Source organism: Canis lupus, chromosome 34, assembly GCF_003254725.2.
Source record: "Canis lupus dingo isolate Sandy chromosome 34, ASM325472v2, whole genome shotgun sequence".
In the NCBI taxonomy this organism is placed as follows: domain Eukaryota; kingdom Metazoa; phylum Chordata; class Mammalia; order Carnivora; family Canidae; genus Canis; species Canis lupus.
This window is the reverse complement of record NC_064276.1, coordinates 27,622,330-27,766,508: the sequence shown is the minus strand read 5'-3', so window position 1 is coordinate 27,766,508 and position 144,179 is coordinate 27,622,330. Positions and strand designations below refer to the sequence as shown.

At 37.8% G+C, this 144,179-nt stretch overlaps 1 protein-coding gene across 1 annotated transcript; it reads right to left on the bottom strand.

The window, feature by feature from the left end:
* Nucleotides 1-104,346: 104,346 nt before the first annotated feature.
* LOC112645895 (ral guanine nucleotide dissociation stimulator-like) lies at nt 104,347-108,605 on the bottom strand. The gene is made up of 6 exons (XM_025425459.3): nt 108,370-108,605; nt 107,872-107,982; nt 107,076-107,269; nt 106,442-106,501; nt 105,348-105,541; nt 104,347-105,110 (listed from the first exon to the last, which is right to left on the bottom strand). The coding sequence occupies exons 1-6, from the start codon at nt 108,505-108,507 to the stop codon at nt 104,602-104,604; spliced, it is 1,206 nt and encodes a 401-aa protein (XP_025281244.3). The 5' UTR covers nt 108,508-108,605; the 3' UTR covers nt 104,347-104,601.
* Between the last annotated feature and the right edge of the window lie 35,574 nt (nt 108,606-144,179).

Here is a 144,179-nt window from a genome sequence, read left to right as displayed (position 1 = left end):
AAACAAATAATCAAAATCAATTTTAAAGTTTAACAAGAAATAGAGACAGTTGAAATATGAATATGTATTGAAGGAAAGCAGAAACATGCACAAGAAATAAACTAATGAAGACACCATTGTCAAAGATGGTTACCTTCAATGAAATATATAAGGAGAAAAGAACTTTGTGATTATAACTCTTGAAACAAGCATGTGGCAACCAGGGGCACCTGGGTGGTTCAGTGGCTGAATATCTGCCTTTGGTTCAGGGCATCATCCTCAGGTCCTGGGATTGAGTCCCTCAACAGGCTCCCCACAGGGAGCCTGCTTCTCCCTCTGCTGTGTCTCTGCCTCTCTCTCTGTGTCTCTCATGAATAAATAAATAAAATCTTTTTTTTAAAATTTTTTTATTTATTTATGATAGTCACAGAGAGAGAGAGAGAGAGACAGGCAGAAACATAGGCAGAGGGAGAAGCAGGCTCCATGCACCAGGAGCCCGAGTGGGATTCGATCCCGGTCTCCAGGATCGCGCCCCGGGCCAAAGGCAGGCGCTAAACCGCTGTATCACCCAGGGATCCCAATAAATAAAATCTTAAAAAAAAAAAAAATAACGTGGCAACCATAGAAAATCAGCATAAAATGAGGAGATGTGGGACACAAGGAAAAGATGTTCATTAGGTCCCCAGAACCAATGCAGGACAACTAAGGTCTCCCACAGGGACCCTACAGGTAAGGATTATCACCAGTCCCAGAGTGGGGAAACCCTGGGTTCTAAAATTGGTTTCAGAAACAACTGTTTGTCTTTATCAAGTGTTTTATAAAAGTATAGCTAGTGAAGCATATATAGTTCTCATTACAGAGTACGGGTTCAATCAATCTCCACAAAACCTTTCTCTGCATAAAGTGCAAAGTTAAGGAATTCCTCTGTATGTTGTTTTTAAAGATATGTGGTCTGAGCAGATACTACCTGGTTCTTTCCATCAAAACTTACATGCCTGAATGGTAAAATTCATATAAATAGCAGCCTTTACAACATTTAACAGGTAGTCAAACTACCTGTTATGATGGCCCAAGAAGAAGCCAATGCATTATAAACTCTAGAGTTCCAGTGCTATATAAACTCTAGTGCTCTAGGGCTTCACAATCCCTACATTTCCTGACTTATCATTTGAAGGGCTCTACCATGAAATCCCTTGTTTCAACCTCAGTGGAAATGGTTATCCTTCTCTGTAAAAATAACCTAAAGGCTTTTGTATGGAATCTATATATATCAATTTCCTACATCCTTTCTTCACGAGCTTCTGGTTTCAAATTCATTCATCATTTTCATTATTCTTCTCTAAAATCCCTCCATACATTCCCCTCTGTTCTCCATAGTCACAGAGCCCAAAATCAGTCCCATTAGTGCTTGGCTAGTAATAGGTCTAGGGAGATGATATTTTCATGTATCCTGCACATATGAGATAACAATTCATGAAGAAGTGATGTGATGTCAGGATCTCAGAAATGGCCTTCAAGCACTATCTAAATCCTCACTGAAAATATATAAGCTAACACCATAAAGTAACTATTTCAAACAACCAAACTCCAAATTAATACCTGAAGCTCTAGGGTGCCAACCACCACCTTGCTTCCGCCAACACACATACACGCACACACACACTACCACCACCACCCCCTCTTTATTTTTATCTAATTTATGTGGATATAAAAAATATAAATCGAATGAAAGAGCAGAGAGATGACACCAGAAATGACTAGTAATTAGAATATAACATTCAGAGGCAAAGGCTGAGTATATTCAACATAAACCATAGAGGACTTACCAAGGAAAAGAAAAAGAAGCTAGTCTGGTTAAGAGCATAACTCTGGTTCCAGAATTCCAAATTCTGACTTTACCACTTACCAGTAGTTTGACATTCGCTAAGTTACTCAGCCTCTTAGCTTCAGATTCCTCATCTGAAAAAGGAGGCTAATGATGGTATTACATTATAGAGTTTAACAATCAGATGAGCTAAATATCTGTAAATGTCTACTAGATCTGAAGCACAGTCATATTATAATTCATATATACTTTTCCATCATTTTAAAAAAGAAGTATTTGTTACCTTGATTAAAATAAGCATACAAGAAGAGCAACTTAGACCATCTTTGCTGTCAAATTATTGAAAGAAAATCCCAGGTAATTGTCAGTTCTCCAGTTTGTATACAAATTTTTGACCAACATAGTGGCCATTGCCATTGACATCAAGTTTGCAGTTAATATAAAACAATTCAATACACATTATAGGCAGTTGGGAGAAATAACAAGCACATAGGACAGAAAACAAATGGCAGGGACAGCTGGGTGGCTCAGAGGTTGAGTGTCTGCCTTCGGCTCAGGTCAAGATCCTGGGATCCAAGATCCAGTCCCACATCAGACTTCTTGCAGGAAGCCTGCTTCTCCCCCGGCCTGTGTCTCTGCCTGGGTGTGTGTGTGTGTGTGTGTGTGTGTGTGTGTGTGATGAATAAATAAATAAAATCTTAAAAAAGAAAGAAAGAAAGAAAGAAAGAAAGAAAGAAAGAAAGAAAGAAAGAAAGAAAGAAAGAAAGAAAAAAGAAAAGAAAGAGAAAAGAAAAGAAAGAAAAGAAAAAGAAAACAAATGGCAGACTCCCTGGCCCGGTCCTGTCAGCCAATGTTCCAACTGGCATTATTAATTTAACCTGTACCTTCACTGAAGTCATTTCTTTTCTTCTAGGGACTAAAAACTAAGTTAAATGTTCATAAGTATTTGGAATTTCAAGCTTTCCACAGAAGGTTATTTTGTAGAGAAAACACAGGCTCACTCAGCATTTTTACATATGAACACTTACACACAAGACACTTCTCACTTAAGCTCATAAATGATTACCCTCCAAATTAGTAGTATATGCTGGACCAGGTATTTATGGTTTCAACATCAGTGCTCTCAGCTGGAGTTGTCAGTATTTACAGATCTTAATTTTTTTAATTAAAATTTTTCTATTTTAATTAAGTCACAAGAAGAGTGGAAAAAGCCAAACACAAATAAATATACACTTCATGATTCCATATAAATTTCTAGAAAATGCAAACTAATCTTTAGTAATGAAAAGCATGCCAGTGGTTGCCTAGGACAGGCAGGAGGGAGGAGGACTGTAAAAGGCCACAAGAAAATTTCAAGGTGATGGAAATAATCTGTTTGTTTATTGTGGTGATAATGTCATGGTATACAACTGTCAAACCTTACCAAATTGTACAATCTTAAATACAGTTTATTCTACATAAATTTATCTCAATAAAGTTGACTTGAATAATAAATGTCACAGGAAAATGTTTAGAACCACATGCAAAATATAAATGAAATTCATCAAGAGTTTTAAAAAAATGTTTCTAGCTTAAGATCAAGTTTAGTTCTATTCAACTATCTAAAATACAGAAATATGATTTTTACTAGCACAAATTAAATTAAAACTGGCATCTTAAAAAGGGTTGTAGAGCCAGGATGTCATCTATGAAAAGATGAAAGTCTGTGTTTTTATAAACCTGGCACGATGGGGAATAAAACAAGGAAATGAAGACAAGTTGGAGGTGCCTGTCTCTTCACAGAAAATGAAATGGGCTATTGCATGCAGAGTTGTCAGGAATATTACAGTTACTGATGGTTCAACCTGAAAATTTTATGGAATCAGATGTTAAAACCCTTCTCAAAACTCTTAGTGGAACTCACATAAAGGATATTTGCTCGGCATTTTCCTTGTACTTCATAAAATCCTCCAACCCACATCACAATTTTAGAGTCCACATTATAATTAATTATGCCTATGAGAATGTTGGCACACGCAAGAGGGTCATAGAGAAGCCTTTATGTCTCATGTAAAACACCATCACAGGATTACAACATACTATCACACTCATAACAATTTACCACGAGCCTGACAACATAATCAAATTCACTGGATTAAAACTAAATTATTTCCCTAGTTTAAGTAGTAAAGCCTGCTTCACAAACTCAAAGTTCAATTATGGCTATATTTCTTTACCCTCTTCCAGTCCCTCACCCAATTCATCATACACCAAATACCTGCAAGTCTAAGGTCTTTCACTTAAAGTTTCTCCCTCCCCCCAAATTATTGGGAGAGGGGAATTGGCTACAGCAGTCAAGGAGCAGGGCAAGGAGTACGCAACCCAGGTTACCACAGGGTCCCCATGAGTCCACCATGGTCATTGTTTTTTGCTGCCACCCATGGTCACCACAGTGCATGGTGACCAGTTTATTTCATAAGCACACGTTTCATTGGGGATGGTAAACCCTTCTCAGGCCTGGGATCCCTTTAGAGCGGAAACCCTTATGTTCAGGCATTGCTCCCCAAAGCTCGAGCCTGTGCCACAGTGACAGAGTCTAAGAGGACTTTCAGGAGTAGGTATGTTTTCTGCCAAAAGCTGCCTCCTTCATTCAATGCAAAGCCTTTGTCTGGAACCAGACACCAACCTAAAATCTCTCTCAAGCTAATTCTACTCAAGACAGTTGTATTTCAAGAGTCACACAGCCCTTTACATCTGAGCCTTGTCCAGAGGAACTCTCTAGTCCAGCTTTAACAGGTTTTCCTGGCTTCATTCCTGGAAAATGAAAGTTGAAGTACAGATTTCTTCCCTCCTACAGGGCCCAATGACCTTCACATAGCATAACCCATCTCATCTCCAAAACCTTCACATACCAGGAATCTCAAGGGAATCTAAGCCCTAATCACAAGAGAATGAGCATCCACCATAACAGATGCTGCTGGTGTCCTATTGATATCCTCTTAGCAGTCACCATTTTTGGATACACCTGCCTTTCTTCTTTCCACCTGCAAGCACTTTGCCTGAGGGTTTTTTCTGAACACTGGTATATACTCTGCCCTTAGACTGAACAGGCCAGAAGTGCTAGGAGTTACCACACCCTAGGAATAGCCCTCAACAGACACTGAGTGAGGCTTGTTGGATGCATAACTCTTGCCCTTCAACTGGTGTATCCGAAGGAATGTTCTACAGTATTTCCCAGAGTTACCCCCAAAGAATTGGGGTCCGGTTGCCCACAACGATCATTTACTTGGAAACTCACTTTCATTAGCTTTCCTCCCTTAGTCCCTTCTATACTTCCTACCAATGTTTCCTGAGATCACTTCCCAGTAAACTACTTGCATTCAAATCCTTCTTTCAGAATCTGTCTGGAAGAACACAAACTAAGACACCCACTTAATAGTTCAGCATAACCAAGAGGGACAAGGCTGGAGAACAGTCAGAAAAAAAAAAAAAAATGTCAGACATACAATCACAGAAGATGGAGGTCTCTTGGGGAAATAAGAGCCCAAAAACCAAAGCAGGGACGTTCTAGGACAAGAAAGCCAAACAAGTAGTCAAGAAGCTCTGGTTATAAACAAAGGAGTTAAGAGAAGGGCAGCGCAGAGAGAGGAGGCGTTGGGGGAGGAATTCATGCATAAATGCTCTGGGCTGTTAGCACTATCCCCAGCCACCAGGTAAAAAAGGAAGCTTTAGGGAAGAGTGTACAAGTTCCTTGATCCCTGCTTTTGTGCTTTTCAGAGCACCAGTAATAAGACCCCGTCACAGCAGGAGCAAGTGCTGCAACACATGTATCCGAATCACTTCTCCATATCACCAAAGTGTATGCTGTCGTATGGTCCCAAGAGACCTCTGAAAAGAAATCTAGTCTTCCCAGTAAGATTATACATTTAAATAGACTATACTAAGTAAGCATAGTCTAGGGAATCCAACAAAATTAAAAAGGACATAAAAATAGCTTGAATGTTTATGTGGATACCTGTGTATGTAAACACATCCCAAATAGCAGCAATTGTACTGCTTTATCATTTACAGATGATCATGCACATTCTTTAACCCTCAGAGCCACTTTGCAAGGCAGGTAAGGATGTCTTTTCCATTCTTGAAGGAAGTATAATGTCTGTGGGTTTCCATGTGGGTGTCTGGAGTTACTATATACAAATTGAATCACTCAGAATCCCTGGAATCGCAGAAGTCTGGTAGTAAATTCCAGCCTGAATTATAAATGCCAATATTCCTTCTCTGATACTGACTGTCAGCAATGCCAACTTCTGGACTCTGAAATACACCTCTGGCTCAGAATAAAGGTATTATAAAATTAATTATATTTTTGGAATTTTACAATAAACCAAGTCTTTCCTTCCTTTATTCCCTCTACTTTCTCCTAAAGATAGAATTTGTTTTGTCAAGAAAACAGACACGAGTATTCTTTAGAAAAATTGTTCTATTGAGTTTATTTTTCTACCTCAGGATAGCATGATCACTAGACATGTTTGATATGAATGTGTCACCAGCCAGGGACTATTGGATTAAGAAATATAAAAATCTGGTCCAGATAATTTTTTATAGATATGAAAAATTTAAGATGCTTGAAAACTAAGAAAAAGATTGGATCAGTTGCTTACATGATATTTATCTCCAAATAATAGGAAGCAACAACTATTATCACAAATATTACCACGTTCAGCTTCTAACCCCAATTCTGTTAGATTAGATTACACTTTAGTATATGCTGGTTATTCACTATAGGAATAGAACTAAGTGCTTTTCTTCATTTGGTGGGGCAGGAGGGGAGGAGTATGAAAGATGAATGTACATGTATATGGCTTAGAGAAAAAATTTTGAGCTAGACAAACCTTTGAGCAATTTGGTCAAGTTATTTAACCTTCTTGCAATGCAATTATTTAGATAAAGTACTAATACCTAATAATAGCTCCAGGGTTTTTTTCATTAGAGTTAAAGAAAATGATTTTTTGAAGTTTGGCATTGGGCCTGACCCAGTATGTATTTATTGGGATTTAGTGAAGAGTGGCCCTTTTTTTTTTTTTTTTTTTTTTTGAAATAGGCTCCACTGCCAACATGAAGTATGGCACGGGGCTTAAACTTACAACTCTGTGATCAAGACCTGAGCTGAGATCAAGTGTTGGACATTTAACTGACTGAGCCACCCAGGCACCCCAAATAGTGCCTCTTTTTAATAGGAAATAGTTAAGACACATAAACAATCAAAAAGTTAAAAAAAAAGTGGTATTCTATAGGATTCAATGAAAAAGAATTTTATTATTTTCCCTCACTCTACCTTTAAACTCAGTATTTGGGCTCACTTCCTGGTCCTTTTAAAGATGTTGGCCCTACTTCGAAAAATTTCTATTCAGTCGTAGGAAACATTTTAATCTCCTGGGCATATCTAGTGATACAAATACTCTTGTATCAGTACTAAAAAAAATGTTTTAGTACTATGTAATAGTCAAAATTCCAATCCTCATTTACAGTTCAACTCTTCTGCTTCTCAATTTGGGTCAGTTTCAGCTGAAAGTTTGTAGGGGCAAACTACTCTACCTTGAGATTATCCTCCTCACCCTACTCAAACATTTCTAGCCATGGTTCTGAGCCTGACTTTTGCCCCAGTGATAATGAGGTTAAAATGAAATCTTTGGGGTAGGTCCTAATACACTGGGACAGTTGTCCTTATAAAGAGGGGAGGGGCAGCATTTAGATATAGCGACCGATACCCACACAGGGAGAACACCTTGTGAACACGATGGCAAGATGGAATGACACTTCCATTAGCCAAGGAATGCCAAACTACTAGCAAAGCACCCGAAGCCAGGGCACTTGCGCACAACAGATGCTCCCTCACAGCCCTCTAGAGGAATCAACTCTGCCAACACCTTGATCTCAGGCTTCAGCCTCTAAAACTGTGAGACAGCAAGTTGCTGTTGTTTCAAGCCTCCCAGTTTGTGGTATTTGTTACAGCAGCCCTACCAAACTCACTAGTATTTTACCAGTTACATACACACTAGTTTACATATAAATACCTAAGAATATTTACACAAATATGTGTCTAATATATAAATTATGTATATAAAATGAAAAAAAAAAACCTACTTCCAACCTTTTTGAATACTTCTTTTTGTGAATAGCCTAGGAATGTTGTTTTCTTATGTTTACCTCAATTTTTCTCATTCAATACTTTTATTTTTTTTTAATTTATTTTTTATTGGTGTTCAATTTACTAACATACAGAATAACCCCCAGTGCCTGTCACCCATTCACTCCCACCCCCCGCCCTTCTCCCCTTCCACCACCCCTAGTTCGTTTCCCAGAGTTAGCAGTCTTTACGTTCTGTCTCCCTTTCTGATATTTCCCACACATTTCTTCTCCCTTCCCTTATATTCCCTTTCACTATTATTTATATTCCCCAAATGAAAGAGAACATATAATGTTTGTCCTTCTCCGACTGACTTACTTCACTCAGCATAATACCCTCCAGTTTCATCCACGTTGAAGCAAATGGTGGGTATTTGTCATTTCTAATAGCTGAGTAATATTCCATTGTATACATAAACCACATCTTCTTTATCCACTCATCTTTCGTTGGACACCGAGGCTCCTTCCACAGTTTGGCTATCGTGGCCATTGCTGCTATAAACATCGGGGTGCAGGTGTCCCGGCGTTTCATTGCATTTGTATCTTTGGGGTAAATCCCCAACAGTGCAATTGCTGGGTCGTAGGGCAGGTCTATTTTTAACTCTTTGAGGAACCTCCACACAGTTTTCCAGAGTGGCTGCACCAGTTCACATTCCCACCAACAGTGTAAGAGGGTTCCTTTTTCTCCACATCCTCTCCAACATTTGTTGTTTCCTGCCTTGTTAATTTTCCCCATTCTCACTGGTGTGAGGTGGTATCTCATTGTGGTTTTCATTTGTATTTCCCTGATGGCAAGTGATGCGGAGCATTTTCTCATGTGCGTGTTGGCCATGTCTATGTCTTCCTCTGTGAGATTTCTGTTCATGTCTTTTGCCCATTTCATGATCGGATTGTTTGTTTCTTTGGTGTTGAGTTTAAGAAGTTCTTTATAGATCTTGGAAACTAGCCCTTTATCTGATAGGTCATTTGCAAATATCTTCTCCCATTCTGTAGGTTGTCTTTGAGTTTTGTTGACTGTATCCTTTGCTGTGCAAAAGCTTCTTATCTTGATGAAGTCCCAATAGTTCATTTTTGCTTTTGTTTCTTTTGCCTTCGTGGATGTATCTTGCAAGAAGTTACTATGGCCGAGTTCAAAAAGGGTATTGCCTGTGTTCTCCTCTAGGATTTTGATGGCATCTTGTCTCACATTTAGATCTTTCATCCATTTTGAGTTGATCTTTGTGTATGGTGCAAGAGAGTGGTCTAGTTTCATTCTTTTGCATGTGGATGTCCAATTTTCCCAGCACCATTTATTGAAGAGACTGTCTTTCTTCCAATGGATAGTCTTTCCTCCTTTATCGAATATTAGTTGACCATAAAGTTCAGGGTCCACTTCTGGGTTCTCTATTCTGTTCCACTGATCTATGTGTCTGTTTTTGTGCCAGTACCACACTGTCTTGATGACCACAGCTTTGTAGTACAACCTGAAATCTGGCATTGTGATGCCCCCAGATATGGTTTTCTTTTTTAAAATTCCCCTGGCTATTCAGGGTCTTTTCTGATTCCACACAAATCTTAAAATAATTTGTTCTAACTCTCTGAAGAAAGTCCATGGTATTTTGATAGGGATTGCATTAAACGTGTATATTGCCCTGGGTAACATTGACATTTTCACAATATTAATTCTGCCAATCCATGAGCATGGAATATTTTTCCATCTCTTTGTGTCTTCCTCAATTTCTTTCAGAAGTGTTCTATAGTTTTTAGGGTATAGATCCTTTACCTCTTTGGTGAGGTTTATTCCTAGGTATCTTAAGCTTTTGGGTACAATTGTAAATGGGATTGACTCCTTAATTTCTCTTTCTTCAGTCTCATTGTTAGTGTATAGAAATGCCATTGATTTCTAGGCATTGATTTTGTATCCTGCCACGCTACCGAATTGCTGTATGAGTTCTAGCAATCTTGGGGTGGAGACTTTTGGGTTTTCTATGTAGAGTATCATGTCATCGGCGAAGAGGGAGAGTTTGACTTCTTCTTTGCCAATTTGAATGCCTTAAATGTCTTTTTGTTGTCTGATTGCTGAGGCTAGGACTTCCAGTACTATGTTGAACAGCAGTGGTGAGAGTAGACATCCCTGTCTTGTTCCTGATCTTGGGGGAAAGGCTCCCAGTGCTTCCCCATTGAGAATGATATTTGCTGTGGGCTTTTCATAGATGGCTTTTAAGATGTCGAGGAATGTTCCCTCTATCCCTACACTCTGAAGAGTTTTGATCAGGAATGGATGCTGTATTTTGTCAAATGCTTTCTCTGCATCCAATGAGAGGATCATATGGTTCTTGGTTTTTCTCTTGCTGATATGATGAATCACATTGATTGTTTTACGGGTGTTGAACCAGCCTTGTGTCCCGGGGATAAATCCTACTTGGTCATGGTGAATAATTTTCTTAATGTACTGTTGGATCCTTTTGGCCAGTATCTTGTTGAGAATTTTTGCATCCATGTTCATCAGGGATATTGGTCTGTAATTCTCCTTTTGGTGGGGTCTTTGTCTGGTTTTGGAATTAAGGTGATGCTGGCCTCATAGAACGAATTTGGAAGTACTCCATCTCTTTCTATCTTTCCAAACAGCTTTAGGAGAATAGGTATGGTTTCTTCTTTAAATGTTTGATAAAATTCCCCAGGGAAGCCATCTGGCCCTGGACTTTTGTGTCTTGGGAGGTTTTTGATGACTGCTTCAATTTCCTCCCTGGTTATTGGCCTGTTCAGGTTTTCTATTTCTTCCTGTTCCAGTTTTGGTAGTTTGTGGCTTTCCAGGAATGCGTCCATTTCTTCTAGATTGCCTAATTTATTGGCATACAGCTGTTCATAATATGTTTTTAAAATCGTTTGTATTTCCTTGGTGTTGGTAGTGATCTCTCCTTTCTCATTCATGATTTTATTAATTTGAGTCTTCTCTCTCTTCTTTTTAATAAGGCTGGCTAATGGTTTATCTATCTTATTAATTCTTTCAAAGAACCAACTCCTGGTTCTGTTGATCTGTTCCACAGTTCTTCTGGTCTCAATTTCGTTGAGTTCTGCTCGAATCTTTATTAACTCCCTTCTTCTCTTGGGTGTAGGATCTATTTGCTGTTTTTTCTCTAGCTCCTTTATGTGTAAGGTTAGCTTTTGTATTTGAGTTCTTTCCAGTTTTTGAATGGATGCTTGTATTGCGATGTATTTCCCCCTTAGGACTGCTTTTGCTGCATCCCAAAGATTTTGGATGGTTGTATCTTCATTCTCATTAGTTTCCATGAATGTTTTTAATTCTTCCTTAATTTCCTGGTTGACCCTTTCATCTTTTAGCAGGATGGTCCTTAACCTCCACGTGTTTGAGGTCCTTACAAACTTCTTGTTGTGATTTAGTTCTAATTTCAAGGCATTATGGTCTGAGAATATGCAGGGGACGATCCCAATCTTTTGGTATCGGTTCAGACCCGATTTGTGACCCAATATGTGGTCTCTTCTGGAGAAAGTTCCATGTGCACTTGAGAAGAATGTGTATTCAGTTGAGTTTGGATGTAAAGTTCTGTAGATATCTGTGAAATCCATCTGGTCCAGTGTATCATTTAAAGCTCTCGTTTCTTTGGAGATGTTGTGCTTAGAAGACCTATCGAGTATAGAAAGAGCTAGGTTGAAGTCACCAAGTATAAGTGTATTATTATCTAAGTATTTCTTCACTTTGGTTAATAATTGATTTATATATTTGGCAGCTCCCACATTCGGGGCATATATATTGAGGATTGTTAAGTCCTCTTGTTGAACAGATCCTTTTAGTATGATATAGTGTCCCTCTTCCTCTCACTACAGTCTTTGGGGTAAATTTTAGTTTATCTGATATATGGATGGCTACCCCTGCTTTCTTTTGAGGACCATTCGAATGGCAAATGGTTCTCCAACCTTTTATTTTCAGGCTGTAGGTGTCCTTCTGTCTAAAATGAGTCTCTTGTAGACAGCAAATAGATGGGTCCTGCTTTTTTATCCAGTCTGAAACCCTGCGCCTTTTGATGGGGTCATTAAGCCCGTTCACATTCAGAGTTACTATTGAGAGATATGAATTTAGTGTCATCATGATAAATATTCAGTCCTTGTTTTTGTGGAATGTTCCACTGAACTTCTTCTTAAAGAGGAATTTTAAGAGTCCCCCTTAAAATTTCTTGCAGAGCTGGTTTGGAGGTCACATATTCTTTTAGTTGCTGCCTGTCTTGGAAGCTCTTTATCTCTCCTTCCATTTTGAATGAGAGCCTTGCTGGATAAAGTAGTCTTGGTTGCATGTTCTTCTCATTTAGGACCCTGAATATATCCTGCCAGCCCTTTCTGGTCTGCCAGGTCTCTGTGGAGAGGTCTGCTGTTACCCTAATACCCCTCCCCATAAAAGCCAGGGATTTCTTGTCTCTTGCTGCTTTAAGGATCTTCTCTTTACCTTTGGAATTTGCAAGCTTCACTATTAAATGTCGAGGTGTTGAACGGTTTTTATTGATTTTAGGGGGGGGGGATCTCTCTATTTCCTGGATCTGAATGCCTGTTTCCCTTTCCAGATTAGGAAAGTTTTCAGCTATGATTTATTCAAATACATATTCTGGACCTCTGTTCCTTTCGGCGCCCTCAGGAACCCCAATTAAACGTAGGTTTTTCTTCCTCAGGCTGTCATTTATTTCCCTTAATCTATCCTCATGGTCTTTTGTCTCTTTTGTCCTCAGTTTCCCTCTTTGCCATCAACTGGTCTTCTATGTCACTCTCGTTCTTCCACCTCGTTAACCCTCGTTGTTAGGACTTCTAGTTTGGATTGCATCTCATTCAATTGATTTTTAATTTCTGCCTGATTAGATCTAAATTCTGCAGTCATGAAGTCTCTTGAGTCCTTTATGCTTTTTTCTAGAGCCACCAGTAGCTGTATAATAGTGCTTCTAAATTGGCTTTCTGACATTGAATTGTAATCCAGATTTTGTAACTCTGTGGGAGAGAGGATTGTTTCTGATTCTTTCTTTTGAGGTGAGGTTTTGCTTCTAGTCATTTTGCTCAGTGCAGAGTGGCCAAAAGCAAGTTGTACTGGGAAAAGGAGAAAAAGAGGAGAGAAAGAAGGAAAGAAAAGAGAAAGAGAAAAAAAAAAGGAAGAAAAAAAAACGAAAAAAAAAAGAGAAAGAAAAAGAAAGAAAGGAGAAAAAAGGGGGGTGGGGGAAGGAAACAAATCAAAAAGCAAAACAAAAAAAAAGAAAAAAAAAGGAAAAAAAAAAGAAAAAAAAAAGAAAAAAAAAAAAGAACCACGGGGGAGTATCTTCTGATTCTGTGTACTTTAAGTCCCTTGGCTTCCCCTGGAAGTTGTCAGTCAGTCTAGCCGGTGTTCTGGGGGAGGGGCCTGCTGTGCTGATTTTCAGGTGTTAGCACCTGGGGGAGCTGCTCTGCCCCCCTGCCTGGTGCAGGGCTCAGTGGGGGTTGTTTACCCCGTGAGGCCCCAGGAGCAACAGCCCTAATGGCGGGGGCAGCTCTGGAAACCTGGATTCAGCCCCCGCAGTAGCTCCGGAGCTCTCGGTCTGCAGGGCCTGGACAGCTCGGGCAGGAGCGTCCTCGCTGTCCTGGGCCCTCCCGGCCTCTGCCTGTCCCGGGGGAGGCCGGATCCTGGGCTGTGTCCCTGCGCCCTGTGCTCCGGGGCCTGCGCTGGTGGATTCGCGCTCCCGGGCCGCCGCCACACAACCCCCTCCGCGGAGCCGCTGCCCGAGCCCCTCTGAGCTGCTCCTGGAACCGCGCAGTCCCCTCCGCACGGAGCCTCTTCCTCTGCCCGAGCACCCCCCCCGCCCCGAGCTGCTCCCGCCGTGCAGCCCCCTCCGCAGAGCCACCGCCCGAGCCGCGCAGCCGCCACCGCACGGAGCCTCTTCCTCTGCCCGAGCCCCCCCCCCAGCTGCTCCCAGGCCGCGCAGCCCCCTCCGCGGAGCCGCCCCCGAGCCCCCCCCCCCCCCGCCCCGAGCTGCTCCGGGTCCGCGGTGCGCGCTGCAGCCCTTAGGGAGCTCGGCGCACTCTCCCGGGGCGCAGGTGCCTGTTACTGTCCCCGGGAGCCCGAGGGCATCCCCGCCCTCCTGGGTCCTGCTCCACCTCCCTGGAGCCCCTTTCCGCCGGGAAGGTCGGTGCAGCTCCTGCTCCTCCGGGACGGGGCTCTCCTGTCCTGGGGACACTCGCCCCGGCCTCAGCCCGGCTCCTCGCGGGGCCCCTCCCCCTTGGAGGACTTTGTTTCTTTATTTCTTTTTCCCCGTCTTCCTACCTTGATAGAAGCGCGAACTCTTCTCACTGTAGCATTCCAGCTGGTCTCTCTTTAATTCTCAGGCCGAATTCGTAGATTTTTCAGGATAATTTGAAGGTTTTCTAGGTAATTTGGTGGAGACAGGTGATTTGGAGACCCTACTCTTCCGCCGTCTTGCCCCTCCCTCTCAATACTTTTAAATTGTTGTAAAGACAGTCAAATTCTAGAGGCAGTTTGTTATTTCCTAAGTTACTTATCACTTCTTATGTCAAAGCTGTTAATTTTCCTTCCAGATGAAAGCTATACTTTAAAATGGGAGTAGCAGATATTAAAGTTTGATGACATAAAACATTTTCTTCCATCTTGACAATTCAATATCACCAAATGCTTAGAAGACTATGTTTAAGACACAATTTTTTTTTAAGATTTTACCTATTTATTCATGAAAGACAGAGAGAGGCAAAGACACAGGCAGAGGGAGGAACAGGCTCCTCTAAGGGAGCCCGATACGGGACTGGATTCCCAGACAATGGGATCACTCCCTGAGCCCAAGGCAGACACTCAACCACTGAGCCACCCAGGTGCCCCAAGACACAATTCTTAAATCAAAATTTACTCCAGTTAGTCAGAGCTACCTGGTCTATAATTTAAGAATAGAATTAATATTTAAGGAAATAAAATAATGGAATTACTAATTTCAAAGAGCAACTGAGTTGAATTTTTTCCCTTTTATTCAAGCATTTCCTGTTAATGCAGGGAACATCTTTTACCAAAATGTGGCCAAGAGCCAAATTAGGTATAATAGGGTTTTTGGATAGTCCAAAAGTATCTCTCTTCTTATAGAACCCTAATCAGGTAAGATTAGGCATTCTAAAAGGTGACTTTTTGGGAGGCAGTTTTATTTTTCTTCTCTAAGTAACATCAGTCAGTTATCTTTCCTCATTTGGCACACATTATCTTTCCAAGAAAGACAAAGAATTAACTTCTTACTCATTTAGACATCCACTCTAATTGTTTTGAACTTTCTTGGTCATTTTTCTGGTCTTAAAATAAGCCAGTAGCATTTTTCCCCAAAAGTAGAATTAATTCAGACCACAAAAGGGATGTACTACAGTTCAAGGGAATGTGTGAATTAATTAGTGTTAGAAGAAAAATCCTTTTTCTTATTCACATACCTTTTGTTTTGGTTCTTCCAAACAATAACTGCTTCTGTGCAGTATTTGAAAGAAATGGGGTACATTTTTCAGGCATGTTTGGCACAGAGAAAGAGAGACAACATCACACCTCTCAGAAGAATTTCTATATGTTTGATTTAATAACTTTCTCAACACATCAATCAATTTGAACTCCAGTCAATCAAAACTTAAATTAAAAACCAATTCTGATAAATCAATAATGAAACTTAACAGAAGTCTTTCAGGCTGTCCTGACAATACCAGCCCAGCCTCATTGAAACAATCAAGTCCTAGAGTTCTATTCTGGGTTTTGTTTTGGGAATGTTTTGTTTTGTCTTCGTTTGGTGTTTTGTTGTTGATTTTTGCTTTAAGATTAAGGAGTGGGCATAAAGTAATGAAATCAAGCAAGAAAATTTGGGACACTTCAAATTGAAAGGCTTCAACAAATTGTCAATATGACATTGAAAACTAAATGTGGCTTTAGTTTTCTGCAAGGTGCTAACAAAGTTTAAAAGTTGTAAAACTATGTCATTTTCATGCTAAGTCATTTAAGAGTATCCGAAAACCAGTTTTTGAGTATGGCATGTGAATGGGAATTAATCATATAATACCTTGAAGGCTCTAAGTAGGCTCTAAACCAGGGAGAGTTAGTAGTAGCTCCTTCCTCAGGGAGAAACCACACCGCAATGCAGAGGCAATGGACTGCATTTCCAGGGCAGGACCTATGCTATTTGTAAGGTTTAACCCAGGATTATACCACTTCCAGGTGAGTCAGTGGATGAATCAATCATTACTTAGGTCAACCACCCTAATTTCAGCTACTCCTTCATTGAGCCAGGATAGGTCTACAGAAAATAATGTTTCCCTAATAAAGTTAAGAAACATTGACTTTTTATGGCCAGTTATTTATATCCAGTCCTTCAAAAGGCAACAGAGTAGAATGATAATTCCCAACATTTGCTGCTTATTAGAATCACCTTTAAAACTTCCACTGCTCAGAGGCACCTGAGTGGCTCAGTGGGTTAGTGTCTGCCTTCAGCTCAGGTCGTGATCCCAAGGGCCTAGGATTGAGACCTGTATCAGACTCCCTGCTCAGTGGGGGGTATGCTTCTCCCTCTGCCCCTCTCCCTACTCCTGCTCCTTCTTTCTCTCTCAAATAAATAAATAAAATCTTTATAACAAAACAAAACACCTCCCACTGCTCAGATCCCACCCCCTACCTAGTAAATCAGAATGCCAGAGAGTAGGAGCCAGGCATCAGGAATTTTTTAAGACTTTCTGGTGATTCCAATGTGCAGCAAACTTTGGGATCCAATGAAATAGAATTTTAAAGGAAGTTAATGTGAGAAATGCAGACAAGGGATAAGGAAGAAAAGGAACTTGATTACTCTACCTAGAAACCATAGGCTCAAATATCTGGATGTGTTTTCTTTTGAAATGGAGAATGAGCATGCATTAAGAATATGATGCACACATGTATGCCCCCACACACCAGTGAGTGCTAAGTAAATGTCCATTTGTAATTCTATGAGAGTAATCATAAATGCACACTGCTTGAGCACACATTTGATAGTGTGTCAAAATGCTACAAGGAATATAAAAGTATTGACTGATAAATCAATAAGTGACTGACCTAGAATACATGACCTTGCACACTTTATTAGTTCAAAAAGTTGCAGCAGACTTTAAGATCAACTAATAGTTTTCCCCTTCTGCGCTCTCCCTGTGAGGAAATCTCCTTAAAAGGATTTTTTTTTCTTTTTTTTTTTTATGATAGTCACACAGAGAGAAAGAGAGGCAGAGAAACAGGCAGAGGGAGAAGCAGGCTGCATGCACCGGGAGCCCGACGTGGGATCCGACCCCGGGCCTCCAGGATCGCACCCTGGGCCAAAGGCAGGCGCTAAACCACTGCGCCACCCAGGAATCCCTTGAAAGGACTTTAAAAGCTCATTTGAGCACAACTGCAATCAATAGATTGATTTCCAAATATAACCAGGGGTGAGGCTAGTTTTCACAGAATATTGGGGAGGAAAGAGGAAGAGGAATTTCACCCAAAGAACATGTTTGTCCTTCTTAGGAATTATCTTGAGATCTTTCTCTACTCTCTATAAGGAAAGGCAGGAAGCATAGTGCACATCAAAGTAAACCATTCACAATCTTATTTCAAGGTAGAGCAAAAAAATAAATTTGACAAATAATGTCATGGCAAAGAAATAGTTGAAACCAAAATCACATGCAAAAAACTCATACCATTGGTTACCAACCTAGTTTTCCAAATTGGTTTATAAAGTCTTTAGAGTTACTGATCTACCTAACAAAGGCTGGCCTGCAGTGAGATAAAGAAGCTCTGACTATGCCCCCATGTTAGCATACCCCGAAACATTTGCTCTCCTTCTCAGGCTTTGGTCATGCAGAAAACACCAATGTCCCTGTGTCATGTCCAGAGGCACCTCCACTTTGATTGCTTCTTAGAACACCCAAACAACACTTACCCAGGAAAATATTTGACTGCTCCTAGAATCCTTTAGGGTCTCACGGGGTCCCATGAAATTTCCTCAGGACTTTCTGCCTACAGCCAATGAAATACCCTGAAGCAGAGCTCTCTATCCCTCAGGTTTCAGAGAAGAAGCAGGGAACAGGTTCCTGCTACTCTTCAAACTTATTTTTTCCTTGTCAACTAATTCCATTGACAGCTTCCGTCTCTATCTGCTCCCCTAGATGGTCTCACATATCATAGGTGGAAGGACTGCTAAGGGCAAGCTCTGCCCCACTTGTTTACCTGACAACCAGTCCTTTTGGTGACATTGATGCTGGAGAAGTGCATCAGTATCACTAATGACTGGGCCAGTGAGGGCACTCCCAGATTCCCAAGCACATTTAAATTCACATATTTTACATCCCTAAAACCTCTTCCTTTCAGGGTCTTTTTCTTAACTCTATTCAGAATTTCCACCCACTACTTGCCTTGGGGTCACCTGTTTGACCCTCTAGGTAATGCCATAGTGCTACTACCATACAGTACAAGTACTTTCAGTTCCTGCTTTGCCACTTTTATATAATGAACATTGGTGTGGTGTCCTAAGCAAACATGGCCAATCCTTATACAGTCCTTTATTGATGATAATCATAATGCTAGTTATTTTTTTCCCATATTATAGGTTACATAATACACTTCTATGACCCAAAGTTTGGCAAAATATCAATATTTACTTTTTGATGTGTCTTATATTCATCCATTAGTATTAAAATAGACTTAATTGTTTCATATTCTTATACTTCTTCCTTTATTTTTTTCTGGAGAATCTGTTTTTCTTCAGGTGGTAAATCTACTGGTTTCTAAAATTTGGTGATTTTGACCATCTTGACATATTTTATGTAAAATTTACCTTTTTTTTTAAATTTCACAACTTAACAAATACATATTGAGCATCTTGTATTTTCCAGGAAAGGTATCTATCTAGAGATATAAATTTAGAAATCACCAGCATACAAATGATGATTCTTTCCCAGGGGCTAGAAGGTGTCACCTAAGAAAATAGTATTGAAAGAGCAGAATAGATTTTTAAAGTTTGAACACCAAGACATTGTAGTGTTTAGAGATCAGAAAAACAAACAGACTCTATCAAAGGGAATTGAGATAGAAGGATGACCAAGAGATAATAGTATCCTGGAAGTCAAATCTAAGAAAAATTTCCAGGGAAGCTGGAGTAATCGACTATACAAAATATGCTGATAAATTGAGTAAAAGGAGGACTGAGAATTTGCCATTAGATTCAATAATACAGTGCCACTGGTGACCCTGTTAAGTACAATTTATATGATGGTAGAGAAAGTACGATTTTTCTAAGTCTTGAACATACAGAAGCAGTGCAGTAGTGTCTCTCCCTTTCCCAACTTCTCACTCCCAGTCTGTGATATACCTGATATTGGATGAAAAATATAATGGCCAGCTCTAAGAAGTAGCCTATTTTTATTAACTCTGAATGAATCATCCCCTGCTATAGATACTTTAAACATAGGTTCTTATCTAGATGGGTTCATCTCCAAATAAGCAAAGACCATGTCTAATGCTTTGCAATCCTTATTTTCCCAACTTCTGGCAATACATAAGACCCCAATGTGCAAAGGCTAAAGCACGAAAGAAGACAGGTGCTCTACTTTTGTCATCATCCAGACCATAAAGTTGGACACCAAAAAAAGTGCTTAAAATTATTATGACAAACCATCTGCCCTTGGTGACAACAGGAAACTGATTTAAAGAGACTACTTCAGAATGTGAGAAATAATATCTTTCCCTATCAATATGATTGGGAATTATTCCTCTAAATTGGTCACATTTTGTAATGCTCTAGATCCACATTATACAATGATACATAATCTGTTGTCAGAATCAGGAGCCAAGAACTCCAGCCCTGCTTTTACCACTAAATTACTGAGTGACATTGAGCAGGTCATGGAATCGTCCTCTGACTTCATTTCCTTATCTATAAATGGAACTGTAATGATACTGGCCTTACCTTCTTCATAGAATAATTGTGATGATGCACAGATAAAATTAATGTGAAAGATCCTGTAAAAGCATATATTGCTATATAAAAGCAAAGTGGTATAATAAGATTATGATTAGATCCAAAACCATTAAAACTAGAGACAAAAGATTATTAAAAAATTACAATCTATAAATTCCTCCCTGTGTAGCTACAAATCTTTCAAGTTATAGGCAATGCAAAATGAAAAAAAATTCTCCAACATCAAATTTGTATGTCCATATGGGCTAAATATATTTGTTCTATTGTAAGTTTTTGACAAGCTTCAAATAAGAATATATAATGAGTTTAATACTGTAAAATGAGGAAAATTCAAGAAAAAGTCTAGGTAAAAATGAAAACCTAATAGATAAAACATATATTAGGGATGGAAATTTTTGGTTAAATAAAAACATATAGGGATCCCTGGGTGGCGCAGCAGTTTGGCGCCTGCCTTTGGCCCAGGGCGTGATCCCGGAGACCCGGGATCGAATCCCACATCGGGCTCCCGGTGCATGGAGCCTGCTTCTCCCTCTGCCTGTGTCTCTGCCTCCCTCTCTCTCTCTCTGTAACTATCATAAATAAATAAAAAAAATTTAAAAAAAATAAAATAAAAACATATCTGGGTGTTGAAGAAATATTTGTACTCTTGTTTCAACTAATATAACACTGAATATTGGATTTTTAATTTATGGATGAGTTCTGTGTTTATATGCTTTTTTATTTTATTATACAAAGCCTTGAGGTGCTCGCATGAGAAGGTACCCCATAAATTATGCTGTGTAACTTCATACAGCATAGCCATTAATCAGAAGCGTTAAATTTTTCTTTTCTTTTCTTTTGGCATTGAACAAAGAAATGTTGGAAACATAAAGGAAACAGGTCAGGATAAGCTGCCATAACTATTTATTTCACTTTAAAGAGTTGCCTCGGAGCAGGAAGACTGTGTTCGATTTGTCATTTCCGACTTCACTAACCTTCCTAGGTTTGGGCAAGTTTTTTAAAACATTCCCCCCCTCAAAAATATTATTCGTTGCATGAGATTTTCAGCATTCAACCTAGGATAATCTTTAAGAATTTTTTCTAAAGAAAGCTTTTTAGCTACCCTTCTACTCTCATAATGTTTTAGGACATAGAAAATTAAAATCTTACAAAATTGTTGAAATTTCTTATTGAAATTTTAATTCTTATGAAAATAACAGACCCAGAATGTTAATTTCTCATGGACCAGATTTTTAATTGATACACAAGGGTATCTAAGTCTCTTAAGATCATCACACATCATTTATGCTTTACTTATAAATGAAATAGCACCATCCTTCCACTAACAAGGAAAGGAATTAAATTTCTGATACCTAGAGTGTTTCAAACAGACTACTTGACATATTGCCTTTTTGATAACCCCTGGAGAGGGTATTACATGTTGTAAATCCTCATTTCAGAATATATGCAGCAGAAAATATTGTTTGTTAAGATACAGATAAAAGGGAACCCTTGTGGACTGTTGGTGGGGATATAAAATGGTATAACTGCTACGCAAAACAATATTGTGGTTCCTCACAAAATTAAAAATACCGTGTGATTCAGGAGTTCCACTACTAGATATATATCCAAAAGAACTTAAAGCAGATTTTCAAAGAGGTATCTATATATCTATGTTCATTACAGCATTATTTAAAATACCCAAGAAGTGGAAGGAACCCAAATGCCCATCAATGAATGAATGGGTAAGTGAAATGTGGTGTATGCATACAATGGAATATTTTCAGCCATAAGAAGTTAGTAAACCCTATCATATGCTATAACATAAATGAAACTTGAGGGCATGATGCTAAATGAAATAAGCCAGTCACAAAAAAGAATAATACTATATGATTCCATTTACATAGAGTATCTAAAGTAGTCAAATTCATAAAACAGAAAGTAGATTGGTAATTACCAGGGGCTTAGGGAAGAGGGAAAGTGAGACTTATTTTCTAATAAGTATAGAGTATCCATTTTGTAAGATAAAAAATTCCTAGAGATCCATTACACAATAATGTTAATATACTTAATACTACCATACACTTAAAAATGTTAAGACAATAAATTTTATATTCTATGTTCTTTACTACAATAAAAACAGGAATATATTAGCAGCTATCATTTGCTATTTCATCTCCAAATATTATCATATATGAATCTCTTAAATCTATAATAAGAATCCGAAAATAAACAATAAATATAAATAACTGTTAAAATTACCCAAGAAAAGGATAGGCTTGATAAGCAAGGAATAGAAGCTGTGGAAGGAGAACATTATTGAGGTGATGGATAGTAGCAAACATTTTAGAATAGTCAATGCCTTAGGCTTTATAAGAATGGAACTATATTCTAGTGGCAGTGCTAAAGACAGCAACCATGTGATTTTTATATATAATTTTAATTATTTGGTGGTGAAACCAAAAAAATTGATTTTAGTAGGTTGTGATATTATAGTTTAGATAATTTCCTAATGAAACATTGTGCAATTTCTTAGTAGGTTATTTAATTTGCATGTATATATATATAGAGAGAGATATAGAATACATTTTTGGTCATTTGTTCTATTATACATATATATAATGATAAACATGTTAGGAAACAAATTTTAATTACTTTGTGATGTTTCTTTGGTTCCTTTATTGCTTGCTGTATTGTTTAATAAATAAAACATTACCAAGAAAAAGAAAATTCTTCTGCCCTAAGGTGCCAGGCTTGATTATTAACACATCAACAATAACTGCAGAGTATCCATAGAGAATGAGGGAACTGTGACATAAAACTTTTTTGGAGAGATATTTTAAGGAAAAGGACAATGGGGAGAAAGTTAATCTTCTTTTATGAGAGAAAGTGCTGAGGCAGGAACTTTTGTATAAGATATCCTGTATAAGGTATTTTACAGTTAAAAGATAATTAACAGATGACGTAAAGATGTAATAGCATATAAAATATACAGAAGTTGGAAGGCCTAAAAAGTTTTCAGAGAAGAAGATATATGGTAAGAGCCAAAATGAAAGGAAATCTGGCATGTTTTGTAAAATGCTAACTTTTGAAAATATAAGGGAAACACCAGAGTAGAATATCATAGGAAAGAAAGAAAAAGAAGGAGCGAAAAGAGTAAGCCAAAATCATGCAGACAACTCCTTTCAATTACAAAATTGCTATACGATTTACTCCAAATGAAAATAAAGGGTATTTTTTGTAATGAATAAGGCAATCATATGTAAAACAAAAAACGTTAGAGGATGTGTGAAGATGGAAGTGCCCATATGTGGTCCCTAATTGAATTTCCCCACATCCAGTGCGTGGCAACTCTGTGATTGAGAAAGACATGCTGTTCTCCAGGGATGCCTAACTGCTGATGGCCTCTCTTCCTGCCTTTTCCCCCATCAACAACCCCCAGGAAATACACCCATTTAAGATTCCTTTCATCAAGGGATCATGTGGATGTTTTTGGTGGCTCCTCTTCCAGCCTGGATTCCACTCTATAATTGCACAGAAAGGTTCCTAGATATGTGGCTCACTTGTAGATAATAATGCTGCTTTGTTCCTTGATGTTAATCTTATTTCAAACATCTTAGTGAGCTTGCAGAATAAATTCAGATAGATAATACCTTCCGCTCAAACAGCCCAGGGCCAGGAAGTAAATGCAGAAGATCCCTTCTGAATAATTGCCTGACTGTTCTAGCCCTAACCTCTAGGGGTGCACCTATTCCTTCCTTAGGTAGGTTTGCTTGAGAAAGTTCCCTTTCCTCTCCTCCCCCTAGAGAGAAGATAAAAGCCATATTCACCCTAAGGCCAAGAAAAAGAAAAGAACAAAAACAAAACAAAACCTACAGCAATCACATGTTCAACTCTGATTGGATACAATGAAACTCCATGACTCATTTTTCTTGACCAGCATTTCTCAGCTGCAAGGAGCTGACAGTAATTGCATGACTCTCGGTCTCATTTTTTCACTCTTCTCATATTTTCAAAGTGTCAATAGAGAAAATTGAGATAATTTGCTTACAACAGCTATGGGTTGGAAACACTATTCTCAACCATTTGACTGTTACATAATGACTTTCACAATTCTTTGACACAACAAAACATTAATCAGGATCAGAAACATGATTTGTCCTTTCAGTCTATATCCTAATGCAAACATCTTAAGTAAATATGTGTCTGTACCTGAATCTCTGTTGGCTATAGATATTGCTATATTCTGACATTTTACCACATTATACTGTGCTCATAGGCTTCTAGATTTTCTCATACTTGACCGCCAAGTCCTTGGAACTTCTCTCTTCAACTCCTGGCATGGTTGTATATACTTCAGCATAGTGGCTAAAGGAACAGACTTTGAAGATGAAGTGACTTTGTTTGGAATTCCAGTTCTGTCACTTCTTAGCTTTATAATTTGCTTAGTTGTGTCTTTTAAAATTTTTAAGTGAGATCCAGTTTTCTCATGTGTAAAATAGAGGAAATAATATCTACTTCACATATTTCTTTTATATATCAAATAAGTGGGCAGCCCCGGTAGCGCAGCGGTGTAGCTCCACCTGAAGCCCGGGGTGTGATCCTGGAGAGCCGGGATCGAGTCCCACAGTCAGGCTCCCTGCATGGAGCCTGCTTCTCCCTCTGCCTCTGTCTGTGTCTCTGCCTCTCTCTCTCTCTGTGTGTCTCTCATGAATAAATAAATAAAATTCTTTACAAAAAAATAAATATATATATATATATATCAAATAAGTATGTACCAGGAATGCAATAAATAATAGATGTCATTATTTCATGTATCAAAAATGCAGAAACAGCTATTATTCATAGTGTGGCCATTGAGTCAAAGCAAGATTTTGAACTGTCTTTTAAATTATTAAAAAATAATGAAATTAATTTCAAATTAGAATTAAATACTTTAAATACTTCCTTTCTTGCTTTTTCTTTATTTAGCAATCCTGATAAATCAGATTAAATAATTTCCAGCAAGCCAAAGTACTTGAAAAATTGAAGTAAATGTTTATCCAACCACACAAGCATATATTTATTAATTAAATATCTTCCTCTGCTTATTCATGAATAATGGTTGTTATAATTTTTAATTATAAAAGCTCAATTCTTCAAATATTTTTCAAATGTAATATTCCTATATTTATATTCCCAGATATTAACAAGAAAGTCTTGTCAATTTATGGGACAGGGGTGAAAATGGGAAAAAATAGAGAAAGAGAGTGAAATTATAGAATTTTAGAATTAAAGGTACCATAAAGGTCCTATTTTCCTACATTAAATGTAGTATGCTTATATCTAACCAGAGGAAGTTTTTATGTGGTTTTAAAAAACAAAACAAAACCTCATGATGAAAATCAGGTGCTTTGTTTTGAATTCCAGGTAACTAAAAGTTTGCTAATAGATGTTAATAAGATTGTTAGAGGATAAATTGTATCCCCCAAGATTCATATGCTAAAGTCCTAATCCAGTACCTCAGAAGGTGACTCTATCTGGAGATACAAGTTTATATTTAGAGCGCCTTTAAAGCAGTAAAGTTAAAGTGAGGTCACTGGGGCAGACCCTAATCCAACATGACTGGTGTCCTCATATGAAGAGGCAATCCAGATGTCTTTCTTTCACAGAGGAAAGACCATGAGAAGAAACAGGGAAAAGGCAACCATCTATAAGCCAAAGAGAAAGGTCTCAGAAAAAACCAAGCCTATCGACACCTTGATCTCTGACTTCTAGCTTCCAGAAGCTCTTCTCTAGAAGAGAAGCTAGATCTCTCTTCTAGCTCTGAGAAAATAAATTTCTATTGTTTAAACCACCCAGTCTGTAGTACTATGTTATGGCAGCTCCAATAAAATAAGATACAACCTTAAAAAAAATTAAATTAAACCTGTAGACTTTTTATGAGATATTAACTTACATCAAAGGTCAAGATACATATACAAAGAGGTAAAACTCACAAATTTATGGAGTTCAGCTAACTCCAGGCGTGTGTGAACTAGAAAGACTTTAACCCAGATGGAGGAGGTCAAGTAAAAACAAACTATTAAGGGTAAAAACTGGTGTGATAGAAATCTTTATAAGGTACTATCCTATAATGAAAAGTTTAAAATATAGATAGTTCTAGAGAACAGTAAGTCATAGCTACAAAGTCTCGTGTCAACTCTAAACAGTATTTTAGGTATTGTTAATATACACTAACAAAAAGCAACCAAAATTAACTGGTATTAAAATTTTGTCCTGGATACAGGACAAAATGATTCATTCCAACTAGTATGGAATTAAATATATTTTAAATGCATTAACTTTTAACCTCAAATATTTACCTGAACTCCAGTCCTCATTTACAGTTAAATTTTACCAGTTAATTTTTCTCAATTCTCTCCAACAGACATCACACAGATAATGCTTCAAGGAGCATCTATGATAATGTCTGTGTTGCTGTTGACATCCTACTCAGCTCGTCAGAAATCGCCAGCAAAATGAATCATTCTGTATATATGTCATGCTAACTGTTCTGTTTCAGCTCTGCCCTTTTCTTTATAGATGTGCAAAAGCTAAATGAAGAAAGAAATGCTAATTTTGAAAGATTTTAGTTTTACCTTTATTTACAGTATAGATATGAAAAATATTTTTTAAATCTTTTATTTTACCAACACTAGGGCAACTTCACACGGACTTCTGACTATTTGTCACACACATATGTATACTCACACTCATACTAATACATACTCAGAAGTTTGGAATTAGCACACTCATTTTGTTTTCACATAAATAATGTAGCCTTATTTTAAACAAGGACACAAAATTGATTCTGAGACCAAAGAAATAGATGGGAGACATCTTACAAAAGATCCAAGTCTCCTGGTGTTTAGATGATACATAAGTCTTACCTACTGTGCCCACCCTGAATACCAATTGGGTATCCTCCAATTTAACTCATGTTGACACTTACTGTCTGGAGTTAGTGCAGACCTCACAGCTAATTCTTTTCCCATAAATTGTCCTTGGCAGAAAGGAACTGCTTGACCCCAGGTGTAATGCTGTAACATAATAAGGACTGTATATTTGGTCCTTGTCCCTGGTTCTCAGCACAAAGCTACTAAAACCTTTATAATTTCCTGAGGGATAGGAGAACTAGGAGCATCATTTGTTCTAATAATTGGTCTTTGACCCCTATTCCTGACACAGAGCTCCGAAATCCCTTGACATTTTCTGGTGATGACTGTCTTGTTTTCATGAGGTGAATCTTGGGGGGCTCCTGGATAGCTTTAGGACAGAAGCTGGTCACTAGAAAAACTAAGCCATGATTAGAAGCTTGAAACTGTCAGCCTATGTAAGAATTTTGATCTAAAATTGAACCAGAAGATATAAAATGTAAAATCTCATGCATGTACCCTCAGAAAAACAAAACCTAAGGACTGAGACTGATTTCCTATGAATGCCTGACTTACAGAAAGCTGAAAATATTGGGATTTTCTTAAGTGATAGAGAGTTGGTCAGAAATTGTCTCAAAACAACATTGGGAAGATTTACCTTTTTTTAAAGATCTATTATTTATTCATGAGAGACATACACAGAGGGAGGCAGAGACACAGGCAGAGGAAGAAGCAGGCTTCTCACAGGGAGCCTAATGTGGGATTTGATCCCAGATCCAGGAATCACGCCCTGAGCTGAAGGCAGACGCTCAACCGCTGAGCCACCCAGACGTCCCAGAAGATTTACTTATGATTCCCAAAGGCATGACCAAGGAATGTTCCAGTTTGGGCTGGTCTCGCAAAATAAGCTGAATGGAGTTTTGTTTGTATGTCTGGACTGGTTTTGTCTGCTTAGAGAATTTTCAAAGCTGGTCTGTTTTTGTTTTTGTTTTACTGACTCTAACCGAACTGTCCCCTCTTTACATTCCCTGCCCATAAATACAGCTATCCCAAACCTACAATGGATTTGCCTGTAGAGTGCTGCAATTTGCATGTCTCAAATTACAATTCCTCCGCTATTCCAGAATGAACTCATCTTTTTGACAATTTTGAGTTTGACTCAGTTTACTTCTTTATTTAATTGGGCAAATCCCACTGCCCATCCTCTAGGGAGGGAAGAAGATCTAGAGATTGATTTCAATTCACCAGTGGCCAATTATTTAGTCAATCCTGCCTACAAAATGGAACCTCCTTAAGAAATCCTAACCAATGGAGTTTGGACAGCTTCCAGGTTGGTGAACAAATGGAGGTACTGGTAGAGATTGCACCCTCAGAAGTCATGGAAGTTCTGTGACTCTTTCCCATCCTTTGTCCTATACATCTTGTCCACTTGGCTGTTCTTGAGTTTGTATCTTTTATGGGTCACAGTAAAGAAAACACTTTTCTAAGTTCTGTGAGCCATTCTAACAAATTATTCAACAAAAGAAGGTAGTCATGGGAACCCCCAGTGTAGCTGATCCCTCAAAATATGATCGGCCCAGACTCACAATTGGCACCCAAAGTGAGGGGGCAGCTTGTAGGACTGAGCCCTTAACCTGATGCTCTGTACTAACTCTAGACAGTTATTGTAAATATGAGTGACATTGGAAGGTACTCAACTAGATACCCATTGAGAATTTAAAAATTACTTGGTGTGGGAAAATCCTACATGTCTGGTACCTGAATTGGAGAATAGCAGGGAAAGTGTTTTCCCTTACAAGGTCATATCTCTTCCTGAGAGAAGCTAATCCAGTACCCAATTGCTAGTTGACACAGGAGTACAAAGGCCTAGCTCTATTCAACATGTGATAACGGGGCTCCAGAGCTCCCTCACTGAATTGGTTGAGGTCTTTGTAGTGTCCATATAACAGTTCAATTTCTCCCACTGTCCTGCCTTCTTTCCTTGTTCCTTCATACTGTGTTCCACTTAATTTCGTGCACACAAATCCCATTCTGAGTCTCTTTTCTGGAGAATCTAACCTAGGATACTTGTAATCCTAATTTTGTAAAAATAAGCATATAGGTGTTTAACTTAATATAGATTTTTTAAATTTGACTATGTATATGTTAATATGTGTTAACAAAGAATTACATGTGATATGGCCCTTAATATGTTAATGCAGGATTTGACAATGAGGTGGGATTTTAAGTGACCTTGTTTCCTTCCATATACTTCTACTGTGTTTTTTTTCAATTTTGCAATGACCATATTTTATTCTTACACTCAGAAAATATATACTTATTATAAAGAGTTGTACAAGTAATCAATAGAATAAACTAAAATCATATTGTTCTTCTAAAATGAGAGGAAAATGAAAATAGGAAATAATACCTTACCTTTCATAGACACTTGTAAGGTTCTATGTAAAGATTATTAATCACAAAGTGGTGAATGAGTACATTATTTTTTGAAAGATTTACTTATTTGAGAGAGTGAGTTAGGAGTAGGGGGAAAGGGGGAGAGACTCTTAAGCATACTCTGCACTGAGTAGGCAGCCCAGTACAGGCAGCCAGACATGGGCAGCTGAGTGCAGGCAGCCTGACATGGAAAGCTGGACGTGGGGCTCAATTTTAGAACCCTGAGATCATGACCTGAACTAAAACCAAGAGTCAGACTCTTAACCAACTGTGCCACCCAGGTGCCCCAGTGTGTTATTTTAAAGTTTTTTTTTTTTTTTTTAATTTTTTTTTTTTAATTTTTATTTATTTATGATAGTCACAGAGAGAGAGAGAGAGAGGCAGAGACACAGGCAGAGGGAGAAGCAGGCTCCATGCACCGGGAGCCTGATGTGGGATTCGATCCTGGGTCTCCAGGATCGCGCCCTGGGCCAAAGGCAGGCGCCAAACCGCTGCGCCACCCAGGGATCCCTATTTTAAAGTTTTTAAGATAATCTTTAGAAGAAGCAAAAACTAAAATTATTAAAAATTATTATTTCTAGAATGTAAAGCTTAAGGTAAGAAGGGTGAGTAGGCATAGTTCCATTTTATTTTCATTTATGTTTTTCAGTACTGTTTAAATTTATTTAATCATATGTGTTACCACTCTGTTAACATTTTCTTAATTCCTTTGAGGAAAAATAGCACACATTAAAATGGGCCACAAATAAAATTTTACAAATTAAAATGGTGATATTAGAGATAATAGGATTGTGGGTCATTTATAGCTTTACTGTCAACCTATACCTTATTGTTATTTTCCATAATTTATATAAATACATAAAATTTTAAATCAGCCTTTGCCATCTACTAGATATGGAATCTTGGAAAAATTATTTAGCCTCTGTAAACTATATTTTTCTTACTTAGAATATGGCTATAACCATAACTACTCCACATGAGACTATGAATTAAGTGAGATAATCCATAAATAGTGCTTAATAGAGTCTCTGCCACATAGAAGCATTTGATAAATGCTAATTGAAATAAAGGCCTAATTTTTCAACTTCCTCACCAATTTCAGGTATCCATGTAGATTTATCAGTAGGTACCATATGTCCTAGTTAATACCTATCATTCAAGAATAATTATTAATAGTACCACTTTCACTTTTCAAAGTGTCCCAATTAAGTTAATAAGTTATATGGTTACTCATCAATAATAGCACTAACATAAAAGAGAAAGAAATCAGATGTTCTTTTCAAGTTCATAACGCACTTGTCTCCACCTACCACTTAGCTAATATATGGTGGATGGTGAGTAAAGAATGTCCGTTATAGAGTATAGATATTTCACACACAAGACATACAATTATTGAAAAGCATCTTTGAGCAATCAAAAATGGCAACACCACTATTAAAATTTTATAACGATACAAATAAATTATTTCACATTTGAGTTTACTGTCCACAATTCTAGAAAAGTTTAAATGGAGCAATCATCCTTACTTTTCCCATCCAAGAACATTTTAGGTCACCCTAAGTAAAGAAAATATAATCACTAGACTAATGCAATATTGAATCCTGTTATTTCTATCCTCCTCACCCTCCCTAAGCAGCTCACTGTGTCTTTAAAACACATTTCAAGTTACTGGGATACAAAAATATAAAATTAACTTTTTAAAATTATGATGAAGCCACATGTGAACACAGGACTGTATGAATTAACTCACTTCTCATTTCAAATAAGCAGTACCTTTTGAAAGATTTTATTATCAATGTATTATTTTTTAAAATCAGGCACATTATCTACTAGAATTACAATGATTGAACAGAGAAAAATAGAGTTTTACCTGTGCATTTTTACATGACCTATCTGTACTGTCTAATCACCTCAGACAAAGATATTATGTTCCAACAAACTTGTACTTAGCAGAGACTCTGCAATGCTAGTCCTAGTAATTGGGACTCAATCTTCCAGCCATAATGCTCACAACTACCCAGAAAACTCCTGCTGACCTTGGAGGAATATAATGAATATAATGAATGCATAATAGGTCATTCCCAATCTATCCTCTTTTCAGATTCTGTATGTTCTCTTCCTAACACACACTTTCTTCTACCTAAATAAAAACATCAAATGCTAAAATACATACCACAGGCATAAGGAAAATAAAATTATAAGTAGACAATGAGTCTAAATGGTCAATACTACTTCCATGGCTCTGGAGTACAACTTTGTAGTGTGAGCAGCATTAAAGGACCTCTCTTCCATTCCAACATCCCTAGTCATCTTTAATTTCTTTTGATCCCTAAGAGAAATCTCTTACAGGTAAGCCAATCCTTTCACTGCCCCTCAAATATGTATCCTGCCCCTACACCTTTACATTTGATGTTTCCTCCGATAGGAATACATTCATCCACAACTTTTGTATATCAACTCTGTACCTTATCCTCATCCAATCCTATTTGGTGTCTTTCCTAATCCATATCATAATTGGTATCTCTTGCCAAGCATTTCCCCAGCCATATCACAGGCTGAGCTCTTCATTTGTATTTCTGGCACTATCACCTATGATCTATACTGTCTCAGGGCTTCTGTTTACCTATGTGTCAGTCTGCATGCTTACAAAGACACAACTGTGGCAGAGACTGGCCAGCTACTCATTACATTCATTTCCTTTTCTTCCTAAGCTTATAGCTCTACCACGTTTTCCAGGCTTCCTTGCAGTTACATGTGACCATATGATCGAGTTGTAGCCAATCAAATCTAAGTGGAAGTGATGTGTGCCATTTTGGCCCAAGCCATAAAAAACCTCCCAATACAATTATTTATGTTCTCTTTCTACTTCCCCCAGCTTGGGTTAAACAATCATATCAATCTTGAAAGGCAAACATTAAAGATAGTGAACCATGATATGGATTCACCTTGTAGAAAAAGATACTCTATAACTGAAATGCCAGCTTGGGACTGTTATATGAGTGTAATATAAATGTGTGATGTGTTAATCCACTGGTATTTTGTAATTCTTGGGTCAACAGTAGTCAATCCCAAATTAATACAGAAATTAGAATCAGACATGGCATTTGTGGTGAGGCAGTCAATAGCATAGGAATTGATATTGGAAGCTGAAAAGATAGAGATCTATGTTACACAAGAGCAAAATGTTTAGTGGAATGGTCACCTGAAATAACCTAGGGAGTGCAAATAATATGCCTATTGAGGCTGTATCCCTAAGGAAATAGTTGTAAAAAGTTAAGAGTGTGTATTACATTTCCTTTCTGCTTTTTTTTGCAAGGGACTAATGGTTTGCATGTTTCTGTACCCCTTCCAGATTCATAAGTCTAAGGTCTAACCTCCAATGTACTGGCATTAAGAGGTGGGTCTTTGGCAGGCAGTTAAATCAAGATGAGGTCATGAGGGTAAAGGCCTCATGATAAGATTAGTATCCTTGTAAAAGGAGTAAGAAACAAGAGCCCTGTTTCTCTGCTAAGTGAGCACACAGCAAGAAGATAGCCATCTGCAAGTCAGGAAGAAAATTCCCACCAGAACTTTACCATGCCAGCACCCTGATCTTGAATTTCCTAGCCTCCAGAACTATGGGAAATAAATATCTGCTGCTTAATCCATCTAATCTATGTTTTATTTTGTGATGGCAGTCCAAACAAACTAAGACACAAGATATAAAAATAAAGAGTTATGCTAAGAATTAGATGGCTTAAAGGAAAAATAAAGAGGAATAGACCAGAAATGTAGGGCCTTGAAGGATTGGAAAATTAGAAACTCAACTACAAGAATAAATGACTGAAAATTATTTTGAAAGACAAAAGCTCACAATGGTTGTTCAATTAAGCAGTGTCACAACCTCAAGCAAATCAAGTTTAGAATGTCTCCTTCCATGCAAGCCTTTTGTACTTTAGGTGTCCTAAAGATAATCCAATTAAATAGAGAAATGTAGGCAAGAGGTATCAGCGCCCTCTTTCATACACTACCAGGAAAACATATTGTTCAAGTAAAGATAGGTTTATTAAACCTATTACAATAAGGAAGAATATCTTCTTGACAAAGTCAGTAGTATCTCAAATTACAAATTCTGGAAATTAGGAAATGATAGAAAAATTTTAGGGCCCAGATCAAGTGAGTTTAAAGTAGATGTTGCAAGGCAGAAATCGGCTTTAGAATGGCCAGATTATGACCTACTAGCTTTGGGTTTGTGTGCAAAGTAGGACAATGGCCTTGAAGCAGCCTTGATAAGCAAGCTGTCCTTAATGAGCATGTTAGGGCACCTAGGTAGCTCAGTGGTTGAGCATCTGCTTTTGGCTCAGGTTGTAAGCCCAAGTCCCACATCGGGATCCCCTTAAGGAGCCTGCGTCTCCCTCTGCCTATGTTTCTGTGTCTCTCTCTCTCTCTGTCTCTCGTGAATAAATAAATAAAATTTTTTTTAAAAATGAGTATGCTTTATAGTCTAATATTCCAGAAAAAAAAGTATTTTTGGGAGAAAGTAATTAACTGGTGCTTGGTCTCAGTACTATTTAAATAAGGACAGGATATATTCCAATTTCCATCATTAGTTAATTCAGAGAAAAGAAATTATATTCACAGATAGAGAAAGTATGTTTAAGCTTTACTATGGCACTAATAGTTAACAATGGCTAATAATGCCTATTCCACATGAATTCAAGGGCTGTCCATCTTTGATATATCCTCCAGAAAAGCAACTCTCCACATTTTAAGTTATTTGAAGGTTGTTAAAAGGATGTTAAAGAAAAGCTTCCTGTACCTGGTGATGATAAGACTGAATGCGCTACATTAATCCCATGCAGTTTTTGGCCATGTCTGCCTCCAATGGGACAGAGTCTGGGATTAAAGGTAATATTCCTAAATTCATGAATCAGCCTGTTTCTAATCCATTACAAAAAAGACAATGAACATAAAAGAGTCAATCTCATTAACATTAAGGTCAATGGAAATACATTAGACCATAGAAGTTCAAAGGACTCAGATCTTTGAAAATTTTTATTTTAAAATTCCATTTGTGCTTTTCCCTTTCTCAAACACTGAGAGTTTTAGAGACTATGAAGTTTCTCAATAACTAACAAATCCTTGAAAATCTCTTGAATGAAAGCTCCAGCAAAATGGATGCTTCATCACTGGAGAGATAGTGAACAAAAATCAAGCAGTTGTTTCACCACCATCACAGCTTAGCTCTCTGGCTAGAAAAGTTCCAGTCAATCCTGAGAAGAAACAATGACCAAGACATATTTAAATTTTATTTTAGGTGTTGCTAAATAAAATGCGTTTTGAGACCATCAAAGCTTTGGATTGTTGGGCACAGCAAGTAAGGGCCTTGATGAGCAAGCTGTGAAATGTGGCTGATTTAGTTGTTTCATAATATTATCTCTCAAGAGCAAGAATGTCATGGAACAAACAGCTGAATTATTTTTTGCTTGGTCTCAATACTGTGTAACATAGCAATAGGAAAGTAGGCTTGGTCTCAGTAATGTATACTATAGGGACAGGAAATTATGTTGGTTTCCATTTTCAAGAGCAAAGGAGTAAAAGTAACCAAACCAGAGATCTAGGTAAGAACTTTGGGCATGGTTCCTGATATTAGAACCTACTAGAAACAGATAGATCAGAAGCCTAGTATATCTCTAAGATGAATACATTGCCAGTGAAACTCTGGACTAGGGTTTTGAAAATGCTTTGATTTCTTTAAGCCTTAAAACACCCTTTGGGCAAAGTAAAATTTTACTAGCACATAGTAATTATGAAAGTTGCACCTCCCAGGGAGCATATACTCCGCAAGTTCTACTTCTGTTGTGGCTGTGGAGAATAATGGACGATGAAGAATCTTTCACCTGATGAAACAAAGAGCTATAGAAAATGCTAGACAAGAGAGTCCCTGTCAGAGAACAGAATCAAAATCTAATAAATAAACTTCCTCCACAGGCCAGATCAAGGATCTTCTGTATGGATGCCATTAGAAATTGTTAACATAAAACAGAGACAACTGTGTCCTTCTTGATATTCTGTTTTGGTAATGGGAGTTTTTAGCATGTTATTTTGTCTTTGTTTTACTATTGTCCATGGGGCCTATGTGGAACCACAGGTATGAGGTGGGAAGAGTAAATAGTTTGTTCTAGTTTTTCTTTTTAGTTCATAGACCACCAGAAAACATGGACTCACATCCAGAGCTAAAAAAAAAAAAAAAAGAAAAAAGAAGAGGATGCTATCCAACAAGAGATTCTAACTTGGAGCTAGATACTAGATGCTACCTTAGGTTGATTCCTTTGGGAGCTGTAAAGACAGTTTCCTGACCTGTGTTAAAAAAAACACTATTTTGCTTTGCAAAATTAACTTAGCTTCTTGCTCTGGGACATAGTTATTCCTAAAATATAAGATTGTGAAACAGCTATCAATTGATATAGGTATACAGAGATATAGGTGTAGATATAGATGCAGACATAGTGATGTATGACCAGAAGAGCAATGTGGCAGAGTAGCCAGCTGCTCACCAGACCATCCCCTCTTCTTCCCAAGCGCACAGCCAGACCACATTTCCTACCCTCATCTGAGGTTAGATGTGGCATTTCACCAAATACAGGCCAACAGAGCACAAGCAGAAATGAAGTGTGCCTACACCTTTATACACAAGACCTTCCATGTTCTCTTCCCCTATGTGGATTGAGGTAGACAACCACATGATATTGGAAATAATTTGGTGAAAATGACTGAATCACCAAATGCAAGAAGCTTCAGTCCCAGAAGCACAACCTGAAGGAAAGCTACCTGCCGACCAGAAATATAAATTGTAGATCGGTTTGTCAACTAGAAATAAACATTCTGTTGAGCCACTGAAATTTTGGAAAGTGGTTGTTACAAAAGCTAGCACCACTCTGGTTAATAGATTAGTTAACTGTCCTTTGAGACAGATTTAGATTCAAAGGCACCTGGTTCAGTAAGAAGAACAAAAGCAGGGATTTCCTCCCTACCTGGGCTCAGCCCCTTACACTGGGTACTCTGAACAACTATACAGAGTGGCATTTACTGTTTTCTTTACTTGCCATTCTTTTTAAAATGGACTATTTAAGCCCATAGGGCAGAAATTGTATTTTACATCTCTTTTTATAATCTGCCCAGCAAAGCACGTGGTGGGTACTCAGTAATATCCATTGAATCCAATGTAATTTCTTGATCCTTACATTCAAACCAAACTGCTTCTCTGTAATAGTTTGAGGCCTCTCAAAATTTTTTTCAGCAAAGACCCTACTCACTGAAGTTCTTCTACTTTGGAGGAAAGCATGAATTCAATTAATTTTCTAGTAGAGAAGAAAGAAAACCTTACCAGGAAAACAAGGTTTTCAAATGACAGGTCAGTACTAAACTGTCAAAATCTACCAAGCAGTTAAGAAAAATCCTTACCTATAATAAGTTCTGTAAATAGGTGTCACTCTCAGGTCAGGATACTCTGTTCACACTGCCCTGAAAGTGGATGTGCATGAAGAATATCTATGTGATCACAGGAAATTCTACATAGAAAATCAAAAACTTTTTTAATTAAAAATCAATAAACATAGTCACCTATATGTAATCTAAAAGCCTGGATCTTTTATTTCTAACACATTTGCCATTTCTTCATAAGTAGTTTGAAAAAAAAAAAAAAAAACAACTGGCACATTGAAAGTTACCAAGCAGAATCCAAAATTTGTACCAGATAATTGGCTCTGGTTTAGTCCTAATAATAGGAAAATCTAGCAAAAACACTTCTATAATTAGCTAGCCATTTCGTTAGAAGTATGATGCCTCTAGAGTTAGCCAGAACGCTTTTCCTTTTTTTTTTTTTGTAGTTTACTAGCAACCAAAAATCCAAGAAAACAAAACTATTTGAGTCAGAATATTTCATTCTACTTCTGCTTTGTATATCAACCACAGAATCTAAGCAAACCACGCATTGTACCAGTGTTCTAGGGAAAGCAACAGAGAAATATCAAAGACTTCTGTAGCTTTAACTTTAGCACATTAGCCAAGAATAATTAGCAATAGTCTGAAAGGAATTGGTTTTTTTTTTTTTAAGGCAACAATTCACACTTCAGCATTTATGCAAATTTGGGTAATTTAAATGTATGAGATGATTAAGAAAGAATCTTCTCTTTAATTCCCCAAGAGTGCGCATGTTCTTTTCTCCTTATGCAAATTTCTAGGATAGTCTCTTCTTTGATTCTTTTCTTAGATCACCACATTGCTTAAAATAAAACATTGTAGATATACACAATAGAATCAGAATCTTGCCTATGGCTTCATGGGAGACTATGTAAACACTGGCAAGAATGACATTTTAACTATTTTTGAATTGTGACATGCTTATGTGGCAAATTGGTGATGGAGGAAAATATAATGGCAAATATCTATGGAAACTCTTCAGGATAATTTGTCAAGTCTGATAAATGTAGTGCCCACATCCAAACCCTTAAGTGCCTACTGCTTTGTGCCCTTGCATCAATTAACATTTAATTTGACTTTTTAACAACCTCACTTATCACTAGTTTTTTCATGACTGTGAAGCTAACAAATGTTAGCTTTTGAAAGCTGACAGTTTATGATTACTTATAACCAACACAATTTCAGAGTAATACAATAAGAGATTAATGGACCACGGGGATGATGCAGCCACAGGGCTTGCTATTAAAAGAGAGTGAACTACAATCCTAGTGAATGCCTCTTTTGAATAAATATATTTGAAAACCATCTACACCAATGTCAAGAGGGAAAACTTCAACCTAATTATATTAACAGCACTTCTAATTGTACACTTCAGAAGTGATTTAAAGCCCCTGTTTAGAAAAATTCTTTCCTTAAATAACATATCTGGTATAGGAGGTGAAGTGAAAAATACGTCAAGGAAGTTTGATTAAACAGCATGAAGAAAGCAATAATTTTAGACTCAAGTTAATAAAACAGTATCACTATTTTGCTATAGGAAAAAGGAATAGATTTGAAATATATATACAATATGGCCTTGGTATTTAGGAAACATACTGAGGTGGTAACTGCATTAAACAGAAAAACAATTGCAGTCCCAAATTAATTAGCACCTGAGAGAAGTCACTGAGCTCCCTTTTCAAGAATGCTCATATCATTTTACATTTCAAAAGGAGATTCCTTGAATAGAGGACCAATGTGAAGAAGAAGAAGAAGAAGAACAACAACAACAACAACAACAACAACTAGGAGATGATTCATGTAGGTATTTGGGTATCACCCAAATAGATAGATATAGATCATATTTATAAATATATGAATAGCATCACTTTATAGGAAATCAGTAAACTTGGTATCACCACATGTTCAAGCTCTTCCTATCCTTCAAGATTCATCCAATAAATATTAGATTTTCAGTGCCTTTTCACTGTCCCTCTCTCCAAAATCCCCAGAGCTTTTATCCATTCTTTGTACATTTTAATATCCTTTATAATTATTTGTGTAGAAGTTTTCTCCCATTTTTACATTATAAGCTCCTTTTGACAGAGCCAACAATAGTAATTGCTTTATGCATAGCAACTGATCAATTCATTTTTGTTAAATGAAAGAAGTATATATATTTGAAATATATCTGAAATATATATGATTGTATACTCATGGATATGTAATTGAACAACCTAAATGAGGATAATAAAGCTTAAAAAATACATACACTAAGGGAAAAATAGTAAAAACCAATTCAAAAAACATGGTTTGATTTAAATAATCTGAATAGATTTGCTTTAACGGTATATCTCACATATAGGTTATATAAAACATTACACATAGTCTTTGAAAACCATGACAGAAACAAAGGCAGTTGCTTTCAAATTAGACATACGTTCAATGTCTATTATCAGGCACTGTGCTGAGTGCTAGATCTAAAGATATAGAAGACAAACTGCCCACCATCAAGGAGTATTGTTTAATTAGAAAGGTAGACATTGATTTATATAACTGATCAATCTACCTATCTAATTGGCCCTCCCCCAAAAAGCCAAACTTCACCTTGGGAAAACTAGGGAAAATGTCACCTAAAGATAAAAAGTGTGTAATTTCCAAAAGCTCTATTGTGAATATAGAAAAAAGTAAAGGAAGCAATAATCTTGAATAGAAAAGCACCTTGGTATAATGGTTAGAGACTCAAGTGCTGGGATCAAATGATCTGTGTTCAAATCCTACCTCTCTTACTCATCAGTTATTATCTTGAACAAATTCTTCACCTTCTTTTTGCCTCTTATTTCTCATCTGTAAAATAGTATCATTACAATACTAATTAACTTCAGCTAGGAAGCCGAGTACATTACTGTAAAAGTAAATAATTCCCATCATGCCTTTCAAATAGTAAGTCCTTATATTATGACAGATGATATTATTATTATATACTAGTATTTTATTATTATAATTTCTTTGAGAAAAATAATGTCTTCCAAAAGAATATATCTTCCCAAAAGAACACTAGCATTGCCCCCAAATCAAGGAGGTAGTGGTCTAGAAAAGGAGTACAAGAGGGGGTGTTGGAAACTGTGACAAATAAGAGCACATGCTATATCTGAGGAACAGGCATGACTTAGTTCTGGCCAGTCATTTCCACTCAGCAATAGAGGCTTCGATTTGCTAGAGCGTCATACTTTCTAAGAAAAAAAATTGAAATCTATAATTTCACATAAAATTTCCAAGTTTTTGCTACAGTGATTGGTTTGTGGCCTCTGTTCTAAAGGAAAATTGACTATGTTGTGATGGGGTTCAGGACACATTACCCCCAAATGTGGCACCTTGGCATATTGAATATTTCAGCTGAAAGAAGTTGAGAAAACAGCAAGAGCAGGAGTATCTCCCTGAAGCAGGTCAAAAGACCCTCACATGAGATGTGCCCTCTTATACTTGGAGAAAAAAAAAAATCATCTTTAACTCTAAGATGGAGGAATGCCAAGAAGCATCTGAATCAACAGGCCTTACTAAGTTTCCCCTAGTCTACTCCACTTACTTAATACTCTTCATCCTGTTATATTTCTCCATATATTTCTACTCTTCAACAAACCTAGTATAAACACATACAGGTTTAACATTTCCTTGGGCCTGTATTCCTTATGAAAGCTCCCACATCATGTAAAATTCACATTAGGGGGATCCCTGGGTGGCTCAGCAGTTTGGCACCTGCCTTTGGCCCAGGGCGTGATTCTGGAGTCCAGGGATGGAGTCCCACATCCCTGCATGGAGTCCCTGCATAGAGCCTTCTTCTCCCTCTGCCTGTGTCTCTGCCTTTCTCTCTCTCTCTCCCCCTCCACCTCCCTCCCTCATGAATAAATAAATAAATAAAATCTTAAAAAAATAAAAATAAAATAAATCCACATTAAATCGTGTGTATGTTTTTGTCTTGTTAATCCATGATGGTCATTTTAATTTTTGGAACCCACTATGGACTTTAACGATATTAAAAAGAATTCTTTCCTCCTCTACAACTCCAAGAATTTCCACAATCCTCACACTCATCTAAATCTGCTTTCACTCCCAAAAGAATAGAATTTTCACTGGGGCTGTAGAAATATACACGAGCTATTAGGCTCTCAGTAATAAGCAAATCCTCATCTATATAAACAAACAACCAAGAATCATTAAAATTTGAGGGAAAGCAACAGATGGTACTAAGCCCCACAAAGGGAAAAGGTAACTTAGGAAAAAAAATTTATTTTTTCAGAAAAGTAACTGATAAGTATAATGAAAATATTCAGAAATTTGGAAATATTACAAAGAATGAAAAGGAGGAACAGAAGGAAGAGAGAAAGGAGGATGAAGAAAAGAAAGAGAAGAGGCAAAGGAGAAAAAGGTGAAGAAACTGCTATGAGAAACAAGAAATTAGAATTTTTGAAAATTATATATTTTATTTTCAAAGTCAATAGATAAATAGACCAAATAGTAGAAAAATCAAAGCTAGAAATATATCAGCTGATGAAGCCAACAAAGGAATAATCATTGAACATAATACAAAAGAATAAAAAGTTGGAAATTTTAAAGTAATGTAATTATATCTAGGAAGTCTGATAAAACTCATAGAAGCTTGAGAAGAAGGGGAAAAAATAGACCTGGGGAAAAAATGTCCCTGTTGTAAAAATAAAAAAGATTTCAGATGAAAAGAGCCTTTTGAGTAATTAAGTAAAAATTTATCTGGATAGTACATGAAAAGTAGCAGCATGTATCACTCCAAAATACATATTTTTGGCATAGGGATTATTGTGAGCTGATCACACTGAGAAATAGCAGATACAAGAAAAACTCTGAGAGCAGAGTAGAAGTTATCCTTCTGTAAGGGAAATTTACATTTATCACAGAAATTTCCATTTGCTCCCTCTGTCTACTAGGAAGAGAAGGATTTCTCCAAATCACACACACACAGCGTACATACACATACATATACACACACACACACTCACCTATCTTATCAATGGAGAGGCACTAATTTATATCTGCATAACAAACCTCACCTTTGTTTGCCATACTTCTCCTGGTACGCTTCTATAATTGGCTTCTCTCACACCTTCTTTTTATTTTTAGCTGATGACAGTATTTAAGCCAGAGTTCTAAGTCACCTCTAAGAGTTAAACATTTTTCCCTGTGTTATCTCCCATGTACACATAAGGTATGAATGTGAATGGGTTTTTGGTTTTCTCTTGTTAATCTTTTATTACAGCATCTCAGCCAAGAATTTAGAAGGATAAAAGAAAAATTATTATTTCTCCCCTACAGAGATCCTTGTAAAATTTCTATATTCCAATGATAAGAGAAAATTCTAATATAATCCATGAAGATAAAAGAGGTTTTTCTAAAAAATGACATATTTTTAAGAATACTAAACATATAATAGAAATATATCATCAGAATTCAACTGTGAGAAAAATTTAAAGACATTTTTAGAAAGTTCATTGTATATTAACATTTCTGAAATAACCCTCAGGAATTTACTCAATATTGTATTTCATCAAAATAACTAGATAAAAAATAAAACATCAATCAAGAATATAGAGATATTAAAAATATTAATGCAATCTACCAAAAATATTCACAAATAGTTATATATCTTTATGGAACAAAAAATGTTAATATCAAAACATACCACAAAATTATAAAAGTGTAATGAGAAGTTTATGAACTAATTGTCATAGCAACAAACTTCTATACATGTCTCTAAAAATGGTCAGATGAAATACATAAGAATTACAAGAGGATTCAAATAAGGTAGCTAATAAACATAAGTTAAAATTTAAAAACTTCACCAATTAAACAGAATGAATATTTCTATGTAGGAATAGAACTTTCAAATATTGTTCACAAAACATTTAAAATTTTATAAGTCACAGAAAACTATAATTTCTTACCAAGTATAATAAAACTGGAAACTAAAAATTAAAAGATGAACTACAATATCTACGCATTTTGTAAATTTTAGGTTACTCTTCTTATTTTTGATCATCTAACATTTACTTTATTAAATCATAGGAAATGCTTAGGATTTGAAAAAAAATCTATTGGCAAGGAGTCTCAACACCTTGGGAATATTAAAAATAAAAAAAACTTATACCCCATGGGGTGCCAGGGTGCCTCCGTTGCTTGGCCAACTCTTGGAATCAGCTCAGGTCATGATCTCAGAGTATTGAGATGCAGCTCAGTGCTGGCTGTACACTGGGCATGGAACCTGCTTAAGATTTTCTCCTCTCCTTCTGCCTGCCTCCTCCCCATCTCACCCAACCCCATGTCCATGTGCATTCTCTCTCAAAAAAAAAAAAAAATGTTTAAAGCTTAGGTTCCACTCTCTGAGGAGCAATATTTCAAAGTTTCTTGGAGGAGGTTCCTCCAAGTTGGCAGAGGAGTAGATTTTAGTTTCATTTGGTCCCAGGAATTCAGCTAGATAGATATCAAATCATTCTGTACACCTGCAAACTCAACTGGAGATCTAAGAAAAGAATAGCTGAAATTCTACAAATAGAAAAGTGACCAGTTTCTGTAAGAATGACTAGACAGAAAAATTCACCTCAAAAAAGGAGAACAAGAAGCAATACTGACAGCCAAGGACCTAAACATTATGTACATAAGTAAGATGTCAGAACTAGGGTTCAGAATAGTGATTATAAAGATACTAGCTGGCTTTAAAAAAAAGCATAGAAGACACTAGAGAATCCCTTTCTGGAGAAAAAAAAAAAACATCTAATCAAATAGAAATCAAAAAGGCTATCAATGAGATGCAATAAAAAATAGAGGCTCTAACTGTGAGGATAAATAAGGCAGAAGAGAGAAAAGAAGAAAATCCCAAAAGCAGCTCAGGGATAAGAGGTCCATAACCTACAAAGATAGAAATGTTAGACTGACAGGAGACTTTTACACAAAGACCTGGCAGGCCAGAAAGGATGGCATGATACATTCAGGGTGCTAAATGAGAAAAATAAGCAGTCAAGAATACTTTATCCAGCAAAAATGTCATTCAAAATAGAAGGAGAAAGAAAAGTTTTCCAGGACAAAGAGCAACCAAAATAATTTGTGATCACTAAACCATCCCTGCAAGAAATATTAAAGGGGATCCTTTAAGTGAAGAAAGAGTCCAATGTAACAGAGACCAGAAAGGAACAGAGACAACATACAGAAACAGTGACTTTACAGGTAATACAATGGCACTAAATTCATATCTTTCAGTAATTACTCTGAATGTAAATGGGCTAAATGCCCAAATCAAAAGACAGCAGGTATCAGATTGGATTTAAAAAAAGCAAGACCCATCCAAATGCTGTCTGTAAGAGACTCATTTTAGACCCAAAGACATCTACCTTCACATTGAAAATGAGGGTGTAGAAAACCATTTATGCTAATGGGCATCAAAAAATAAAAATAAAAAAGCTAGGGTAGCAATCCTTATCAGACAAATTAGAATTTAGACCAAAGACTGTAATAATACATGAAGAGGGACATTATATCATACTTAGAGGTCTATCCAACAAGATCTAACAGTTATAAATATTTATGCTCCTAACTTGGGAGCAGTCAATTATAGAAACAAATAACAAAATTAAAGAAACACATTGATAATAATACAATAATAGTAGAGGACTTTAACACTCCACTTATAGCAATGGACAGATCATCTAAGCCGAAGATCAACAAGAAAGCAAAGGGTTTGAACAACACACTGGACCAGATGGACTTCACAGATATATTCAGAACATTCCATTCTAAAGCAACAGAATACATATTTTTCTCAAGTGCACATTGAATATTCTGCAAAATAGATCACATACTGGGTCACAAATCAGGTCTCAACAGGCACCGAAAGATTGGGATCATTCCCTGCCTATTTTCAAACTACAATGCTTCAAAACTTGAACACAATCACAAGAGGAAATTTGGAAAGAACTTATATACATGGAGGCTAAAGAACATCTTACTAAATAATGAATGGATCAACTAAAAAATTAAAGGATTTTAAAAATTCATGGAAACAAATGAAAATGAAAATACAACTGTTCAAAATCTTTGGGATGCAGCAAAGGTGATCCTAAGAGGGAAGCACATAGCAATACAAACCTTTCTCAAAGAACAAGAAAGGTCTCAAACACACAACCTAACCTTACACCTAAAGCAGCTGGAGAAAGAATAGCAAATCAAGCCTAACCCTAGCAGAAGAGTGTTAATAATGATTAGTGCAGAAATCAATAAAATAGAAAAGATAAATGAAACTAGAAGCTGATTATTTGAAAGAATTAATAAGATTTTTTTATAAACCCATGGCCAGATTTATCAACAAGAGGAAGGATCCAAATAAATAAAATCATGAACAAAGGAGGAGAGTTCATAACCAAGACTAAGAAAATACAATTATAAAAACATATTATGAGCAACTATATGACAACAAATTAGGCAATCTGGAAGAAATGGATGCATTCCTTGAGGTGTCTAAACTACCAAAACTGAAACAGGAAGAAATAGAAAACCTGAACAGACCTATAACCAGCAAGGAAATTGAAGTAATAATCAAAAATCTCCCAACAAACAAGAGTCCAAGGCCAGATGGCTTCCCAGGGGAATTCTACCAAACGTTTAAAGAAAATTAATCCCTATTCTTCTGAAGCTATTTTCAAAAATGGAAATAGAAGGAAAACTTCCAAACTCTATGAGGCCCAGCATCACCTTGATCCCAAAACCAGACAAAAACCCCACTGAAAAGGAAAATTACAGACCAATATTCTTGATGAACATGGATACAAAAATTCTCACCAAGAAACTAGCCAATAGGATCCAAGACTATTTAAAAGAATTATCCACCACAACCAAGTGGGATTTATTCCCGGACTGCAAGCACAGTTCAGCATCCACAAATCAACCAATGTGATAGACCACATTAATAAAAGAAAGGACAAGAGCCATATGATCCTCTCAATAGATGCAAAAAAGCGTTTGACAAAGTACAGCATCCTTTCTTGATTAAAACTCTTCACAGTGTAGGGATAGAGGAGACATACCTCAATATCATAAAAGCCATATACGGAAAGCTCAAGTGAATATCATTGTCAATGGCGAAAAACTGAGAGCTTTTCCCCTAAGGTCAGGAACATGGCAGAGATATCCACTCTCACCACTACTGTTCAACATAGTACTAGAAGTCCTAGCCTCAGAAATCAGACACACAAAAAAAAGGCATCAGAATCAGCAAAGAAGAAATCAAACTCTCACTCTTTACAGATGATATGATACTTTATGTGGAAAACCCAAAAAACTCTACCCCAAAATTGCTAGAACTCATACAGGAATTTAGCAAAGTGGCAGGATATAAAAAATCAATGCCCAGAAATCAGTGGCATTTCTATACACTAACAATGAAACAGAAGAAAGAGAAATTAAGGAGTCGATCCCATTTACAATTGCACCAAACACCAGAAGATATCTAGGAATAAACCTAACCAAAGAGGCAAAAGGTCTATACTCACAAAGCTATAGAATACTCATGAAAGAAATTGAGGAAGACACAAAGAAATGGAAAAATATTTCATATCATGGATTAGAAGGAAAATATTGTTAAAATGTCTATGATACCTAGAGCAATCTATACATTCAATGCAATCTCTAACAACAACAAAAAAAAAAATCAGCTTTTCACAGAGCTGGAACAAAGAATCCTAAAATTTGTATGGAAACAGAAAAGACCCTGAATAGCCAAAGGAATATTGAAAAACAAAACCAAAGCTGGTGGCATCACAATCCCAGACTTCAGGCTCTATTACAAAGCTGTAGTCATCAAGATGGCATTGTACCAGCACAAAAACAGACACACAGATCAATGGAACAGAATAGAAAACCCAGAAATAGACTCTCAACTCTATGGTCAACTAACCTTTCACAAAGCAGGAAAGAATATTCAATGGAAAAAAACACAGTCTCTTCAACAAATGGTGCTGGGAAAATTAGACAGCCACATGCAAAAGAATAAAACCAGATCATTTCCTTATACCATGCACAAAAATAGACTCAAAATGCAAGACCAAAATGTAAGACAAGAAACTGTAAAATCCTAGAGGAGAACACAGGCAGCAACCCTTGTGATCTCAGCCACAGAAACTTCTTACTAGACACATCTCCAAAGGCAAGGGAAACAAGCCAAAAATGAACTATTGGTATTTCAAGATAAAAAGCTTTTGTACAGAAAACAATGGACAAAACCAAAAGACAGCCAACAGAATGGGAGAAAATATTTGCAAATGATAAATCAGATAAAGGGCTAGTATCCGAGATCCACAAATAATCTATCAAACTCAACACCCAAAGATTGGATTATTTAATCCAATCAAGAAATAGGCAGAAGACACGAATAGGCATTTCTCTAAAGACCTACAAATGGCCAAAAGACATATGAAAAAAATGTTCCATATCACTTGGCATCAGGGAACTACAAATCAAAACTTCAAAGAGATATCATCTCACACTAGTCAGAATGGCTGAGATTGACAAGTCAGGAAATGACAGATGTTGGTGAAGATGTGAAGGGGAACCCTCATAAACTTCTGGTGGGAATGCAAGCTGGTTACAGCCACTCTGGAGAAGAGTATGGAGGTTCCTCAAAAAAGTTGAAAATAGAGCTACCCCATGACCCAGCAATTGCCGAAGGGGCACCTGCACCCCAATGCTTATAGCAGCAATGTCCACAACAGTGAAACTATGGAAAGAACCAGATGTCCAAAAAAAAAAAAAAAAAAAAAAAATGGAACCAGATGTCCACTGACAGATGAATGGATAAAGAAGAGGTGGTACATATATACACAATGGAATACTACTCAGCCATCAAAAAAATGAAATCTTGACATTTGCAACAAGGTGAATGGAACTTGGGGAATATTGTGGTAAGTGAAATAAGTCAATCAGAGAAAGATAATTATCATATGATCTCACTCATGTGGAATTTCAGAAACAGAACAAGATCATAGGGGAAGAGAGGAAAAAATAAAACAAGATGAAATCAGAGAGGGAGACAAACTACAGGAGACTCTTAATCATAGGAAACAAATAGGGTCACTGGAGGGAAGATGGATGTGGGATGGGGTAAGTGGGTGATGGACATTAAGGAGGGACTGTGATGTAATGAGCACTGGGTATTATATAAGACTGATGAATCACTGGCCTTTACCCTTGAAGCTAATAATACTTATATGTTAAATAATTGAACTTAAATTTAAAAATTAAATTTTTTTAAAAAAGAGAAAGGGTTTGGGAGGCATCTGGGTGGCTCCGTAAGTTGAGCATCTGCCTTTGACTCAAGTCAGTATCCCAGGGTCCTGGGACTGAGTCTCAGTCCCATCATCCATCTGATCCCTGCTCACTGGGGAGCTTGCTTCTCCTTTTCCCTGTGCCCGTCCTCCTTGCTCATATGTGCTCTCTCTCTCTTTTTTTTTCTCTCTCTCTCTCAAAATAGATAAATAAAATCTTAAAAAAATAAAAAGTTTTCTGGGTGATTCTAAAATGCAGAGGGTTTGGAGAAGCAGTAGTCTATGTAATAGCCACTAGATGTTTTGCCATGTGCGGATAAAGCTTTGGGGAAAGGCTGAGAAGTCACAGATTTGGGAACTGGGAAGAGCAAGTCAGATACTAAGGGCTGAATTCATCTAGCAGATCATTTTATTTGGCCGAACAGATTGGGTTTCTTTTCCCCCTAAGTATAACTTTAGATATCCTAGTCACTTCCAGTGTGCCACAGACCCCATCATTTCCTATTTCTCAAACCAATCCAATTCACATATTTAGTTGTCTGCCTGCCTCTTGCTATTCAGGGTAGTTAAAATCATGAGAGTATGTAAGATGATTCAGAGCAAAGAAGAAGGCCAGAGAGCCCTGCCACTACTTTGAATAGATAGGCTCTGGAAATGACCCAGAGAAAGAAAATCAGAAGGGAAGGTAAGAGAGGTAAGAGGAGAAATCAAGAAAAGGACACAATTCAGTATATAAATTTAGTATGGATCAATGCCTGTATATGCAATGAAAAAAAAATAATTTAGTCCTTAATTTACCATTCTCAGCAACACCATCAGGGGCCAGAAATGTTGAAAGGGAATTTTTTTTTTTTTTTAGTTTTTATAAAATCATATCTTTTTTTAAAGATTTTATTTATTTATTCATGAGGGACACACACACAGAGAGAGAGAGAGAGAGAGAGAGAGAGGCAGAGACAGGTAGAGGAAGAAGCAGGCTCCATGCAGGGAGCCCAATGCAGGACTGGATCCTGGGTCTCGAGCATCACACCCTGGGCTGAAGGCGGCGCTAAACCGCTGAGCCACCTGGGCTGCCCTATAAAATCATATTTTATGTATATATGTATTTGCAAAGTCATGAATTGAGTCCATGGTGAACCTTTGGCTAAACGCTCTACAACTAACAAGAAAGATCTCTAAGTTTCTACTTAAAAATAAAGTTATTTGGCGAGGTGTAACTTTTACCAACTTCATCCTGCCCTCAACTGCAACGACCACCTGCTGGATCGGATGATAAGGAAACACTCTCTTTTTCACATCTAATTAGTGCTGTCTTGCATAAAGACTGTTAAAGAGAGTGCCAATTAGTGTCACCAACCAGCAACTAAATTTTCACACAGTTTTAGACACCATAGAAAATCAGGCATGTCCTGGAACACTATTCTTGTTTGATCCAACTCTTTCTTCAATTTATAATAATTAAAAAAATAATCACACATCCCTAAACACTTGTAAACTTTTACACAATCATTCTAAGGAGAAAATACAAGATGCAAGAAGACTATGAACTCAAATACACAGCAGAATAGATACATACTTTCTCTTTAATACCATAAGGTCAAGGACTGGTCATCTTTGTGTCTGTACTGCTTATATAACTTAAGACGTCTATTGTGTTAAAGGCTAGCAAGAACTATCTTTCTGGTTTTAACTCGTTCTTGTTCCAATTTTATGTTTCTTCTACCAAAACATTCCAATCCTACCAGCAACCATTCTACCATTATCTTCTTCACCATAAAAGAGGTAGTCCCTCTTTTAAAGACTAAAATTGACAGACACTTGTTTTTCCATCTTCACTTGCTCAACCATGAGTATATAATGCCATCCTCTCCTGTCACTCTTGCTGGGAAGTTTATGGGGATATTTCTTGTTAATATTTCCTCCTTCATAAGAGATTGTCAAGAAGAAGTGTCTAATCCCTTTTCACATTTTAATGCTGTGTGAAGATGCAAACTTGGAGCTACAGCAGCCATTTTGTGATCATGAGTAGAAATCTAACTGAAGTAGAGAAAAGCTGACCAACATCCCTGACGCCTTTGAGCAGTTGACACCAATATTGTAATCACCTGTCTTACTCCGTACTTGTTAAGTGAGCAAAATAAAATCCTAAATTTAAACCATTTTTAGTTGGATGTTATTTTGTTGTAGGTGAAAGAATTTTACCTGAAATACTCATCTGATAGGGTTGTTATGAGAATTCAATGAAAAAAATTATGTAAAGTGCTTAGCACAGTGTCTGCTACAAAATAAGTACCAGAAAACTTTTGCCAATGTGATTAGTTTTAGTAAGTATATATTATAAAGTCTGCTCAGACCTTTTCCTTCTTCTGGTACATCAGTCTCTTTATTTTGAGGAGCTACCCTCCCACCCCTTTCAAACTTCCATCACATACTCGGATGAGAACTGCCTTCTTCTAACAAGATCCAGATTTACAGGTTACACTCTTGGTCCTGGAGTGGAAATTAGTACCAAGCTGAGCTAAGCATCATGCTTTATCACATTGGTTATATTCATTGCTTCAGTAAGTGATATATGTATATCTATAATCTCTAGGCATTCATGATTTTAGGTTCATGGGGAAATCCTGCCTGAGAAGATGAAGCCAACACAGAAAAATAGAGGTAGAGAAAATGAAAATAGCCTGATTGTACTGAGCCCCTGGTTTTAGTGTCTCAGTTCCCATTGCTGCCCTGGTTACTGCCTTTCTGTAGAATTCATATATACCCTTCACTCTGTGAACTAGCCTCATATTATCTTAGCATATTAGTCAGAACTGAGCTCCAGTCACTTGATCCATTAAAGTTCTGATTAACACATTGTTCTTTGCCTTACCAAAATGCATTTATCCTTTCTTAAATGTCAACTCTATTCATTCAACAAACAGCAATATAGTATCTACAATATTTCAGGCACTATCACAGCATATGACAAAGATATACTCTTTGCTGTCAAGTTGCTTAACCCTCACTGACATACATGGATGAGTCAAGAACATTACCAAAGAGGATATTAAGTACTTGAAAGATCTATGGAAATGGAGTGAGGGAAGCAGGTAAGAAGGCCATTTACTCTAGCTGAGGATGAAGATCCAGGAGCTAAGGAACAGTTACCCAAATGGGATAACAACTGAGAGTCTGAAAGGATGAGTAGAATTTGACCAGAGATATTTCAATCCGGGAAGTAACTGGACCAGCTATGTGCTGAATCTCCAGGACTCAGTGATCAATTAAGCAGCCAGACTGAAATAAACTCTGCTTTTAGAGTTTGGGTTGACTCGACTTCCTCACTAAGTTAGGAACTATAAAGAGAAGAGAAGTAGCTTGTGGGAGAAAAGAAGATAAATTATGGACACAATGAGTTTCAAGTACCTTTGAGAAATTCAAATGGAGATAGTAGGAACTTTGATATATGTGCTGAAACTAAATTTTTTAAAAGTATCTTGACCTACATATAAATTAAGGAGTTATCAGCATATATATGACAATTGGAGTCATGAAGGTGAATGACATTGTGGGAAGAAAATGTGGAGGAGAGAGGAGGTATGAAAATGGAACCCTAGGGAGCACAGCATGCCTTGAAAACCAACAGAGGAGAATGTCAAGAAGAGAGTAGTCAATAATTCACACCAAGAGAGGGAGAGAGTAAAGTAAGACTAGTACTAAAATATGTCCTTTGATTTCAGCAACAACCTTGACAACAGTGGGTTCGGTTTGTGGAATATGTTCATACGGATTGAATAATAAATATGGGATGTGCTAGTGTTGGTGGGCTATAAATTATTGTTGCTCTTTTGAGAGGCCTGGTTATCAAAGGCAGGAGAAAGATCGGGTCATACCTAAAGTCTTTATTTTTGGCCTTTATTTAATTATAGGATGGACACTGGAGCATGCTTATATGCTTAGAGGAAGATCCATTAAATAAAATAAAAGATGAGTCAAATAAAACAGGGAAAGAATAATGAGGATGAAGATGATGTCAATAGGAATCAGATCAAGCCAGATTTGGCCGTTTTTCCACCTTAAACCTTCCATGGTCTACAAGGCCCTACATTACTTTGTCTCCAAATAGCTCTCCAGTCATACATGTCCTATATTGCCCATTGTTCACTGCACTATAGACACACTAGTCTCAGTTGTTCTCAAACTTGCCAATGTACTCCAGCCTCTAAGCTTGTACTTTCTCTTTACAGCTCGTAGAAAGTCCTTCTCACAAAATAAGCATGGCTCGTTGCTTAATTTCCTTCAAGTCTTAATTTCCTTTGTCTCTGACCTCATTAGTGAGGCCTTCCATGAAAACTCTAGTATGTAAAGTGGCAATAACTCTCTTGTCCTCACATTCTGTAGCCCTCTTCACTTGCTTTAGATTTTTCCATAGTTCTTAACACATTCCGACATATTACACATCCTTTTTATTTGCTTATTTTCTTCTTTCCCTAATATGTAAACTCCATACTGAAAGTCCAATTTATTTTCAATACTATATTACTTTCAGTGTCTAAACAATAATTGGCACTTGATAGGTGCTCAAATAGTGGTTAAACTAGTGAATAAATTAATGAAAAGGATATTTCAGAGAGTATAGCTAAATTAGAAGAAAGCAAAGCCACAAGAGGGTGCCAGATGGGGAGGAGAAGAGGGAATAGTGAGGCTAAAAAGCAGACTCGCAAAAGTAAGAGCTCTAACAAAGCAGATATTAGGGGTTATGGTCAAAGCTTAGAGTACATGGGATTAGGATCTCAGAATGCATGCAGTCTCGGGGATGCCAACATCCAGAGTGGGCCCTGAGGAGTGATGAAAGGGAAGCTCTTTGGAGTTCAGAGAACCAGAGCTTCTTTTGCTAAGGTATTGGATGTGTCATGGTCATAATAGCAGAAGTTTCCTGGGGTAGTGGCAGGAAGTGGTATACAGAAGCAGACAATGAAAGAGTACTACTCTTTAGTGAACTAGGGATCTCCAAGGAACAAGTTTTGATGGCAAGAGGTGAGGTGGAGGATGGGAGCAGAGAGTGTTAGAATGAAACCACACAGGACAGATTTGAAGCAGGGTGACAGTGGTTTGGCCTGCATTCTCTAGAAAAACACAACCTGAGATATAAACAGATAGAGGGCTGATAAGACTAAAAGCTTTTTTGTTTTGTTTTATGATGGTGAGCTGTCTCAAACCTTTTAAGTTTCAAATAAAAGAAAAATGATGACATCCCTATAGAATAGAATCCCGAGGAACCTCACTATAATAAAGAGTCTGACTCTACCTTTGATATTTAACTGACAGGTCTTGACTTCCCTCCTGCCCTTAAGATCCTCATCTGGGCAAACTCATAAGAAAGCTCTTTCCTTTGGTGTCAGGAGGAAGCTCAATCCAAGCAAGCCTTTGACCATGTAAGGCAACCCTCAGTCTAGCCCCTGTCTGCTTAACCACAGTGAAAATCCAATGCCCGTCTTCTTCTTTCTCTCACAACCCATTTTCAGATCAGCTTGGGAAGCCTACCCTGCTGTGCCCCCAAAAGCCTTGTTATGTAACTAATAACCTTTTTTTAAATATATATATATATTTAAATATATATATTTATATATATATATAATATATATATATATATATCCTCTGTGTGTGTGGCATTCTCATCCTGATCCTGGATCCAAATTCTAGGTAAGGGTCCATTCAGTTTCTGCAATGTACCCACAGAACCCAACTCCTAAGGAGACTTTCAGCAAAGCCCTCATCTATCTCATCAGCAGAATTAGTCACTCCTTACCTTATGCTCTCATCTATGTTTATTTATATCTTTAGTGCTCACTAAAGTCTAATATTTATTATAATTGTGCACATATCTATTACTCTCATTAAGATTCTTGAGGATAAAAAAACTGTATCTTATTTATCTCTGTATTCCCTGGAACCTTATGTAAGAATGCTTAATAAATATTTGATTTATTGAAATTTTCAGAAGGTACAAGGGCAGAGTGGCATACCCTTGGGGGATTGGAAGTTTCAGTTTTGATCTGTAGCTTTAAAAATACCCCCCGAATGTATACTGTCTCTCCTGGGCTCTGAGAGTTCATGATATAGTTCAAATCATGATATAAAAACAGCAAAGCACAATATAAAGACCACTTTAAAAAGATCAATTCCTTCTAAGCTGTTTCCATGCTCCTTATGGAATTACTAAACAGAAGGCTTAGTGGAAGATCCCTGAAAGTTCATTTATTTTCTGTAAGAGCTATGAGAATGCTCATAAAACCAGTTTTGAATAGGAACCCACCCATATGGTTTATGCTGTTTTTCAGGCAGTTAGCCTAATTAAGCCTCCTAGGCAGGTTAGAGTCCCCCTGCGGAAACTAAATTGAGTTTAAATACAGAATTATCTCAAAATCTATGAGCTTTTGATTGATGCCCCAGTTAATTTTGACAGTTGAAGTGGCTTCCTGCTTATCTTCACTTTAGGAAGATGAATAATTATGGAAATGACCTCATTAACTCTTTGATGCCAGTCAATGGAATTTATAGAAGTTATTATTTCTAAACTCGAGACTGAGGAGAGAAAAATAATCAGTCTATTAGGCACATTTGCTTCAAATTTTTATCTTGTTCCACTTGATTGTCATACCCATAGGCACTGCCAAAAAGGTTACATTGTGTGTCCAACAACATAAGAGGAGATTAAGAGAAAAAAAAATCTCCAGTCAGATGAGCATGATGCTTACTACTACCAGGACTCCTATGTCTTAAATATTTTACCTCAGTTTAGCAAAATATTTCATCCTGTGTGCCTTCATGTCATCTCAGTTTGGATAGGCAAGCACTGAATCACCCTAACATAATCCTAACTACGAAGAGTACATGATGAGAAGTCAAAAAGAAAACAATAAATGCAATTTGGCATGCAACAAAATATTTCTTGGAGCTAATTATCTAGTCCTAAAAGGGGGACATTAGATTAGGAATTTAAACTACATGGTGCAACTTAGGTTATACCACTAACATTTTCTAGGCTCATCAAGGCTACATTGCTAATAGTGCTCCATACATTTTCATTCATCCTTAACCCTTTACAAATAAAAAGTTCACTCACTTTATGAGAAAGGAAGGTGTATTGAAAGTGAAAATGACTTAAATAAGAATTTTCACACATCCCATGTTATCCTCAATTTCCTCATCTAGAACATAATGTCAACAATAATACTATTCCAGAGAGGTCCAGAAATGATCTCAGGTGATTTTAGTGCATGTGAAAGTACTTTTTAAATGGGAAATTACTAAATCAATGTGTGATGTGTAGCACAAACACTAGGCAGATTTGTCCATTAAATGCTTGGATCCCTGAAAGTACAACCTAGAAAAGAAAAAAGAAAAGAATTCTAAAATGGGATTTAAAAGATTTAGATCTTTAAGACTTCATTCTAAGAGCAATCACTTAACTTCTCTGAGCCTCATCTCTAAAGAGAAACCAGGTGGTTATGATCACTGTGGTAAACGACAAAAATGGTCCAATTTTTTTCTACTCCTTATATTCATGCCTTTTGTCTTGGTGGTGCTTTCCCATTTAAACTCTGGAGTTTTGTGCTGTAGGGCTTGATATGGCCAATTGAATGACCCAGATAATGATGTGCTTGTCCTGAGCCCAGTTCTCTAGAGGCCTTACATACCTCCATTTGTTCGCATGCACTCGTGTCATCACTCTGAGAATATACCCAGATTGGCCTGCTGAAGGATGAGAAACGTGTCACAGAATCCAGTTGTCCAACTTGCCCCAGCCCAGTCCATCCTAGCTCGGCCTACAGCTAACCAACACCCAGTCATGTGAACAACCCCAGCTAAAATCAACAGAGCTGTCTATTGGACTTAGATTCACAAGCAAGAAATGGTTATTATTTGCCACTGAAATTTTGTGGCTAGTTAATATTGTGGTGATAGATAACTGATACAGTCACCAACTTCACAGACAAAATCATAGCACTACTGCATATCTCAAATAAAATCATATAAGTAAAAACTGTTTTAATATTATAAAACCCTTTTCAAGTAAGTGCATGATTGATAGAGTTACGAGGATGATATATCACCTTACAAATCTAGGTAAAAGTCTGTTTATACTTCCCTAGTATATATAGGGTAGATGTTTTCTCAATATTTCGTAGCGTGGTTTCATACAATTTATTCACTTATTTGTTCATGTATGAAAAGTCCAGGAATATTTCAATTTCAGAATTCCAGTAAAAGTATAATAAAATTACTTATAAAATTATTTTATGGGACTGTTACAGTTTTTGGATTGGAAATAAAATACAATAATCCTAGAGAATGAGTATGTCCATTTTATACAGCCTTAGCCAGAATACATGTAAATCATTCCAGACACTTGTCTGTCATTCTCTTCTAAAATCTTCTAGGAATGGAGTATGCCTCTACTTGTTACTGTTATCAGGTTTTGACAATCCTATCTTTCAGAAATATCACCTAACTTACAACTTACATTTCTTCTGAATTCATCTAAGATACCTAACTTTTAATTGCAGTCAAAGTAGAAATTAAAAAGATTAATTGTATTCTCACTATAATTCTTTTGCATACACTTCAGGACAATTAAGCCTTTTTGTCTTTAGGCTTACCAGTAACTGATTTTATTTTAATTATGAGAACATGTAGTCTAACATAGATACTTACTAAGCTTTTTAATATTTCTACCATATAATCTCACATTTCCAGTTCTAGGGTTTTTTATCTATAAAATGGAGATACAATACTACCAACCTCAGAAAGATTTCCCCCAGGGACACAGACACCCCAATATGTCCCTAAGCATACTGAGTCTTTCATGTCCAGTCAGCTTTCTAAGCACAGTACCTGGTCTGACAATTAGAGTACGTGAAATTCTCTAAACTCAAGTGAGAAAAAAAAATGCGCATACCCACTAGGAATTTGCTGGAAATTCTGGAGCAGTGCTAGTGGCCAAACAGCAAAATTCAAGCCCCCTTCCACAATCATGATTCATGGATCACCATCAGTTTACATGAGCATAGGAATGAACTATGTTCCATTTCCGGGCCCTCTCCCCTCACCCACTCCCACCAGCTCTGAATCTCCCCTCTGTACTTTCGAGGCTGGTTATTGCTTGTTACAACCCCCAAGGACCATCTTTCTAGGAAGTTATCCACTACACTCAATCAGAGACATTGCCTAATGAAGGCAAGGAGGGTTAAATAGAATATTCATCTGCTTTCAGTGCTGAGCGGAGTTCTCTGCCGAGCAGAATCCTAACAGCAGAATGTAAAACAATTGTGTTGAACTGGAATTGTATTTAAGATTTTATTCAACTGGCTAAATGTCTTGCCTTATGTAAAACAAAGTACCTCTAAGAAATACCGGCGAGGATTGTGTTTTCACAAAAATATTTAACTTGCTTTGGGCAACAGTACAAGAATTCATAGAAGTAGCAGAATTATGCTTTAATGAACCATACAGAACATCAAAATTGCTTCATCGCATTAGAATTTCACTTAAGCAGAGAATTACAACTGCTAATGTACAGAAAAGGATGCTCTTCTGGAGTTTGGATTGTTGGTTTCTCTTTCTTATTTTTGCTAAAATACACAAGGAAACTCTTTCCCACCCCATCTCTTCTCCCTGCCTGAGTACTCCAGGAGGTATTTTTAATCAAATTCTGTTATGTGCCCTGTATTATCAGAAAAAGAGCAATGCCAGTTTCTATAACATTTGTCAAGGTTCAAGATTCATATCTACATCAACATTCCTTAATCTCTTTTAAGTTCCAAACCTATATTTTCAAATGTCTGCCTTTGCCACTGACTAAAAATGTGTTTGATGATGAGGATATTTACCTTCCTGGGCCTTAGTTTCCTCATGCGTAAAGTAAAGCATTACATGATGGAGTAACCTTTATGATCCCACACAACTTTAATGGTTTGTGATTCTAGCACCACCTCAATCTGGTCATACCTCAAATGGCCAAAAACTAAAGGTAGATGGTTTATAAACCTGATCATTCTCAGGTGTTTACAACTTTGATAGCAGTCAGGGATCACTCAGGGTTAAACTCTCAGAGTAATGGTTGCTTTCTTATCCTGTTGTCAATTCTAAGCTACGATGTCCCTCAAATGCCACTTCTCTCCTTTCCTTCTTTGGAGAAGCCACATCTTCATTACCTTTCCTGAATTGGTGAAATGGTCTCCTGACTGATCTATCTGCTAGCAGTTTCTTCTACTTCTAAACCACCTGTCACCTCAATATCAAAGTCACCTCCTTCAATCACAGAATTGATGAAGCCGCTCTTACTACAAATGGTTCTTCTTGTCCTTCAGGAATAAGTTCACATTTCTTATCATGGCAAGAAAGTTGTTCCAAAATATAAAACTACATTGACATTTTTTTTCTATTTACTCTCCACCTTATATAGGTTACCATTCCTCAAACAGGGGGATGATGAAACATCTACTTTTGCATGTGCTTTTGAAGATCAAATGAGATAATGCATGTAACACAGGTTTAGAACAATATCTAGTACAAAAAGAGTGTTCGGTTAGTATTAAGTATTGTTAAAATTACTCTCATTATGCCCTAAACTTTCCACACCTGCCTTCTTTCCCTGCCTCATTGCTCCCCTGGAAGAACTCTTCCCATCAAATGCAACTCTACCTCTCCTTTTATAACTAATTCAAACACCTTCTCCTCTGTGAAGTCTTCCTCACGATTTATCAAAATTAATCTCGCTTGCACTATGTTTCCAGAGCATTCCCCTTAAAAATTTCTCGGATTAATTTTCAGCATGTCTCAAACTGCAGACTATTCATCCATGTATTCATTCATTAAATGAATATATTTTGAGTGCCTACTGTTAGCCAGCATTGTGCAGGGTTTAGATATAAAGAAGTAAACAGCAAAAAATGTGCTTTCTGCTTTCATCAAGCCCACATTCTAATGGGGCGAGAGAGATAATAAAAAAATAATTGTGTCATACAACAGATTTTATGAAGTGTCCAGGGCAGAAGCAGGAGAACTGACTCCATCAACTCGATCATTTCCTCTATCCTGGAAGTTCCTCATGTCCTGAAATCATCTCATTCTCCTTTTCTGCTCCTCATCACAACACCATTTGCTGTCGTGTATAATGAATGTGTGTCGGTTGAATTCGACTTTGTAATGAAAACAACATTTTAAGCAAAATGCTTAAACTTTCTGTTTCAATTGCCTCCTCTGAAAAGGAAATTAGCAATACTTATTTACATGTTATTAGGGAGAGAAAATGAGAGGTCTATAAAATACTGGTATTTTATACTGGCAATAAAGAGGCTCTATCAGATGTCATTGTTACTGTTTTTCACAAACATTTTTCAAAGTCTTGTAATAGTTAACTCATAAGAATATTCATTTTAAGGACTATTTTGAGAATTTTTAATAGAATTCAGTAAAATATCATTATCCTGGGCCACCTGTGGAGATGTGGAAATGGACTTATTATATCAAACTAGACATTTTTATGGTGTTCATTAAAACCAGGTTACACTCAGAAAATATTTAAACATTTCTAGCATATTTTAAGACCAAAAGGAATTAAGATAATTACTTTCTGAATGAGTTATTTAAAAATAATAATAACCACGTTCAGGAATAGCTATAGATATTCACGTAAATAGTCATAGAAAAGCCATCAACCCATCTCAAGGGTTATTTATGATGAAAGAGACCTTAAAAATATTTTGCTCTAACCCTTTATTTTAGAAATGATATTCATAAAGGACAAGTGACTTGCCAAATATACCACAAAGAATTGGCAGAGCAAGCACCAAGCTTCAACTTCCAGCAGTCCCCATCAAAGAAAAGAAAAGGAAAAAAAAAAAAAAAGCTCTGCTTTTTTCTCCCTTCTGACTAGAAAGGTGCTTGTTGCCTCGCAAAGTAAAATTATTTCAGTCCACCACACTCCACAAAATTCTGCTGAAGTATGTGCACGGATACTTCCATAGTTTTCCTATGACATTGAAGAGTGACTTTCTTATTATTACACAAGTGATCTGTTTAAAGGTTTCCTTGAACTTTATTCTTACATGGGAGCATGGTGAACAGTCTTCCTGGCCAGCCCTTTATGCAGTATTCTAGCACATGTTAATAAACTCTAAACACTCTTTATTATTGCAGCGTTGCTAGAGACTGCCTCCCCAAAACAGCAGAAAATCAGCACTAAAGAACATAAGCCTTTTTTCCACATAAAGTCTTGAGAAGGAGCAGAGAAGCAAATGGAGTTTAATATAAACACTGAATCACAGATGAAAGAATCCAATCAAATGCTGACAAAAGAAAAACATTGGAACGGGGTAGGTAAGCAACAACCTGCATAAAACACCATAAACACCCTGACGACCAGGCATTCACACCTACTCTGGGGAAATTCAACACCCCATTAGAGGGGCAGGATGCAGACATCCTGAAGAAAACTCTGTAACCAGCGAAGACAAGTTGATGAGACATTTTCAGAATCATCATTGTACACATGACACCCAAGATGTTTACACTCCTTTCTCTTCTGAGTTGTTTGGGGGATTTATAATGAGGAAATATGAGAAATCAAAAAAAGTAATAAGCTCACTCCCATATAGCTGTGAGAAGAATAAAATAAGGCCCCTTCATAAAATTTCTCCTTTATGATATTTCCCTTTTGAGAATGCCAAAGCACTTCTTCAAAAATAGTATTTTGGGAAAGGTTAACCTGCATATGTGTTGCTTTGACTGAAATAAAAGTTGTTTTAATGCTAACAATGTTAGTAATAATTATAAGTTAAAATAAATAACACCAATAATGATAATATTTGCAATCAGACAGTCTCAGCATCTTCTCTGCACCACCCAGTCCTTGCTACCATCATTCACCTCATTTTTTGAAAAAGAATCCGAAATGCTCTCCCTGGTTCCAAACTTGCCCTGCTACTGATTGAGCTTTTAAATGAAAAATCAGATTATTTCTTATCTCTTTACATTCTATATGGCTCCTTGTTTTCAGAAGAAAACCCAGCATTTTCTCCTTAGGTAGGCAGGCCCTAATTGATCTGTTCTCTGCTTGTCTTTCTAATCCCCTTCCTTCCTCTTTTGCTTCCCACTCTCCTGCTCCTTTGGGCACTTTACTGCACACATGCCAAGCTTCCTCCCATCTCAGAGCCTTACCCTTACTGTTCCCTCTGCCTAGAACACTTTTCATTGCAGGGCTTTGCACCCCTCTCTCTATTCCAGTCTCTATGAAATGTCAGCTCCTTGTGAAGGCCACCCCTCTTCATCCTTTCCAAATCCACCACCCAATTACTCTCCTTGCCTCACCCTGCCCTTAACATCTCATCTGGGCTTTCCATCTTCATTGCACTCATCACTGATGTAAGACTATGTATGCATGAGTTCACTAATTTATCATGCGTCTTTCCTCATCCGAAGGTAAGCAGCAAGGGACCTGTCTTATTCAAAACCATGTCACCAAAGTCCAGAATAGACACTCTATAAATAATTACAAAAATAAACTGATGAACAATAAAAATTTGCTAAGTACTATGTGCTGACTACTGTATTTATATGATCTCTAATCCTAAATGCAAAACACTCTGCCAGATAAAGAGTATTTCCATTTTTTTATCTAAGGAGAAAAGAGTTCAAAGAGTTTGAGTAACCTTCCCAAAGTCCTACAAATAACAAATGCAGAGCCAGGATTTCAACCCAGATCTCCTTGATTCAAAAGTCTATTTTATTAAAAAAAAAAAAAAAAAGAAAGAAAAAAGTCTATTTCCTTCCCATTACACCACACACAATGTTTTGAAGATATTAACAAAGTTAATACTAATAATAGCAAATATTTATAAGGTACTTACCAAGTGCCAGACACTGTTTTAAGTACTTTATATGTATCCACTCATTTAAAGCTCATGATAACCCAATGATATTGATCCTTTGATACTGATATCTCATCTCAGATAAAGAAAGGACCTCCTAGAGATTAAGTTGTTTGCCCAGAATAACAAAGGCAGTGAGTGGAAGAATGGGGATTCCAGTCTAGGCCACAGAGTTTTAGAATCTGTACTTCTAACTTCTGTGCTACAAGTGAGAGATGATGTTTCCTTTGTGTTATTTCTAAAGCAAAACAGTTGAGGCCCAAAATGGTGTAACGTCTCCATAAAGGTTGCTCTGTGACAACCTTGCAACAGCACCTCTGCCTGCCAGCATCCAGGACCCAGAGCACACACAAGAGCAGGGGACTGCTTGGAAAAGGCATGGTCTACTGTGCTGGGAGCCACTAATAACTAAACAAATAGTATTTTGTAGAGCATTTCAATTTATAGTTTACAAAGCACCTTAGCATAAACTTCCTTAACTAATTTTAGAAAGGTATTCATTTTAAATAAAATTGTCCTGCCAACTAACCTATTACATACCAAAGTGCCTGAATTACCCTTTGTGCCGAAAGACTGGTAGCTGGATTCCAAACCCATTTTCCAAGTGAGGAAATTGAGAATCAGGGAAATGAGTGGACAAACATCAAATATGCCTTCAGGAATCAAAACTAGATTATTGGTTCCAAACCAATCCATAACCAAAGCAGAAAAGTTTGCAGGAAAGAGCAAACACAATTGCGCTTGAGGCTGTTATCTTTAGAAGGCCTTGCTTTTCAAGATTGGCCTTTGACTGGCACCCAGGCACTTAGCTTTTAAAACATTCACTACGTGGTGAGGTCTGGTGGCTCTGCCAGCTTTCCTGGACTCTTTATACAAACATGGGTTTAGGTTTTCGTTATTTACGATGAGCACCCTCTTCAGAATCTTACAGTCTGGAACTCTGGTGGGCATGGGTGCCTCTGTGATCAGCTTCCAACTGAAACCCTGAACCCTGAACTACAAACAAGCCTCCCTGGGCACACATTACATGGGTGTTGATGTATTTTTACTGCTGGAAAGAGACTGTGTAGTGTGTGACCCCTCACAGGAGGGAAAGGGCATAGGAAGCCAGCGCAGGAATTTCTCCAGACTCTTCCTGATGTGTTTTTCAGATGTATTTTAACTACCATAGCTGTATATCCCTACTGTGTTGCTGTAATGAATCTTAACTACAAGTATGATGCTGAAATCTGGGAATCCTAGCAAATCACTGAATGTGTTGGTGGTCTCGAAGGTCTACAAAACAGAAAGGAGAAAGGGGAGCCCCTGACAAAAGTAATGGCGACAAAGGAGAATGGAGGCATCTCTGGGAATAGACCCTGAAAGCCCAGAGATTCACTGGGGTTGCACAGACCTTGTAACTGCCCCCCAGCGAGGAAGCCTGCACCCATTGCTATGAAATTCACTGATGCAAAGAGCAGGGCTGTGCCTCTAATAAAGAATTGCTAATGCAGCATTCTCCTCTTGTCCATGATTTTGGTTTCCAGCAGTTTCAGTTACCTATGTTCAGCTATGGTGCAGAAACAGATGACCCTGTTTTGTTTGTTTGTTTGTTTGTTTTAATTTTTTGAATTTGAGTATAGTTGACACAAATGTTACATTAGTTTCAAGTGTACAACAGTGATTGCACAACTCTATGTTACACTGTGCTCACCACAAGTGCAGCTACTCTTTCCCCTATTAGGAGTCTCTAGGCAGGGAGGAAAAAAAGGATACATATTTGTTCACAGCCAACATCACTACCCATTTTTAGTACATAAAGATTTTTGATCGGCCCTGTTTGCAGGGACCCAGATCTTTCCCTCCTCCCTCCCCAAGAGTGTCTGCATCAGGGACGTGACCTGGTAAGAAGACTAAGGAGGGAAGTGGAAAAGCCGAATTTCTGAACAAACTTCTCATCTGGGTTATTGAAATGGCCGTAGAGAAGCCACACAGGAGGATGTTCAACCTTTGGTCTCATCTGTGAAAATGCATGAAATTTCCTTTCTGTGCTACACTACATACAAATCACCAAATCACAGATTAACCCTTTATGATCCTTGTTGTAATGAATGGTTTCTTTGAGGCTTTCTCTCTCTGGGAAGTGAGAGGGGAAAACCAAATGTCATCCTGCCCTTCACTTGTATTTTGGTCCCAAAATATAAATACATTTTTCTATGATACTTTTTTTTTTTAGATTTTATTTATCTATTCATGAGAGATACACAGAGAGAGAGGCAGAGACACAGGCAGAGGGAGAAACAGGCTACATGCAGGGAGTCTGATGTGGGACTCGATCCTGGGTCTCCAGGATCACACCCTGGGCTGAAGGCAACGCTAAACCACTGAGCTACCTGGGCTACCCACTATGTTACTTTTTTGTGGTAAGTACCAAGAAGAATATTCTAACTAGATACATTATACGAAAAGGAAGGAAAATTCCATATCTAAGTAAAAAAAAAAAAAAAAACCTAAAAAACTGCTATTACATCATTAACTATATTCTCAATGGTGTATCTTTTATCCCCATGACTTATTCATTCCATAACTAGAAGCTAAATTTCCCTCCCCTCTAACCTATTTTGCACGTTCTCCCAACCCCTTCCCTCTGACAATTATCAGTCTGTTCTCTATTTATAGTTCTGATTCTGCTTTTCACCTACACTCATTTTTTTCTTTTAGATACCACATAAGAGTGAAATCATATGGCACTTGTCTTGCTCTGACTGACTTCACTTGGCATTATAGCCTCTAGGTCCATCCATATTGTCACAAATAACAAGATCTCATCCTTTGTATGGCTATGTAATATTCCATTATATACACCCCATCTTCCTTATCCATGCATCTGTCATAGATACTTGGGTTATATCCATATCTTGGCTATTTTTGATAATCCTGCAATAAACATAGTGGTGCATATAGCTTTTCAAATTAGTACTTTTGTTTTCTTTGGGTAAAAGCCCAGTGATATTTACTAGAATTACTGGATCATAGGCTTTTTCTATTTTTTATTTTTTTAAGATTTTATTTATTTATTTGAGAGAGACAGAGTGAGTGAGCACTAGCAGGGGAAGGGGCAGAGGGAGAGAGAGAGAAGCAGCTTACTGCTGAGCGGGAAGCCCAGCTCAGGGCTCAGTCCCAAGAGTACTAAGTTCCTTTTTTTCCACATCCTTGCCAACACTTGTTATTTGTTCTGATTTTCCCCCATCTGATGGGTGTGAGGTGATTTCTCATTGTGGTTTTAATTTGCATTTCCCTGCTGATTAATGATATTGAGCATCTTTTCATGTGTCTGTTGGCCAGAAAATGATCCTTCTCAGGTACCTTCAGAACATCAATAGTAGCTGAACACTGCATCACAGCGCCTATGACATTCACCTTACTTCATCTCATCATATTGGCATTTTGTCATCTCACATTACCATAAGAAGAAGGATGAGTACAAGATAATATTTAGGGGAGCACATCACATAACCTTTATTACAGTATATTAATTGTTCTACATTTTATTATTAGTTATCATTAATTTCTTACTATGGCTAACTAATAAAATTAAATTTTATCATAGCTACACATGTATAGGAAAAAACATAATATATAGTAGATTTCAGTGCTATCCATAGTTTCAGATGTCTAGTGAGGGTCTTGGAACATATCCCCCATGGATTAGGGAAGACTACTGACTTTATTAATCATCAGTTAAAAGGAGGAGAGGAGGCTCCCTGAACAATTGAATACAAACCCCAACACTTTCCAGGAGAGTTGAAATATAGGAGAGAAATTGGGTTTTTTTGGCTGAAAAAAAAAAAAACTGCATACTGATTACCAGCCCAAAGAGGGAAATTTATTCAAATCTACCTCCCTAAAACAAATGTCATCTTTCCCAGGGGAATAAAATGGTGTGGAACTATATATAGGGTACACCATTTAAAATTCCATTTTCAGGAAAATTCCTCTACATACTCCTTCACATTAGATGTATATGAAACCTGGATAAAAGCTGAACCTCATTTCAAAAGTGATGGCTAACTAATCCCTTGGGTCTCATCCTGATATTATGTTGTGTAATTGATCCATGCACTGTGCAATTTATGTTGTATAGTCTCTTAATAGATGTCTCTTTGATGGCAAATTCATTTTGGTATTTTAATAATCAAGCTCATTTCTAGTACAAGACATACCAGCTTTTTATAAAATACCTCCCCTATGTTAAGCTTTTTCATAAAGTAATTGAACCCCCCCCCCATATACTTACACACATATACACACAGGTACAAATCCCTTCTATAAGGAAAAACTTGAAATTAGAAAGCCCTTAAATAGAGCTGGCACCGCCCATCTCAAATGGCTAAGTGAGAGCCAGTTAGAGTTAGAATGGTGACTCCTGTAATATAAAAAGGCTTAAAAGTCCAATGTTCCTACCACAATACTTACAAGGTTCTTATTTCACAAAGGGCAGGGCTAAAGTCATACCAACAGGGGAAATATCCTTTTAATATATTAGAGTAGACTGGTTTTTCTTGGGGGAAAAAATAGATGAAAAAATGTGCTCTCTTCTTAGACAGCCGTGAGGAAAAGTGAATGCAATTAAGATCACACTATCACTCCTACCCACAGTACTAAACCTACCAACACCCTAGCCCACTTTTGAAATCATCAAACCCTGTGCTATATAGATTGCATGTGTCCCCTCAAAATTCAGATATTAAATTCCTAACCTCCAACGTGATGGTACTGGGAGGTAGGACCATTGGGAGGTGATTGGTCATGAGGATGAAGCCCTCATGAGTAGGATTGGTGCCCTTACAAGAAGAGACATGAGAGCTTTCTTCTACTTTGCTGTCTGCCATATAGAGCCAACAAGATGGTGGCCATCTATAAGTTCAGAAGCATGCCTTGCCAGATACCAGATCTGCCAGTGCCTGATCTTGGACTTTTTAGGCTCCAGAAATGTGATAAATAAATGACTGTTGTTTAAGTCACTCAGTCAATAGTATTTTGTTATAGCAGCCCAAGCTGACTAAGGCACCCTAATTATAAAAGGAGTATCCGTCTCTTCAGTTCACAACCTACTAGAATGTTCAGAAAGAGACAGAAGCTCCTTTAGTGAGAAGTGAAACTTCCTGAGATGGCAGGCTACGAGATTCCATGACTGAAAACAGGGCTCTAGAGAAAGAAGGGAGAATTGAGAAGAGAGGGAAGTCAGAACGGAAAGCATATGCACGGGGCTCACACTTCTGTAAAAGATCTGCCTTCAGAATGTCTCCTTCTCATTATGCATCTTTATCAGTGCAGTATAATTGGTTCTGAGGAAAACTAGTGAGTGTGGACATCAATTGGAAAGAAACGCTGAGAACTTCCCAAGCATCTTATGAAGATTTTGTAGGTAAGAACTGGAAGGATTTTTCCCTGCTGGGATTACTAAGGGCATTACTATAACAGCATAGGTCTCCAGTATCAGAAAGGATCCCTCCTGGAACACAGACACAGTAAGACAAGTCTGTCCAGATTAGAAGTTTCCAGGAGTCAGAAATCATGTGTACTCATTTTAGGGTGCCATTTCTTCCCCCTAGCAAGTGAGCCATAGATGCTTAACAATTTGTTATTGAAGAATAAAAAAGTTGATTACTATATATAAAAATCCTTCCATCTTTAGCTCTGTATCCATCTTGACTATCCTCAGCAACATTTTCTCTAAGCCTTTGGCTACACCCAGTTTCTTTCTTCTTAGAACGCCCATTGCACTCCATTATTTTGCTGGCAGTTATCTTAGGTTTGAAATAAAGACAACTGTTTATTTTATACCCATCCTTTTCTCTACCCTACTCCATCCCTGATCCCATATACTATAAACGCTTTGACAATCATATACAGCTTTCTGTCCATAGACCCTTCTGTTATGGTACAAAGCAGAATGTGTTACCTATTGGGAGTTCGGATCTCAATTTGATTTTGTACAAATGCAAAATGGTCTGTAGGTTATTTTTTTCTGCTTCCACTCCACATTTGCAGATTTATCTTTAAATAACATAGCAATCAATATACATTCCTGATCTTATTTTGCAAAACAAGTAATTTTTGTTATGCACATTACATAGTTATATATCACACATTTTTCTGTTCCTTCCCACTAACAACTAAAATCTCTTCATTTATGAACATTTTGACTGTTTTTAGAAAGATCTATTTCTTCCAGACTGTGCTGGATGGATATGCTCATTTCATCTACTCACCTGATGTTACACCTCAGATTGAACTGGATATACTCTGCAGGGATCCCAAGGATAAAGTTTGACTCACTAGATGAGTAGTTAATCCACAACGGCCAGAACACTTCTGACTTCTCATTTGTAAAATGAGATTTAAAAACCTTTATCATTATTTATTAAGCACATGCTATACCCAGGGAATCTAATAAAAGAGACTGCACTCAAAGAGCTTAAAAATAAGACCTCCACTTGCAGTAGGGGAACTTGGTGGGGACTTGCATCTGAGGTCGTTTCATTTCGAGTGCTTTACATATTAAAAGGTTCCGATAGCATATGGGTTCAGATATACAATTTGTAAGAAGGCTAGAAAATGATTCCTAGGGGAGAGATTTCATCCTAGGGGCAGAGAAGTGCCAGGATTAGATACCCCACAGCTAGAGCAGCCTAATGACAGAGAGAGAAAAGCAGAAAATATTAGAGGTTAATTCAGAGTGATAAAAGTTTTACAGGGAGAATAAGGCCTTTTCCTTTGCAGAAATATGAACAAGGTGTACACATTATCAGAAATAATCTAAATACTAATGTTATCTATAGGTGGATCCATTTAGTTTATAAACCACACTGAGTAGAATAACCATCAACTATTTATTCAGGTCACAAAATTCTACCTAAAACAAATCATGACCAGACTCCTAAACAGATATTTTTAAATATCTTAATCTGTCTACTTTTCACTCCAGAAAATGAGGCAGATCCTGTCTACCCTTAGCTGCCTTATATTAGATCAAGTCAGAGAGTGTCAGCTTTATTTACAAAACTGATTCATCAAAATATCTCTCTTAGAATTGAGAATTCATTTTTATCTCTGGCCTTATTCCCTCTGTTTCCACTTATGTGAATGGAGTATGTCTTGTTTTATCTTGCTGTGGAATTAATTAATTAAACCCAAGGTAATTGTTTTCATGCAATCGACACCAGTAGTTCAAGCACTAAATAATTCTAATAAGCAGCATCTATGGTGAAGTCAGTTTTTTAATGAACAACTCTTTTTTCAGTTTCCTTTTCAATCTATACTTAAAGAAGATCAATTATTTTTATTGTTTCCACCTATTTGTTTCATAGTAGTAGGACTTAAACCTCAAGGGAATTTTGGAGATCATATAATCCAATTCATTCATTTTACAGGTAAGAAAAAGTAAGACATTTAATAGCAGGGCCAGGTCTCGTGATCCCAGACCTGGTTCTTCATCCCTTTATTGCATTTCTTCCCTGCTCTGTAGTGTTCCTACGGGGGAAATCTTAAGCTTTATTTCCAACTCCCATTTGGAGTGTAGCTTCCAAAGACAACTATGAATAGAAGCCTCTAATAAATCATGTCTGGATGATTTGGAATGTGCCAATGGAGCATCACAAAGAACATTTACTTCTAAGTCCATATTCAGTAGTTAGTGTTTCCTAGGAAAAAAAAAAAATCCCTTACTGAGCAATTAATCCTGATTATCAACATCTAACTCTCAAGCATTGAAATCACACTTATCCAAGAGATTTAACTTAGGTAAATGATTTCCTGTTATTTCCTAAATGCATCTACATGTCTATAGGAAAAAAATAATAAAGTTTTAGTTAAAACTCCAGGAAAGCAAGTGGTATTTGAAAAACAGCTTCTGATGAAATGTTATTCTCTATTTTCTCAAATATAATTTGCAGCTGTATATAAACAAACTTTCTAATTGCTGTAAAAAGTCTAATTTTCTTCATCTCTTTAAATATAATTCAGAGTATGAAGCAAACAGCTAAACGGAGATATATTTTTTTATTTATTGATTTGAGAGAGAGAGAGAACACAAGTAGGAGAAGGGGCAAAGGGAGAGGGAGAAGCAGACTCCTCACTGAGCAGAAAGCCTGACAGGGGGCTCAATCCCAGGACTCTGAGATCATGACCTGAGCCAAAGGCAGACGTTTAACCAACTGAGCTACCAAGGTACCCCAAAGGAGATGTATTTAAAAGATGTAAAATTCTATTCTGTTCTTCTAATACTTTTCTCAAAATGAAGCATCTTGTGAAGTATCTGGGTGATGCAGTCAGTTAAGCATCTGACTCCTCATTTCAACTGAGATGGTGATCTCAGGGTTATGATCTCAGGGTTGTGAGATTGAGCCCTGCAGAATCTGCTTAAGATTCTCTTCTCCCTGTGCCCTCCCCCCAACCTGCCCCACTTGTGCTCACTCTCTCCCTCTCAAATAAATAAATCTTTTTAAAAAGAATAAAGCATCTTGTGCCAACTCAAGAATTAGCACAAACTTTAAAATGGCATTGCTTCATTGTTGAGTTGTGTTCTAGAAAGAAATAAAATCATCTGATAAGTATAATAAAGGCAATTTAGAATTAGCATCAAAAACTGTAAAAAAAAAATGCTCTACATGATAGAAATATTTTCCTGCTTTTTTTTTGTTGAGTTAAAATGAAAATAATTTCCATTCTTAACTGTCATATAAATAGTAGACACATTTATTTATGAGATATTATTTCAGAATAATTAGCTTTGTGCTATATTTTACTGGTATACATTAAATATAATGAAGGGTAGCAGAATATGACAACCCAAAATGTGCCACTTGGTCATTTTGAGCTGAAGGTAATTAAAAAGAAGCAAATGCAAAGAAAATGCTCTCTGTCCTTCCTCCATTTGCCTACAAGCAGGACATAAAATTTGTAAAGATGTCCCTTCCTGCCTTTCTACCAGGAGGACAGAAGTTAATCGCTGGAGACAACTCTAGATCCTTATCAGCCCAGAGACAGCACTGCGGAAACTACATAACAATCCTTATGAACTAGCCCTTATATTTCATTTGTTCTCTCACATGTTTATCTTCACACAATTTGCCACTGTAGAAACGCAAGGTTCTTTTCCTTTGTCTTATCACTTGTCTCAAAATGTATTATTCTTTAAGATGCTCCATAAGCCAAAGTTTTAGCCAGCCCTTTTACTCATCACTGAGTACTCCCACATATATGTATGATACACATGTTAATACACTTCTGTTTGTTTTTCTCTTATTAATCTGTCTCTGTCACTCTAATTTACTGGGCCTCGGCTGGAGAACCTAATATGGATAAAGGAAAAAGAAAAAGTTTTCCTCCCCTACAATAAATTCATAAATATTTATAATACAATGCTAGAAATGTAGTTTAAGCCTCTTGAGGTCAAAGTCCATGTTTGTCATTCTTCATATTTCCAGGATCTAGCCCAGTACCCAACACACAGTAAGTACTTAATAAAAAATCTCAGTGAATTTGTAAGTGTCTGATAGAATTCTCAATGATTAACCACAAAATACATGAGTAAATTTTTAAGCAGAAATGAGATCTATTGAATGACATTAGGTAACTTCCACAACCCCCAAGAGAAATTGAAGGTCGGGCTTTAAGGCTTTACAGCCAGAAACAACCCTCAAATCACAGTTGGGACTATTCCAGGGAAGAACCCTCGGCCACTTTCATTAGATGTAAACACTGTAGTTTGCACTGCTGATATTGGGTAGCACTGGCCCATGAACGTGTAGCAAAAGTATTTCTTTTGTGCTATTTCTTTTTTTTTAATATTTTATTTATTTACTCATGAGAGACAGAGAGACATGGGCAGAGGGAGAAGCAGACTCCCTGCAGGAAGCCTGCAGTGGGACTCAATCCCAGGATCACGCCCTGAGCCAAAGGTAGATGCTCAACCGCTGAGCCACCCAGGCGTCCCACTTTCGTGCTATTTCTTACCAATGCAATCAACACACAGAGCTCACATTCTTCTTTCTAAACTTTTCCCCTAATGCAAGAATCCCTAAGTACATGATCTGCTTCCTAGCTGAGAATATTGCCAAATACTTCCTTCTCAAATATGACAGATCACCATGCTTTCAGCTTCTTGTTTCCTGATCACTAATCCACTGATCATTAAACCAATACTACATAATTTAGGGCTTTGTGGTAGCAGCATCCCATTCTGGCTACAAATTTCAATACCAGTCAGGATGGATGATGTCAGGCTGCAACAACAAAAAGAGCCAAAAATAACAATTGCCTAACAACAGGATTCAATTTTCATCTTTATTGCATATCCAACTTCAATATGGAGACTCTGCCTATTATAATCACTTAGGGATCCAGACTGATAGGAACCTTTTTGTACCATATTTTTTTTTAATGTTAGGAGCCACATAAAGATGAATATGGCAGATTAAATGGGCAATGAAAGCTTTCATGTGCATTTCCTTGATCAAAGGAAGTCACATGATGATACCTACAAGTCACATGATAAAACCCAATTCAAAAAGAAGTAGGTAAGTGCAGTTCTACTATTGCCTTGATAGAAAATCAGACATAGTTAGTGTATAGCACTTATGACTAAACATCTTGATGATGTAGGATTAATAATGTAAGATATTTCTGAAATGTTAAAAAAAAATGTTCTAAAGATTCTGTATGGATACCAAAAAAAAAAAGACATTGTTTCTCTCAAATATACACCATCAATAGTTCTTAGAAAATAATGTTTCCATTTCTTAACGTAGTTTAAATTGAAAATAGGAAACTATATAGGATTTAATAAATCACATTTGATTTAGTCATTTCAGGCTGTGGCCGATACAATTGACTGTCTCCCAGTAATTCCCACTTTCTTGTGTCCACATCTTTTTTTTTTTTTGTGTGTGTGTGTGTGTGTCCACATCTTTGTATAATTCCCTTCCTTAGGGCTTAAATGGGACCTATAACTTGTTTCCAACTAATAGAATATGGCAAAGGGGACGGAATGGTATTCCCCTGATTATGCTGTTACATAAGAGTCCACCTAAGCAGACTGGAGTAAGACATTCTTCTGCAGGCATGCTTTGAACTACCTGTAGAGGACCACCTGCAAGGAAATTGTGGACACGTTTGGGGATCAGCCTTCAGCTAATAGCCAGTAAAAAGCTGAGACTCTCAGTCATATAATCACAAGGAAATGGATTCTGTCAACAAATTTAATAAGCTTGGAAGTAGGCTCTTCCCCAGTCAAGCCTCCAAATGAAAATGCAGCCCAGCCAATATCTTTATTATAACCTTGTGAGATACTGAACTAAGCTGTACTTGGAATTCTCTCCCATGGAAACCATGAAATAATAAATGTATGTGTTGTTTAAAGCTGATAATTTTGTGATCATTTGTTACACAGCAATAGAAACTAATACACCTGTTTATTACAATTTAACTTTACTACCCACATTTACCTTTTGCATTTTTTCTTCACTTTTTTCTGAAAATTTTATTGATTAAACCCATAGAAAAGTTGCAAAAATACTGCAAGAAAATCTTATATAACCTATATCTAGATTCATCAATTGTTTATATTTGGTTCATTTGCTTTATCATTCTCTTTTTCTCATATGTATGTGTGAATGTATGTGCTTATAAAATTTGTCTTAGAGTCATTGGAGGTTAAGTTGGGGAAATACTTCCTCTTGAAAACTTTCAGTGTGTTTTTCTTTTAAAAATATTTTATTGCATAACAATATAACTATGAAAAACAGGAAATATACATTTAATGTTCTAATCCACAGTTGGTATACAAATATCATAAATTAAATCAATGAAGTGTTTTGTAGCCAGGTTTTTTTCTTCTCTCAGACCAATATTCACTTTGGCTTGTGTCATAACACTATAATTTTCCTTTTATTAGAATTATTTCTTAGCCTATCTCTGGCACTCTTGACCTGAGATTTTTAAAGCAATAAATATCAATATTTTTTCAAGGTTTCCTCATTATTGAATTCAACATATGCATTTTGGGCAGGATTACCAAGAAGTGATGTTGTGTCCTCATTGCATTATACTTTTTTAAAGATTTTATTTATTCATGACAGACACACACAGAGAGAGAGAGAGAGAGAGGCAGAGACACAGGCAGAGGGAGAAGCAGGCTCCACACAGGGACCCCGACGTGGGACTCCATCCAGGGTCTCCAGGATCAGGCCCTGGACTGAAGGTGGCGCTAAACCACTGGGCCACCGGGGCTGCCCCCTCATTTGCATTATATTAGGAGCCACTTGATGTTTTTATGTCTCAATACAAGTGACATTAACTCTGATAACTTAATAAAGGTGGTATGCCACAGTCTCTTCCTAGCAAAATTATCATTGCACTGCTTTTAATGGGTCTGCAATTTGTAAGAGAATCTTTTTTTTTATTTTTTTAAGATTTTATTTATTTATTCATGAGAGACACAGAGAGAGAGGCAGAGACATAGGCAGAGGGAAAGACATAGGTTTTGTAGGGAGCCTGATTCGGGCCTCAATCCCAGTACTCCAGGATCATGACCTGAGTCAAAGGTGGATGCTCAACCACTGGGCTACCCAGGCGCTCCTGTAGGAGAATCTTTAAATAATGTAAATTTTCTGTTCTTCATAAAACTTCACCTACTAATTTCAACACCTATTGATGATCTCCTAACTCCAAAATCCTTCTATATTTGTCTGTTGACATTCTATTTTAAGGAAGAGCTTTTTCCGCTCCTTATTTATGTACATTATAGATTCTATTCAATTAAAAAAAATCCATTAGAATCATTTTGAGAAGTCTCATTTGTCCCAGGGGGGAGCCTCTTCAGGTTGCCTCTTGTGTCCTTTTAACAAGTCCTCATTATTGTCTAAGCACTTCCTTACTTTCCAGCATAACAAGATAGCTCAAACTTATCTTGTTCTCTCCACATTGGCTCTGGATAGCAACCATTTTTCTAAAGGGCAGAATAGTTAGAGAATAGTAGGTTAGAGAATAGTATTTAGTAACCAAGATCTGGGCTGCTCATTGCTACTAGAGTAGCATTGTTTCTAAGCCTCTTCAATGTGGAAAAGTAGTAAATATATGTATATGTACACAAACGCACCCTTACACACACACATAATGAGTTCATTGTAATACCTCCAAATCAAACTCAAAGCCATACGGTGAATTCTAGTCTTCTGTCTTTCTATATTTGTAACTCCCATCTCCAGCATTCAGAAACCCACTTTCATTATCCTTAATATGTTTACTCATTGTGTCAAGCCTACAATACATTAAAAATAATGCCAGAGCCTTTAACTTGTACCACTGTGCCAAGCAAACCTACTATTAGAATTCAATAACAGGTTATTTTTTGGTTTTGGTTTTGTTTTTTTGAGAAAGTGTAAATTTTACATTCAGTAAAGTGTGCAAATTTTAAGTATACAGAACAGCAAATTTTGGCTAATAGAAATACCCATTAATCCACACTCCTATCAAGACAGAAAATATTTTCACAATTCCAGAAAGTTCACTGATACCCCTTCTCAGTCAATCCCTCTACTTTTTTTTTTTTAAATCATGGATTAGTTTTGCCTATTCTAGAATTTCAAATAAGTTTAATTACACAGTAAATAGGTATGCCTTTGTTCACAGCTTCTTCCACTCAACAAAATGTCTGAAATTTATTCATATTTTCATGTATATCAATAGTTTGCTTTTTCCTATTGCAGAATAATATACCATTGTATGAATATGCCACATGTTGTTTTCCTGTTGATGAACATGGAGCTTGTTTCTGGTATTAGAGTATAATGAACTGTATGCTATGAACATCTTTGCACAAGACATTTAACCAATATGTTTTTGTTTCTCTTGAGAAAATATCTAAGAGTATAATTGTTAGTCATGGGACTCCTATATTTTTAACCTTATAAGAAACTGCCCAATCTTTTTTCAAAAGGTCCCTTTAGGAGTATGCAATTTACACTCCCATCTTCTAGCAGTTCTATCTGTTTATCTACTTGCCAACAGTTTTTCTCGGCCTTTTTAACTGTAGCCATTCTGATAGTATTACAGTGTCACTTCACTTTCATTTTTATTTGTGCTGTTTTAATGTCTGATGATACGGAACTCTTTTTCTTGTGTTCATTGACCATTTGTATCTTCCTTTGTGAAGTATCTAGTTAAGTCTTTTGCCCATTTTTGGCATTGGATTTTTTTTTTTTACTGAACTGTAGGAAATCTGTATATATTCTGGACCTAAGTTCTTTACCAAATATATGTTTTGCAAATATTATCTCCAAATTTGTGATCTATTAATTTCCCTAGCAAAAAATAATAATAATAATTTCCCTAGCAGACATTTGATAAGTATTTTTTTTTATTTTGATGAAGTCCAACTTATCAATCTTTTCTCTTTTGTTATGACTTTCTGCATTTTTATTTTATTTTCCTGGAAAATATTTAAATTTTTTTTCCCGTTCTCTTAAATTATTTTCTAAATAAGAAATAACATTGGGGCGCCTGGGGAGCCCATCAGTTTCACGCCTGCCTTCAGCCCAGTGCATGATCCTGGAGTCCCAGAATCAAGTCTCATGTCAGGCTCCCTGCATAGAGCCTACTTCTCCATCTGCCTATGTCTCTGCCTCTTTTTCTCTCTGTGTCTCTCATGAATAAATAAATATTTTAAAAACAAATAATATTAATTATTTTAATAACACATTTACAATTTAAAATTATTGTACTCTATTTAGCATTCTTTCTTTACACTTTGTCTAATCCAGTAATTCTTTTTAATTTTTTTAAGAGAGGGAGACAGGGGAGAGAGGAGTAGAGAGAGAGACTCTTAAGCAGGCTCCATGACCAACATAGAGCCCAACAGAGAGCTTGATCTCATAACCTTGATATCATGACCTGAGCTGAAATCAAGAGTTAGATGCTTAACCTAGTGAGCCCCACAGGTATCTCTAACCCAGTAGATTTCAGTTAAAGGTGATTCTGACCTTTAGAGAATATTTGACAATGTCCAAAGACATTTCATTTGTCACAACTGGAGGAAAGGAGTGCTATTAGCATTTAGTGGGTAGAGGCCAGGAATGCTGCTAAACAACCTGCAATGCACAGGACAGTCTCATACAACAAAAAATTGCATCTCAAGATATTGATAGTGCAAAAGTTGAGAAACATGTGTCTAACCTGAATGGGATAGGGGAAGGAGAAGAGAGAGAGAATACTAAACATACCTTAGTTTTATTAACTTATAACTGAGATGATTAAATGTTTGAGCCAATGAAAAGTTAATAATAACATGACTCAGATGCAAGTATTTAGATTGATCTGCAGTCAATAGCATTTCTTCATCAAATAAATCTAAGCCAATGCTTTCCATGGCTAAAAAAACAAAAATGAGTGCAGATATGCCTCTTATAGAAGGAGTCACATTAGTAAAGGGTTACTGCTCAAGCTAAATTAAAACAAATCAGCGACATTTTTCTCTCCATTATGTGCACAAATCTCCCATAAAAATCAATGAAAGCCACATCTGTGTAACGGAGATTAGAATGCAGCTAATTCCAGCTCTAACTTGCTATCCCTTCCAGGGCTCATAAACCCCACAATAGTTGCTCAGGAACAGGAGGATCATGTGATGTATACAGCAGCTCAAGCCAAATCCTAGATGAATCGTCCAGATCATTCTGTTCTCTGGTTTATTAGGCAGCTGAGAAATCTTTGGGTTCTGGAAGTGATCACAACTGGAGCAGAACTCCAGGGAATAATTTCAAATCAAAGAAGAGCCACTGCACTTATAAACCTTATATTCCAGAGAATAACCTCAAATCAAAGGAAGAGCCACTGTACTTATTGTCTCTTTCAGTTATCAATGGGGCCTATATTTCCCATAGACACTTTAAAATATAGAAACTATAAATAAAAACATTATCTATGAAGTCATTATCCAAAACCTATTACTTATTACCTCTTTAGCAAATCACCCTTTAGGTGAAATTCATCTATGTAATTCTTCTTTACCTACTCAAGATTTAACTTTATATACAATTGTGTGTACCCTGGGTCATTACAAAGCATTTTCCCATGTGATTAAGAAAATTTGAAGTATTATTTTGATGTGTACCCAAAGAGTCACCAAGTTTTATAATTTTTTCTTACCAATTGTTTATTTCTTGTTGCACATCTAGGTTGCTTCTAATTTTTTATTATTCCAGATAATGACAACTATGCAATGACAAAAATGCAATGACAACTATCTTTGTGCAGATATACTTCTCCATATTTTGTATTATTTTCATAGTACGTAATTTCCAAAGTATAATTACAGGACATGATTTATATGCTTTTAATATTCTTTTTACATACTGTCAATTTTTTTTCTGGAAAATATTGTATTAATTTACTTTCTTCAGAGCAGCATATTCTCCATTACCTCACTATCAATCTAGCAGATTTTTAACTCTACTAATTATATCAGGTACTTTGATACTGTCTTTTTCATTTTCTCCCTCTCTCTGAGAGACAACAAAAGAAGGGATCACAGCAGGTACAACTGTGAGGATTAATTTACCCTTGAGTTGATAATAATAGATGTTTTGCTGTCAAATGTCATAAGAGGAAACAAAGAATTCTAACAGTTTAGAAAATACTAACTGAAATTATAACAATCTTCCCTCCCTTGGTAAGAGAAGTTTAGGCTTCACATGATTAAAAAAGGTCTCTAAGTACATCTATATATACAGAGTCAAATATAATTCCTTTTAAAAAATCAATCTTTATGTCAATAGAGGTAAATGCAAAAAAAAATCACCATTACTATTATTATTTCCTGCAGTTCTGCTATTGGGAAATGATCCAACTTTAATTACAGTTAGTGTGCAGAATTCAGCAGTTTCAATGAAAGTCAGAATGGATGTTGAAAACTAAGAAATGATCAAGGTAGAGGAATAATCACTCTTTGATGGCCTGGGGCTGAGTATTCTCACCTGGGAAGAAGCATCAATTCCAGGAAGAAAAATCATTTTGACTACTCTTCTTTTTTCCTCATCTCTTACATTTGACAGGATTATACTGGTCTTGGGAAGTAGAAAATGGATAGAAGACTAGGAAAAGAAAAGTAAGACTGAAAGAAGAAAGATGGACTTCAAAAAGCCAAAAAAAAAAAAAAAAAAAAGTATCAACATACACTGAGACAAAGAACAAACTTTCCAGGTAGAACAAAAAGCTGACGATCAGGTTTGTCTTGACTAGTGTCCTATAATCTTAAATTCATCTTGTGATTTTCAGACCCATATTGTGGGCAAGTATCATATCTGAAACTTTTTTAGCTCACAGTGAATACCTCAGTCCTTTACTCCTGGTAGATATTCACAATTTTTTTTTCTCTTGAGGTAAAAATTAGTAAATCACAAAACATTTATTGAATGCTTACTACATCTGTAGCACTATTCTAAGCAGAGACTGGAAAGTCTCTGCCCTCATAGATCTCAGAGTTCACCATGAACTTAAAATTTTATTGACAAAAGCAAGAAGCTCTTTTGCCAATTTCATTTTTTTAATAGTGTATTAATTTCTTTAATTTTGGTATTGTATTAAAATATTATTTATCTTGGTCACTGAAGGGTTTTGGTGCACAATGCAAGTGTTTTATTCACCTTACCCTAGTCCCAACACTACTGAGTTATAACTTTGAAAAGTTGACAAGGCAATTACTAATTGTCTCATTGTAGTTGGAAATTCCTGGGGATGATGTGTCAAAGATATCAGTTTCTCTGGATTACAAAGCTACAACAGCAGCAGCAGTAGCAGCTACTCATCATTGAACAACTCCTCAGAAAAAGAAAATGTACTCAACAACAAGCGTTTATTGAATACCTACTCCATGCCAGGCAATATTCTGGAACTAACAATAATACAGTGATTTTACTGACAGGATCCCTGCCAATGCAGTGTTTATAGTCTAGGTTAGAGTCAAAGACAAGACAATAAACAATGACAAGAAACCATAAGGTAACGTCAGACACTAATAAGTGCTCTAAAGAGAATAAAGCAGCATAATGAGATAGCTTGTAAGTTGGGGGAGGAGCGGCATTATAGTTGGGACATTGACTCTAAGGAGGTAACAACTGAGATGAAACCTGCATAAGGGGAAAGAGAAAACATTAAACATTCTGAAAGGAAGTCATTCAAGATAGAGGAAATAGCAAGCAGAAAAATGCTGAGGTATGAAAAACTATGGTTTTCTCAGAAACTAAAAAGACCTGTGGGGCAGACCGGGTGGCTCAGTGGTTTAGCACAGCTTTCAGCCCAGGGCCTGATCCTGGAGACCAGGGATCGAGTCCCACGTCAGGCTCCCTTCATGGAGCCTACTTCTTTTCTGCCTGTTTCCCTGCCTCTCTCTCTCTCTCTCTCTCTCTCTCTGTCTCTCATGAGTAAATAAATAAAATCTTTAAAAAAAAAAAAAAAAAAGACCTATGTATCTGGAGTTTGGAAAAAGAGGGAACAAAGAACAGTTCAAGTAAAGTTGAAGAGGTTGGAGATCAAATCATGGGAGATCCTGTAGGCCCTGTGAAGTTTTCTTTTTTTTAATTCCAAGGAAGTCACTGGAGTGTTCCAACTTGACTTCATTAGAAAAAGACTGTTGTAAAATGGTTCAAATAAAAAAAGAGTAGAAGCTAGTTGGAGATCTTGAGAAAGCCCAGCAGGGAGAGGATTGCAACTTAGAGTAGTACATTTTAGCAATGAAGATGGAGATAAGTGGACAAATTCTGGTTAGACACTGGAGGAAGAACCAACCAGCCTTTCTCCTGGGTTGGATCTCAGCTCCACAACTTACTGGGCAAGTTCACACAACCTTTTTATATCTCAGTTTTCTCATCTATAAGATGAAGATACTAACCGTGCCTATTTCACAAAATTGACTCCTTAGAAGAGGTCTCAGTACATACTAAAGTGCTCAATAAATGTTAGTTATCACGATTTTCATCATTCAAACGTGGTGGAAGAGAGGAATTAAAAATGGCTTTTGGGTTTTGTCTGAGCAACTGGGTAGACAGTGTTGCTTTTGAGATGGGATAGACTGGAAAGACGTAAGTCTAGGCAAGAAGAAATTCAGAGTTCTCCTTTGGACTTGTTCATTTGAAATGCCTATGAATAATCCAAATGGAGATAACAAGACTGGAATTCAAAAAAAGATAAATGCTACAAATGTGAATTTAGGAGTTATCAGCATACAGATGTATTCAAGCCCAGAGAATTAGAACAGATCACCTAAGGAACTAGTGTAGAAAAAAAAGAGCCATGAGCTGAGTCCTTGAGAACGTGAAATGTGGAGTTAAAGAAGAAAAATGAGCCAACAAAATAAACTTAGAGGAATGGGTAGGGAGACACAAGCAAGCAAAAGTGGTATTGCGGAAACCAGAGAAGGATCCTAGAGTTTTATCCCACATGCATTACTTTATAACGAACGATTATACTTTTCTAATGAAATAAAAGTTAAAAGTACAGAACCAATTTCAACTTCTCTGTACAATGCTCCATGCCAATTTTAAAACCTTGCAGTGAAAAAGTTGAGAAAATACTTTGTAATTTGGTTTGGGATGTGTACTCTTTCCTAGCTTAGAAAGAAATCCTCAGGACAATTTCCCAAGAACTCTGTAATTCACTGGAGTAGAAGATAATAGATGCAATAAATAGAAATTATCATATAAATGCCAACTCCTATTACTATATATGAAATATATTCCCCATGTGACCACAAAGATATGAAAAAACTAAGCATAACTTTATCGTTCAGTTTAGAAAGATCAATACAAGAGATTGATACTATTTTTATTGAAATCTAGTTTCCAACTGATTGTTAGATAATGGAAAACGTTTTCGGGGAATGCATATTACAGAAAAATGAAATAAGATAAACTCATACCTGGCAAGTGATATACAAAGGAAAACTGACACAAAATCCCACTGAGAGCATGGACAGCCACCTTTACCTCTAGCCTAGCAGGACCTTCTACATGCTATAGGCATAAGAATTCTTGCTAAGTTAGTGATAAATACTGTTGGGGAAGAAGAATTCCCTCTGCCTTTCAAGTTCCTTCTAGATGAACTAACAATCAAATTGACATAAGACATAGTAACAGGAGAAAATCAAATTTATTAGCATATATATGGGGAATCCACAGGGACATGGAAATTCCAAAGATAGGCAGCAGGAGGCTTATTTGAGCCTAGGAGAGGGCTAGGGGTCTAAAGATACAAAGGGGTAAAAAGTCGTTAGCTGGAAGGTGAGGGGAGATATTTGGAAAACAAAGGTTGATACCCATGTTAGATAAAGGGAAATCTTTGTTAATAGCTCTCTTCCTGGTACAACCAGGCAGTTGAGGAAATAAAGAGATTTTCCTGAATCTGCTGGATTTTGTTTATTTTTAACTTAAAATAATGTTCATGCCAAAGTGGCCCATACTGGGGTGTCCTGCCCCTTCAACTTCACAGATTAAGCAAGGCAAAATCTGGAGTTTCCCAAAAAATTTTATTATTGTACTTCTTAATTTTCAGAGTTTTAAGAAAGCACTCTTTATAATCACACCTTTGATTTGTACAGAATCATTTTCTCAGAGTCAAATTTTTCCACGTTTATTTATACCTTGCTTTGTTAAAACACACAGAAAGTGAAGTTATTTAATATTTCATAAAACACAAAAGAATAAATAAATTGAGAATATAGGAGTGAAAGGAATTTAAGGGAAGAAAAATAGCAATTCAACTAGTAAAACTGGAATGCAGAAATCTCAACCATTTTATCACATATAGGCATAAATAGGGGCACAAATTTGGGTTTACATTTCCAAACCATAACAACAAAGAGAAAACAAAAATCATCACATTCAGTTTTGATTAAAAAATACAAAAAATAAAAAAGAGTCACAGCTTTGTCTGAGATGAAAGCTTCAAGAAAATTTCTACTGATGTGGGAAACAAAAGCAGAAGGAAAAAATGTTAAATCCCCTTACTACCTACAGCCCATGGACAAATCCCTGAAACAGGCAGAAGGACATTCCTCTACGGACTCAACTGCCTTGATGTTATTACTTTGTTAAGGGCAAAAGGCAATCTTAGCCCAATCCCCAATATCCTGTAAGTCTATTTTAACATACAAAATTCCTTCAGAAATGTCCTTTATCTCTAAACTCTCCAAGATATGTGTTGGCAATCATCCCCCAAGCATATGACCCACCGATATATATCTGGAGGGTCTCATGACTAAGATTTTATTAGATGATAATAAATGACCTTTTCCCAACAATAGTTGCGTCCTCAAAGTCCTGGAAAACTTGCTTCCAAATTCCTTAGAGACTTACACTATCCCTAACCCCCTCCCAACTTGGAAGTATATAATCGGCCACTCCTCACAACCCCAGGGCAGCTCTTTTCTGCCCATGGATCCTGTCCCATGGTTTAATAAAATCACCTTTTTACCTCAAAGATGTCTCAAGAATTCTTTCTTGTCGATTGGCTTTGAACCCTAACATCTTTTCCTACATCACTACTAGAAGTCCTTAAATTTCACATGTATTATTTCCTTATTCTCACAAAAATCTTTCTAAAAGGAGGCTTTAATCACTTTAATTGACTACATATTTTTTTAGTCTGTACCTAGATATTTTTAGTATCTTCATATCTTGGAGTAATCTTTGACTATTTCCTCTACCTTATCCTCCCACATCCTATCAATCTCAAATTTTGTTGATTTTTTCTTCCTAAAAATTCTGCAAATTCTTTTAATTTCTCCCTCTCTCCTTACTAATTTCAAATTAATATTCTCACACTTAGACTCCATGGAAACCTTGTAACTGATACTGCACTGCCTACAGGCATTCCTACTATCCACTTTATTTTTTTATTTTTATTTTTTATTTATTCATGAGAGACACAAAAAGAGGCAGAGGTAGAAGCAGGCTCCCTGCAGGGAGCCTGATGCAGGACTCATCTCAGGACTCCGGGATCATGCCCTGAACCAAAGGCAGATAGATGTTCAACAACTGAGCCACCCAGGTGCCCCACTACTATCCATTTTAAGATTTTATTTATTTATTCATGAGAGACAGAGAGAAAGAGAGAGAGAGGCAGAGACACAGGCAGAGGGAGAAGCAGGCTCCCGATGTGGGACTCAATCCCAGGTCTCCAGGATCAGGCCCTGGGCCAAAGGTGGCGTTAAACCACTGAGCCACCCGGGCTGTCCCTACTATCCATTTTAAAATGCAGTTCCATTCTTTAAAACCTCTTCAATTTTGCTCATTATCTTAAGATGAAATCCAGACCACTTAACATAGTATATAAATTTTTCATGACTGGGCCTTACCCATTTTTTAGACTATATTTCTCATTCTTCCCAACTGCCATTTTCTCTCTCAACAATATTATGAATTGTAAGGTCCTACAATGCACCATGCTCTCCCCATTTCACTATTCACCTTTGAACTGGTCCCTCTAATTGAAATAAAGATCCCACTTTCACCTGACTAACTTCTCCTCAATAATTAGGACAAAGGATATTTCCCTGGAAAGTCTACTTTGACTGAGCTCCCCTCAGACAGATGTTTCAGTATAGCATATTGTACAATGCACTGGGCTTTCTCCTGTCATAGACTTTGTAATTTTTTATTTAATCACTGGTAGCATCTAAATGTTTGTGTCTCCCCATAAATTCACATGTTAAAAACCTAATGCCCAAGATGATCTTTGGGAGGCAATTAGGTCATAAGGACAGTGTCCCTATAAATGGGATTAGTGTCTTTATAAATGAGGCTCCAGAGAGCTCCCTTCCTCCATGTGCCATGTGATAATACAATTGTGAACTGAAAGAGGGGCCTTACCTGAGCAGGCTGGTGCCCTGATCTCAGATTCTCCAGAACTGTGAGAAATAAGTTTCTGCTGTTTATAGACTACACATCTGGTATTTTGTTACAGCAGCCCAAATGGACAAGGACTATTTATTTACTGATTACTAAATTGTGTATCTCATTGACTACCCTGTACTCAAGTTTTATTTTTTCAAAGTTTGGTCCTTAGATCACATCTAGGATGCTTGCTTTAAAATGCATATTCCTGGGGGATCCCTTGGTGGCTCAGCGGTTTGGCAACTGCCTTTGGCCCAGGGCGTGGTCCTGGAGTCCCCGGATGGAGTCCCACATCAGGGTTCCTGCATGGAGCCTGCCTCTTCCTCTGCCTGTGTCTCTGCCTTTTTCTCTCTCTGGGTCTCTCATGAATAAATAAATAAATCTTTAAAAAAAATAAAATAAAATGCATATTCCTGGTTACTAATGGGGCAATCCACCCCAAAATGGGCCACTTTAGCATGAACATTATTTTGAGTTAAAAATAATCAAAACCAAGTAGATCCATGAAAATCTCTGTACCCTCTCCTCTGCTTAAACTATTAACAAATAGAACTATTAACAAAGATTCTCTTTTACCTAAGATACTTATCTACATTATAGTGCAACCTTTGTTTTCCAAACATTTCCCCTCACTTTTCTGCTAATGACTTTTTACCCCTTTGTATCTTTAGACCCCCTAGCCCTCTCCTTGGCTCTAATAAGCCTCAAGCTGCCTATCTTTGGAATTTCCATGTCTGTGTGGATTCCCCATATGTATGCTAGTAAACTTGATTTTCTATTACTTTGTTTTATGTTAATGTGATTCTTAGTTCAGCTAGAAGGATCTGAAAGGCAGAGGGAATTTCTCTTTCCCAGCATTAACCTTAGTCGTGAATCAGAATGTCTGAGAATGAAATATGAAAATATGCTATTTTTTTAAAGATTTTATTTATTTATTCATGAGAGACAGAGAGAGAGAAAGACAGAGACAGAGACACAGGCAGAGGGAGAAGCAGGCTCCATGCAGGGAGCCCGATGTGGGACTCGATCCTGGGACTCCAGGATCATGCCCTGAGCTGAAGGCAGATGCCGAGCTACCCAGGGATCCCAAAAATATGCTATTTTAACAAATACCCTAGACTAGCTCTATCTGATAGAAATATAATGTGAGCCAAAAATATAAGCACCCAATATAATCTTAAATTTTCTAGTAGCCACATTTAAAACAGTAAAAAGAAATAGGTGAGGATCTGACAGGGGAAGATAATGGAATAGGAGGATCCTAAGCTCACTTTGTCCCGTGAATATAACCAGATCACAGCTACATCACTGCAGCTAACCCAAAAAATGAACCAAAGAGTAGCAGAACAGACTCTACTATGTAGAGGAGGAGGTGACATAAAAAATGGTAGGAAGGAAGAGTCCTGGTTGAGAACTGAACTAGCCTATGAGACTAACCACAAATGGGAGGGACCATAAGCATGGACACTTGTGACCCCACACAAGTGATACTCCTGACACAAGACACCTGCACTGGAAATATGTGTCCCCATAACATTTGGTTTGGAAAACCAAAGGGGCTTAACGTTATGAGTTTTTACAGTCAGTGGGGCATCACACCTGGAACTTTAAAAATCAGCAGCCTTAGCTCCCAGACAGCTGGAAGGTATAAGAAACTGAATCCTCACCTTAAAGAGACAGCATAACAAACAACCCCTTCCCACCAAGAAAAAGCTCACAAGGGGAAGCACAAGGAGAGAACCCTGTAGATTGGGTCCTGCAACTCCAACAGACAGACCAGAGGCAGACATTTCATCTGATTGCAGGCCATACCTACCAATGAAAGCCACTCAGGGGACAACACAAAAAGAGTCACCACAGTCCTAGAAAATGGGATAAAGGCATCTGTCCCAAATACAAGCTCAAGGTGGCCTCAGACTGGCCCCTTAACAATACAGAGAATAAACCTGCCCATAACAGGCAAAGAGGGCCATTGCAGCTGACTGGACCGAAGGCAAATGCAAGTCAACCACATCAGTAGGGCATGTGTAATCCACATAGGAGACCCTCTCAAGTGCCTGGTTCTGGTAAATAAGGGACACTGCACTACAGGACACCATAGTACCTCTTCTTCATAGGCCACCATTTTTAAGAGCAGGAGTGGTAGCTGACTTTCCTAACACACAGAAACAGACACAAAGAGACAGACAAAATGAGGAGACAAAGGAATATTTCCCAAATGAAATAATAAAATGACAGCAAAACAGCTAAATGGAACAGAAATAAGCAATATGCCTGATAGAGAATTCAAAGTAATGGTCATAAAGCTATTCACTGGACTTGAGAAAGGAGTGGAGGATCTCAAGGAGACCTTCAACAAAGAAAGAGAAAACTTTTTAAAGAACCAATTAAGAATGAAGAATTGAGTAACTGAAATTAAAAACACACTTGAGGGAATCAATACATTAGAGAAGTCAGAAGAACATATCCACAAGTTGGAAGACAGAGTAATGGAAAGCAATCAAGTTGAACAGAAAAAAGCGGGGAGGTGGGGGCAGAGAAAAAGAAAAGAATAAAAAATGAGAACAAGTTAAGAGAACTGTGACAGCATCAAGCATAGTAAAATTTGCCTTATAGGGATTTCAGGAGGAGAACAGAGAGAAAAGAGGGTAGAAAGTTTATCTGAAGAAACAGTAGCTGAAAATTTCCCCAACCTGGGGAAGGAAAGAGTTATCCAGATCCAGGATGCACAGAAAGCCACAAACAAAAACAACCCAATGAAGTCCACACCAAGATACACAAAAATTAAAATAGCAAAAACTAGTAATAAGAAGAGAACTTTAAAAGCAGGAAGAGAATATAGAAGAGTTACATACAAGGGAAACATCATAAGGCTATCAGCTGATTTTTTTAGTAGAAACTTTATGGTCAGAAGGGAATGACATGATATATTCAAAGTGTTGTGAGGAAAAAAAACCTGCAACCAAGAATATTCTATACAGCAAGGCTATTATTCAGAATAGAAGAGCTAGAGAGTTTTCCAGTCAAACAAAAGTTAAAAGATTTCATCACAACTAAACCAGCCTTACAAGAAATGCTAAAGGGAATTGAGTGGAAAGAAAAGGCTACAATTAGGAGTTAGGTAATTATTAAAAGAAAAAAATTCACAGATACATATAAACACAATGAAAGTTATATATGTATTACTTATAAACACCCATACAAAGCTTAAAGCACAAAAGCAGTAAAAAATCAACTATATCTATAAAAATCAATCAGGGGATTCCCAAAATAAAAAGTTGGAAAGAGTATATCATATTCATGAAAATAAGGAATAAAAAGCTAGTGCTTTTAGAATGAGTTCAAACTTAAGCAGCAATCAACTTAATATAGATGTCTGTATGCATAAGATGTTATTTATAAATCTAATGATAACTACAAATCAAAAACCTGTAACAAATATGTAAAACATAAGGGGAAGGAATCCAAGCATATCACTAAAGAAAGTCATCAAACCACAAGGGAATAGAGCAAATTAAGAAAGGGACAGAAGAAGAAATGCAAAACTATAAAACAAGTAAAAACATGGCAAGAAATACATACTTATCAATAATCATTCTGAATATAAAAGGGCTAACTGCTACAATCATAAGACATAAGATGAATTAATGGATAAAAAGCAAGACCTATCTGTATGCTGCCTACAAGAGACTCATTTCAGTTCTAAAGACACATGCAGGTTGAAAGTGAGAGGATGGAAAAACATTTACCATGTGAATAGAAGTGAAAAGAAAGCTGTGATAGCAAAACTTGTATCAAACAAAATAGACTTTAAAGCAAAGAATGTAAAAAGAAACCAAAAGGACACTATATAATCAAAAAAGGACAATTATAAAAATTGTAAATATTTGTGCACCCAACATGGGAACACCCAAATACAAAAAGCAACTGTTAGCAGACATAAAGAAAGAAATTGATAATAATACAATAATAGTAGGGGATTTGAACTTACTTACATCATGGAGAAATCATCCAGACAGAAAATCAACAAGGAAACAACGGCTTTGAATGACATATTCAAAATATTTCTTTCAGAAATAACAAAATATACATTCTTCAAGTGTTCATGGAGCATTCTCCAGAGTAATTCACATATTAGGTCACAAAACAAGTCTCAAAAATTTCAAAAAAGATTGAAATTATATCATGCATCTTTTCCAACCACAATGGTATAAAATTAGAAATCACAAGAAAAAAAATCTGAAAACAACCACAAATACCTGGGGGTTAAATAGCATACTACTAAATGATGAATGAGTCACCAAAGAAATCAAAGACAAAATTAAAAAAATATATGGGCACAAATGAAAATGAAAACACAATGGCCCAAAACTTTGGGATGCAACAAAAGTTGTTTTAAGAGGGAAGTTTATAGCAATGCAGGCCTACCCCAAGAAGCAAGAAAAATCTCAAATAAGCAACTTAACCTTATTCTTAAAGAAGCTAAACAAAGGAAAGCAAACAAAGCCCAAAGTCAGTAGAGAGAAGAAAATAATAAAGCATAGAGCAGAAATACATGAAATAAAGACTAAAGAAGACAATAGAACATAACAATAAAACCAGGTGTTGGTTCATTGAAAAGATCAACAAAATTGATAAACCTTAGCCAGACTCATCAAAGACAGAAAGAAAAGACTGAAAAACAAGGTCAGAAAAGAAAGAGGAGAAATAAGAACCATCCTATAGAAATATAACGGATTATAAGAGAATATTATGAAAAATTATATGGCAACAACTTGCACAACCTAGAAGAAATGGATAAATTCCTAGAAACATAAAACCTTCCACAACTGAATCAGGAAGAGATAGAAAATTTGAATAGAACAATTACTAGCAAAGAAATTGAATAAGTAATAAAAAAAAAAAAACTCCCAACAAATAAAAGTCCAGGACCAGATGGCTTAACAGGTGAATTCTACCAAACATCTGAAAGAGTTAATACCTATTTTTCTCAAACTGTTTTGAAAAAGAAGAAGAAGAGCTTCCAAAACCATTCTACAAGGTCAGCATTACCTTGATATGAAAACCAGATAGAAATTGAAGATGACACAAAGAAATGGAAAAACATTCCATGCCCATGGATTGGAATAACAAATATTGCTAAAATGTCTCTATTACCCATAGGAATCTACATATTTAATGCAATCCCTATCAAAATACCACTAGCATTTTTCACAGAGCTAGGGCAAACAATCTTAAAAATTTGTATGGAACCACAAAAGGCCCTGAAGAGCGAAAGCAAACTTGGAAAAGAAAAGCAAAAACAGAGACATCACAATGACAGACTTCAAGTTATATTACAAAGTGGTAATCATCAAAACAGATAAATCAGTGGAACAGAATAGAAAAGCCCAGAAATGAACCTACAACTATATGATCAATTAATCTTTGACAAAACAGGTAAGGATACCCAATTTTTAAAAAAAGTATTTCTTCAACAAATGGCATTGGGAAAACTAGACAGCAACATGGAAAAGAGTGAAACTGTACTACTTGTTTACACCATACACAAAACTAAATTCAATATGGATGAAAGACCTAAATGTGACAGGAAACCATCAAAATCCTAGAGGAGACCACAGGCAACAATCTCTTTGACGTTGGCCATGGCAACTTCCTAAGAAATGTGTCTCTAGAGGCAGGGAAACAAAAGCAAAAATAAACTATTGGGACTTCATTAAAATAAAAAAGCTTCTACCCATTAAAAAAAAATAAAAAAGAAACAATCAACAAGCTAAAAGGCAACCTATAGAATCGGAGGAGATATTTGCAAAAATCAGATATATCTGATTAAGATTTGTGTGGAATCAGAAAAGACCCGGAATAGCCAGGGGAATTTTAAAAAAGAAAACCATATCTGGGGGCATCACAATGCCAGATTTCAGGTTGTACTACAAAGCTGTGGTCATCAAGACAGTGTGGTACTGGCACAAAAACAGACACATAGATCAATGGAACAGAATAGAGAACCCAGAAGTGGACCCTCAACTTTATGGTCAACTAATATTCGATAAAGGAGGAAAGACTATCCACTGGAAGAAAGACAGTCTCTTCAATAAATGGTGCTGGGGAAATTGGACATCCACATGCAGAAGAATGAAACTAGACCACTCTCTTTCACCATACACAAAGATAAACTCAAAATGGATGAAAGATCTAAATGTGAGACAAGATTCTATCAAAATCCTAGAGAAGAACACAGGCAACACCCTTTTTGAACTCGGCCACAGTAACTTCTTGCAAGATACATCCACGAAGGCAAAAGAAACAAAAGCAAAAATGATAAAGGACTAGTATCCAAAATCTATTAAAAAAAAAAAAAACATCAAACTCAACACCCAAAAAACAAATAATCCAATTTAAAAATTGGCAGAAGACTTGAATAGACATTTTTCTAGTATGACAGATAGATGGCTAAAAGACACATGAAAAGATATTTAACATCACTCATCATCAAGGAAACAAAAATCAAAACCACAATGAGATCTCACCTCACACCAATAAGAATGGCTAACATTAGCAACACAGGAAACAACAGGTATTGGTGAGGATGTGGAGAAAGGGAAACCCTCTTACACTGTAGGTGGGAATGCAAACTGATGCAGTCAGTCTGGAAAACAGTATGGAGGTTCCTCAAAAAGGTAAAAATAGAATTACCCTAGGATCAAGCAATTGCACTACTAGGTATTTACCCAAAGAATATAAAAACACTAATTTGAAAGGATACGTGCCTCCTGATGTTTACAGCAGCATTAGCAACAATAGCTAAATTATGGAAAGAGCCCAAATGTCTATCAACTCATGAATGAAGAAGAGGTGGTATGTGTACATATATAAGTACACACGCACACATACACAACAGAATATTAGTCAACCATAAAAAAAGAATGGAATCTCGTCATTTGCAATGACATAGATGAAGCTGGAATGTATTATGCTAAGCGAAATAAGTCAGTCAGAGAAAGACAAATATATGATTTTACTCGTGGTGGAAGTTAAGAAATAAAACAAATGAACATGAGAGGAAAAAGATCAGGCAAACCAAGAAACAGATTCTTAACCCTAGAGAATAAACTAATGTTTACTGAGGGGAGGTAGGTGGGAGTAGGGCAAGCCCAGGATAAATAGGTGATGGGTATCAAGGAGGACATTTGTGATGAGCACCTGGTGTTATATGTAAGTGATGAATCACTAAATTCTACACCTGAAACTAATATGGAATTAAATAAAAACTTGGGAAAAAACGGTGGGAGGAAAATAACAATTTCATACTATGCCTTCAGACACTCATTTCTTTTAATTTTCAGCTTCTTTCTGGTATGCATTGTCCTTCCAAGCCTGTGCTAAATTAATTATAGGCACTTCATTGCTTAAAAAAAAAATTAAAGACACTACAAAAAGCCACAAGCCAATATCCCTAATGAACAGAGATGCAAAAATCCTCAACCAACTATTAGCAAACCAAATCCAACAATATGTTAAAAAAATCATTCACCACAATCAAGTGAGATTTATTCCTGGAATGCAAGAGTGGCTCAATATTCGTAAATCAACCAATGTCATACATCACATTAATAAGACAAAGGATTAAAACCACATAGTCATCTCAATAGCTGCAGAAAAAGCATTTGACAAAGTACAACGTCCATTCATGATAAAAATTCTCAGCAAAGTAGGTTTAGAAAGAACATACTTCAACATTATAAAGTTCATATATAAAAACCCACAGTTAGCATCATGCTCAATGGTGAAAAACTGAGAGCTTTACTGCTAAGGTCATGAACAAGACAAGGATGTCCACTCTCACCATTTTTATTCAAGATAGTGCTGGAAGTCCTAGCCACAATCCTCAGAAAAGTAAATGAAATAAAAGCCATCCAAATCAATAAGAAGTAAAACTGCCATTATTTGCAGATGGCATGATACCACCTATCAATATATGGAAATCTGTTGCATTTCTATGCACTAGTAATGAAGTACTAGAAACAGAAATTAAGAAAACAATCCCATTTATTAATGCACCAGAAATAATACAATATGTAGAAATAAACTTAACCAAGGAGGTGAAAGACCTGTTCACTGAAAACAATAAAACACTGATAAAATAAATTGAAGATGATATAAATAGAAAAATATTTCACATTCATGGATTGAAATAATTAATATTAAAATATCCATATTAAAAAATAAAATAAAAAATATCCATATTACCCAAAGCAATAAAGCAATCTTATATTCAATATAACCCCTGTCAAAATATCAATAGCACTTTTCACAGAGCTAGAATGGCTATTCCTAAAATTTACATGGAACCACAAAAGACCCCAAATAGACAAAGCAATCTCAAAAAAGAACAAAACTGGAGATACCACAATGCCAGACCTCAAAACTATAATCATCAAAATAGTATGGCACAAAAACATACTCATACATAGATCAATAGAGCAGAGGGTCAGAAATAAACCCATACTAATATAACCAATTAACGTATGATTAGATTAATTGTAGAGGCAAGAATATGCAAAGGGAAAAAGACAATCTCTTCAACAAATGACGTTGGGAAAACTGGACAGCTACACGTAGAACAATGAAGCTGGACCACTTTCTTACATCACACAAAAACAAACTCAAAGTGTTGACTAAAGACCTAAATATGAGACTTGAAACCATGCAAGTCCTAGAAGAAAACATAAGCAGTAATTTCTTTGACATCAGTCATAGATGTCTCTAGGTATCTCTCTTTTGGCAAAGGAAATAAAAGCAAAATTAAACTATTAGGATTACACCAAAATAAAAACTTTTGCACAGAGGAAAACAGCAACAAAACAAAAAGGCAACCTACTGAATAGGTGAAGATATTTGCAAATGATATATTTGATGAGGGGTTAATATCCAAAATGTCGAAAACACTTAAACAACTCAACATCAAAAGAAAACCAAATAATCCCATTAAAAAGTGGTTAGAGGACATGAATAGACATGTTTCCAAAGAAGATACAGAGATGGCCAACAGAAACATGAAAAGATGCTTAACATCACTAATCATCAGAGAAATGCAAATCTAAACCACAGTGACATATCACCTCACACCTGTCCAAATGGGTAAAATGAAAAACACAAGAAATAACAAGAGTTGGCAAGTATGTGGAGAAAAAGGAACACCATGTGCAGTCCTGGTGGAAATGCAAGCTAGTGTAGCCACTGTGGGAAAGAGTATGGACAGTCCCCAAAAATTAAAAAATAAAATAACCGTATTATCCAGTACTGAGTGGTAACCAAAAGAAAACAAAAACACTAATTCATAAAGATATATGCACCCCTATGTTTAGTGCAACATTTTTTACAATAGCCAAGATATGGAACCAATCCTAGGGTCCATCCACAGATAAATGGATAAAGAAGAGGTGGTATGTGTGTACACACACACACACACACACACACACACAGCAGAATATTACTCAGCCATAAGAAAGAATGAGATCTTGTCATTCGCAACAACATGGATGGATCTAGATGGCATAATGCTAAGTGAAATAAGTCACTCAGAGAAAGACAAATACGGTATGATTTCATTTGCAAGTGGAAACAGACTCTTAACTATATAGAACGAACTAATGGTTACCAGAGGGGAAGTGGGTGGCAGGATGGGTGAAATAGGTGAAGGGGATTAAGAATGCACCGATCATGATGAGTACGGAGTAATGTATAGACATTGTTCAATCACTATATTGTATACCTGGAACTAATACAACACCGCATGTTAATTATACTGTACTAAAAGATGATAAATCAATTTTAAACTGTAAAAATATCATCATCCATGTATAGACATAAATATTTTTATTAAAATAAAGAATTCAAAAAATAAATAAATAAATAAATAAATAAATAAATAATAAAATAAAATAAAATAAAGAATTCAAAAAACCCCAAAAAAACAAAATAAAATAAAATAATTCCTTAAAGTATAGCTAAAAAGAAAAAAATAGGTGAAATTAACTTTACTATTTTTAACCCAATAAAACCAAACCTTATTATTTTAACAGATAATCAATATAAATATTATTAATAAGTATTTTATTTTTTATACTAATATTTCAAAATCCAGTGCATGATCTATGCATAGAGTATATCTCAGTCCAGACTGGCCATATTTCAAGTGCTTATTTGTGCAGAGGCTGCTTTTAGGCAATAGTTTTGAGCAATGGAAACCTGAGTAAGGTAAAATGAGGCTGAATGCAAACAGGCTCATTAGGTGACCCACTTAAAAACAGCCATAGGCCCTAGCTGACCAATGAGCTAACTTAAAACCAGGCACAGTCACCAAAACAGGAAAATTCCATATATTCCCATACCTCTTCACTCCTACACCCCAACTGCTTTCTGGAAGGCTGTTCCCTTGTATCCTCAATGAACTTAACTTCTTTGCTCTGCCTTGGGTGAATTCTTTCAAGTAGGGCACAGGTGGGACTAGGTAGGGAGAAATAGCCACGGGGTTATGGGATCAGGCTCACAAAAATTCCAAAAATGTGGAAGTGAAAGGAAACCAGAGATAAAGAAACAAACCAGGCCATCCTGTCCTAAGTGTCAGAGGTGGGGTCTTATTATAACAGCTACTTGTTTCCAACAAAAAATTATCGATCCCTAAAAAGGAAGTAAGCCATTAAAGGTGTTATCAGCAGTGATATCAATAGAGATACTGAAAGGATTTAAGTTCCCCAGGTGGCTTTTTTTTATTTTTAATTTTTATTTATGATAGTCACACACACAGAGAGAGAGAGAGAGAGAGAGAGACAGGCAGAGGGAGAAGCAGGCTCCATGCACCGGGAGCCCGATGTGGGATTCGATTCCGGGTCTCCAGGATCGCGCCCTGGGCCAAAGGCAGGCACCAAACCGCTGCGCCACCCAGGGATCCCCCCAGTTGGCTTTCAATAAAAGACCAACCCTACAAGTCCCCAGTGCCTGTCAGGACCCCTCTCACTCCCCAGAGCATTTTCTGTATTCTTGCTTAATAACTTCTATCACTTTATGCTCTCTTTTGTCCATTGAGATTCATTCTTCGACTCCATGAGACAAGGACCTAGCTGTCCCACTTCATTTTCACTGCCCAAACCTCTGGCCTCTGCACAATCAGGTTGCCCCACTATTAGCCCCATGTGCAAGTAGCCTACCATTTAGGAGGAGATAACCCGAATGGCTCTGTTACGGGAGACTGACAACTGAACTCTGATAAGAGACAATGACTGCCTTTCATATCATTTTAACTCCAATATAAATGCCAGGCACATAGTAGACAATCAATAAATACTTGTTTTGTTGTTAAGTATTATACTTTTCGGTTCAAAAAAAAAAGACATAAAAAGATCTTGAAAAATCAGGACAAAAAAAAAAACGTCTTTGAGAGGCTAGTTTGCAATATGGCAAGTTACATCACAGAAAATAAAAATGTGTCCATTTACACAGCCACTTCCATCCTGACCACCACATTGCCCTATTATAATTACCCCGAGCTCAAAGTATCATGGCCACTTAAAGATGCTTTGAGCTGAGAAAAATTGGGAAAAGATGATGGGAAAAGGGCAAGAAGAACCTACAAATAATTGTATCACTAAAGGTTAAAACAAAAACACATTCATCCACATGTATATTTCTGCAGCCTCCAACTTCTAGTCCACAAATCCAGCCTCACTTTTTGTACTGTGGTTCAGCTGCAAGGTTGATGATTATTTCCCCATAAAGAAAAGAAGTGAGGAATTACGATCTAAACACTGAGCCATTAATTATCAGAGTCTGTTAAATTTCATTCTAACCTGGTAAATTTCTGTTTTCTCACTTTCTTGGAAGAAAAAAAAAGCACCAAGCTTATATGATTTATAATAAAGAATCTCATTTTTCCAAATGTCAGCAGATAGTTTTCAAGTCTACCCTGAAAGAGTAACATAGCAACCTTGAGAAAGGGAAGAACTGAAGAATAGAAGCCCAGCTTGACCCTAACTCTGCTTATTTTTAACGTGCAAAACAGCAGTAACAAGTAACACGTAACAAGTAACAATAGATTTTTCTGCATCCTGTTGACTTCAATGTACAGAGGGAAAACTTGTCATTTTCCATATGGTAATCCAATTCATGTGTTGTTAATGCTACTTGGGGATGTGAAACACTTAAAATTAACATCTTCAAAAGTTCCATCAACATTTCCACACTCAAAGGGAGAGACATTTATGTAAAAATGACCTCTGCTGCTTCAAGGATCATGAGAAAAGTGAAAGAACCGAGAAATGTTCTCTCAAAGCAAATTCAGAAAACACTGAAAGTCCAGCTCTGCCTTTAGCTTCTGCTCTCTCACTTCCCTCCTTCTACACTCTGCATTTTGGGGGTGGGAGTGGGGGTGGAAGCGCATGTCTCCTTTCTATCTGAGCAAGAAGTACACAAAAAGCTCCTAACTAGATGAGAAATTTGTTGAGGAATCGAGGATTTCTTCATTATGGTACCTGTCTGCTTTCCCAGAGGTTTCAGCTATCTGCCTGTGTTTCCTAAATTTGGGCCCAGACTTCTGAACTCCCTTCAATGTCCTCCTTGTCCTCCTCTGCCTGATTCCAAGGCATCATTTGGACCCAGAGGCTGGACCCAGCAGTATCTTACACATCTGTTTTGGGCTCCTCTCTCACAACTCTCCTGGTACCAAGAAACTAGACCTCAGAAAAGCACCCACAAGGTGTGATTTCCCAGAAACCCCAGCAACACTACAGATGGAATCATCAGGAGAGCTGTGGAAACAATGCACTCTGAAAAGAGAAAGCTCCTGTGCTAAAAGGACAAAGCATAACCCAGGGCCTGTGTGATAGACAGCTCCAGCCAAAGTTCCAACCTTGCCTCCGCCCCATGCTCCCAGCAAACATGACCTATGGAGGTACACAGAGTGGGGAGATGTGTGGCAATGGGGAGCCAGAATCCTACTTTACTTCATTTCATGAGGATCAGAAACCATGCAGCAAGGATTTTACAGTAACTTAGGTTGTATCTAGGACTGTATATGAATTTTAACTTTCAACTTCATTACTTCTCCTACTGAAAAATATCAACCATTTTTCTCCAATTCCTGTCACTTCAGTATTATTTCAAGCCTTATGAAAATGAAATAATATCTCTCCAAAATGAGACTTATAAAAAAAAGGCTATATATTCTTAGAGTGGACAATTGATTATAAAGCTTTACTCTCCAAAATGTGGCTGCAAATTGAGACCAATGTGGGAGATAAGGACTGAGAAGTATCCGTTGTATGCGGTAATTATGAAATTACTGGTAACTGAGGGTGCCTTTTGGGAAGAAAGACAGACTGCCACATATTGAAGAGTGAATGGAAAATGTAGGAGCAGACCCAGCAGGTGTTCAGTCTTTCGAGAGCCCTGGTGAGTTAAAGAAGAGGCACTGTGTATTTAGAAGAACATCTGGAAGAGTTATAAGAACAGACACCTTAGCGTTATTAGGAACTCGCTGGAAAGATCCAGTTAAGGAATAAATCTACTAAATAATAAAAGTTTAACAGAGTACATTTTAAAGACCTAGTTGATTTTATTAATCGATTCACGTATCAGGTAACATTTCATCTAGCAAGTGGAGGGGAGCTCCAGAGGGCTATGAAAGTGAAGGATCTTTATTTTTTTTTTTTTTGAGTTGGGGTTTATTTTTATTTCCAAGAAGTTAGGGTGCATCCTTAAGATGACTAAAGAGGATGCTTTTACTTTTTTTTTTTTAATAATAAATTTATTTTTTGTTGGTGTTCAATTTGCCAACATACAGAATAACACCCAGTGCTCATCCCGTCAAGTGCCCCCCTCAGTGCCCGTCACCCATTCACCCCCACCCCCCACCCTTCTCCCCTTCCACCACCCCTAGTTCGTTTCCCAGAGTTAGGAGTCTTTATGTTCTGTCTCCCTTTCTGATATTTCCTACCCATTTCTTCTCCCTTCCCTTCTATTCCCTTTCACTATTATTTATATTCCCCAAATGAATGAGAACATATGTTTGTCCTTCTCTGATTGACTTATTTCACTCAGCATAATACCCTCCAGTTCCATCCACGTTGAAGCAAATGGTGGGTATTTGTCATTTCTAATGGCTGAGTAATAATCCTTGTATACATAAACCACATCTTCTTTATCCATTCATCTTTCGTTGGACACCGAGGCTCTTTCCGCAGTTTGGCTATTGTGGACATGGCTGCTATAAACATCGGGGTGCAGGTGTCCCGGCATTTCATTGCATCTGCATCTTTGGGGTAAATCCCCAACAGTGCAATTGCTGGGTCGTAGGGCAGGTCTATTTTTAACTCTTTGAGGAACCTCCACACAGTTTTCCAGAGTGGCTGCACCAGTTCACATTCCCACCAACAGTGTAAGAGGGTTCCCTTTTCTCCGCATCCTCTCCAACATTTGTTGTTTCCTGCCTCGTTAATTTTCCCCATTCTCACTGGTGTGAGGTGGTATCTCATTGTGGTTTTGATTTGTATTTCCCTGATGGCAAGTGATGCAGAACATTTTCTCATATGCATGTTGGCCATGTCTATGTCTTCCTCTGTGAGATTTCTGTTCATGTCTTTTGCCCATTTCATGATTGGATTGTTTATTTCTTTGGTGTTGAGTTTAAGAAGTTCTTTATAGATCTTGGAAACTAGCCCTTTATCTGATAGGTCATTTGCAAATATCTTCTCCCATTCTGTAGGTTGTCTTTGAGTTTTGTTGACTGTATCCTTTGCTGTGCAAAAGCTTCTTATCTTGATGAAGTCCCAATAGTTCATTTTTGCTTTTGTTTCCCTTGCCTTCGTGGGTGTATCTTGCAAGAAGTTACTGTGGCCGAGTTCAAAAAGGGTGTTGCCTGTGTTCTCCTCCAGGATTTTGATGGAATGTTGTCTCACATTTAGATCTTTCATCCATTTTGAGTTGATCTTTGTGTATGGTGCAAGAGAGTGGTCTAGGTTCATTCTTCTGCATGTGGATGTCCAATTTTCCCAGCACCATTTATTGAAGAGACTGTCTTTCTTCCAGTGGATAGTCTTTCCTCCTTTATCGAATATTATTTGACCATAGAGTTTGGGGTCCACTTCTGGGTTCTCTATTCTGTTCCACTGATCTATGTGTCTGTTTTTGTGCCAGTACCACACTGTCTTGATGACCACAGCTTTGTAGTACAACCTGAAATCTGGCATTGTGATGCCCCCAGATATGGTTTTCTTTTTTAAAATTCCCCTGGCTATTCGGGGTCTTTTCTGATTCCACAGAAATCTTAAAATAATTTGTTCTAACTCTCTGAAGAAAGTCCATGGTATTTTGATAGGGATTGCATTGAACGTGTATATTGCCCTGGGTAACATTGACATTTTCACAATATTAATTCTGCCAATCCATGAGCATGGAATATTTTTCCATCTCTTTGTGTCTTCCTCCATTTCTTTCAGAAGTGTTCTATAGTTTTTAGGGTATAGATCCCTTACCTCTTTGGTTAGGTTGATTCCTAGGTATCTTATGCTTTTGGGTGCAATTGTAAATGGGATTGATTTCTTAATTTCTCTTTCCTCAGTCTCATTGTTAGTGTATAGAAATGCCATTGATTTCTGGCCATTGATTTTGTATCCTGCCACACTGCCAAATTGCTGTATGAGTTCTAGCAATCTTGGGGTGGAGGCTTTTGGGTTTTCTATGTAGAGTATCATATCATCGGCGAAGAGGGAGAGTTTGACTTCTTCTTTGCCAATTTGAATGCCTTTAATGTCTTTTTGTTGTCTGATTGCTGAGGCTAGGACTTCCAGTACTATGTTGAATAGAAGTGGTGAGAGTGGACATCCCTGTCTTGTTCCTGATCTTAGGGGAAAGGCTCCCAGTGCTTCCCCATTGAGAATGATATTTGCTGTGGGCTTTTCGTAGATGGCTTTTAAGATGCTGAGGAATGTTCCCTCTATCCCTAACTCTGAAGAGTTTTGATCAGAAATGGATGCTGTATTTTGTCAAATGCTTTCTCTGCATCTAATGAGAGGATCATATGGTTCTTGGTTTTTCTCTTGCTGACCTGATGAATCACATTGATTGTTTTACGAGTGTTGAACCAGCCTTGTGTCCCGGGGATAAATCCTACTTGGTCATGGTGAATAATTTTCTTAATGTATTGTTGGATCCTATTAGCCAGTATCTTGCTGAGAATTTTTGCATCCATGTTCATCAGGGATATTGGCCTGTAATTCTGCTTTTTGGTGGGGTCTTTGGTTTTGGAATTAAGGTGATGCTGGCCTCATAGAATGAATTTGGAAGTACTCCATCTCTTTCTATCTTTCCAAACAGCTTTAGGAGAATAGGTATGGTTTCTTCTCTAAACGTTTGCTAGAATTCCCCTGAGAAGCCATCTGGCCCTGGACTCTTGTGTCTTGGGAGGTTTTTGATGACTGCTTCAATTTCCTCCCTGGTTATTGGCCTGTTCAGGCTTTCCATTTCTTCCTGTTCCAGTTTTGGTAGTTTGTGGCTTTCCAGGAATGCGTCCATTTCTTCTAGATTGCCTAATTTATTGGCGTATAGCTGCTCATAATATGTTTTTAAAATCATTTGTATTTCCTTGGTGTTGGTAGTGATCTCTCCTTTCTCATTCATGATTTTATTAATTTGAGTCTTCTCTCTCTTCTTTTTAATAAGACAGGCTAATGGTTTATCTATCTTATTAATTCTTTCAAAGAACCAACTCCTGGTTCTGTTGATCTGTTCCACAGTTTTTCTGGTTTCGATTTCGTTGAGTTCTGCTCGAATCTTTATTAACTCTCTTCTTCTCCTGGGTGTAGGATCTATTTGCTGTTTTTTCTCTAGCTCCTTTATGTGTAAGGTTAGCTTTTGTATTTGAGTTCTTTCCAGTTTTTGAATGGATGTATGTATTGCGATGTATTTTCCCCTTAGGACTGCTTTTGTTGCATCCCAAAGATTTTGAACGGTTATATCTTCATTCTCATTAGTTTCCACGAATCTTTTTAATTCTTCCTTAATTTCCTGGTTGACCCTTTCCTCTTTTAACTCGATGGTCCTTAACCTCCACGTGTTTGAGGTCCTTCCAAACTTCTTGTTGTGATTTAGTTCTAATTTCAAGGCATTATGGTCTGAGAATATGCAGGGGACGATCCCAATCTTTTGGTATCAGTTCAGACACGATTTGTGACCCAGTATGTGGTCTATTCTGGAGAAAGTTCCATGTGCACTTGAGAAGAATGTGTATTCAGTTGAGTTTGGATGTAAAGTTCTGTAGATATCTGTGAAATCCATCTGGTCCAGTGTATCATTTAAAGCTCTCGTTTCTTTGGAGATGTTGTGCTTAGAAGACCTATCGAGTATAGAAAGAGCTAGATTGAAGTCACCAAGTGTAAGTGTATTATTATCTAAGTATGTATTAACTTTGGTTATTAATTGGTTTAAATATTTGGCAGCTCCCACATTCGGGGCATATATATTGAGGATTGTTAAGTCCTCTTGTTGGATAGATCCTTTAAGTATCATATACTGTCCCTTTTCATCTCTCACTACAGTCTTTGGGACACACTTTAATTTCTCTGATATAAGGATGGCTACCCCTGCTTTCTTTTGAGGACCATTTGAATGGTCCATGGTTCTCCAACCTTTTATTTTCAGGCTGTAGGTGTCCTTATGTCTAAAATGAGTCTCTTGGAGACAGTAAATAGATGGATCTTGCTTTTTTATCCAGTCTGAAACCCTGCACCTTCTGATGGGGTCATTAAGCCCATTCACGTTCAGAGTTACTATTGAAAGATAGGAATTTAGTGTCATCATGATACCTATTCAGTCCCTGTTTTTGTGGATTATTCCCTTGCACTTCCTCTTTCTTTTACAGGGTCCCCCTTAATATTTCTGGCAGAGCTGGCTTGGTGGTCACATATTCTTTCAGTTTCTGCCTATCTTGGAAGCTCTTTATCTCTCCTTCTATTCTGAATGAGAGCCTTGCTGGATAAAGTATTCTTGGTTGCAGGTTCTTCTCATTTAGGACCCTGACTACATCCTGCTGGCACTTTCTCGCCTGCCAGGTCTCTGTGGAGAGGTCTGCTGTTGTCCTAATGCTTCTCCCCATAAAAGTGAGGGATTTCTTGTCTCTTGCTGCTTTAAGGATCTTCTCTTTATCTTTGGAATTTGCAAGCTTCACTATTAAATGTTGAGGTGTTGATGATTTTTATGGATTTTAGGAGGAATCTCTCTATCTCCTGGATCTGAATGCCTGTTTCTCTTCCCAAGTTAGGGAAGTTCTCAGCTATGATTTGTTCAAATACACTTTCTGGTCCTCTGTCCCTTTCGGCGCCCTCGGGAACCCCAATTAAACGTGGATTTTTCCTTCTGAGGCTGTCATTTATTTCCCTTAACCTATCTTCATGGTCATTTAATTGTCTTTCTCTTTTTTCCTCAGTTTCCATCCTTGCCATCCACTTGTCTTCTATGTCACTCACTCATTCTTCTACCTCGTTAAACCTCGTCGTTAGGACCTCTAGTTTGGATTGCATCTCATTTAATTGATTTTTAATTTCGGCCTGATTAGATCTAAATCTGCAGTCATGAAGTCTCTTGAATCCTTTATGCTTTTTTCTAGAGCCACCAGTAGCTTTATAATTGTGCTTCTGAATTGGCTTTCTGACATTGTATTCGAAATTTTGTAACTCTGTGGGAGAGAGGACTGTTTCTCTCTCTGTGAGATCTGTGGGAGATTCTTTGTTTTGAGGTGAGTTTTTCCTTCTAGTCAGTTTGCTCAGTGCAGAGTGGCCAACAACATGTTGTACTGGAAAAAGGAGGAAAACAGAAAAAACAAAGTAAAAAAGAATAAAAAAGGGGGTGGGGAAACAACAGAAACAAACAGGAAAGAAAGAACAAAGGGAGTATCCTCTGATTCTATATACTGTAAATCCCTCGACTTCCCCTGGAACTTTCCAGTGGTGCTTGGTCAATAACTTGCTTTTCCCCTGACCTTCCAACTGGCCTTCTGGGGGAGGGGCCTGCTGTGCTGATTCTCAGGTGTGTGCACCTGGGGGAGCTGCCCAGCCCTCTGCCAGGTCTACAGTTCAGTGGGATTCTTTATCCTGGGAGGCCCCTGCTCAGGCCCAGGTACAGGGTGACACCAGGAGGGACAACCACAGTGGCGGCGGCCAGCTGTCCAGACCTGGAGTCAGCTCCCACAGTAACTACTGCAGCTCCTAGAGCACACGGGACTGGGTGCTCCAGGGTAGGGGCACGATCTGCACAGCTCTGGGCCTGGCTGCAGGAGTGACCCGGCTGTCCTGTGTCCTCCCAGCCTCTGCCTGTCCTGGGGGAGCCCCGGATCCTCGGCTGTGTCCCCTGGTCACCTGGGCTCCGGGCCTGCAACACTGTGAATGGACCTAAAGTACCATGTTGTGTAATTTAAAAGCATCAGAGTCAATTTTGTGTAAAGTTAACTTATCCTTTATTACAATAAAACTCTATAAGCCATTATACAGGTTAAAGGTTAAAGAAAAACTCAAAATATAGAAACAGTGAAATAACAGGTGAGGGCAAGCCCCTGTTGGGCTGCAGCCATCACGAGCCCTGCGGTGGGAGCTGGGGCGAGCTCCCGAGGTGGTCAGGGGGCTGCTAACGGGTCAAAGCAGGTTGTTCCGGAGGCAGGTTGCAGGTCTGGCCCTCTGGGGACCCCGATTGCAGGCACCAGGGCCTACTCCTCCGGGGTGGCCATGGGAGCAGGGGGCTCCTCCTCATCGGGGCAGGGAACCATAGGTTCGAACAGCACGTGCACCACCTTCACCTCAGGAACCAGCATCTCTGCCTTGACCAAGTCCTCATCTCCAGCAGCCACTATCCCTTCAGACCCTGAACCTTCCCCAGGCTCCACAGTGGGAGCTGGGGCGGGCTCTTCGGGTGGCTCAACGGGTTGCTCCATCCCCGAGGCCAGTTGCTCCATCGAGTTAGGAGGTGGCTGGGGCACATCCACGACCTCGAGAGCAGGGGGTGGCGCCTGCTCCTCCTCCAGGGCTCCCAGGGGTGCAGGGGACTCCTGCAGGGCAGCAGTGACCACTATCTGCAGGGGCTTTGCCTCCCCAGCAGGCGGCTCATCGCAGGCCAAGCCCTCAGCCCCAGCAGCCAGGCCCCACGGGGCAGCAGGCCCCACGGTCGGAGCTGGGGTGCACTGCAGAGTGGGTTCAGGGTGTTTTCCTCGGGCCAAAGCTGTAGATCCAAGAAGACAAAGTATCACCACCAGGACGGACTGTCCACGTCCCTCCCAAATCAAGGCCACTCTTCCCACCACTCCCCGTGTGTGAGGGCAAGAGCCCTGGGAGGTGTCCCCAGGCTGCAGCCCGTGGGGTGGGGTGTGAGCCCACCCCTGCTCCCGGCCCAGCTGCACGGAGGCTGCATCCGCGGGCCCCCCCTGTCCCCAGCTCGGCCACCCCCAGTCCTCCTCACCCCCAGCCTCTCGCTCCGCTGCATGGAGGCGTCTGAATTGCCTCAGGTGACGCAGGGCCCGGAGATGCGCATCTGTGCCTGGCATGTGCTGTCTTAGTATTTGGAGGAGTTTTATAAGGGAGGGAAATTCTGGGAACTGATGAAAGTCGTCCCCATAATAATTCAACCATATTTCCATCATGAAGGAGATGGCCCTGGGGAGGGACAGGCGGGCACAGGCGTCAGAAGACAGGGCTCCGTCACATGCAGGTGTCCCGGGGAAGCCCTGCAGGACCCGGGGCCCTGGCTTCCCGCGCGGGGTGTCGGAGGCCAGTCCTGCTCCTCGTCCGCCTGCCACCTGGCGGTCCTGCCTGCCACAGGCCTGCTCCCTGAGGAGGGGCTGGGATGCAGCCTCTGTGCGGGGAGCCCAGGCCCAGCGGGGTGACCATCACCATCTCTCCTGGAGAAGCGGGGCTCCCTCCTCAGCCTGGTCCCTGCCCACCTGCCCCTTGAGTCCACCGGCAGGCATCAGGGGACGGGGGGCGTCTGGCCTGTCATTGCCCTCACTGCACACACTGTCGCTCTGGGAAGCTCCAAGGCAGGAGGGCTCGGGCTCTGTGTCCTGCCAGGCCTTGCCAGGAGCCGCCCAGGACCGCCACCTTCCCTCCTGTGGCTCTGGGCTGCCTCCCTCCCGAGGGGCCCCCGGGGGTGTCCTTCCACTGACTCTAATCTCCCATCTCCCACGGGGCGGGGGCCGCCTGGTCCGGGAGCCCTCACCGGCCCTCCTGAGCACCTGCTGTGCCCCCGGGTCCAGGTGCCACCAGATTGGGGAGTGCGATGCTCCCCACCCCCTCTGCTCTGGGTCCCAGGTGTGGGGCAGAGAGAGGGTTGGGGGGGATGGAGAAGGTCTCCCTGAGGGGTCCCAGTGCCTCCCACCAAGCCCGCACCCCATCCACCGCTCTCCTTCGCTCTTTTCCAGAAGGGGCATTAGACCTTTTCCCTGTCACAGGAATTGCAGATGTGTGGGGTGAGGGGGCAGCCCCCCACCGCCCCACAGCCCCTTCGCTGCCCTCCAGGAGAGGGAAGGCCCTCCTGCAGGAGCCGGAGTCACTCACAGTTTCCAGCACTGCAGGACCACATCGTTGTTACCCCACGCATCTGCGATGCACCCATACCTAGAGGAGGGCGGGGACATCCCATGAATCGTCCTGTGGATGCAACCTCATCATGGGGGCTGTCACCCTCTGACCCCGACTAGGCCGGAGCCCCGGGGGCCGTCAGCTCTGTGCGTGAGGCCACGGGCAGCTCCGGAAGAAGCGCCCACACCTGCTGGGGCCTCCTGAAGGCTTGAGCATGAAAGGGTCCGGCCAGGCCCATGGCCCATATCCTAGTGGGCTTGGGGGGTCCCGGGGTTCCCCGGTCTGGCTGCCCCAGGACACAGACCCCCGATAGACTCTCAAACCTCCCTTTCAATGGGGAAACAGGCCGCTCAGGACCCTGGTGATGGGGGGGAGGGGAGGAGGCACAGGCCTGGTCACGGGGAGGAGGACGGCTGCTGAGCACAGGCACAGCCCCTCTGGCCGACCCGCCACAGGCCAGGCCCCGGGGCTGCCCTCCAGGACCCCCGCTAGGCCCTGGGGGACCCTGCTCCAGGCGGGGGAGCAGCCCGAGGCCGGGAAGCTCACACCATCCCCAGCCTCCCCAGCAGCAGGTGGCCCAGCCCTGGGCTGCGGAGGGGCAGGTGCTCACTCGGTGAACAGCAGGTCCAGCACCTCGTCCGTGGTGGCGAATGTACGATAATCCTCTAGAAAGCTGAGGACGTAGATGACGTCCCTGCGCTGCAAGGCGAGCAGCAGTTGTCGGACTTTGTACTCCAGCAGCTCCGTCCGGGTGAGCTTGGTCAGGACGATCTGATGCCCCCTCCAGGCCGCGGCCCCTGCACCCTGAGGTGGGACAGAGGGGACGTGCAGCCTGCAGGGAGCCGCCCGGAGGCCTGGGATCCCGCCCCGGCAGGCCCTGCGCTGGGGCCCCGTGGGCTTGAGGAGCTGGGGCTCCCTCTCCCGCTCAAGCTCCCTGCCTGTCTCTTACACAAACAGGACCAACTATGCAACAGAGAAACAATCTCAGAGGATAAATGTTCAAAATATTTGGATCAGTACAAGGACCTCCAGAGACACAGAGAGAGAGACCGAGAGAGGCAGCCGCACAGACAGAGGGAGAAGCAGCCCGTGCAGGGAGCCCAGGCGGGGCTCGATCCCGGGCCTTGGAGATCAGGCCTGGGGGAAGGCAGGCGCTAACCCCCGGGGAACCAGGCCTCCCCTGAGGGCTCTATTCTGATGTTCCCACACATCTGTGCGCAGGGACTCTGCATCTGGCCCAGGCAGGGGCAGGGCCATGGGGGCAGGTGTGGGAGGAGGGGATCCAGACTCATGTGGGAGCAGGAGTGTCGGGGGGCCCAGGGGGTAGCAGGCTGGCTTCTGGGACCCGGGGCCCTTCCTGCCGCATCGGGGCCCGGGTGTCAGGGGGGCCCAGCCCCTGCACTCACCCTGAGCCCGCGCTGGCCTCTGGTAGCTGCGCAGGGCACCTCCCTGCTCCTGGAGGCGGTGGGGCAGACGACCCCTTCCTCCCGCTCGCGCCCCACGTCCCGGGTGGAGCTCTGTGGAGACAGTGCCCGGCAGCCAGGCAGGAGGCCTCAGCGCCCAGGTCTGGCCCCTCGGCTGGGCCGCACCCCCAGCTGCCTCCACCCAGACACCCCACAGTGCAGGCGGCACCCACCACCCCTGGAGAGAGGAAAGGGATGCGGCTGCAGGGCCTCGGGGTGACTCTGGGGCGGGTAGAGGACCTCAGGAACCCTGTTTCCCCCCTGTCCACCTCGACATCAGGGTGACCCTGAAGGGATCCCCGGGGAACCTGCCACCCTGCAGCGTCCCCCAGCCTGGATGGGACCTGCCCACACATCCCTGGTTCCCTGAACCTGAGGAGGAAGGAATGGGGCTCGCAGGATGGTGGCACAGGGGGCCTGGCCTGGCCTGCGCTGTGTTACCTGACGGCGCCTCCGGATCACCGCCCTGAGGCCTTGGTACCTATGCTGGAGCCACTGCCTACAGCATAGGAACAAGCCGCACCCCTGGGGTTCCTGGGAGCCAGAGCCCCCAGAGGTGGGCCGGCAGCAAGAGAACATCCTCCAGTAGCAGATGTCTCCAGCCAAGTGAGCCTGAGCTGGGGCTGCACTGGATGCGGGTGCCTGGTTACGGGGGTTCCGAGTTCTGTTGGGCTCTGTGACACGGCAGTGACCTCACTTCCTGGGACCCCCTCCCTGACCCACTCCTGGAGGAAGCTGCAGGGGCAGCGCTCGTGCTGCCGACGCCCCCCCTCCCTGCAGGCGAAGGCCTGTGCACACAGGGACACAACCACACCCCTGTCCACAGGCCCCAGGGAAGGACTGTGTGCACCCAGGGCCCAAGCCTGAACACACGCCTGGGTTCAGACACGACTGTCCAGTCTTCTCCGGTTTGACCCTGGAGAAGCTGTTGTGCCCGTCGGGGATGGTCTGCATCTTGCCTGTGGGACAGGGGTATCCTAGCGGGTGCTTCCCCCAGACGTCCCCAGGCCACTGTGGCCTCATATCTATGACCTTGGAGGCGGGTGTCACCTGCAGGACATACCTCCACCCACACGTTCTTCCTTGGTGTGTACATGCGTCCAGGCCCACGAGGTCCTGTGTGCACAGGACTAACACACTAATGTTACCTATATGGCAGGGCTGTTTAGCTGTAAAATACTGCAAAAAACTACTTATTACAATGTCTGCTATTTATTGGTGTCACCAGTGATGTCAATGATAAGAGTCTTTTAAAAAGATACTTTTAAGATTATACTTTATTATACAGCTCTAAAGCCACACATGTTTTAAAATCCTAAATCCACATTGGGCCAGAACAGCTGGCTGATAAATAGATTACATTCCAAATATGTGTCAGTAGACACCATTAGCCAAATTGAAAAAAAAAATAATAGAAAAAGAGAGGCACTTTCTAGGGACAGTGTCCTTTACATCTCAAGACTATGTCTTGTTTTTTACATGTGGTATCTTATAGTAGTTGGAATTTTTGGTATTTTAAATAAAGGGATTATTTTCCTCAAACACACACACACACACACACACACACACACACACATGGGCACCGGTACCCTCATTCTGGAGGCCCAGAAGATGACAGTCCCCCCGGGGCAGGGATGGGCAATAGCTCCCCACGATCCTAGGCTCCTGAATCCAAGGCAAACCCTACAGAAGGTGTCGGGGTCTTGGCCTAGAAGGGGTGAGGCCGTCCTCATCCTGAACCCCTGCCTGTCGTGCGTTCCGGGCCCTTCCCTCGTTTCCCCTGGGTGAGCTGTGGACGGCGGTGCCCCCAGTGGGTCGCCCTGACCTGGGCCCTAGGAAACCTGCCGTCAGTCGCAGAACTGAACGTAGACAGGAGGCCCTGACTCTCCAGCCTGACCCCGACTGAACTGAAATCATGTGGTGTGTCCACGCACACTGACCGAGAAACAGAGACACGGACACACACGCAGACACATGTGCAGAACCAGGAAGTTGGCAGAGGAGAAGCAACATCATTGAAGATCATTAAATAAAAAAAGAAAGAAAGCTGAATCTCGAATGGAGAAAATGGAGCAATTAAAATAGAATCATGAAAAAATAATTCATCAAACCAAAAAGCAGAAAGAGGGATAAAGAGGCAGGAGCACATCGGTGACACAAAGCGGCAAGCCTCGAATGTGAGGATGATCGTGCCTCACGGACTCCACGGAACACAAGTCGAGCAACAAGCAGCACCTTCCAGCAAAGGCCTAAGTGGATTATTTTGTGTTGTTTTGATTTAAAGATTTTTATTTCTTTATTCATGAGAGTGACAGAGAGTGAGAGAGGCAGAGACATAGGCCGAGGGAGAAGCAGGCTCCATGCAGGGAGGCCGACGTGGGACTCGATCCCAGGGCCCCAGGATCAGGCCCTGGGCCGAAGGTGGATACTCAACCCCTGAGTCACTTGGGGGGTCTAGACTAAGCTAATTAAAATTTACAAGTGATTGTGAATACTCTGTAATGTGGTGAAATTTCTGTTTACTAAGAAAGAGAGGGCACCCTGGGTGGCTCAGCGGTTTAGTGCATCTTCACCTTACACCAAATACAAAAACTAACTCAAAATGGATTAAATCTAAATGCAGGACATAAACTAAAACCTCTTAGAAGAAAACATGCAGATAATCTTTTGACCTTGATTTTCGCATAGAATACTTCAATATGGCACAAAAAGTACTGGACTTCAGTGTTAAATGCTCTTGTTCTTCAAAGGACATAATAATGAAAATAAAAAAGCAATCCATATAATGGGATAAAATGTTTGTAAATCATATACCTAATGAGAAACTTATTTCCAGAATATATGAAAAGCACTGATAAGTCAATAATAAGTACAAAAAGCTCAATTTAAAAAAAATGGGCAAAGGATATATAAATAGACATTTCTCCAAGGAAGATCAGAAATTGCTGATAATTACTTGACAAGATACCCGACACATTTTCAATTTTCATTGTATCCATTACCAAAGCATCTAACCATACCGTGAAATAGACTCCTATATGTACCACACCGTACAGAACAGTGCCGCTTCCTAGATACTTAATGCAGTTGTTCCTCAGGACAATCCTATAAAATAGGTATCATGGTCCCCATTTTATAGATGAGGAAATTGAGGAAAAGGTACCTCATCAGAGTTTTACAAAGAGCAGGACGTAGAACTAGGATTTCATCTCAAACTTTTATTAAGTCCACAAGTCCAAAGATGACTTTTAGAGCTGTAAACTTAGTATTATATTAATGTTTTGGTCTATTCAGAGTTTTTCAACTACAAGGAATCTGAATTTATAAATTGTAAGTTTTCTAGAAATATTTGCTTTTTCTAAATGATCAGAATAATTAACAAAGTTTTATTCTTATATTTTCATAATCTCCTACATATGTAGGTTTATAGACCTACAACCTTTCTCATTATAATAAGGCTTCATTCAAATTTCTGTTCTCCTTCCTTTTTGGTGGATTAAGATTGATGAGATTTGGTGGATTAAGATTTCATTTAGAAATTAATCATTTTATTTTATTAATATTTTATATTTAGAAACATTTTAAATAAATATACTTAACAATGGATTTACTCTACTTTTTATTTTTATCCATTATTTTATTTCTGTTATTATTATTATAAGATGTTTTAAATAATTATGTTTTCTGAATTTCTGGGAAAAGTTTACATTATTTTTATTATTTCTATTCTATTCTATTTTATTTATTTATTTTTAGAGAGAGAGGGAGGGAGAGAGAGAGAGAGAGAGCAACCACAGGAGTTGAGAGGGAGGGGCAGAGGGAGAGAGAAAGAGAGAATTATAAGCAGGAACCACACCCAGTGTGATATGGGACTCCATCTCATGACCCTGAGACATGATCTGAGCCAAAATCAAGAGTAGAATGCTTAACCAACTGAGCCATCCAGGTGCCCCTAATATCTCTATTTTAAAAAGCTTTAGCAAAATTTTTCTAAGTGAATGAATGTGTACTATTCTCTTTTTTTGCCATTATTTTTCATTTATAGGGCAAGGTCAGTTCCCATCTGATGGATGTCAATAACCATAGCTGATGATGATACTTGGTAATACGCTTTGTTTGACTGCACAGTAGTAGAATCCTCTTTGCAGACTTGCGGCTGGCAAGACAATTGTTTCAACCTCCAGTTACCATTAGGCTCGTATCAATCATATTTCTTCTACAGGAAGGGTGGCATCTTTCACTTCATATTCTAGATTCTATATTGTCTCTGTGCAGGGGATGCAACATTATCCCTCTTTGGATGGAATACTAGTAGAAATCACCAGTCTCCTTTCATAAAGGATTGCACTGCACTGTACTGCATATCCCACAATATTCAATCAATTCATTATTAGTTCTATTTTCTCACTATTTTTTTCTGAAACTTAAAGATATTTAAATTGGCATATAAATCCAAAAAAGAACTCCACAGAATATTTTGTGAAAAAGACCTGGATACAGTGCTAGAGATGGTGTCGTCACAGTGCTTCTTCAGAGATACTTGGCACAGTGCAGCAAGAGTTAAATGAAAAATGAGAAACCATTTGAACGGTGACCACATTTAGAAATCTATCCTAAAGAAACCATTAAAGATATTCAGAATGTATATTTAGTATTATTTAGATCAGTAAGATAACAGCTGGAATTACATATTTAAAACAAAGGCATTTAAAAATAATTATGTGTTATATGTGTGATAAAGCATTAAATTCTACCCTTGAAAACAACATTACACTATGCCTTAACTAACAAGAATTAAAATAAAAATTTAAATGAACAAAAATAAAAATACAGGATAAAATAACACTGTTAGAGATTATAAGGAGTTCCCAAAAATCTTTTATTAGTGAAATTCATTAACATGAAAATACTCCAAAGTTAATGTTAAATGAAATAAGGGGTTAAAAACTGAAACAGAATATGTATATTGCAGAGAGATGAAAGATAGCGTTTTGAGGTGACTGTTATTATTCTCCTTATTTTTTCAAGATTTTCCAGGTTTTTTATGATATGTATAAATCACTTCTATCACCTAAAACTTATAATTAAATTATTGTAACAATAAGTTGGAATTAATTTTATTGGTTAATTTTTCTTCATTCTCTGAATTTATTCTGGATACATATTGATGAGCAATCAAAGTTCAGTGTACTCTTGTACATTGTTAACTGTAGACTTTATTTGTTCTCTCATCTTATATGGAAGGCAACAATACAAACTTACTATAATATAATACCACTACCAGTTTCTTTGTATATTATGGTTTGTGTAAATTAAATGAAATTAATTAAATATTAATTATATTAATTATTAAATATTAAATATTATTAAATATGAAAAAGAAGAAAAATCAGAGAAAATCTTTAGAAACAATGACAAAACAATAATAAAATGACAATAAATATTTATCAATAATTATCAAAAGACACAAGATGACAGGCACACCTGGGTAGTTTAGATCATTAAGGGTCTGACTTCATCTCAGATCAGGATCTTGGGGTCCTGGGATTGAGCTCCATGTTGAGCTCCCTGCTCAGCATGGAATCTGCTTTGGATTCTCCCTCCCTCTGCCCTTCCCACTCATGGTCTCTCTCTCTCTAAAAAAAAATAAATAGATATATATTTTCAAAAAGACATAGGGTGACAAAATGGATAAAAAACCAAACCCATCTAAATCCTGCCTATGAGACTTATTTTAGATCTAAAGACACATGCGTATTGAAGTGAGTGGTTAGAGAATCATCCATCATACAAATGGTTGTCATAAGAAAATCAGAGTAGCAATATTTACATCAGGCAAACTAGACTTTATTTTATTAAGATTTATTTATTTATTTACTTATTTGAGAGCGAGCGAGAGAGAGAGTTGCAGGGAGAGTCAGCGGGAGGAGGAGGAAGAGAATCTCAAGCAGACTTCTTGCTGAGCACGGAGCCAGATACGGCTCCACCCCATGACTCATGAGATCATGGCCTGAGCTGAAACCAAGAGCCAGATGCTTAAATGGTTGAGTCATGCAGGCACCCCAGATAAACTAGACTTTATTTATTTATTTATTTTTAATTTTTTTATTTATTTCTGATAGTCACACAGAGAGAGAGAAAGAGAGAGAGAGAGAGGCAGAGACATAGGCAGAGGAAGAAGCAGGTACCATGCACCGGGAGCCTGACGTGGGATTTGATCCCGGGTCTCCAGGATCGCGCCCTGGGCCAAAGTCAGGGGCTAAACTGCTGCACCACCCAGGGATCCCTAAACTAGACTTTAAAACAAAGATAGTTACAAGTGACAAAGAAGGACACTATATAATAATAAAGGGGACGACACAAGAAGATATAACAACTATAAATATTTATGCACCCAACATAGGAGCATCCAAATACTTAAAACAGTTAATAACAAACATAAGGAAGTAATCAATAATAATAATACAATAATAGTAGGGGATTTTTATAAACCATTTACAGCAATGGAACAGATGGATTTAACAGATATATTTAGAGCATTCCATCCTAAAACAGCAGAACACACATTTTATCAAGTACACATGGAACAGTCCCCAGAACAGGTCAGATATTAGCCTGTAAAATAAGCCTTAGCAAATTCAAGAAGATTAAAGTCATATCATGCATCTTTTCTGACCCCAGAAGTACAAAACTAGAAGTCAACTACATGAAAAAAAAGATCTAGAAAGAGCACAAATATAATGAGACTAAATAATGTGTTATTAGACAATGAATGGGCCAACCAGGAAATTAAAGAAAAAATAAAATAGTACACAGAAACAAATGAACATGAACACACAATGCCTCAAAACTTCTGGGTTACAGCAAAAGTGGTTCTAAGAGGAAAGTTTACAGCAATACAGGCCTACCTCAGGAAGCAGGGAAAATCTCAAACACCAATATTATACCTAAAAGAACTAGAAAAACAGCAATAAACAAGATCTAAAACCAGAAGAATAGATATAATAAAGATTAGACCAGAAATAAATACTATAGAAACTAAAAAAAAAAAAAAAAAACAGATCAATGATAAACAAAATTGCAAATGAGAGAAGAGAAATAACAGCCAACACCACAGAGATATAAACTAATATAAGAAAATATTATGAAAAACTACATTTCAACAAATTGGATAACTCAAAAGAAATGAGTAAATTCCTAAAAGCACATAAATTACCACAACTGAAACAGGAATAGAAAATTTGAACAGACTGATAACCAGAAAAGAAATGGAATCAGTAATCAAAAAAACCCTAATAAACCAAAGTCCAGGACTAGAAGGATTCACAAGTGAATTCGATGAAACATTCAAAGAAGAGTTAATGCCTAGTCTTCTCAAAGTATTCCACAAAATACAAAAGGAAGGAAAACTTCCAAATTCAATTCATGAAGCCAGCATTACCCTGACACCAAAATCATATAAAAATACCACAAAAAAAGAGAACTCCAAGATCATACCTTTGATGAACACACACGCAAAAATCCTCAACAAAATGGTAGCAAGGCAAATCTACCAATACATTAAAAAAAAAAAATCATTGACCACAATCAAGAGGGATTTATTCCTGGGTTGCAAGGGTGGTTCAATAATTCACAAATCAATCAACATGATACATCACATCAATAAGAGAAATGGATGAGAACCAGATAATCATTTCAATAGATGCAGAGAAAGCATTTGACAAAGTTCAAAATTCATTCATGATAAAAACCCTCAATAAGTGGATTTTAAGGAATAAAACAAATGAACAAAGGAAAAAAGAGAAAGAGAAAAATCAAGAAACAGATTCTGAACTATAAAGAACAACCTGAGGGGAGGTTGAGGATGAGTTAAGTAGGTAATGGGGATTTTTTTAAGTGGTAATGGGGATTAAGGAGTGCATTTGTGGGGCACCTGAGTGGCTCAGTCAGTTAAGCCTTAGAATCTTGGTTTCCACTCTGGTTATGATCTCAGGGTCCTGAGATCGAGCCCCACTGGGCTGTCGGATCCAGCAGGGAGTCTGCTTGAGGATTCTTTCCCTCTGCCCTCCTCCTTCTTGTGCTTTCTCTTTCTTGTAAATAAGCCCAATACATCTTTAAAAAGAAACAAGAAAAACAAGCGCACTTGTGATGAGAACCTGGTGGTGTATGGACCTGTTGAATCACTATATTGTACACCTGACACTAATAAAACACTGTATGTTTAAAAATATTTTTCTTCAGTTTCTTTTTAAAAATATTTATTTATTTGAGATTCAGAGAGAGAGAGCATTGGAGTGGGGAGGGGAGTGGGAGAGGGAGAGAGAGAATCCTCAAGTAGACTCCCCACTGAGCATGGAGCCTGCTGCCCAGGGCTTTACCCAGGACCCTACTAAGATCATGATCTGAGCCAAAGTCAAGAGTTGGCCAAGTTACCAACTGGGATGGCCAAGTTACCACCCAGGGATCCCATCCAGCATCTATCAATAAGTAGGGTATATATAATGCAAATAAAAGCATGTTCCATGATATTTCTGAGAATCTGAACTAATTTTTATTCATTTTTAATAGCATGCCTTAAATTATAATTAGGCTGGATTATGTTCTCCTGTAAGAAAGGTAACAGAAATCTACTGTCATTTAGATAACAGTAACAGTGAGATTGTTCTCTCTTGATTTGAAATATTTCTACTTCTCAATCCTTCAATTCCCTAATCAAAAGCTAAAATATTTTATGAGCTAACTCTGTATTTCTTTTTACACATAGGGGTTTTGCAAGCTATAACCACCATCATTCCCTTCAATGACTAGCTGAGCATTTAAGCTAATTCTTATTTCTCAAATAAGAAATTTCATTTTTCTTATTTAAGTTCTTTCAGGAAATAGATGTGATCTAATTCTGTCTTGGCAGATATTCATTGAATATTTTTTGTTGGTGGTGCAATTTACTATCTTAGCATTTTGAGAAGCCCCAGAAATAATGTGGAATAACAAGAGAAGTTTGTAAATACTCTGAGCTGATAATTTTACTGTACTGGATATAAAAGCAGATGGTTTTCTAATACAGCTATAGATATACGAAATCTATTTAACCTACATCAACCAACATAACAGTTCAATAAGAAGGAAAACCAGTTAAAATAGAATACCTTAATCCAAGGTCGGCTACATTATTTTCAAAGATAGATTACCCAATGATTTTGACCCAGTTTGGTTTTAGATTCACATAAATCAATGTTAATCTAAGACAAAATATTCATTTCATATGGTTGATTTAACTGGAGGTAGAAAATCACTATTTAAAAAAATTGTAGAGTTCTCTACAATGTTCATTTGTCTCAGCCACTTTTAAAATGCTTTCTTATTGGCAACTATCCAGATTAATAAATATATATCCTTGGATTTTGTGGCATACACATTGTTCAGTTGAAGTTTACTTCTAATACATGATGGCATTATGATTAAAATATGCATACTTTAGAGTTGACTTTAGGGTTTGCTTTAAGTAGATAGGAAAGTTAAACTATGATGCCGTATTTCCTGGATATTATTCATGACCAGGTAAATCTGACAAGCGTCCATACCCTACAGACAACTTTTTCTGATAGCTTCTTATAGTTTATTTTAAAGGGCCCAAGGTACACTATCACATAATTTATAGCCCTGAAGAATATACACTAAGGGATCTGATATAGAAAAATATATTATGAACTTTAATTACATTTTCTGGTAAAGTTATAAATGAATAATGATATAAAAACAAGCATATTTGTGAAGAGAGTATACATTCTAATACCATAGCTGTAATTTCCTGTCTATGGAGAGAAATGATAATCCACACAGGACAAAGAAAATAATGCAAGAGGAGGGTTTTTGTTTTTGTTTTTTTATTAAGCTACCATGTGCTAGACATAATCTCATTTACATGTCTTACAAACCTTGCCAAGCAAGTTGAAACAAAGCAGAAAAAAAAAAAATCAGTCATTTTAAATAAGTTTTGCAATATCACACAGCTCATCTTTGAACCATCCTACATTTCCTCATAGTATTTAAAATGATTCCATTCAATCAATTATTAAGTTAGAGATTGTTACCTAATGTCTTTGTGCTCTGGTGGAAAATAAACTCCATGGCCACTTTATATTCTCCAGAATGTGGGCTTGTATTTGCTTTTAATAAATATTCGTTGTATAAATGAATGGCTCCTTCACAGGGGTGGATAGATGGATCAAAAGCAAATAAGAAAATATGATGGAGAATTTTAGCATCATTTAGTAGGATGGGGCTTTCTCTAATACTTTTTACAAATCCAGGCATCTTAAAAACTTCCTGTATATTCTAATTTGGTCCACGTTAGCTTATGTTCATCCTATATTAGATTCCTGTGGCTGCTCTACTAAGTTATCACAAACCTGATGGGTTAAGACAATAGCAATTTATTCTCCATTAGCTCTGGAGGGCTACATATTCTCTTTCAGTTTTCCTCCAGTCTGAATTCCATGTGTCTGTGCAAGGTTCTGCTCCTGGTCGCCTCTAGCATCCAGCAGCTGATGCCATTCCTTGGCATTCTTGGCTTAGGGCTGTATCCCTTCAATCTGTGTCGATTTTTAAGTGGCCTTCGCTTCTGTGTCTGGGTGTCACAGCTCCTTTGCTACTCTCTCATAAGGATGTTTGTGATGGATTTTGGGATCACCTGGAAAACCCAGAATGATCTTCACATGCCATGATCCTTAACCACACAGCAAAGACTTTTTTGAACCTGAAATCTTTGGGTTACCATTATTCAGCCTACTACTCCTTCCTGACATAACTCATCATTAAGTATTTCAAGGATTTTCCATTTGCAGATCCTGGTTCAAGGGCTTAAGCTTACAAAACGTATGAATTGAAGTTGCTAAGTATAAGTCTGTCCTTGGACCATGCAGAAAATTAAACTCTGTGGACAAATTCATTTCCATTTAAAAGAGTTAAAAATGAGAGTTTGGAAGAGCATGGGGTGTTTTCATTTGTATCAAATGCAGTATGAAATTTCATAGTATCCCTTATCCCATTCATTGTAAAATCGTTAAAAATTTGTGGACTATTAGTAATTACTGTTCATGACTTCCCTTAAACTCATACTTTACTCAAATGTCTCATCTTTATTTATCACTTGTGAAATGATTTTAACTTTTTTAAGATTTTATTTATTTATTCATGAAACACACACACAGAGAGAGAGAGAGAGGCAGAGACATAGAGGGAGAAGCAGGCTCCATACAGCAAGCATGATGTGGGACTTAATCCTGGGACTCCAGGATCACACCTTGAGCTGAAGGCAGACGCTCCACCGCTGAGCCACCCAGGCATCCTTAGGTTTATTCCTAGGTATCTTATGCTTTGGGGTGCAATTGTAAATGGGATTGACTCCTTAATTTCCTTAATTTCTCTTTCTTCAGAAGGATCTTTAAATCGGGACAAGGAAGTCATAAACAAACAAGGGTTATTTTAATGAATTCGGCTCCCTTTGGAGACAAAAGGGTAATGGTAGGTGGGTTAATCTTCCTGTAGGGAAATGAAGAGGGCCTATGTGACAGATTACCCTGTTTTTGCTGCCCAGAAAATTCTTAACTGACAGGTCAAAGGTTATATTCCTGGGTTTGTGAAACTGCAATTAGGTTAGGCATTAAGTCTTGGATTGCCCAGTTGGGGCCTTAACCTAAGTGATGTCATTTTGGGCCTGTGTTCTTCTTTTTTAACAGATCTAAACTATAATAAGTTTTTAAAACATCTGTGAAACACATACCATTGATTATGTATCTGTGTACAAATGAAATTTTCAACTCTGAAAGATAAAATTTATGAAATCCATATATTCCAACCAAAATATAAGATTCCCCTTCTTCCCTCACTCCTTCCTCCACAAATATCTATCCAATAGGAAATTATAAACCTCATTTGAAATCAAGTTATAAATTTTTTAAATGAATGACAACAAAAGTACTACCTATCAAAACCTATGAGATGTAGTTCAAATAACACCCAGAAAATTGGTGGATTAAAATGAATTTAATAAGAAGGAAGATTTTTTTTCTAACATTTTATTTATTAATTAATGAGAGATACAGAGAGAGAGAGGCAGAGACACAGGCAGAGGGAGAAGCAGGCTCCATGCAGGGAGGCCGACATGGGACTCGATCCCGGGTCTCCAGGATCACGCCCTGGGCAGAAGGCAGGCGCCAAACCGCTGAGCCACTCAGGTGTCCCAAAATAAGAAGATTTAAAAAATACACAAAGAATTCAATTAGAGAAGCCTGATAAAAAGAAAAATCAAATAGGGCTCCTGGGTGGCTCAATCGGCTAAGTGTCTGCCTTCAGCTCAGGTCATGATTCCGGGGTCCTGGGATGGTGTCCCACATAGGCTTCCTGCCTAGTAGGGAGTCTGCTTCTCCCTCTACTCCTCCCCCCTGCTTGTGCTCTCTCTCTCACACGCACTCTCTCTCATGCTCTTTCAAATAAATAAAATCTTTAAAAAAAGAAAAATCAAATAAGCATAAAGTAGAAAAAATTAAGGAACACATCATATTAAATGATGAAATTAAAAGAGGTTTCATTAAATTCAGAAACACCATTATTTAACATTATCCTGAAGATTATAGTCACTGCAAAACAAGACAGGAAAAATATGAGGCATAAACGTTGAAAAGCAAGATAAAACTATTATTTGAGGCTGATATCATTGACTTACTACAATTACAACAGAAAGAAGTTAAAATATTAGCCTTCAATAGGAAAACATTTCTTTAGCTGATACAATGGGGAAGAAGGTAAGAATGTGGCTACAGGAAGCTGAGACAGCGCACCCAGTTGGCCATCATTAGATGGCATTAGAGCTCTGTGAACTAGAGGAGCGTCTCCTAGAAGAAAGCTGGGGGTGGAGTAAAAGATTCAAGAACTTGTGAAAATCTGGAAGAACCACAGGGGATAATACTTGCTGACCAAATTTCAGGAATTCAGACAAATTTGTATAAATTCAATGATAAAGTCAACAAACTTACAGGGTTGCTTGTATTCCTGGGATATTTGGAGTGAGCCTAGAAACTGGTGGAGTGCAAAAAATTTGTCTTTGGGGGCAGCCCAGGTGGCTCAGTGGTTTAGCGCCGCCTTCAGCCCAGGGCGTGATCCTGAAGACCCAGGATCCTGAAGACCCAGGATCCAGTCCTATGTCAGCCTCCCTACATGGGGCCTGCTTCTCCCTCTGCCTGTGTCTCTGCCTCTCTCTCTCTCTCTCTCTCTGTCTCTGTCTCTGTGTCTCTCATGAATAAATAAATAAAATCTTTAAAAAATGTCTTTGGGACAAGGGGAATTTTGAAATGAGAGGGGAAAGAAAGTAGAACTGATAAAGAATTTTAACAAGTGCCAAATCATTGACTTGCTTTGTCAGTATCCATCTATGAGAGTTTGCCAAATTATCACAAGAAAGCAAAATGCCCCCATAGTTATATCTTTTTTCCTTGCTCTTTTATTTTCGCCTAATCTGCAAGAGAGATGAGCTATTGAAAATTTACTTAGAATAATACTATTTTGTAACTGCTGAGCTTGTACAATGTGACTCATATACTGGGAACAAAAAGGGTAAATCTACAGTCTTTTAATTCTATATACATGACTCTAAGTAAATGAAGATTTGTTTTATAATCAACAAAGCATTCTTCCTTTTAAATGTGTACATAGAAATGTGTAAATAAAAGCTTTGTTTCTGATGCTATTTTTTGTGAGGATAGGAGATTTTTTTAAATTATCTATTATTCCAGATACAGTTTGACCTTTATGCACCAGCATATGTGTGCACACATGTACCCATACACACAGGCACACACACCCTCTCATGTCTACATGTGAAGGGTACTGAGGAGGCTGCTCACTACATAATTAAATACACTCACCTTCGCCATCTCTTCAGATCACTAAAATCATTGCAGCATGTCTAGGATATTTCTCTCTCCTTGCAGTACGCTGCAATTCAACATTGGTGAAAATTGTGACAATAGTAGTCATCACTTTCTATTATATTTGAAGGTAGTGGGCATCTGGGTGAATTCATTAGAACAATAACTTCTGAATTTTGATGGAGGATTTATGTGCCAAAATTCTCATTTCTTTTAACTGGATTTGTGCATATAACTCTTCCTGAACTCTTTGATTCTTGACATCAGGAACTGTTTTGCATCAAGGCTAATACCAGCGTATGTGTTGGTGTGAATTTCCCAGATCCATAGTCACAATGAGGACTCAAGAAGCAGCAGCCTCATTGTAATGCATCTGTAATTCAGTCATCTCAGGTGAAACTGTATGCTGTAAATTCAAAAGTGTAATCTGTGCTGGGAATGCTCAAGCTGTACTGTAAATTCAATCTCATGCTCTCTAATGGGAATTTATCCTGGAGATGAGTCCAGTATCTGCTGTCTGGCTGTGTAATTGAATGGGGCAGGGTCTAACTATAAAAAAATCTGCATTTAGATAGCCACACACATATAAGAAGTCAAGATGATAGCGTACTTTTAGAGGGAAGATAATTTTGCATGTGCAGAGAAATGTTTAAATATTAATATTGCTTGTGGTTCCATGTTATGAAAACCAATTCCTCATTTTGTTTTTAAGGCAATAGGAGAACTAACGTCAACACTTGCCTTTGTTTAGAAATTTCAGAGTTCTAATCATCTTGCTTTTAAGAACTATAAAGGCAGCAGCTGTTAAAACTACATTTATAACATATAGCTTATGAGATAGAAGTTTAAGTGATATACTGCATCACGCTGATTGCTTGGAAATCTCAGTTCTCTTATTCACTGATTTTAGCTATTATGATACAGCCTTGAAAGGAGCCTCCACCTTTTGTTGTGGTTATTAATTTTACCTCCTGGGAACAAAGCTGCAAGTCAGCTATTCTTCTTCCTAAGACTGAAGAGAGTGGTCTATATGCTACAGATCTAAGTTTCTCTGAAAATGCACAGAGTGACCAAAACAAACTAGCATCATTACATGGATTATATAACCCAATGTCAGCCAGGGTCATCCTTGAGCTCTAGAAAAGATTAGCTCAGCCACCCATATCATATCCTTCAGTGTTTTGCTACACAAAGCGCACACTAAAGACACAGCATCAACATCATCTGGGAGAAAAAGCAGAAACACAGGCCCCACACCAGCTCTATGGAATCCATATCTGCATTTTAACAAGCTCTCCTAAGATTTATCCACGCATTAAAGTTTGAGAAGCACTGCTGTGAAGTCCTCCCTGAGATTCCAGAAAATTCCCAGAGGGCTTAATGCTCATGGTCACTTTGCTCTGATTTCTTCTTTATACTTAAGATTCTCCCTGCATCTTGCAACTGTTCTTTTATTTCTTTTTAATTAAGAAAAAAGTAGAAATCAACTTCTTTGATTTATACCACACACACACACACACACACACACACTCACACACACACAGTGCAAGGTCTATAATTGTTCTGAAAAACAAAATACACTGGGAAATTTAAAAGATTATTTTATTCAGCCTATTGCAATAGAACATACATCAAAAAAGAATGTCTCAAAGAAAAGGAAGGGGATCTAGAGTTTTATGGAGGTAAACAAAAGAATCATTCTCAAATCTTATGAGCATCATGAGGAGAGCTTCAGGTGGATCTTAATTTGGAATATGCAAAGTCAAGGCGAACCTTTGCACTACACATTTCAGGAACAAAAAAAGGTTGAGGGATATCATTTTGTTTCTTCCAAGATTTTATTTAACTTCAAGTTAGCTAACGTATACTATAGTATTGGTTTCAGGAGTAGCATTTAGTGATTCATCACTTACATGTAACTCCTAGTACTCATCACAGGTGCCGTCCTTAATCCCCATTACTCATCCCTTCCCCTCCAACAACCCTCAGTTTGGTCTCTATTGTGAAGTCTCGTAATCGTTTGCCTCCCTCTCTGTTTTCATCTTATTTTATTTTTCCTTCCCTTCCCCTTTGTTCATCTGTTTTGTTTCTTAAATTCCACATTATAAGTAAAATCATATGGTATTGTCTTTCTCTGACTTATTTTAATATAATACACTCTAATTCCACCCGTGTCATTGTAAATAGCAATATTTCAATTTTTTGGTGGCTGAGTAATATTCTATTGTATATATATACTACTTCTTTATCCATTCATCAGTCAATGGACATTTGAGCTCTTTCCATAATTTGGCTATTGTTGATAGTGCTGCTGTAAACATTGGGGTGCATGTGCACCTTCTAATCACTATGTTCGTATCATTTGGATAAACAGCTAGTAGTGCAATTACTGAATTATAGGGTAGTTCTATTTTTAACTTTTTGAGGAATCTCCATAATGTTTTCTGAGTGGCTGCACCAGTTTGTTTCCCACCAACAGTATAAGAGGACTCCCCTTTAAGGATGAAGAATTTCTTAACCCTCACTGATTCTCAGGAACACAGGAGTTCATTTTCATCAATCTCCCCTTTCATCAAGATGAACATCATTAATTGCTGAGCAACCCAGAGGAGATCATAAACCTCCTGAGTAGGACAGAGCAGGGTCTAAGGAATAGTCTCTGGATGACTCTTGTTGGCATCTTTTCTGCAAAACAAGCTGAGCTATTTGTTGAGAAGTAATGGCAAAGGTCAATTGTTTTAGGGTTCCTGGGACCAAACATCTTAAAATTCTTAAAATGAAAAAAAGAGACATATTAATATAAAAGACTGCATTTAGAGAAAAGACCCAACAGTTGAACCCAGAGCTGAGGGTGACCAGTTTATTGGATATATAGGGGCCAAGGGCAGGCTGCCCCAAGATGGGCCACTTTGACAAGAACATTATCTTGAGTTAAAAGCAACCAAACTCAAGACATTCCCCCTCACCTAAGAAACTTATCTACATTATAGGGCAACCTTTGTTTTCCGGACATCTTCTCTCACCTTCCTGCTACTCGTCTTTCTCCCCTTTGTATTCTCCATCCCTACCCCACCCCTCTCAGCTCACATAAGCCTAATGTTGCCTGACGATCTTTGGAATTATGTGTCTGTGCAGATTCTCCATATATATGCTATTAAATTTCATTTTCTGCTGTTAATCTGTCTCATGTCAATTTGATTCTTAGTCCAGCTAGAAGGCCCATAAAGATTGGAAGGAAATTCTTCCTCCCCAGCAGATCCTAAGAGCTCATGGAGTAAAATCTTTCAATTATGCAGCACCACTCATTGAGTTTCATGAAACCCTTAAGGTAGGATGGCAATGTTCTTGGTATTATACACATTCTTGGTGATCACTTATATAAGGATGTGCATGACCAGTATTTTGTCAGACTTAAAAGTTGTCCAGGCAGTGTCTTGTCGAGGGAGAATTCTAAGTTGTGCATGATCTACTGAGATACTGATAATTATATCAAGTTATCAGGCATCAGCTCCAGAGCTTTTTCAGATCCTTTGGAAAAGGGCCAGCTAGTTGACAGGCAACCTAGAGTCCCAGTAGGGATCAGGGCAGTTATCTTTTAGTTTGTGATGATGCCAAACCAGGTAGAAGGGAGACAAATTTTTAAATTTTGGTGAATTTTAGCCATATTTAAAGAAAACTGGAAGAATAAAAAAATTGGTAATAACTGAAAACATGAGCAAGGTAACAGAATCCAATCAATCTACAATTAAGTAGGTACAACTGGTTTTTTTCTTTTTTTTCTTTTTTTTAACAACTGGTTTTTCTATTGATGGAGATGGAATCAACTAAAGCTCTATAGGCAAGGCAGAGTTTGCATGCCCATCATTTAGTCACAGTGTAAATAAGGTGCAAAATAGCTCAGAGGAAATGAACAGCAGTGTGTGCTGTAGAGGATGCATAGTTTTCTACTGAAATACAATAGATAACATAGATAACTTCAAAGAAAGGTTATACTTAATCACAAAATAAAATGGTCTCATTAGATTGAGTCTTGTTATTTACATAGATGCAGCAAGAATGGTAATTTAGCATATAGTCCTTCCTAAATTTGCTTTGCTGGGTATTTTCATACTGGATCTCAGTTTGGATTTATAAAAGCCTCTTGAGTCTAGGAAGTCAAGCCAAAGACTCTCCATGAGATTTTACACATAGTACTCATAAATTTTAGAGAATTCTCCTCTTTCTGAGGTTCCCAAAATATTCTAAGTTTTCTGGGTGGTGTTTGGGGTTCCCCGAGACCATTCTGTTTCAATGATTCACTAAAAGGATTCTTAGAACTCAGAATAGTCATTAAACTCACAGTTGTGGTTTATTATGAGAAAAGGATATAAACTAAAAACAGCAAAGAAAAGAAGTACATAGAGCAGAAACCCAGAGACACCAGTTGCAACCTTCCCATTATCTTCTCCCAAGGGAGTCCTGCAAAACAGCACTTAATTTTCCCAGAAATGATGGGTGGCAACATTACAGAATATTATGTTGAATATTATAAAACTTAACAAAACTAAGTTTCAGGGTTTTTTTTTTTTTTTTTTTTTTTTTTACTGGAGTCAGTCACATAGTCAGGCCCTCCAGAGGTCAAGTTGATACCACACAGCTCAAGGTACCCATCAGAAGTCTCATTATTAGCAGAGACTATGTGATGTGATCATAGGCCCTCGGAAGGAAAAAGGCACTTATCAGCCAGGATATTCCAAGAGTTTAGATGTTACTGACTAGAAACCAAAGCAAGGAACAAACCTTTCCTTATAATGTGCAGGGTATAGACCCAAATGATGAATTTATCCTTTACCACTCACTAGACCAACCAGGACATGACTTGCTACTCACCAATAAGGATGCAACTCACAAACAGGTACCAGATCAGTTTTTCTTGGAGGAATTTGTAAGATTGGCTTCATAGAGTCAAGCTCTGTTCTTTATAAGTATCTGGTCATATCTGATTAAACCAACATTATCTTTTTTTTTTTTTGTATATATATTTTTTACTGGAGTTCAATTTGCCAACATATAGCATATCACCCAGTGCTCATCCCACCAAGTGCCCTCCTCAGTGCCCATCACCCAGTCACCCCAATCCCCGCCCACCTCCCCTTCCACTACCCCTTGGTTCGTTTCCCAGAGTTAGGAGCCTCTAATACCCTCACTGATATTTCCCACTCATTTTCTCTTCTTTCCCCTTTTTTTCCTTTCACTATTTTTTATATCCCATATAATGTTTGTCCTTCTCCAATTGACTTACTTCACTCAGCATAATACCCTCCATTTCCATACATGTTGAAGCAAATGGTGGGTATTTGCCGTTTCTAATGACTGAGTAATATTCCATTGTACACATATACCACATCTTCTACAACATTATCAAATATGACATTGCAAGTAAGACCTTGTTTGCATAACCAATAATTTTCATTGTGCCCTGATAAAAACAGATTTTTATTGAGCCTATGCAACTAATTGTATTGGCCTAAAAACAAGAATACTTGTCAGGCAGGGAGAAAAAGATATAACAGACAAATGTTTTATTTCAGTTTACAAGAACATAGTCTACTAAGTAGTTACAACTTATAGATAACTTGAAGAAAAGGAAAAGGGTTTCTTTATATATCCAGAAAATAGGACATTAGCATACCAACAATCATCCTTAATCAGTTCATTTATACCTATGTAGCTAATTCCTAGCCTGCTTGATCTTCAGTTAGCAGTCTCATAAACCCATCAGCTTCTCAGCTAGAATTCTGGAAATCTTGACTGAGCTACTGGCCTCAAAGCTACTTAAATGATGCCACCAGAAGCCTGTGTCCAAAAATATGAAATACAGTGTTTTCCACCACCTCTAAAATTGTCATTTATTGAAAACAAACACTCTGGCTTGTAGCTGATTGCAAGTGCTTTTAGGAAAGTATTAAAGTAAAGCAAAAAACTGTATGCTGATGACAAAAGATTTTAAAAAGCTGTGGTTAATATATTACTGATAATTTTCAAAAAAAGGAAGATCAGATAAAAGTTCATTATAAGAATAATGCAACTGACAAGGAAATTTGGTTGTTTCTATGGCATGTAAAACTAGACAAAAGTCAATTTAAAAAGTTTTAGACTACATGTCTATAAACATAACATCCCATTTTCAAAGAAGAATGGTTATTACAGCTAATTTATAAAAATAGGTGAGCATAATCTTTACAAAGAAAAAAATTGTCAAATATAACATATATCAATACTGAGACATAACTTACTATGAACATATCAAGCATGTAGTTAGAATATATAGTGAAATATCAAAATTCCAAATAAAGTGATTGGCTAAGTCTGAAGTACGTTCTAAACATCTATATATTAAAAAAACTTCTTAGGTAAGTGATGTAAATCTCCCATTGAAAACTATTGGCATAGGAGATTCTAGATTCCAATTTAAAAGTTTAGACGAAGTTAATTGTTTAAAAAATAGCTGAAATTATAATATGAAAATATGATCACTCTATACTGCTGTTTGATATCAGGGAAAGGAGCACCAGGACTGATACATAGAAACATCTCATGGCCTTACAAATCTCTAGGATTTCCCATACAGCAATTTCAGAAATAGTTGTTTTAATGACACCATAAAAATATAACCTAAGGAAGGTTAAACGTGACTTCTGATTTGACAATGTTTCCCATGCAACTCATCAATAGTGACATATCCCCCAAATTAACCATTTCCAACATCACTCTTTTTACAAGGTGAAAGAAAAATTCCTTTGTAGTTTCTCCAGGGACCCCTCTGGGAAATCTCTAAGAAAACAGTTTTAGGTACAAAAAATTTCACTCAATTTGGAAAAGGAAAACATCAAAAGTAGTCAAGACATCTGAACCCTTAAGACATGAATTCAGTCATGGCTTTTGTAGATAATCATACTTTGCAATTCACATCAGATTAGCAACAAAACAGGGGCACCTGGGTAGCTCAGCTGGTTGAGCTCTGACTCTTGATTTTGGCTCAGGTCTTAATTCAAGGTCATGAATTCAAGCCCCATGTTGGGCTCCATGCTGGGTGTGGAACTTACTCAAAAAAATAGTAGCAACAAAATGTTTAAAAATAAACATAAAAGGTAATATGATTGTAGAGAATTTTAACATGAGAAATCTTTGTTTTCTTAAAATAAGGACATAACAAAGTCAACATAAACCATAGAATATTATTCCAGCAAGACATAGAATCTCTGTTATTTAGATAAATTATGCAGAAGGTAAAGAATAACCCAGGATCATGACCACAGATTCAAGAGCAGACCACTAATCCAAAAAATTTGTGTCATTTTGACAAAAAGAAAACCAAATTCTAGTTTTATATCAGTATAATATTTGATACTAAAATTTATTTTGAAAATCTTATAAATAAATTTATTAAACCTTAGCCAGCTTCTATTCTAACAACATTCCCTTTTGATAAACTTTTACATATGGTTTTGTCCTACATTTCCATTTCTCATTCTGAAGCAACTAGTTAAGTTACTTTAAGACAAAATTATTCTTTTTTCCTTCACAAAAACACATCCTGCCTATCTTAGATACAAAGTTGTTCCTCTTTACCACTATTGCTTTTTTAAAAAATATTTATTTATATGAGAGAGAGAGAGAGAGCGTGCGCATGAGGGTGTGCAGGCAGAAGGAGAGGGAGAAGCAGACTCCCCATTGAGCAGGGAGACTGATGCAGGGCTTGATTCCAGGACCTTGAGATCATGACCTGGGTCAAAGGCAGATGCTTAACAGACTAAGCCATCCATATGCCCTGGGAGAGAGAATCTTAAGCAGACTCCACCGAGCACAGAGTTGACCTGGGGCTCAATCTCATGACCCTGAGATCACAGCCTGAGAGAAAATTAAGAGTCCAATGTTTAACCGACTGCAACACCCAGGTGCCTGCACTATTGCTTCTAGTAGAATTTTGTCCATGTATATTGATTATAACTTTCAACCATAGTAGTTTCTATTTCAGAGAAAAGGAGGAAGACAATAATGTGAATCATCTGTCACACACCAGCATGTCTCAGCAGAACAGCCAGCATCACGAATACACATCTCACAACCTTCGATAGCCCTTATAATACAACTTCTCAAAATAGCAATAGGGAACACATTTAATAGACTCAAATACAGGTATATAGCCTCTCTGTCACATATAAAACAAGAGACAATATTAAAATTATGCCTATTGATTAATGTTTCAGTACTCTAACTGAAACATTACTTAGAAATGATGTAAGTATCCAATGAATGTTCATTAATTAACTCAACTTGGGATCCCTGGGTGGCTCAGCAGTTTAGCGCCTGCCTTAGGTCCAGGGCACGATCCTTAGGCCCGGGATTGAGTCCCGTGTCAGGCTCCTGGCATGGAGCCTGCTTCTCCCTCTGCCTGTGTCTCTGCCTCTCTCTCTCTCTCTCTCTCTCTCTCTGTCTATCATGAATAAATAAATAAAATCTTTAAAAAAATAAATAATTAACTCAACTTGCTTTAAATCCAAAGAAGAAAACATCCAAGTAGATAAAAATGTACATTTATATTATACTTGATGCTGATAACTCAAAGACGACATATCTGTTTTTGATTAAATTAAAATTATTAAAGTAGTCATGTTAGCCAAAGATTTACCAATATTACATGAATTTGGATTCTTAAAACATTTCTGAGTTAATTCTAATAAAAAACATCTCTTTTTTTACATTGAAAATACTTGAGGTTCAATTTTCTGGATTTCTGGGAATTTTAGGAATGTTTAAGTATATTTTATTTCTAGGCCAATAGATATAAAGCTCTTTTAAAAATTTATAAATTTATGGGTACCTGGGTGGCTCAGTCTGTTAAGCATCTGCCTTCGGCTAAGGTCATGATCCCAGAGTCCTGGGATCCAGCCCCAGGTGGGGCTCTCTGCTCAGTGGGGAACTAGCTTTTCCCTCTCACCACCCCCCTGCTCACTCTCTCCTTCTCTCTCTCATTCTCTCTCTCTCTCTCTCCCCACCCCACTCTCTCTCTCAAGTAAATAAAATATTTTTTTAAAAAACTGTGTAAATTTATAATCCACTTTAGCAACACCTGGATTTTTTTTTTCTATCTAGAGATAGAAAAACATATATTTTTTTTAAGAGAGGGATAGAGAGATAGGGGGAAAGGCAGAAGAAGAGAGAGAATCTTAAGCAGACTCCATACCCAGTGTGGAGCCCAATGTGGGGTTCAATCTCACAACCCTGAGAGCATGACCAGAGTTGAATTCAAGAGTCAGGTGCTTAACCGACTGAGCTACCCAGGTAGGAAAGAGATAGGAAAATATTATACACTCACACAATGAAACATAAAAGGCCTTTCTAAATCACAGACTTAAAAAACAAACAAATACATAGAGAAAGAAAGCTTGCACATTTAATTCTAAAATTTCAGCCATGGCTCAAGCATAAACACAGAAACAAAAAACTCACAGAAGAGCTGTTATCTTCTCAGTGGGTACAAATTCTCAATTGATTAGACTTCAAAATAGATTAGAAGACAAACAGAAAAGACTAACAAACCAGATTCTCGGTTGCCCTTTACTTAATAGAAATAAGATTTCTTCAAGCCATTATTGTGTTTACAGAGGTCACCAAACGTTCAAATCATAAACTAAAAGAAGCCAGCACCAGAAATGCAGAAGATACTCAAAGAGAATCAAAATCAAATCTCTATCATTTTCCCAGGGGACAAAAGTCCAGAACATCGAACCAAGAACTGGACTCACTGTTAAGTCCCCCGATGGTCAGTCTGGAACAGAAGATAAAGGGTTGAACAAATAAAAATCTGCCCAGAGGACCAATTGAATCCAAGTCATGGCACAAAAATGATGAAACACAAAAATGCACAGGACAGTTAGTTAGTACCATAACTTTTGTATATTTACAATTCTCTAAAGATGTTGAACATTCCCTAGGTTATATTTGTATGAAATATGATTTTATTCAGGTTACTACAATAGGGTGAGCATTCATTAATGAGAAGCATCTCAAAGAAAAGGAAATGAGTCTGGGGTCTTATAAAGGAGAGTAAACAAAAAAAAAAAAACAACAACAAAAAAAAACAAAACAAAAAAAAAGGAAAAAAGGAGAGTAAACAAAGAATCATCCATGAATCTTGTGGGAATCATGAAGAAGACAGCAGAGGAGCTCATCTTGAAACATGCAAGGGCAAGTTTTTCTTTTGAGATAGCTATTTCCTGGAATACAAAAGAGTGGGAGGATTTCTTAACTTATGCTGCTTTCTGGGCGCAGGGCTCAAGTCAAGTGCAACACTGTGATTGTGGAAGAGTCAATACAAAAGGTTTAAGAAGACAGGAGGCATTCGAGGGGTGCAATCATCTTGGGACAATTGCATTTCCCTTATAGTTCAGATTCTCTGATCATCTCCATTCCCTTGCCAATCAAAACAAACAAAACTGATTGGACTTCCCTGCTCTTAAATGCTTGGTCATTCTGCCGTGCTGTTCAGTCATGTACCTCTCTCCTGGTTCCACCTGATTCCATTCTGTTTTCCACCAGTGTCTTCTCAGGAGAAAAAATAACTTTCCACTTCCTTATGCAGAAAAATTTAGTTGCTTTTTCCAGTACAAACAGCCAACTCAGCTCTGGGCCTCCCTCTGCTGAGCAAAGATTTAGACAAAGCTCCAAAATTATTATTTGACAGATCCTCAATAAACTCTTATACAACATGACACCCTCCACCACCACCCCCATGTTGGGGAGAATAGGAAGATTTCATTCTTCTACCTACAATTCAATAATCACAAAAAAGGAAAAGTATATAAAATATAGGAGTCCCATAGGTAAACAGAGTTTCCAAAAGGAATGGTTTATCATAGGTACCCTTCTACTCCTTTTCATGTTTGTATGTATCCCACTCTTCTGTATCTCTCTAATATTCCTCAATACAGGTAGGTAAACTGCATTTCCATACCCTACTCCATACTTTGATCATCTCATATTCCACCCTATGTGAAAATGTACTGAAGCATATTCTCTTCATCCCCAGATCTTAGAAAACCATCAGCAGGAGAGCATTCTCATAAACTAATTCTGCCAAGGATAGCTCAAAGACAATCTTGGCAAAAGCCAGAAATGTAACAGAATTGCAAAAGTTCTTCTCAGTTAACATTGCCCATGAGAACCATTGAACTTCCCTTGCCCAGGCCTCCATCCATGAACTGTTGTTCCCTGATTGTCACTTATGCAAGGTTCTACCTTTTGGGATATTCTCTCTCTCTCTCTCTCTCTCTCTCTCTGTCTCCCTGTCTCTCTCTCTTTCTCCCTCTGTGTGTCTGTCTGTCTTTCTCTATCTCTGCAATCTGTAGGAAGCACTTGTTCTCCTTTTGGTTTCCACCAACTGTATAGTAAACAGAGACACAGGGATGTAGAACATCCCACTACTGGGGAAGACCTGTAGGTGGTCTGCAAAAGGTCTAGGGCTGGTTGAAATATTTAGACAAGGGGTAGGAATGGGAAGCTCAATTTGGCCTTGGGTCCAAGCAGTGCTCTATAATTCAGCTTCTCCATAGGGATGATCCTCTCCTAGAGTTTAAGAATTCAGAGTGGAAAAGGATATGATTATTTCACATCCTTAAACCCCAGCAATCACTTCTAAATCCATTTTTGGTACCAGTCCTTACATATTTGTTTTTGGCCAGGTTACTGTGTGCATCCTCCAAAATTTGGCCACCATCGCTTGAAGAAATGTTCATTTTTCCCCATTGGTTTACCACTTTTGTAAATGTTTTTTCCTTTCCTTCTGGTTTCTAACCATGTATACTTAATTTATGAAATCTTCAATTGAATGCCCACTCATAGACCCTCCCTATGGTAACAGTCATTACTATGATCAATTTATACCAAAGTATTAATAACTGATTAGACATAAGATGTTTGTACTTAGAGTTTCATTATAACAGAGGGGTCTTCAAGGTTTTTTTAAAAAATGACTCATTGCAGAAGAAAGCATATCTCTCTAAATGTTCACCTAATATTATATATACATGTGTTGTTTATTGTAACTAACATTAATAACTTATTGAGGAATAATAGGCCAGGCAGTGTGTTAAATATTCTTTGTATATTAATTTAGTATGTCCTGTGTGGAAAGGTATAATTATTTTTTAAAAACCAGGAGACAAAAAAATTAAATAATTTCCCACATCCACATAGTAACCGGCATGACCATGCCTCTGATCAAAGTCTTTTCAGCTCCAAAGTCTTTTATTTCTCTCTTCAACTAAGAGTTGCTAACCTAGATGGCATTATTTCCGTACATATCTTTTCCTCAAGAGTGTGAATTTTTTTTCCAGGATCTAAACCTGCACTCTTCTTTTAGAAATAATTAGAAATATTTAGATATGGAAGGAAGAGAAAAAGTCAAGTAAAGGAGAAGAAAGAGGGAAGCTCCACCAGTGAAGGCTTGGGAAGTGAGTGAGTGAGCCCTGTGGACAAGAGATGGAAGATTGTGTCAGTCTGACTTAATGATGAACAAAAATAAAGAGCATGTGTTCATTAAAGAATTTAGAAAATTCCCAACCAGCTATGCCAAATAAATCAAAGTGATTTTTTCTATCTCCAATATCTCAATATTTGGTCTCTGGGATCATGAAAAGACCCAAAAAGTTGAAATTAAAATTGAGTCCTAAATTTCAAAACAAGGAGCATCTGTGTGGCTCAGTGGTTGAGCGTCTGCCTTTGGCTCAGGGTGTGATCCTGGGGTCCTGGGAGGGAGCCAGCTTCTCCCTCTGCCTATGTCTCTTCCTCTCCTTCTGTGTCTCTCATGAATAAATACATAAAATCTTTTAAAATAAATAAATTCCAAAATAAAACTATTAGATGAAGACATGTAGTGCACATGACAATGCCTTCTAGCAGACATATTTTCTGCAACAAAGAAACCCACATATAAAGATCTCATTAAAATCGTGAAGGAAGGAAACTCTATAAATTTCTAGAATAGACAATTGAACAGTTCTGGGTCTTATTTAGTATGTATAAATTACCTATATTGCTCATCTCATTCATTGTCAGATTTATTTCAATTCTAATGGTTAATTATTTATTTTCTTTTTTGGGGCTTTTTTATAGTTGACATACAATATTAATTTCAGGTGTCCAGCAATTACAAGAGTTTTCATTTGTTCACTTGTGATCTTGGTCTCTCTAGCCTCCCTTCCCCTCTGGGAATGTAAATTAATTCATCTTAAATTTTTCTTTATAAGGTTTTGTTTAGAACCTCAGCCTGGTGGTTCGGGAGGGGTTTAATCTATCTGAAGGCTAATTTCCAGTTAAAAAGATGGAACTAAGAACAATTTATTTTTCTTTCTATAGAGTAGAAACTATATAAAAAACACATCCAACATGTGTTTGCAAAAAGCAAGTTTTAATGTCACTTCCCCTAAACCCTTAAGTGCTTAATCCCTTAAACCCTTTCCACAGGGAAGCAAAAAGTAAGGTCTCAATCACTGAAAGGTCTAGGCAGAGACTGGAGCACATGAATGACAAAGGGAAGCATAAACATCATGTAGCAGCCTCCAGAGAGGAATGGCAAATCCTTCAGTGGGTCCTGCATCAAAAGGAGGAATGGGAGGCTGATTGATACTGGGCTGTCCAAAGAAAAGTAGATCAGGGGTCCATGGGCCATGCATCTTTAATCTATACATCCCACTGCCAAAACCAACCATGGTCTTTTCATTCAAATAGAGCAAATTTTATCTGCATACCTATCACATAGAACCTACAAACATCAACTCTCTTTAAGAGATTATAAAGTCAACAGAAGAAATTCTCATTACAAGGTAGCATTTGCCCAGAGGACAAACATTACAAAAGAAGGTTTTCCCATGGACTCTACAATATAAGGGACATTACAGATGAGAGCCTGGAGAACAGGGTGGCAGCCTGGTGTCCTTCCATAGACTGGCGATTCTTTAAACAAAAATCTTAATTCTAAGGTGCTTAGATGAATCACAAGCACTTTCATAATCTTACATAAAAAATGTTTGGGCTACTTACTAAAAACCTATTTATTTTTTTTTTTTACAAGACTAGAATCTTGTAAATTTTTAATTCAGAATTTTTACAAAACTAGAATCTTATAAATTAACGGTTTGCTAGAAGATTTTTAACGTTTAACTTAAAAATATTAGGTTAAGTATATTGTTGCATAAAATGAAATAGCACTAAAGTTAATAAGTGCTTGATGAATGTAGCTACCATTCTATTCAATTTCTCTATTTTGTTTCTCTCCAGCAATTTGTTTTCATCTACTTAAAACATCTACTTAAAACTTACTTTCTACCAGAAAGTAATAGTTCAACTAGGATGGAGTATGTTGCCTGTGGAATTCTTTTCACCACCTAAGGGACTTCTTATCATTGTCTCAGCTCAAACCCTAAACCCAATCCTTACCTCTCTGGTTAGAAAACTGTCACAATGCTAAACAACATGCTCTATCTATTCTTGCTCTGGAAAATGATTCTATCCAGTTCCATGGTTTTCATATAACCTATAGGCCAAATATCCCTAAATACAGATCTCTAGCCCGGCCTTGCCATTGAGTTCCAGATTGTTACCTTCCACTGGTTGTTTTATAGTTTCCCTTAAATGTCTAATATACTTCTCAAATGTAATATGATCGAAAGGAAACTTGGCATAGTTCCCCCCCCCCCAATATACATTACATATCCAATCTTTCCCTAGTCTTTTTCATTTTGGTAGGTGATTCCATCCAATTCCTAATGCCAAAAACCTAGTAAGATTCCTAGATTTCAGTCTCATCCTGGCCCTCTCTTCTCACAGTTTGTGGTCTGCCCATCACTTCTTACAGTTCTTACTCCAAAAATAACCCAGATCTACTTGTTCTTTCCCTCTCCATCATTGCCAACCTGATCCAAGCCACCTTCTACTCTTCCCAGGACTGCTACAATGTTCTCATAACTGACTTTCCAATGTCCATGTTTGAGCACCCACTCCTTCACACCCTTCATACTCACACACATGAGCACACACACACATGCAATCTATGTTACCACAACCACTGAGACATCTTTTCAAAATACAAGTAAGATCGTGTCACTGCCCTTAGTATACTCCAGTGACTTATATTACCCTGACAGAAACGAACTCTTGACTTACAAAATTGGACATTGAGCTGATGAGGTTTAGATGAGATTTTGGACTTGAGTTGATGCTATAATGAGTTTAGACTTTGGGAATGAAATAACTATACTTTGCAAGTGGGACAAACATGAATCTTTGGGGGCCAAAGGGCAGACTTGCCTCTCTCTTTACATAGAATATGGTCATCCAAAAATTATCCAGAACCTAGAAATATGTTACCGTACATGGCAAAAAAGGACTTTACTGATGGAACTAAGTTAAGAATCTTGAGATGGCAAGATTATTTTGGACTATCTGGGGGAGTAAAACATAATCGTGTGTTCATAAGAGAAAAGCGGGAGACAGGAGAGTTAGAATTGAAGAAGATGCTGTGACAATGGAAGCAGATATGAGAGAGAGAGGGAGAGACTGGTTTGGAGCTACTACACTACTGCTGGCTTGAAGATTCACTAGCCAAGGAATGCAGGTGACCTCTGGAAGCTAGAAAAGGCAAGAGAATGGAATGTAGACCTGCCAACACCTTGATTTTTTTTTCCCAATGAGAATGATTTTGGACTTCTGAACTTCAGACTGTAAGATAACACATTTGCTTTTAAGACACTGACCTTATGGCAGTTTCCTACCAGCAGTAGGAAACTAGTACAGGTCCTCATAAAGAAGTTATTTGCTGTGTATGTGTGCGTGTGTGTGTGTGTGTACAAACAAAATTTATTCTTATGATATATTCTTACAAATTTGAGTTTTAAATGGTTTTCTTATTTAATGTATATCTGTTCTTGTTAAGTATTTTGTTGGAATATCTAATGGCCAAAGAGAATAATCACGCCCCTCAACAGTTCCAAAACCAAAACTAGAATTAGCCAGACCATCATTCAAAAAAATTTTTTAATTATCTCTTTTTAGCTAAAGAACTTATATAAATATTTAGTTTTACTCTATAATTCACATTTAAGTTTTAAAACAACATTTTAAATTATATACCATCAGAAAAGTAACTTTCTTATTAACATATACAGAGTCATGTGTATCAATTTTAGAAAATGAGTCAAATTAATAAAAGTGGCATCACCTATCAGATTTAGCCTCCATTTTTTCCTCCTACTTGATATCAGCATATTTTAAAAGCTCATATTTACAGAGGTGCCTGGGTGGCTCAGTTAGTTATATGAATGCTTAACTTTGTGGGCAACTTTATAATGAGAGAAGTAACATGAAAGGGTTGTTTTCCCATATTGTGGAAGGAAATTCTCAAAACTTACTTTTTCTTTTCTGATGAAAGGAGGCATTAAGACAAAATGTAAGGGATAGAAGATGAAAAAGACCTTCGGCTGAGGTCATGATCCTGGGGTCCTGAGATATAGTCCCACATCGGGCTCCCTGCTCTTCAGGGGCCTGTGTCTCCCTCTCCCTCTGTGTGCTCTCTCTCTCTCAGCCCCCATCAACTAAATAAATAAAATCTTTAAAAGCTCATAATTACAAATATGAGACTAAAAAATTTTTTTTCACTGCTAAATGTCAAGTCAATCACAAAGCAGAAAAATCCAGAGGTCCAGAGACTATATGCGATGGAGTATCTGTAAATGTTTAACAACTACCCTCAAAGAAAAGAGGAAATAGTCCTAGTATCACTTTTGCCAATTTCTATGGTATATATATTCCCACCATGGCTGATTTCAAGCTACCAGTGTGATGTCAACAACCTGACAAAAATTTCTAAAAACTATAATTGATTCTTGAGAGCAGAAGCTAGCTCCAACACGCCACCAGTTGTATGGCACACAATTTTTCAGGTACCAGTAGTAAAAATTTTGATAACTATGTCTACCAAGGAGTCAGGTCGTTCAGGCTCGCTGAATGTTCTTTTGCCTCAGAAAAAAACATTCATGCAATGATATTTTTATCAAAGATGAATAATTATATTCTTTAGTTCATTAATGCTTTGTTTTTAACATGCACAAAATGCACCACCTATCTTTTTTGACTGCCCCTCTGGTGCTGGACATCTAAGTTTATATTCATTAACTCCATTAATTCTCATTACAGCTCTAGGATCTCAAATAACTCATGGTTCTCATAATTAACTGTCTGCATCTAGCTCTCAAATCTCTTTTATTATTGCAGCAAAACAACCTCCACTCACGATTGTTGATTGTCTGTATTCTATCACATTAAATTAAATGAGTAGCAGATTCGCTTGGTTTCGTCCTCTATCCTTTACATTTTGTCTCCATGCCTCCTTTCACCAGAAAACAAAAAAAAGTTTTGAGAATTTCCTCCCATAATATGGGAAAACAACCCTTTCCTGTTACTTCTCTCATAAAGTTGCCCGCAAGTTAAGCATTCAAATAACTATTTTCCAAAACTGTTAGAATTTTTGTCCTTCCTACCCCTGCCCCAAATCCTGGTTCACAATGCAAAGATCAGGAGGCAGGCTGTTTGAGGTAGGGTGTATTGAAGGTTCCTAAAGCATCCTTTCCTTTTATAGATGTGGCCCATCTGTGCAAATGTCTGGACAGTTTTATTAAAATTTCCTTACTGGAAATGTATTTATCCATGAAGCACTTTACAAAATAACCTCTCTTCATAGACATTGTTATAAATATAGCAAACACAGCCAAATTCTGAAAATAAGTATAACTATTATTATCCATGCTTTTATCTAACCAAGTGAACCCCAGTCTCTCAATCAGTGTTGAAAGCATGCCTTTTGCACACATTAAAATAGGCAATGCTCCATAATGGAATATTTTTTGTTAGCTTGGCTGCCTGGTTTTGATCCAAGTAGGTTCAGCCATTTCTATCACACAGTGATTTCTATCACAGGAGTGTCACTTTTCAAGGTGAAGCTGAAACTGACTATAAGAATTTTTTAAAGACCGTTATGTTACTATTCGGGTTTTTTTAATAATATTCTTTCTAGTCAAGATATTTCTCCTTTCTCTCCTCTTAGAATATTTTCCTTCCAAATTTTTCTGATTTGTAAATACTACTGCAAGAACAAGAAGCATATATGTTTGCCACTAAAGAGGGCTTTTTTTAATCTTTTTTATAAATAAGAGATACCAGGTCTTAGGCTCATCTGTGTTTCTATTATGATAACCCCATGTTTAAATTGTTAAATACCCTGTACATTTTTATATCTGCCAGCTGATTATGAGGAGTTTTCAGAACAATGTCATATCTGTTTCACCCTTGCTAATTTCTGCTTGCTCTGAATTTTCCACCATTATCTGCATTATTTTTAATGGTTTTAACCTATACTTTAAAGTATTTCTTTTTCACCACTAAATGTCACCAGTTGAAGATTTAACTTCAAACAGTTATATTTTAAGAAGGTGAATGATGAGTGACTTTAAAACCACTGCACACTCACTGACAAGTACAGATCTGAGATATAATTATGTCAATCAGGAATCAACATCAGAAGAGGACCTTTGACAGAGTAGTATAACATGGAGGCAACATGCTTGGGTACAATTACAGCAAGAAGTTGAACCAGTAAGTTTTTAGTGCATATTCAAAATCTTAAAACCCCTGGTTCAAAAGAAGGAGAACATCTATTTCAGAAGTTTTGTAGTATCTATAGACTTCCAGGGAATTCACTCTCCGCCCTTTTACTCCAATAGACAGTATGTAGATCCTGACCGGTATGGCTATTTGGCTCACCTGCAGGGCACCTGTCCTGGAGTGACTGTCTTAGGCACCCAATCTTCCAGCTATTCCTGCCCTTGTAGCATTTTCTTACCCTCTAAGCCATCAAAGCAACTAACAACCAGATTGGTCAATAAGAAAGTTTGCTTTTTACTTACAATCGAACCATTTTTAAAAATGTTTACACATGTTTAACTATATTGAGATCATTTGGTATTATCCAATACCATGTGGTAAAGAGCCAAGATGAAAACAAGTTTGATCATGATCAGGGCCTCCAATTTCAAACCTTCAGAAAAGTTGTAAGAATGGTGCAATATACATAAATATGTCCTTCACCTAGAACAGTGTTTCTCAACCTTTTCTCAATAGCACACTTCTAAGGTGACCTTAGATGCTTTTTCCTAATTCCCAATCCCTACCCCTCAAAATTTTAATACTACAGATATACTGTTTACATACTGTATATAAACTCATACTTTATAAATAAAAGGAGTAAGTGTTTTGGCCTCCCAAAAACCAATCTCCACTCCATTAGAGGCAATATTGTCCCAGTTAGGAATATATTAGCTAGATATATCACTTCTTAACATTCCCACAACTGGTTTTTTGTCTCTACTATTTTTTATACCCACACACATACATGAACATATATATAGATACATACACATAATTATATTAGTTTAAAAATTTATTAAGTATATATTTTTATAATTAATAAATTTAGTTTTTGCCAAGAAAAAATGACACCCCAGAAAAGACCACCATATTCTCCTTGAAGCATATAAGTCTGTGGACAAGCCTAGCCCAGTTAGAGACCTATTCTGTCCCATTAGACCCAACTATAAATACAATATCTACTTCTCAGCAAAGAATTTCCATGGTGGATCTCCAATATGAATTAGTTGCAAATTGTACTCCTATATAATTGAATGATTGGAGCTAATATACAGAATACTTAGAAGATAATGCCATAATTATTCTTTTAGTTTATTTTGGTTGATCTGAGTACACAATTTTCAACCAAAATTAATCAGCCTGACCTCTTCAAAATCAGTAGGTTACCTCAGATCTAAACAGCTTGGGTATATTTTCTTGATAATTAAGATGAGATAAATTGCCTTTCTAGATGTCTGGAGGTTCAACTGGGTCCCTCAGTGTCTTGCTATGATACTTTTGTACGTGAGAACCTCCTCAATGCTAGTTCTGGCAGTGTAGCTCTAGTCCTCCTATAAGGATTTATTTGAGCTTTTTAGAAGTGATAAAGAGTTTGTGATATTCAACTTGATAAGCTCCTAAGTAGTTTCTTCTAAAATCCATTTTTAAAACAAATCTGTTTTATATATATTCAATATGTGCATAAGACTTTTGTTCAAAGAAATATTTCCACAATAAAAATATATTTAAATTTACTATCATATACTGAAAGCTATCTTCTCTTTCATAGTGAGTGCAGATAGGGATATGTTAAATCATGGGTCCCTAAAAGGATGGTTATGTGTTTTACATAGGAAGAAAATTATTACAGGAAGTTAAGAGATAACACTCCCCATTTCTGAAGTTCAGAAGCAGTCCCCTTAAAATGACAGAGAGGAGAGCAGCCAACCCATTTGACTTCTAGGAAAGTGCAATTATTTATTAAAACCAGAAAGGAGAGAGAAAGACTGGTAACAGGAAAAGGAAAAGAAATTAAATAATAATAAATTAAGTAACACTAACTGTTCATACAAATTGTAGATGATATATTAAAATGTGGTAAACCTCACTAATTACAACATAAATGCTAATTAAAACTACAATGAGACACATTCTTTTCTCTATCAGAAAGAAAAAGCCAAAAGTTTGAGACTACTCTATATAGCATGTGGATGTGGTAACAGGTGTTTTTTTTACATCTTCCTAGGCAGGGATATAAATTGGTACCTACTTTGTAGAGGGCAGTTTGGCAACACTAATAAAAAAATTATTTTTTTAAACATTTTATTTATTTGAGAGAGAGAGAGAGAGAGACCACACGAGCTGGAGGAGGGGCAGAGGAAAAAGGAGAAGCAGACTCTCCACTAAGCAGAGAGCCAAATGCAGGGCTCAATCTTGAGACCCCAAGATCATGATCTGTGCCAAAGGCAGAACCGACTCAGTTACCCAGATGCCCCGACATTTATCAAAAAAACTTAAATCACACATAGACTTGAAGTGTGGAATGCACTTCCAGGCTATCCTAGAAATATATTTGTACATGTTCACAGACATATGTACATGCCCCTGAAAAGTTTGCAAGATTTTATAAAAGGAAAAGCAACTATAAATAAAATGTCCATCAACAAGGTGCTAAATAAATTATAATTAAACAATATTATGGAATACTATTATTTATTATTTTTTAAAGGTAGCTCTATATGTATGATTATGGAAAAATCTCCAAGATCCGTAGTCAAGACTTTTTTTAAAAAGCACATTGCAGAAAAAAATATATATATGTTAATATATATTTTATATATATATTATTTTGACTCTGATCATATAAGATTAGATAGCATGTTTCTGGAAAGACACAGCAAGAAACAGGTAACATTGGTCTTCCAGAGGGAAACGGGAAGTCAAAGGTGGAAGAGAGGCTGACTTTTCACTGTTTACTCCCTTGTACCTATTAAATTTTACACTATATACATACATTTATCTCCTCTTCAAAAATAGAAAAATACAAAAAAATTTAAATAACCTGAATTTGGCACATCAAAAGTATAATTTTTTTAAGATTATGTATTTATTCATGAGAGACACAGAGAGAGAGAGACAAAGACATAGGCAGAGGGAGAGGTAGGCTCCCTGCCAGTAATCCAATGAGGGACTCGATCCCAGGACCCTGGGACCACACCCTGAGCTGAAGGCAGACATTCAACCACTGAGCCACCTGGGCGTCCCAAAAGTATAATCTTTAGTGGCCAAGTGAATTGCCCTCCAAAAACATCATCAAACTAAGGGACTGGCAAACTTTTTGGTGGGTTCAGAAAGTAAACCTCTGATATTATAGGCCACAGTTCTCTGTAACTTCTCCATTAGCTCTTCCAAAATAGCACAATAAGCACCATAGACAATACTGTAACAAATGAGTGCAGCTATAACCCAATACAACTTGACCAGAACAAGCAGCGAAATGAATTTGGCATCTAAGACGAAAGTCAACTGATCCATAATCTAACTCATCACGGTTACTGTTATAGATGATTTTTTTTTCTCCTCTGCAAGTCCTGGTTGGAGAAATCTGAGAAATAAAGTTGGCTAAGATTTCACCAGCATAAATAAATAACCTGCAAAGGCAAATCGCACATCAGACACAAAAATAATTGTTATGAATCACAAAATCATATCTATTAGATATGGTTCTAGTGGTATGAGTAAACATTTATTTTCTTTAAGGAATCTGTCAGTGATATATATTTAAATGTTGAGTAAACTTACTAGAAAGAATAGACAGGAATAATAAAC

Bases quoted from the DNA above. Each gene is read 5' to 3' on its own strand.
- LOC112645895 (XM_025425459.3), bottom strand. From the start codon at position 108,507: ATGTTCTCTTGCTGCCGGCCCACCTCTGGGGGCTCTGGCTCCCAGGAA. The intron at 107,983-108,369 runs GTAACACAGCGC...CTGTCTCCACAG, and splicing joins TGATCCGGAGGCGCCGTCAG to AGCTCCACCCGGGACGTGGG. The intron at 106,502-107,075 runs GTGAGCACCTGC...GCCCTCCTCTAG, and splicing joins CTGGACCTGCTGTTCACCGA to GTATGGGTGCATCGCAGATG.